Source organism: Mytilus edulis, chromosome 9, assembly GCF_963676685.1.
Source record: "Mytilus edulis chromosome 9, xbMytEdul2.2, whole genome shotgun sequence".
In the NCBI taxonomy this organism is placed as follows: Eukaryota; Metazoa; Mollusca; class Bivalvia; order Mytilida; family Mytilidae; genus Mytilus; species Mytilus edulis.
The window spans coordinates 15,480,064-15,617,660 of NC_092352.1; the positions used below are offsets into that span (position 1 = coordinate 15,480,064).

At 31.6% G+C, this 137,597-nt stretch overlaps 4 protein-coding genes and 2 long non-coding RNA genes across 36 annotated transcripts; 2 read left to right on the forward strand and 4 right to left on the reverse strand.

The window, feature by feature from the left end:
• Positions 1-936: 936 nt before the first annotated feature.
• Positions 937-22,360, reverse strand: LOC139489557 (transmembrane channel-like protein 7). 2 transcript variants are annotated; one of them, XM_071276113.1, is made up of 14 exons: positions 22,204-22,360; positions 19,700-20,069; positions 14,665-14,734; positions 13,587-13,668; positions 10,985-11,232; positions 9,199-9,344; positions 7,447-7,597; positions 6,478-6,639; positions 5,242-5,411; positions 4,459-4,609; positions 3,578-3,675; positions 2,863-2,976; positions 2,108-2,183; positions 937-1,080 (listed from the first exon to the last, which is right to left on the reverse strand). In XM_071276113.1, exons 1-14 carry the CDS (start codon positions 22,253-22,255, stop codon positions 952-954), a joined length of 2,019 nt encoding a protein of 672 aa, XP_071132214.1. In that variant the 5' UTR covers positions 22,256-22,360; the 3' UTR covers positions 937-951. The 2 variants fall into 2 exon arrangements, with proteins under 2 accessions (XP_071132214.1, XP_071132213.1); XM_071276112.1 differs by lacking the exons at positions 19,700-20,069; positions 22,204-22,360 and adding an exon at positions 15,217-16,304.
• Positions 22,361-27,421: 5,061 nt separating this feature from the next.
• On the forward strand, positions 27,422-37,729 carry LOC139487690 (uncharacterized). Its single transcript, XR_011655856.1, has 3 exons — positions 27,422-27,482; positions 36,189-36,269; positions 37,534-37,729. It is a non-coding gene; the product is annotated as an uncharacterized lncRNA (long non-coding RNA).
• A 4,895-nt stretch (positions 37,730-42,624) lies between these two features.
• LOC139487691 (uncharacterized) lies at positions 42,625-46,282 on the forward strand. The gene is made up of 3 exons (XR_011655857.1): positions 42,625-42,709; positions 43,949-44,021; positions 45,850-46,282. It is a non-coding gene; the product is annotated as an uncharacterized lncRNA (long non-coding RNA).
• Positions 46,283-51,305: 5,023 nt separating this feature from the next.
• On the reverse strand, positions 51,306-53,171 carry LOC139489839 (uncharacterized). The gene has a single exon (XM_071276685.1). The coding sequence runs from the start codon at positions 53,169-53,171 to the stop codon at positions 51,306-51,308; it is 1,866 nt and encodes a 621-aa protein (XP_071132786.1).
• Positions 53,172-53,741: 570 nt separating this feature from the next.
• LOC139487692 (transmembrane channel-like protein 7) lies at positions 53,742-119,480 on the reverse strand. Of its 29 annotated transcripts, XR_011655864.1 has the most exons (21): positions 119,200-119,440; positions 93,750-94,026; positions 82,110-82,179; positions 80,371-80,452; positions 77,782-78,050; positions 75,644-75,792; positions 74,310-74,460; positions 73,460-73,621; positions 72,948-73,114; positions 72,045-72,153; positions 71,336-71,433; positions 70,983-71,090; positions 70,448-70,523; positions 69,825-69,955; positions 62,893-63,048; positions 61,406-61,484; positions 60,797-60,922; positions 58,253-58,276; positions 57,496-57,521; positions 55,649-56,177; positions 53,742-55,469 (listed from the first exon to the last, which is right to left on the reverse strand). XR_011655864.1 is itself a non-coding variant. In XM_071272679.1 (20 exons), the coding sequence occupies exons 2-19, from the start codon at positions 93,977-93,979 to the stop codon at positions 57,501-57,503; spliced, it is 2,208 nt and encodes a 735-aa protein (XP_071128780.1). In that variant the 5' UTR covers positions 93,980-94,026; positions 115,816-115,899; the 3' UTR covers positions 53,742-56,177; positions 57,496-57,500. The 29 variants fall into 29 exon arrangements, 19 of the variants coding, with proteins under 19 accessions (XP_071128780.1, XP_071128778.1, XP_071128768.1 ...); XR_011655866.1 differs by lacking the exon at positions 58,253-58,276 and having other exon boundaries at positions 119,200-119,480; XR_011655859.1 differs by lacking the exon at positions 57,496-57,521.
• On the reverse strand, positions 65,004-68,187 carry LOC139487694 (uncharacterized). Of its 2 annotated transcripts, none has more exons than XM_071272681.1 (2): positions 66,821-68,187; positions 65,004-65,129 (listed from the first exon to the last, which is right to left on the reverse strand). In XM_071272681.1, the coding sequence occupies exon 1, from the start codon at positions 68,110-68,112 to the stop codon at positions 66,835-66,837; it is 1,278 nt and encodes a 425-aa protein (XP_071128782.1). In that variant the 5' UTR covers positions 68,113-68,187; the 3' UTR covers positions 65,004-65,129; positions 66,821-66,834. The 2 variants fall into 2 exon arrangements, with proteins under 2 accessions (XP_071128782.1, XP_071128783.1); XM_071272682.1 differs by having other exon boundaries at positions 65,007-65,126.
• Positions 119,481-137,597: the final 18,117 nt, after the last annotated feature.

Genomic DNA, 137,597 nt, shown 5'->3' on the forward strand with positions numbered 1-137,597 from the left:
TTGTAGCACAATTTTTTTTTCTCCAATCATAGTACAATTTTATCAAATGATATGATGTATCATAAGCTATGAAAAGTAATTTTTATTGCGAAAAAAATGTTCCGATGCATATATTTTGAATCTTATCTAGTCATTTATAAGGGTTATCTCATCATTACATTGTAATAACTATACACAGTATAGCATATGATATTTACCCACCTGCCTATGAGATATGCCAGTGGTATTGTTGCCAGTAGAAATGAAAGGAACAATACAGCAGCAAACAGAGAGTTAGATCTAGATGTTCTGTAGGGTCGTACTGGCTGTACACAGTTTGTCAATAGGGATATCTGAAAAAACAAAGAGTTTGATCTAGAGGTTCTGTAGGGTCGTACTGGCTGTACACAGTTTGTCAATAGGGATATCTGAAAAAACAAAGAGTTAGATCTAGAGTTTCTGTAGGGCCGGACTGGCTGTACACAGTTTGTCAATAGGGATATCTGAAAAAACAAAGAGTTAGATCTAGAGGTTCTGTAGGGTCGGACTGGCTGTACAGTTTGTCAATAGGGATATCTGAAAAAAACAAAGAGTTAGATCTAGAGGTTCTGTAGGGCCGTACTGGCTGTACACAGTTTGTCAATAGTGATATCTGAAAAAACAAAGAGTTAGATCTAGAGTTTCTGTAGGGCCGGACTGGCTGTACACAGTTTGTCAATAGGGATATCTGAAAAAACAAAGAGTTAGATCTAGAGGTTCTGTAGGGCCGTACTGGCTGTACACAGTTTGTCAATAGGGATATCTGAAAAAACAAAGAGTTAGATCTAGAGGTTCTGTAGGGTCGGACTGGCTGTACAGTTTGTCAATAGGGATATCTGAAAAAACAAAGAGTTAGATCTAGAGGTTCTGTAGGGCCGGACTGGCTGTACACAGTTTGTCAATAGGGATATCTGAAAAAACAAAGAGTTAGATCTAGAGGTTCTGTAGGGTCGGACTGGCTGTACACAGTTTGTCAATAGGGATATCTGAAAAAAACAAAGAGTTATATCTAGAGGTTCTGTAGGGCCGTACTGGCTGTACACAGTTTGTCAATAGGGATATCTGAAAAAACAAAGAGTTAGATCTAGAGGTTCTGTAGGGCCGGACTGGCTGTACACAGTTTGTCAAAAGGGATATCTGAAAAAAAGTATGAAAATGTTGTACATCACAAATCTCCTTTCTAGTTGCTATGTTGACTTGATAATTTAGAGGTAATGATTAATTAATTATGTTTTCCCCTTGTGTATGGATCAGATTAATCTAAATTTTAAGAATTTCTACCACCCCCCACTTAATATTGGACATCATAGTGGCTTTTGTTTTTAGTTCCTCTACTTTGCAAGTCAATTCCAATTTAGGGAATTAATCATGTTTGAAACTGCACCTTGTGTTCTGTCTTGATTATCATAAAATATAACAAAATTTGACAAATAGAAGTTCAGCAGGTGAAAAGTGTAATTGTTTTGTATATTATTGAAGAGATCACATATGACCATTGTCATGGATGAATTGTACATCATGCTGTTCGGTGTGAGTCAAGGCTCCATGTTGAAGGCCGTACCTTGACCTATAATGGTTTACGTTAATAAATTGTTACTTGGATAGAGATTTGTCTCATTGGCACTCATACCACATCTTCCTATATCTATCATTTCAACATTTGAAGGTCATCAACGACATAACAAACAGCCAATGAAAATGTTGTAATGTCTCATAAATCTATATAAGCAAATCAAACTACTAGTAACAAATTTTAGGTATCCCTTTTTAGTACATATATCACATTCTGAACAGTGTGATGCAAGAAATAGATAACAAGCCAACCATAAGAGCAAGTTTATTAGCTAAGCTTTGATGGTGGACTTTATCAAAGGATTTTGAAAGTCTAAAAGCAAAACATCCTTTTGAGTTTCAAAATCTGGACACTGGTAATAAGTTGGGTCTTTCCAGACCTTTTACACCTTAACCCATGTTGACTGTCATTTAGTTATTTTTGAATCAGTGTGGAATGTCTAGAACATACCATTATATTTGGTACAGTTGGAATAATAAAACAAACAATAAATTTTGGGTAAATCCATAAACATACCTTTCTGACATAAAAAAAGATAAAACATTTCAGGAATCCTAATATTGGGGTCAGTGGACAGAAAAACAGTCCCATCCTGCAATATACAATAGTTATAATAAATACATTATGTATCAGAATGCGAATTTTCATATATTACAATCTAGTCATCTAGGAACCTGTTGTTCAGTAGTTGTCGTTTGTTGATGTGGTTCACAAGTGTTTCCTTTTTCTCGTTCTTTTATATAGATTAGACTGTTGGTTTCTTGCTTGAATGGTTTTAAACTAGTCATTTTTGGGGCCCCTTTGTAGCTTGCTTTTCTGTGTGAGCCAAGGCTCTGTGTTGAAGACTGTACTTTGACTTATGATGGTTTTTCTTTACATATTTTGATCTACCGTATTGCAATAATAATAACCTTTGCAATAATTTCTGAATTTACAGTATATAATCATTACTTACCAATTGATTAGGAATTTTCTTTTAGTCCATACAAATATTTGTAATGTTTTAGTATATTTCATTGAATATTTTACAAAAAACAATTTTACACAATTCCTGATAATTGAAATATCTATTGAACGTTCAAACGGTAGGTATTTAAGTCCCAATTTAAATTTCGAATTTTAGAGACCCCTTTTTCTCAGGTATCAGTTTAACTTACAAGAAAGGATTGAATCTTAAATGCACGCTAGTTTCTTCAAATTACAATGCTCAATGAGGTAGATTCATTTTCATTTTTGTAATGTAACTTTTAACTTAAACATTGTGTACATACCAGCACAAAGTCTGTGAATAAACAATATCTAATACAACTTTAGGCAGATCAAATTCTTGTTGTCCTACCATATTCACTAGTTTGTTTGTATTGTGAAATTTCTTGTATATGATTCTAAAATGAAAAAAAAAATAAAGTGTCATATTCAATAGTGCAATAATGTTCTAATAAAGACTTATAAACTTTGCACATAATACTTAACCAACAAAATGTACACTCAAACTCCACTGTTTGTTAAACAATAAGAATTCTATCTTTTTTAGTCTAGTTGAAGCAGGGTGAACAAACATACAGCATCTTCTCATCATAGGCAGATTTAGGGGGAGGGGCAGGTGGCCTGCCAGGCCTCCCATTTTGAAGGGGGAAATTTGGATGATTATATAGGGAATCACTGAAGCATGTTGGAGTGGGCCCCCACTTTTTCTGGATCTGCCACTGCTTTTTTATATCTTAATATAACATTTACAGTTATCATCATGAATATGTAAGATATGCTAGCCATCAAGCAAACAATTAATCAATCAAACTGTGTTACAGTAAAAAAAACTATGAATATTATTTTTCAAGGACTTTATCAGTTCCCCGTCTTTTTTTCATGGAAAATCATCTCCTTACAAATCTCAAAGCATAAAAAATAGTGCACAGTTTTAAATTTGAAAGAAGAAAACTTGATCCTTTTAAACCGCTTTATATACAAAATCATAACTGTTTTTACCTTCTTGGAAACTCTACCACAAATGTAATGATTACACCAACTAGAAAGTCTAGAATGATCAATTTGTATATTTGCTGTCCTACATAAGTCTCCCAACACTGTAAAACACACCAAGAATGCAGTTTTTATATAAAATATATACCACAATATATATCTGAATGAAATGCTTTAAATTTACATCATTGATTTAAACAATATCCCTAATGTGCCTTAAAGAGAAGAACAGAATTATCATATGTAGAAAAAATCTTTGTGCAATGATATTATGGACATGCTTCTATTTTAAATACTTGTTACTGGGCTTCAATATTTGTGCTGTTTTGAAGAGCAAAGGATCATACAAAATATAAAAACTTCAGGGTTATCAAATCCTTTTATGGGAATTTCATTGTGTGAAAAAAAAGGGACTTTACATTTGGAACAGCTTTGACTTATGTTATTTTGGAGTTTGCTAAATTGGGTAAAATTGAATTTTGCATGGATCCCAAAATATTTAATCACATATGTGTAAATATATCATCTTCCAAACCCACCAGGGATTGAAAAAAATGTAATCATAGATTATTGTCTTTCATCTCCAGAAGATTGTTTTTCTCACTAGAGACAATACGGCAAAAGTGAGAAAAACAATGGAGTTGAGATGACCAATGATAATCGTTTTTAGCTATTTTATGAACAACTACGTTATAAGTTTCATTGACAACAGACATGTGCACCGTTAGTTTCCAGAGATATTTTTTTTATATCACTCTAAGGCAATTATCAGTCAGTAAGATCAAAAGAAAATTTTGTAAAATAGCGATAATAGCCTATAAATGTATGAAAATTGTTCGTGATATTTGATGCAACACACAAATTCATGAGAAGTACGTTATATAAACCTTTATACTGGTTGTGCCTTGTTGGTTTTGATCAGTGACTTCCCATCTTTGATTTCCACAATCTGACCTATAACTGTCAGCAGGGGAAGCAATAACACGGTACAATGATCCTATTAAAATCCCAAGTGAGGCTAATCGTAGTAATATAATCCTAAAAAAGGAGAAGAAAATATAGAATTTGTTTTTAGAAGTGCATGTACAAACAAAAAAATCTTGTTGTCGATTGTTTATGTGTTACATTATTTGTTTTTAGTTTTCTCTTTTGAATTGTTTTACATTGTCATTTCGGGGCCTTTTATAGCTAACTATGTGGCATGGGATTTGCTCATTGTTTAAGGCCATATGGTGATCTGTAATTGTTAATTTCTGTCTTTTGGTCTTTTAATAAGATTTTATAACACCGTCACAATATGAATTATTTTCCAGAATTCTAAAGCTAAAAATAAGACCATAATCATGAAAAGTGGTGATAACATATATAAGGTTTTGCAATATCAAAAACTATTGCTAGAAAAATAATAACCATGAATTTTCATTACAGATGAAATAAATACAGTGACCTAATTCTGTTATTTGCATTTATGATTTTTATATTAGAAAAGCTTAGTTCAAACTTTAAGATGAGAGATTGGCAACAAAATTAGTGATGTATTAGTTATGTTAATAATGAATTAGTATCCCTCCTACTGGAAGGGTGAGTGGTAAAACATATAGTTATTCATATAATAATGGAACAACATTTTTATCTGACATGACTAATTTCCAGGCCTTCTCTGTACGAACCTTAATAAAGTTATTCGAATCTCAAACACAGGTGTATAGTCTTCATATGTTACTAGCTTGTTGAATATCAAAGGTACTACCACATTCAAAAGTGTTATAGTAATGGATGGCATGTACTGAATTAAGGCTTCAACAATGACATTGACTTTAGAAGAATCATTTTTCTGTAGCTGTAAAACAAAATAAGATATTTAAGTGATTAAAAAATAGAGGCATTTTTTTCATGTAAAAACTGTACATAGATTGATACTTGAAAAAATGGAAAGCATCATTCCTATAAAAATATAAAATAGGGTGGCACATTGACATTTTGTAAGAGAGGTTTTGTAAAAATATAAAAATACAAACAGTGGTAGCTACAGATATTATAATAATTTGTATCCATTTTGTAGGCATAAGAAAGGCTCCTTTTTTCACAGGGAAATAATTTACTTGTATTATATGGAAGAATAGCTGCAAATGGTATTGAAATATTCTTTGAAATTTTAAAGTTTTGTCACTGGTTTCGAAGAAATTATTAATCCTCTTAAATCTAAAGGTATGGCAAACTCTAAAATCATTTGTGTTATAATGGACAAAAGTTACAATAAATTTCTACTACTAATTTGAAATTTTAAAATCACAGTATGTCAGAGAAATTTTCATTTTCTTTCATTTTCAAATTTCTGGTTGTTAGCTTTTGCTTTTTGCAAAAAAGTATTAATCATTAGAGATGTGCAAAACATTTTAAATTGATTGCCACTTGGTTGAGCATAACAATTGTTAAACTCACTGAAATAGATCTTTAATCCTTTTGGCAAGGGGGCAAGCAGTGTTTTTCTTAATTGAAATTATATCTCTTAGGTTTAATTTTTAAGTTTTTGAATTCATGGATTCTTTCTTGTCTATGTACATACTGGGTATTAAGATTGAATCTTTCATTGATTGATTGATAGTTAGTTGCTTAAAAGTGGCTGTACATTTCAATACTTATTGTCAATGAATACTGAATCAAAGCAGGGCTCTTATTATCTAGTGGATTGAAGGAAGTAAAAACACATATCCAAAAATAACTGTCACTCTATAATAACTCAATATAACCTAAAACAAAAAGTAGATGTTCAGCAGATTGGAAAAGCCCTATCACGTTATAAACGATCACTGTAAGATTAGAAAAAAGACTTTAATATTGATATGGCCTACAAAAGATGCATTACTCTGAAAAAGAAAAAAAAATGCCTTCCAAAGAATTATTACCTCTAACATCTTTTCATTTGTGTAGAAAATCAGGTACAAAGATCCACCCAAGGCAGCTATAACAAATATATTAACAGCTGTTCTAATGAGGTAAAGTTTGATCTTATCTTTCAAGGTAAGACTTTGTTTCCTCCAAACTAATCTCTGTGTGTCCAAGTCTCCCTTAAATGAAAAATATAACATGTAATTTCATCTTTCATTGCATTCTATATGCATATAAGGAATTAGTATTTTATCTTGATAGTTCAAACACCTTCCAAATATTGAGAATACTCTAGTCATCAGATAATGAGATATATAGTTAGTTACTGATGATAGATAGGAATATATGAACACCTAAAGCATTGTATGTGAAGGACATTAAGCTTCAATAAAGATAAGATTTTTCATGAAATTATTATATTCCAGATCACTACATGCAAGATACAACATCAGAAATTCATGCAACATATGAATAATGTTTTGTCTATTTACTCTATTACATCTTTGTTATCTTTTAAATTTATGTTATGCATGAGTTTTGACATTACTAACTTCAGAAATTTCCTGTTTGAATAAGAAGACTTTAAAATTTTCGACCGTTTCTTCTGTATTATTTTTAAATGGACCATTTCTAGCTTATCACTTCTTAACATTCATAATAGCATAACTTTAATAATTGACATCACAATAGAATGACCCATAAACTGTCAATATGTAACATAAAATGGTTCAATTAGCTGTTGTCTCATCCAATGAAACAACAAAACTTTTGTCCATGTTATAATAGTTACTTTTTTATTTTATTTTTCTTGTGTCAAAGTACATCTATTTTTTTGTTTTGAAAGCTTTTACTACTTGAAAATTGTATCTTTCCTCAAAATATGATTTTTTTTATGTAAGATAAATTTTACTCTTTTAGTACTGGTAAATTAAAGTTCCTGTACTATGTAATCCTACCTTCAATCTGTATAACTTTTTTTAAGATACCTTCAACTCTTGAAGAAAGTTTTGATGTCTCCTTTTAGCAGCTTTTTTGTCATTTATACAGAAATCCCAACCTCCACAGAAAACTTTGTTAGTGTACTGGTTTACTGTGCTGTCTTTGTTCATAACTCCTTGTTTGATACCTTTCCCTGTACTAACAAAAAAAATATCAGTTCACATTTCAGGTTTAACAAGATTTGTTTTTGCAATTGATATATTTCAAATTAAGGATTTTGTGATTTTTGTCAGATTTCCGGAATCCTCTGGTTTTATCCATTTGAATGCATAAACAATTGTTGCCCATTGACCCCCATTTTTCTTTTTATAAATCTATTACATGTATAATTATAAGCCATCTGTAAAAGTCTTATAAAATCATTGTTATTTTCTAATTGTTTTTGAGAACTTTAACTTGTCAATAATAAAGCTATGAAAAATCAAGAGGGAACATTTTCCAGCCAAAATTTCAATGGCTAATATCTCGAAAACAAGCACATTGACCTATTCTCAGATCCGGACATCCTGGCATTCACATTTGTCAGGAGGTGATGAAATCCGGAATCCTCTAGATTTTTCATCTATTTGAAGGGGATAACTGATTATTTATATTGCCGATTATTTTTTAACCAGAGGTTATAGTATGTTCAAAATCAAAATGGAGATAGTATATAGTGTCTTTAACAGTATTAAAAGAGTAAAATTACTATATTCAACTGGGTATGATATATATCAATTAAATTAATTTGCAATAAGTCTATGGAAAATCTAGAGGAATCTTATCCGCATCACCTATCAACATTGTTTACATAACAAAAATGCTAATCATTGATTGGTCAGTTACATGTTGTGATGTCACTGCAGATCTGAGAATATTTTATTTGGCTTTTTTTGTTTCTTTTATTAATCCCCTATCAATATTTACTAGTGTTATGAAAAGCTTTTTCATCTATTTCATATCACAAATTCATTCTTTCTCAAAGTTAAATTGTGTTTTTATATTAACTGCAACAAATAAAGAGATAAAAATACATAGAAACCACTGAAAATTCATTGAAAAGGGGAGATAACTCTTCATTTTGTACAAAATTTTGTTGCATTGTTAGTGCACTTTAAAATCATTTTCTGAGCCATCCACTGTTGATTCAACAATATCTTTGACATATATATCCTTTGTATGATATAAACATTGCATTGGAACCAAAAATTCAGTGGGAAAAAATTGTTGTGCCACCCATATCATTGGATTTGCCTGATATTTACTTGGACAGCCTCTTTAAAATAATTGCATGTTTTAGTTATAATATTAATCAGCTTTTTGATTTTTTCTTTGGAATTATGTTTCATTTTGTCATATATAGGCCTTTTATATCTTATGGAACAGTATAGGTTTTGCTTATAGTTGAAGGTAGTAAGTCGACCTGTAATTGTTCAGATATTGTCCTTTTATCGGTTGATAGTTGAATCATTTTGTAATCATACTACATCTCCTTATTTTTATTTCAAATAATCTTCTCTCATCATGACATCAACACTTTTTTTTTTTATTGAGGAGACAAGAATGTCAAAGCTAATTTTTTTTTATATATAAAACTTAAGCAAATAATGAAAGTCTTGACTTATATGTTTAAACCCCAATTTGCCTCAAGAACAAATAATTGCTGAAGAGATTGAACAATATGTGGTTCAAATTTCGACCAGCAAGAAATATTTAAGGGAGATAATTCAAAATATATCAAAGTAAAAAGCTGTGCTTACTTTCTAACAATTAGGAAGAAGCTAATTAAGAAAGATCCTCCTGTGGCCAACAAGTAGGCCAAACTCATATTATATGTCTTTTCATTCTCTAACAATGTCTTGTTTTGATAAGCACCATAAAACAGGACAGTCTGCTCCATCCAGCCCTGCAATACACATAAAAAAAATCATATAAGCAACACGCAATACAAGATTGACACTAAAAAAACATTAACAACTTTGTGGTTCTTGGTAAGGTTTGTTTTGCTTAATCATTATTTTCTCTGTAGTGGTCTGTGAACTTTTGTCTTTTTTTTCAGTTTTGTTTGTCATGGTGTTGTCTGTTATTTATTTTTTAATTAATGGTTTTGACTGCTCTTTATGTATTTTTTATTCATTTTTGTTGAAAAAGATTTCAACTGAAATATATTCTATTTATAATGCCAAGTATCAGACGTAAGATTTTGAAACTCAGTATTCCTACAAATATAATTTGGTTTATCATAAAATAAATCATGCAACTCTGACTGCCATATGTACTTGAATGGAATAGTCAATATTTTTTTAAGTACATGTACTGGTTAAAATAATGAAACTCACAAATATTTTTGTTTTTAATGTGAAAGAGCTTGTTACCATAGGTACAGCCCAGTGGGCCTAACACCTTTTGGCAGGAGCATATACAAATTTTATTACCACAGTAAATTTTAATGTTCAGGTTAACTTTATTTGTTTGGATAGATTGTTTCCACAGATATTGCTTTACTTTTGGACGGAGGATGTTCTTCCAAAGGAGAAATTTGTAAAAGAAAAGTTAAATTTAACCCAAAAAAAACTTTATATTTTTTCTCTCATCCAGACCTGCCAACTTTTGAAAATCTCCATGGGGGATTTAGCGCGCGACCAGATTTTTAAGGGTTACAATTTTAGCGACTTTTCTGTGTGCATTGTTTTTTACTCTTAAAATAGTCTAAGTTCTCTTCTTTTTTCTTTTGGTATACTCATGATGAGCTTGTAGGCCTTGATTTCTTTTATTTGCATGATTCTTGTACTATTAAATTATAAAATTGACAAAATAACTGAAGAATAGAGAAAAATGGCATTAAAAATAAAGGATTCAAAGTAGACCCCCCACCCCCTTTTTCCCCCTCCAAAGACCATCTTATCTATGAACCTTGACTCAAAAGACCTAAAACTACATGTCCTAAAGTTAGAAGGATGAAGACAGATTTTGATAAAATTTAGTCTTACTTATGGTCTTATCAGTATCAATGAGAAAATGGATAACATTTGAGTTATCTTTCTTTGTATTCAGAGGTGCTCTTACCGGCGGAGGCTTATACCTATACAGTAACACAGTAGAAGTGAATACAAAATGGCGTTTATTTAAAATCAACAGACACACGACGTCTGGTTTCAAAAATTAAACGGATTTCAAGATGAACGATGTTTTCTTGAGAGTTCATTACAGTTCTCATCTTTAAATTAATTGTGATTTTGTTGTGTCATCTATATCTTCACAATAGAGGGTGGTAGGAGGGGTCCTGATCCCAAAATCCCGGGCTTAAAAAACACGAAATCCAGAGGTCACGAATTTAAATAAATTTAAATCCTGACATCCCAAATTCGAAAAAAGAATTCCCTGATCCTGAAAGGGTCAATCCCGAAATACTGAGCTTAAAAACACCCAATCCCAGAGTCCTGATTAATATGTATTGACCTTCATTTCCCACATTTTTACTGCTTTTTGATGTCAGTGGTAACTTATATATGTAAATATACAAATACTGAAAATAGATATACTTACAGTTCCCTGAAGGACATCAAATATCTTATTTCCAATATTCTCAGTATCTGTGAAATTTTTTATTGATTTTCCATACTCTTTAGTACATGGTATTGTTTTATTACTAATGGTGACATTAAAAGGGGAATCAGTCAGGATCAAGTGGGGAACCAGTGTCACACACATCATAATAACCATCATGTAGAGATTCATAAACATCAACCATCTAATGAAACGGAAATAGTTCATTATAGCCGTCCCAAATCTACCTACAAAAAATACATATATATATGTCTCATTATAGCCGTCCCAAATCTACCTACAAAAAACACAATATATGTCTCATTATAGCCGTCACAAATCTACCTACAAAAAATACATATATGTCTCATTATAGCCGTCCAAAAAATACATATGTCTCATTATAGCCGTCCCAAATCTACCTACAAAAAATACATATGTCTCATTATAGCCGTCCCAAATCTACCTACAAAAAATACATATATATGTCTCATTATAGCCGTCCCAAATCTACCTACAAAAAATACATATATATGTCTCATTATAGCCGTCCCAAATCTACCTACAAAAAATACATATATATGTCTCATTATAGCCGTCCCAAATCTACCTACAAAAAATACATATATATGTCTCATTATAGCCGTCCCAAATCTACCTACAAAAAATACATATGTATGTCTCATTATAGCCGTCCCAAATCTACCTACAAAAAATACATATATATGTCTCATTATAGCCGTCCCAAATCTACCTACAAAAAATACATATATATGTCTCATTATAGCTGTCCAAAATCTACCTACAAAAAATACATATATATGTCTCATTATAGCCGTCCCAAATCTACCTACAAAAAATACATATATATATGTCTCATTATAGCCGTCCCAAATCTACCTACAAAAAATACATATATCTGTCTCATTATAGCCGTCCCAAATCTACCTACAAAAAATATATATATATGTCTCATTATAGCCGTCCCAAATCTACCTACAAAAAATACATATATCTGTCTCATTATAGCCGTCCCAAATCTACCTACAAAAAATACATATATATGTCTCATTATAGCCGTCCCAAATCTACCTACAAAAAATACATATATATGTCTCATTATAATCAGTCCCAAATCTACCTGCAAAATATACATATATGCCAGCATCAGAAAATAGTTCATTATAGCTGTCCCAAATCTACCTGCAAAATATACATATATGTCAGCATCAGAAAAAAACAATTATAGCAGTCCCAAATCTACCTGCAAAATATACATATATGTCTCATTATAATCAGTCCCAAATCTACCTACAAAATATACATATATGCCAGCATCAGAAAATAGTTCATTATAGCCGTCCTAAATCTACCTACAAAAAATACATATATATGTCTCATTATAATCAGTCACAAATCTACCTCCAAAATATACATATATGTCAGCATCAGAAAATAGTTCATTATAGCCGTCCCAAATCTAACTGCAAAATATAACATATATATGTCTCAATATAATCAGTCCCAAATCTACCTGCAAAATATACATATATGTCAGCATCAGAAAAAAATAATTATAGCAGTCCCAAATCTACCTGCAAAATATACATATATGTCTCATTATAATCAGTCCCAAATCTACCTCCAAAATATACATATATGCCAGCATCAGAAAATAGTTCATTATAGCTGTCCCAAATCTACCTGCAAAATATACATATATATGTCTCATTATAATCAGTCCCAAATCTACCTCCAAAATATACATATATGCCAGCATCAGAAAATAGTTCATTATAGCCGTCCCAAATCTACCTGCAAAATATACATATATATGTCTCATTATAATCAGTCCCAAATTTACCTCCAAAATATACATTTATGCCAGCATCAGAAAATAGTTCATTATAGCCGTCCCAAATCTGCCTACAAAAAATACATATATATGTCTCATTATAATCAGTCCCAAATCTACCTACAAAATATACATATATGTCAGCATCAGAAAATAATTTTTTATAGCCGTCCAAAATCTACCTGGGAAAATATACATATGTTCAGCGTAGGAATTGGTCTAAAAGGTTTAAAACTAAATTAAACGAATACAACTGATCAAATAAGAAGAGTAACTGGAAAAAATAAGAAAAACACACCATTTACATATGTTATTCATCATTTTACAATATGAGACATAAAACATTTAGTTAGAAACTCAACTGCTTTTATTCCTGAACGAAACACTTTTATTGCAACTTATTGAAGTAAGTAAATTCCATTATCTCCCCTTTAACAGTGAAGATAATATTACTTTATGGCTATCATTAGAAAGTGTTTTATAACACTAAGAAATCTCATTATTACCTGTCTAGTTGTTAAGAGGAGTATAACAATTTGCTAATTTCTCTAGGCAAGTCTTAAAAAACTATTAGATATGTTGGTACCACATGAACACAAACTGACTACCTGTAAGCCATCATTATGCTTTAACCAAAATTCAGATACATTTGGAAATGTGAGGTAATACCAATGGCAAAATATCTGATTTTTATGTAAAATTAAAGTTTTAAACATCAACTTTCATTCTATTAAAGCATTTATTTACCTTCTACAGTTTTGAAAGAACCTGCCCAAGGCTCCAATATTTTTGCAATATTTTGAACTTGTTGTGTAAAGGCATTCCATCTCTAAAAAAAAGAAGAGAAAATTTATTCTGAAGTAGTAACAAACAAAAACATAACAAAACTACTTTGTTTTTTTACAGGTAAACATGTTTTTTTACAGGTAAACATGTTTTTTTACAGGTAAACATGTTTTGTTCAGGTAAACATGTTTTGTTCAGGTAAACATGTTTTTTTACAGGTAAACATGTTTTGTTCTGGGATCTACAGTGAGCAAAATGTAAACCAATAGTCTTTCACCAATTATTGCGAACCCAATGAAAGTTTACCATAGATTCACCTGATAGTTACCTGTCCATTTAAACTTTTGGCAGTTCTATTGTCCCATTGAACAAATACAACTGTGTAGTTTATTCACTGGGAGCTTTAAATTTTCTTCTAAGAGAAATCTATCACTCATTGATAAATCTACCTGAGTAAAAAAAATTATCTGCTAAATAGATAGAAATAACATGGGTTCGCAATTATGTAAAGGGAGATAATTCAACTATGTAAGTCATAACGTCATAGATTTATCTCCTCGTGATATGTATAGTCTTTTGTTTTAGCCTTCCTATAACTGTTCAGAGGACATCAAAGATGGAAAAAAAAACACAATAAACCTAGTATTTCAGCTTATTCATTAAAAAATTTGAATGATGAAATTGTCATATGATATTGTTTATATGAGGCATATTGTATATAAAAATAAGTAGATATGTCATGATTGCCAACTCGCCACAAGAGACCAAGTTGTGTAGAAGGTTAGCATCTATAGGTCACTGTATGACCTTTATCAATGAGAAAAAACAATAACTCATAACAAACTATATAATGTATTACTTGCAAATATCATTTAATGGTTTTAAGTTTCTGAAAAAAAATTACTCATTAAGTTAACCTATGGTAATGAAATTCACAATTTTTAATATGTTAGGGTATGTCAACAGTTTTCTTAAAAAAAAAAAAAAAGCCTTGTTTATTGGTTGGAGGTTTGGGAGAAAAAATGTTCTAATTTCTGACCTGAGTCTGTCTGTGTCTCCATCCTGCAAATCCTTTCTCAGTAAATTCAGGCTCTTGAAGAATTTTCTCTCTACAATCACAAATACATATAAAATAAGAAATAAGAGCAACAGAAATTATAATGAGTGGTCAAAACATAAGTAAAAATTCCTGAAAAAAAACTAATGTAAATTCAGAAATTTATGTGTGCCTTATAATAGAATGATTGTGTACATGATTAATTTTTACATTTGCAGGAAATGGTACATACAAGTTATGCTATAAAAAAATAAAATGCACATTTATGTTTTAGAGAAAACCTCTCATTATTCACAGTAATAAAAGTATAGCAAAAATTTTCTGAATTTACAAAACCATCATCAACTTAACAAAAACAATATGCATACATGTCTACAAAAAATAAGAACAAAGCAATTAAAAATCAGGTCAACAAAAACTAACACATAAAACACTGTTGTTTGCTTCAAAATCTGTTAAATAAAAAGGATTTTATCAGGTTGACATTTTGTAATATTAGGCTTCTTATCTAAACAGCAATATAAACGAACAAACCTAAAGATATTAACAACTCCATGTATTGTGTCTTGTTCTTCTAACATTTGTTTTTTTTCTTTGAGTGTCACTACACTAACTCTATGGCTAGGAACATATCCTTCTGTTATGACAGATTTTCTTTTGACGGTCGATCTACGGTGTGAGGCTGCCCTTGAATGTCTGTCATTGATAGGAACAGCCTTTTTTCTAAAGACATAAGTCTTTTTTCCATCATCCAGGACAACATGAGAGTTTTCTCCCCTTTCTGGATGTCTCATCTGCACTAGATCTTCTGAGCAATCAAGACTGTCTGATTTATAATCACTTTGAACTTCATGGCTGTCAAAGGCATTATTTTCAATTCCATGTCTAAAAGACTTTTTTCTTTCATTAGAATTATCTGTCAGGTAATTTCTGGGTGAGATGTTTTGTACAAAATTTCCTTCATAGTCTGGTCCCTCTTCTACTGAATCATAGATCTCTTCATTTAGGCTTCTACTATTACTATCAATGTGACTGAGGTTTTCAGATGCTCTGCTCTGATCTGATTGATAATTGTTTGCTTGACCTGTGATGTAATCCCTATCCTGCAAGGACTCAGAATGTTTGGGATACTGAGCCGAATGTCTTTTCTCTCTGGTTTCAAAATGTTTGGGATACTGAGCCGAATGTCTGTTCTCTCTGGTTTCATTTCTTTGTTTACTTTGGAAGTCATTAGAATTATGATGTCTGTGACCATAATCAGAACTTGCATTAGTTGATCTAATGAAATTTTCTGGATAATTCTGTTCCATATCATATCTAGAGGACCTTTCATTTCTACTGTTATTTCCTTGATTAAAATTCCTGTATGAGTTTCTATGGTGTCCATCATCAAAATCAGGAGAATTGGTCTGATAAGGTGCATCATAAAACTCTTCAGGATAGTCATTTAAATTTCCATTATAATATGCATCTTCACTTCTTTCATATGATTGTCTTTCAAATCCAAAATCTCTATGTAAGTTCCCTTCAAAATTCATACTTGAATAACTGAACGTTTAATAGATTTCAAATTTCTGATATCCTTGTCCCTTATACTCAAACTGAACAAGAAAATAATCAAGTTTAAGCAAAGTACATATCAAGCTTCTTCAGACCCAATACAAAAAGTCCTCATAAATCAGTGTCAACAGTTTACAGATATTTGAAATCAAATTTTTACAATCGATAAAAAATAATTCATTATGTAAGAGACCAAACAACCAAGGTATGCTTTGAGATCGTAATTTTCACATGGCGATTGAGCATGATCAGCATTTATAAGTGTAATTTATAGTACATTTCTACTGATAAACTGCTATCTTTCCATACAAAACAATCAACCTTTAAGACTTAAGACAGTCTTTTATCTGAAATTCAATTATATACTTACCTTTGGTATTATGAGAAAATTGAAATTGAAATCAGGGAGAATTAATTATCCATAATTGAACCTTTTATTTGTAAATGCTACAGCAGCACAACCAATCCCTGACGTAAATCTACTTTATGATAATTTGTGGAAGAGACTAGTTTAAAAAAAAAGGGTCACTAGAGCTAAAAAATGCTTTGATGAAATTATTTTTTATTGCAATTGCAGTCAGGTATTTTTGTCTATTTGGAGATCTTGATATGCTAATCTTAATTTTTTGCTGTTGAAATGGCCACTTTATCTTTTATTCTTTTCAAGGCAATTTCCAATAATAAAGAATTTTGGGGATATAAGGGCATTCTTCCAACAAGGAGTCAATAGAACATTTCCTTTATTTGATAATATGTAGATCTTATTTGTTGTTTCCAGTTTTTTCTACCTATTTTATTTCTGAGATAAAAGCCAAAAAGTTTAAACATTGTTTAAGAGGAATAACTCCTTGAGGCGACAATTCATAGTTTGGATTATGTTCATCTATTTGAAGATTTATCTTGCAGATCATATTTGTTGTTTGTAAAAAGAAAATACTGAAGCCAAAAATGGTTAAAAATTGTGTTTCAAGAGAAATAACTTTTCTAAAAAATGATTGAATATTTGGTTATGCTTTTCTAGCGGATGTACTACTAAGGAAAGGCCACGAAATTTGAGCTCCCGAAAAATAGAATATTACGTTGGATTTTGGTAGTGATTCTGAATGAACTAGTTGAGAAGTATTTAATATAATGATTGTTTGTGTAAAGGCAAATCAAATTTATCCAAAAAATAAAGGTAAACGTGAAGAATTTGAAAATTCTTAATCGTGCGAGATCTTCAATTTGACAAGACTATGTTGCATCGTCCTAATAGTATCCTATTGTTCTAAAGATTGTTTTCAATATGGCGCCTTAGAAACGGTACCTCAATATAGATTTAAATATGTATATATACTTGCTGTTTAGCTGAATTTGAGACTTTTTGATAAAAAAATATGTCTGAATACTGTTTTGACACCAAAACTGCTACGATTCTTGACAGTTTATTACAAGTGGTGCAAGATCTTCAGCATCGATTTGTCAAATTTGAACAGCAAATGGAGAAGATAAATGTTATGCAATCCATGGTGAATTTACTCGCCTGAAAAAAGTTAACTATGTTGAAAAGCACCTGGAATGTGCAATGAATAGAAGCAATGAAATTGAGGGGAGCATTGCAAACATTGGTCATGTAATGCACAAAGTAGTAGATCGATGTAAAGAGAACATTTCAAACATAACAATCTTGGAAACTGCAGTCATCATAGCGAAAAAAATAGATTCTAAATTGCGTAATATGGAAGATGATGCGACAGAGCTTGAGTGGCGCTCAATGAAAACCAACCTCATCTTTACTGGCATCAACTTTCACCCAGAAGAAAACACAAAGGATTAACTTAATTCTTTTATCAAGCAAAAGTTGAATATTGACAAAAGAATCAACTTCGTATGCCTCCATCGATTTCAGAAAAAGAGGTCGCAGAGGTAATCGTCCTATATTAGCAAAATTTGTATCAATTAAGGACAAAGAAATTGTGTTAAAAATTGGATTCAAATTAAAAGAGACACATTTGGAAGTTAAAGAACAATTTCCAAAAGAAATCGAACTTTATACCCAATTGCAAAACAGGCAAGAAAAGAAAAAAGAAAAGTATATACGGTAAGAGACAAATTGTACATTGATGGTGATTTGTACAAACCAAACACTGAAGGAAACGAAAATGTACATGATGTTTGGAGTTTTATATAGCAGAGAAATATAACAAAACAATACGAAAGATGAACCTCAATTACCGCAGCTTGAAAGGTTTCCACGTATTCAATTAAGATTTGACTACCAAACAATAAAGAACGCAGACAAATTCTGGAAGAAAATCCTAACAATTAACAGTGTTTTAAACATGAAACCAAGATATTCTACTTTAAAGAGAAAAGGGAACATTATTTCGTTAAATTATTGCTTTGCTATTAATCATTTTTTTTAAAGACAATCCGGTACATGTTTAAATGTTTCTATGAAAACCTCTTGTTTCACCATTGCTGTGACACAGAGGGTTACTTTGTTATCATTGTTTTCTGTTATACCATTGTATCCACAAAGGTTTTCGGAATAAACTTAAAATCTATAAGATAAGGTTTTTGCTTGCTGTTTTGGTTGACTACAGGTTTTTTTTCAATTTTTATTATAGCTTTTATCTAATAATACTGGTCAAAATCAGAGACATAACAAACATACTATTTAGATTAGAAATATGTAGGAACATGAATGTTTTGCAATTTTGGTAGAAAGTTTGTGAAAATGGTAATTCTTTTAAAACTTTTATACAAAAAACACATATGATATAGGATACAGTATGCAGAAAAATAAAATTTATAATCCTCATAACCAATATAGTTTGAAAAGTAAACAGTATTTAGTAACTATTTTAACTACCAATAAGGCCATATATTAGTCTTGAATATTTACATTGGAAAACAGCTGCTAAGATTGTCCTTAGATTACCTATTGACAGGTGAGACAACTTCCTGGTTTTATCTCTAATGACCTCTATAAATGACCTTCAAAGCATATTAGTTTACATGCATTGTGTCAACACTGAAAATATTAAAATTGATGATAAATCAATATCCAAATAAGAGTTCACTTATGCTTATCCAGGGGAAATAACTCAAAACTTTTTTGTTGATTTAGAACTAGGTTTTCTTTCTGAAAATTATGAATGGTTTGGTCATTGTATTTTAAAATGTCTACAAATTTAAAACTAAATGTTTTTCCACTCTCAAACTCATAATTGTCTCCTAATATAAATATATTGTGTCTTTTTCTATCTACTAGATATTTGTCAAAAACCAAAAAATCTATAAAAATCACCGTTTGAGAGCAATGCATGTACCTCCTACTGACATGGTTTTGGTCATATAATTGGAAATTTCATAATTAAATGGCTGATAATTTTTGATGTGACATTGCTACTTTATGTTATTGGTTAACTCATTTATATATCAGCACTTTATTAGAGTATATACTAGTACCTACTTGAATTTTCTCTTGATATGGATAGGTGCAGTTATACATTTGATACTTTCTCTTCTTTCCAGCAAATCAGCTCTTTCAATGGGATTACCTCCAGTACTACCAAAAGAGGCCAATGATCTGCGTCTTCTCAAAATTTCCTGCTGAATTTCCTCTTCCTCATCATCTGAATCCTGCAACAATCCTGGAATAGTGCATACTGAGGAATGTCTAGCTATATGCTGAAAACTTTGTCTTCTTTTTTGTGCTGCTTTGCTGGAAGCTGCAAGATGTGTATCTGACAAAATGCCTCGTTGACTAGGTAAGCTTGACAGAATGGCAGCATGGCTTCCTCGCCTCCATCTTAGATCTTTTTCTGGAATTTCTATTATTTCTGAATAATAAAAAGTACAAGATACTTTTACTACAAAAAATAAATCTACATAGGTATAATGTGATCACATGATAAAAGTTCCTCTTTTACATTTTTTCTCTCTTTAAAACAGGTTTTCTATTGATATCTCTTATCATAATCTTATTAGAACAAATCTTCCAAAATTTGGACTCCAAAAGAAAAACAATTGTAAGATATATTTATTCTGGGTGAACAAATAGAATGGAAAAGTTGTTTCTCACTAGTCAAAGGAAAATACTGGTTCTGAAAAATACATGTGTACAAAATGTATATATGATGTTATCACAAAGGCTCTGACAGGTTACAGTCCTTATTTACATTATACATCTAAATATTGGGATCTATTAATGTACCAACTTTGAGTACCATACAACAAATTGTGACGTAATGATAAACAGGTACTAAAGAGGCATACATTTTCTCTTTGACCATATGGGCAAGCAAAACTAATACAACTAAACAAACTTATCTGTATATCAAAATCAAGTCTGAAACACAACAGTATTTCAAAAGCATGTAGGAGGATATATAACCAAAAACTATAACATTTTGATTTCAGTAAAGATGAAAAAGTTAAAAAGTATCAGAAAATGTCAACTGAGACACACAAAGTGTGTGTTGAAAACTCTTTGATTCTTACAGAATGTTAGGTTGTTGTCTGTGATTCCTCTCTATCTGTTATCTATTGTGACACTGACTATAAAGCTGGATTTAGTCCTGACATATCATAGAGAAGTCAATAATTGTTAATAAATGGTGATGGTAGACCTCACTTTTTGGTTTCATATTGCATTTAATTGTAAGTGTAGAAAAACACTTAGATTAACATCATCTTTTATTAATCAATCATTTGAATTTAGGAAAAATGTCCTTATAAATGAGTAATATGAACAATTTGAAGCTACATGTATAACATACAATGTACTTATGTCAGTAGCCTATTCTTAATTAACCTACATATATTGATATATTTATCACTGCACATTTCATTGTTCGAAATATGCCTATTGATATTCTATGTAGTATTGTTAAATTGCTGCATCATTACTATTAGTATACTAGTTGTATGGGCCGTTGCCAATTATTGTAATTGAGTTTGTGCCAATAAAATATTTGTATTTGTATTTGTATTGGACTATAAGGTAATTTACTCAATTAAATATACTTAATCAATTATGAGATGACAGGTTTTTATAATATAATTTTTAAAATAGACAATAGTTTTCATGGTACATGATTGAACATGTAAAAGAAAGGCAAAATTTATTATCTATAATAAACTAAACCACCTGATTTATGTCCCCTAAATAAAACTTTCATTTTTTTAATACTTCCAAACATATATAAAAAAAAGTTAGAATCAATACCAGGAAATTATTTAAATTAAATGCCTTCACTAAAATTCAATTTATAAAATTGCCTAAAAATGCTTTCATAATCCAATACATTAATTCATTACATTATCTGAGTTATCTCCCCCTCATAAACCTTTCTTGAAAATGTAAGACCTATAATCCAGGTATGACTATGACTCTTGCTGGGACAGTTTGGTAGCCCCTAATTAACATTTTATAAACTTTAAAATTCTTTCACTAAAGTCTTGTGTTGTTCATATCCAATGACCTAACTCAATTTGAGTGTTTGCTTCTTAAAAAGAAACGTAAAAAGAAACAGGTAAATATATAACTAATGAATAAAAGATGATAATGGACATGGAATGGTAAGAGTTTCTCTAAAATTTCCAGTCAATTTGAATGATGGATGTCCTATATGTAAAAAAAAACACATATACTTTTTGAGTATGTCTAATATTTGAAGCTAGTCTTGTATAAATTGAAGATTTTTTTTATAACTGATACCAACATTAACCCCTTTTTACTTTCAGCAATGTTCCGAGTATTCAGCCAAATTATTATGAGAGCAGCTTTGAAAAATTGTTTTAATCTTTGCCATTGGCACATTCCTAACAGTAAGAGATCTTTTAAAATTCTTTAATTTCTTGCCATAACCATTTATGTTAATGCAATAGTGCTAATAAAGTTATCTTATCTTATCTTTAAAAATCTCAGCAAAATTTGTACCTTAAATGTAAATGTAAAAATCAATGAAATACCTTCTCCTGCAAATATTACTGATTTCCGCCTTGATGTTGTTACATCTGTCATGTTTTCTGTTTATGACAAATATGTCAAAGCTAACAGTTTGGTATCCGAAATAGTAATAAATCATTCAACAAGCTCATGAAAAATTCACGTTGTACGTCACTTTGATTTTGGACAAAGAATATACTTTCCAAAACAAGACTGGAACGAATACGCAGTCTGCTGCGGTACAGGCTATGTTTTTTGCCTTTCATTTGACACAAATATCTGTATTCTTCAAAGTACATTTCATTTGTATAGACATGTGACAATTAAATTCACATGCCTATATATAAAAAAGAAGATGTGGTATGATTGCCAATGAGACAACTATCCACAAAAGACCAAAATGACACAGACATTAAATAGCATAAAATATTAATACATTTGTAAAATAGAGATAAAAGTGGTTACCCAGGAGATTCCATGGCTGCATTCAATAATTGCATGACACATACAAATTTATTTACAATAGGTTATCTGTTACAAAGATCGCGAAATTGAAGATACTTCAAGTTGCCCTGTCTACAAAATGATTCTTTAAAGGCGTTCAAATTTCGTGTGTTGCCAAACATTCCAAAAATATGAAACGCCTATAGATATTCAAGGGCGAATCCAGCCATTTTAAAAAGGGGGTCCCAACCCAGGACAAAAGGGGGGGGGGTCAAACTATATGTCCCCATTCAAATGCATTGATCGGCCAAAAAAAAGGGGGTCCCCCTGGATCTGCCCCTGTATATTTCACTGAGATAAGTACATCCTGCGTAAAGAACAAATACGGGAATCCCTCTAATTATTTTACCTCTAGCAAGTTCGATAGGAATTTTTGCATATACGTATATTTACTTCTTCAGAATAATAAATTTTATCAAATTATCATTCACTGAATATATTTACTTAACTTTAAAACACTTTCAAACTCTTAAATGGTGCATATGATGTTACTAATTCATTTATTAAGACTGTAATGTGTTGCATTCCGAAATTGACATATTTGACCTAGCTACGACAACCATTCATGCTGGCTGTCCAAATTCCCTCTCTGAAAAATCACAGTGCCAGCCGTTAACTTCTTAAACTTTACCGTGAAACAAAAAAAAACGGAGCCTGGTTCATGGAAGAGCCTACACAAACGCTTTTACACTTAATAATTATCGGACATAGAAATTACCTTAAAATTGTCCTATTCAGAATCTAAATAATTGACGCAAGCTATACTTTATTGTAGTTTTAACATGGGTAGATATTATATTCGTGTTATTTTAGCCCTCACTTTCGCAAGGACAAAAATAATCACAAATATAATGCCTACGCATGTTAAAATTACAAAAAAGTATAGCTTGCATTAATTATTTCCTAAATGATACCTCAGTAGTTTAGAGCTTCAGGAGACCTGTAAATTACCATCAAAGTGACCATGCATGGTTGTCTAAACTGGTCAATTAAATCTTAATTTAACAGAACAACCAGTTCCTAACAGTAAAATATTTACTGTTCCATATATTTGATAGTGCACAATTTTTAAGCACTGATTTCTTTATTCTTACACCAAGTTTGCATTGTAACTATCGGTAATAAGATTGTATAGAGTAACAGACTGTTTACAAGCTTTGCGTAAAATCTGGATTCAGAATATTTTTTTAAGGGAAAAAACCCCATACCCCCCTTTTTGAAATTAAATTGTCGATCCCTAATTTTAAAATAGTTCGTAATGTGATAACAATATCCAGTGTATGGTATCGACCGTGTTCTTAATACAACTATGGATTTACGTTCTATCACAAATGTGTTACCATTCCCCAGACTTCTCATCCGTCAAATAGTTCTAGTTGATATCCATTTTTCCAATGATGTAATCTTGTTTTTTAATCGTACATAGCCCTTGTTAATCGGATTTAATTTTTTTCTCTCACTTTTATTTAGCCCTTCCTGCTCCTTAAAACAATACACGAAGATATCATGGTAAATTCTTCAACAATATCTAACTCAATATCATCATATAAATCAAAATATCATTCTGTAGTGGTCTACCCTTAGAAAAAAACCCACTATAGTATTTAGATTTTGTGAGCATTGACTTTCAATTGCAAATAGTAGTCACCTAAATTCCCAAAAATCCACATTTAAAAAAAATCTAGTTCTATCTTTTTTTCTCTCAAACGAATGTACACATAATAGTTGACTTATTGCCTATATAATAAAAAAAAAAGCAGGATCTGCAAAAGATACGACTTGACCTAGAAAATATAACCTTCATCACTGATTCATGCCGAAATGAGGCTGAGGTCAGGTGAGCCCAGATGGCCTGACGGATATGAAGACCTTGAAAGGATGTCACATACAAAATAAAGTTATCCCATAACTCATAAGTGAGTAATTCAAATTACCGAAAAAAAATGCTTTTTTTCAAATACAATGTAGTTATATATTTATATGACAGAAAGAAATTTCCTAACAAAAGGTATCTGCATACAAAGTATAAAATATCCAAGTCTTCTGACTTCTGAAAGATGAAGCTTTACACGAAAATCATCAATTGCCTATGAATAGTTGACACAAATAACATACATCATATAACCTTTAGATTTTGATATCGATAGTAAGTATAGTAGGATGTTTTATAAGTAAAATCACAAAAATACCGAACTACACGAAAAATTCAAAACAAAAGTCCTTTCAAAAATGGCAAAATCAAAAGCACAAACACATCGAACGAATGGAAAACACTGTCATATTGCTGACTTGGAAATCATGTATTGAAATCATGCTGCGTTTACATTGTATATGCTTTTAACTTTAACCATTAGCATAATTTTTATCATGCATATTATTAGCTGATTACAACATTGCTTACATAACATTTTTTGTTTACGTATTATTTTAGTTGTATTTTTTTTTTTTTTTTTTTTTAAATTGAGGATGAAAAGTCATTTTGAGCTTATTTATAAGGATAAAAAATAAAATTACTGTGCTTATCCAGTGACCTTTGGGGTATCACAAGAGCAATGGCCAAAACAGTTTACCAAATTGCAGTTAGATTTCTTCTCCAACTAACTGATCAACTGGTAAAATATTTTAGCAGATTGCTCAAGTGAAATGTTGTTAGTATGAAGTGAGTGCTGTAAAATCAAAAGTAATACTTACCATCCAGATCCAGTTAGTTGATATCTTTGTCATTTGTTTCAAACACAAAAATGACTTACTATAGTATGAGTCACTGAATAAGAAGGTCTAATTTTGACATGGAAACTTCTATCATATTAATGCTACCATTAAAGGGAAATAATTTACATTACTGAAAATCAGCAAAATGTTGTCACAATTTTTGTCTGACAAATATCAACTTTCCTCATTTAATTTGTTTGTAACATTACTTTTATGATTATTAAACTTTTATCCTCTGTTTTGAAAATAAACAATGAAATTTTTTTTTAAGATGATTAAAATTTTGAAAAAAATTGTAGGCAAAATCAGAAGCCAGGTATCATTGATTAATTTTTTAGTGTACAATAACTCAATAAAAATTATTTCCCTTTAATGCCAGCAGATCAGTAATTTGTATAGAAAATATTATACGAATCATAATTACACAATAACTTTGTCTTAGAAGACAAAGCTATAAAATATACATCTACAAAACAACGGTTTGAACTATTTATTTATAAAATCTATTTATGATAGAAGTTTCCATGTCAAAATTAGACCTTCTTATTCAGTGACTCATACTATAGCAAGTCATTTTTGTGTTTGAAACAAATGACAAAGATATCAACTAACTGGATCTGGATGGTAAGTATAACTTTTGATTTCACAGCACTCCCTTCATACTAACAACATTTCAATTGAGCAATCTGCTAAAACATTTTACCAGTTGATCAGTTAGTTAGAGAAGAAATCTAACTGCAATTTGGTAAACTGTTTTGGCCATTGCTATTGTGATACCCCAAATGTCACTGGATAAGCACTGTAAGGTTCGCACTGAAATTGAAAAAAAAGATATCTTTAACATATTATCTGAATCAAGTGTTAACGGACTTATAACAAACAAACAGAGATAATCTATAATTATCGCTATTTTGTGCTTTTTTCTTTGATCTTTTTTTGTGATAAAAGTTTTTCATATCATGCTACTCGCTTTGAGATGGAAAATTATCGCTAGAAACTAAATAGGCACATTGCGTTGTTAATGAACTTGAATATTGACATGAAATTGACATCGTCATATGAAATATTTCCTACTGGACGTTCAGCAACCAACACTCAAACAGTCTACTTTCAACTCAGTCAACTTGTTTAGAAATAATTAAATTAAATTTTAAAATATAAGAAACAATTATTAATCTTGATAAAGGTCCATAGCCGCAGGCGGCGTTTTGCATTTGCGCCGATCTGCATTTCATTTGCGCCGATTTTTGTTTTCATTTGCGCCGATTTTTTACAGGTAAATTACAGGTTAATTACAGGTGAATAGATATAAGAAGATGTGGTATGAGTGCAAATGAGACAACTCTCCATCCAAGTCATGTTATTTTTCATTTATCATTATAGACCTCTTCCGTCTTCAAGTTGTACACTATATTCACATACTTTAAAATCAAAAAGTAAAAACCTTAGATAAAAGCACTCTGGTTTATACTAAAATGACGAATTGAAAATCTATTTACAGCATTTAAATCCATAAAAACGGAATACATTAAAATCATAAATCTGTTATTGCTTGACGTATTTATAGGCAACATATCTAATATATTCCTTTCTTGTGATTTCGTCTCTTCTATATTTGTTGTAATTGTCAATAACGAAATCCATCTTTTCTTTGTCTTGCTATTAACGTACTTATGTGTATGGCCGTCGATGGTTATAAAAATTGACTCCTAGGATAGTTGCAGTGTGCAATATGTCCATCAATTACAGCAAAGTTTAGAACAATATGAATCAAAATTAACTAAAACCTTTGTTTATAAACAGATTTTACCAATATACCTGCACGGTATAGTATATGTACAAGTATTTATAACTTACCTGTAAATCCAATTAGGAGCAAATATAAAATCGGCGCAAATGAAAAAATGAAATCGGCGCAAATGAAAGAATCAAATTTTTTTAAATCGGCGCAAATGTCATACGCCCGCCGCAGGCATATATAATTTCCCATCCAAGCGTGTCTGTTACGGTGAAATGAATTTCAACAAAACTCACGAGATGTAAACTGATTTTGTATTTTAAATTCATTCGAGACAATCTTCATAAGGTAAGCGTTTGGTTTTAAGAAGAAATACTTGTTGTTTTCCTAAACTTTATCCTTTATTAGTATGGACATTATATATAGAATATAAACCCTTCATTTTTCAATCTAAGTGATAATTTTTAATTGCTCCTTGGTATTGTCAATAGAATAGTATTATCGCGTAAGATTGTCGTCTTCTTTAAGTTTCTAGCAATCCTTCAATTATTGAAGATCATTCGCCGGGTGTCGACTATAACATTTATAATTTACACTGTAGCAAGAAATAATCAAAAATAACAAAATAAAAAAAAATAAAAATCGTATGTACATTTGAAAAATAAATTTTGATAAAACTATATACATTTGATTACAGAATAGTTAGGGGTAGAATATGGGGATGAGATCAGATTCAGTTATCATACTCTAAAATCCCTCTACTGTACTGCATGATATTTTTTGTTGTGGCAGATAGTTCCAATTTATAACTATTCGTGGATAAAATGAATATTTATAACTGTCTGTAGATGTTTGTATTTGCCTAAATGAGTGTGGATTGCTATGTCTGGTTCTATTGTTTAGTGGGATCAAAAGGTTATGTGTAGGGACTGCAACAATTTCATGAATAATTTTGTAAAAGAAAAGTCTGTATCGTTAACACTAATTTCGAGTGGATACCAATTTAGTATAAAAAAGAAGATGTGGTATGATTGCCAATGAGACAACTATTCACAAAAGACCAAAATGACACAGACATGAACAACTATAGGTCACCATACGGCCTTCAACAATTCAAGCAAAACCCATACCGCGTAGTCAGCTATAAAAGGCCACGATAAGACAATCACCTTACGGTGATTAATGATTATTTGGGATAAGTTGTTTTATTTTGCTTGTAATTTTTGTTTTGCATATCAATATGGATACTTCTTAATGATTGGTTGTACTGAATATTCATGAAATATTTCCCACTGAACGTAACGTAACCAACAAACAACTAAATATATCGTATTTGGGTAATGCATCAATCTATATGAAATGAGAAAATATATACGGTATGATGAGTGCCAATGAGACCACTCTCTACCAGAGACCAATTGACATAAAACTTAATAAAATGCAATGTTTCCCCATTTGGATCCGAAAGGGAGGAAGATATATATTTTGCTTTACTATAAAAAGTTTGTCGGGAATTACAAGTTAAATGGGTCTTGCTTATAAAATTCAATTTACTTATAGCGGTACAATTAGATTAAAAAATGAAACGATTGTCAGAAATAAAAAGTTATTTATAATTCATCTCATATACATTACTGATTTACAAGCTTTGTATGATGTGGAGAGGTGTATATAGCCAATGGCACGCTTTAGGCCCAATTTCATTTTTTACTTTCAAGTTCTATACATATAAATCTTATTGCAGAGAAATAAAAAAAAATCGAAGTTTTACGCTTCCCAAATTTGAAAATTTGAAAAAAGATGATTTTTTTTTATCCTCTCGTGATACTAACTTTTTCACAACTTAAGAACCTCATCTAAACGAACAACCCAAGTCATCGGATTTTTTAAATACTTCGTGGTCCTATTGATAGTATCTGATCATCAAGAAAATTCTGTCTGAGGAAATATACAGACGGCGATCCACCATAAAAAGCGTACCCCGAATAGACAATTAACGTTGAAAACGTATGAAAATCGTCCAGTGGACAAACTTGCAAGACATTTAATTTCTTTGAAAACGAAGTCGTTTTGACTACGCAAATTATTAAAAACTATGTAGCTGTTTTGCAAAGTTAAAGCACAATTACGTAAAAGCACTATGTAGCATGCAACTAATCTAGTTTTCCAATGAATAGCGTCGCAAATGCCAATTTATTTGTAAAAAGCGGCAAAATCCGACATTGGACATCTTGCAAGACATTTGCCAGAAGCGGTTGCATTTTTATATGAAGTGTGAGTGCTGCAAAAATTCGATTCTGATATGGTCTGTGTATGTACATTTGTTAGCATAATTTACACAAACGAAATATCATATAATCTTATATTTTAAAACCTATAAATTTTGATAACTTAACATTTTCCAAAATCTGACCATAATGACCACTATTTGTTTTTACCAAAAAATAGCGTTGATCGTTACAGGAACACATATTCAGTAATATTGTAATACTTTATATATAAAGCATATCATTCATTCGAGTTTTCGTGGATATAAGACTATTTTGAAGAACACAGTGGACAGTGGTATAACAGTATAACATAAGAACGAACTATAAAAATCAGTTGAAAAAGGCTTAACTCATCAGATGGACAAAAATACAAGTGGACGTGGCCTGGTACTTATACATCCCGACACCAAAAGACACAATGAACAGATCTGAGAGTACTCGCAGATATCTGACAGCTAGTTCAAAGCCACTAACAACTAATAAAAAAATCACGCAACTAAGACTAAAATCTGTCATCAATTCAGTAACTGAGCTGGTGTTATGAAAGCGGTGGCATGAGAAGCATGCTGCTCTTCTCTGAACTTTTTCTATTTATGAAATTTGCTGTTTTTGATGTGGATCCCAGATTTTTGAACAGTATTTTAATTTTGGTCGGACATGAGCTGTATATGCACGAGCTTTAACTTTTGATGAGGCTATTTTTAGGTTTCTACGAATAAATCCAAGGGACTGATTTGCTTTTGATGTCATGTTATGTGTACTATTGTTTGTCTGTTTGTCCTTTTCATTTTTAGCCATGACGTTGTCAGTTTATTGTCTATTTATGAGTTTGACTGTCCCTCTGGTATCTTTCGTCCCTCTTTTATCGATATGTTTGTCCCATTTTAAATTTGCTTGAAGAGTTAGGCCTAAATATTTTGTAGAGTCGACTTTTTCTAGAGTGATTGTATAATTTATAAGTGAAGTCTACAGGTTTGCGTTTTTGAGATACACTGAGAATGTTGCACTTATCAGGATGAAAATGCATGAGCCAGTCCTGCTCCTACCTGCCGGTCGCTTTTAGGTCAGACTGTAATTTATATGCGTCGTCTGTTTTTTTTAATTTCCCTATAAATAATGCTATCATCTGCAAACAATCTTAATGTGCCTGTCCCAAGTCGGGAGCCTGTAATTCAGTGATTGTCGTTTGTTTATGTGAACTACATATTTGTTTTTTGTTTCTTTTTTTATACAAATACATCTTCGCTAACCAAGGGTTACGATCCACTCCCGCTAGCGGATCGTAACTCTTGGCTAGCGAAGATGATACAGATAAGGCCGCTAGTTTTCTCGTTTGAATTGTTTTACATTGTCATATCGGGACCTTTTATAGCTGACTTTGCGGTATGGGCTTTGATCATTGTTGAAGGCCGTACGGTGACCTATAGCTGTTAATGTCTGTGCCATTTTTGGTCTTTTGTGGACAGTTGTCTCATTGGCAATCATACCACACCTTTTATATATGTTCAATATATTCTACCAAATCGTTGATAAAGATTAAAAATAAAATTGGACCAAGTACTGTGCCTTGGGGTACCCCAGATGTTACAGGAATTTTATTTGATATTTCACCTTCAAGGACTTGTATTCCGTTTGTTAAGAAATCTTGAATCCAATGATATGCATTGCAATGTATACCATAGAAACATGTTTTATACATGAGGTGGCAATGTGAAACTTTATGACCAAATGCTTTGCAAAAGCATTTTTTGAAAAAAGGGGGGTATACTGTTTTACATCTGTCCGTCCGTCAGCCAGTCCATCCGTCAGTTCGTCCCATGAATATTTTCGTCGCATTTTTCTCGGGAACTACATTGCCAGGATTTATTAAATTTGGTTTCAGAGTTTATATAAGTCAGCAGTATGATGCATTTTCAGATTCATCACTCGACAACTTCCTGTTTACCGAACACTTACATATTTTTACACAATTGACATTATCCACTTGCGGCGGGGGTATCATCAGTGAGCAGTAGCTCAAAGTTACACTTGTTTTTGCTGTTTTAACTTGTACTCAAGAGCCCCTCAGTTCGAGTTGGTGTTTCCCAATTGTTCGAACGATGTTCCTCAAATTTGAATTCATCATTCGCTGAGACATCGATAGATCATGTTCGATGAAAATGTTCATGAAGTTTCGTCTATCCTTTAGTTTTCGTTTTTCTTCCATTACTTTTCGTTTATCATCACTCGAATGGAATGCGATCAACACGATGTCTAGAACGTATTCCCGTCTGCTAATTTAACGTTCTGCTGATTTTATTTTAATGTCTCAAGTATAAGACCATCTTTATTAAGCCGTTGACTTTACTATTAAATGATATTTTCACACCTTGTTTCCGGTAAATTTCGAATAATCAATTTTAGCATTAAATCGCGTATCTTTTCAATTTTCATTTCTGTGGTTGTCTTTGGCAATTGTGTTAAAGAGTTCGTAGCATTCGTCACTTCTTTTCGCAAAATCTCTATTTCCCCTGAAGGTTGTCCTTTTAAAGTTATGATGTTATCGTCTACTTTTTCACTCAACTCAGGTATAATCAACTTTTTGGAATATGGTAAAATAGATACATTACAGTTTTTCGCAGAATTTTAATTATAAAAGACATATATTTTTTTTGCATATGACCATCTTAAGCTTTCAATTGTGAGTTCTCACTAGTAACATGTAATTGCTTCTGAATTCCTATACTGCGTTTTATGAAAATTTGGACCATCATCCTCAAATGAGGTAAAATCAACGAATTAATAGATATTGACGACCAATCTAATTAAACAACCGATCTCTCATCCCGTTTTCTGATATGCCGCCCACGAAACAGGAGCGATGAGAGATCGGTTTGTAATTAGATTGATTGACGACGAGTTTCCTTAAGTGAGCTGAATGTTAAGTCTGCATCATTTCCAACTAACATTTGTAAGTTGACATTAAGAGGATGAAAATACAAACCAAACAAAAAAGATTTAGTAAATGAAAACTACGAACATAAGTAGGAAAATGATGGTCCTATTAGTTTTGGAGTCTCTCCAACATAATTACAGCACAAAATCAGAATCAATTTCATGTCACCACAAAGTGGTAAATACAAAGTGGTACTCCAATATCTCTTAATACTTTTTGGGGTATACAGACTGCATTACACGCAATTGGTGCATCTTACTTTTATGTCAAATGGTGTATTATACGTGAATTGATGTTTAATCACCACCATTTAATGATATTCCTCACCTGTTATACTAGTGTTGGTCTTGCTGATAAAATTTTCTCAACAAAAACAATTTCAGCTTTTTAATTGTTTCTATATTTTCAGAGATTCGTTCTAAATTGTTGAAAATAGTGAAAATGTGGTCACAAATTTGACATTTACATTTGTTGACTGTAAGTGTCTGTTCAATTGTATAAGAGAGAGGCAATTATACAAATAGGACAGTCACATTCTAACTCATAAATAAAAATAACCCTTCAACTTCATTATTCGTCAAAATCCAAACTGGACATGTATTATGCCCGCGTCACACTGTCCCGATTTTTACGCCGATGGCAACACGATTATTGAAATTTTCAAAATTGGGACTGATCGTATCCAGATCGGGCTATTCGTAGTGCCATCTTTAACCATCGTAGAACCATAGGCCACTTTTTCTAGCCTTCGGGGATAACTTCGGGAAGGGTTCTAAATTTTTTAACATGTTAAAAAATCCCCGAAGGTGCGTCCGATGTTGAGGGTTCGTATTGAGTTCGTATCACCATCCTCACCATCGTAATGTCACCGGGAATGCATCTTTGAACATCGTATTGCATTCGTGTTTCCATCGTTTCCATCGGGCAGTTTTGACATTACGATGTCTACACGAATGAATCACGAAGCTACCCGAAGGTTTTACGATAGCAACACGTCTTCGTGAAGACCTCGTAATCCCGTCGTGTTGCCATCGAATAAAAGTACGAAGGCGACAAGATGGAACTACGACGGCAATAAATCCAGCTCAATGTAAGTTAATTTTCGCGCTAAAATACATTTAAAGTGTCATGCGCGATATTCACTGGTCAGTCTAATACGACAGTTAAGAAAGACATTCACAAAACATGGAGCTCATATATGATTCTATGAGAACAAGAAAGGCGACAGCGATGTTTCTATTAATTCAAATGAAACAAGAAGAGCAGCTATTACAGGCTCAGGATTTAGTTTTACAAGTAAAATATTATTTTTTGTCAATTTTTATATCAAGTAACATAATGAAAATCATAAACGCGCCTCGTACACCAACACTGCAGGTACACGTATATAGGGAAACCAACTTTTTCTTCATTATTCTGATTTTTTATGCATCGTCTGAGTTGTTGTCACACGAATGTTTACTCCACAACCATTTTTTTTTCTATATGTCATATTTTGCCGCATTTGTTGCTTTCCCCACATCCTTCCTTTTGTCTATATTATTATGATATTCTCCTGGAAAGAGCTCTTTTTGAATAAAAGGGATCAACGAACCCACTACCTTACCTTTAAGATAGACCAGTAAACATGGGCATAATTATGGGTGATTATTCAGACTAGTGCACACATTTTACAGTTCAAACAAGGCAATGCCGAGCGTGGCATCCCCTCGTATGTAACATATTGGGGACAAATATGGACACTATATTTGTATATGACACATGCAGAAAATGGTAAATTGAATATGCATATTTGATACATAAACTATCTTTTTAGAAATCAACCAAAACATTCAGTAACTGGAAATACCTTTAATATTGTCTTTAGAACCAGCAGGTAAAAAAATGAGCAACCAATTTCCTGTGTATTATGCTATTTCAAGGAGAAAACATAGGTCCGTCTGCATGGCCTTGAGCTTTGGTCTTGAACGTAAAAAATGTCAGATTATTACAAGGAGGAACAATATACCAAATGTGGTTAAAATCTTTTGAAGCATATTGATTTTAGAGTGTCCACAAGGGTGATATTGCCTTGTATTACAACTGCCACTGTGACCTTGACCTTTGAACTTTAAAGTCAATAGCGCTTAAGATATTCTTAACGAGTAACACCATACCAAGTTTTGAGTATTTTGGTTCTAGAGTGTCTAAATGTATAATATAATATATTTTCAATATTGATCAAACAATTTAAACGCATATAATTTAAATGCATCGTAAGCTGTACACAACGTCTTTTAGACATCATATGGCCATCACGCCATCATCGTTATCCATCGTGTAGCCTTCGTAATCCATCGTGTAGCCTTCGTGATCCGTCGTGTAGGCTTCAGCTGAGATATGAAGCTTAAATACCCTTCTTCGGTTAACCTTCGTATGTCCGTCTTTTGCTATCGTATACAATTTCGGCACCATCGTATAGACTTCGTTATTCATCGTACTTGCTTCGGTCACTTTTTGGTATTTTAACGAGATCGGGACCAACTTCGTACGAACTTACAATTTTCGCATTCGGGTGTCCATCGAATATAAAAATCGGGACAGTGTGACGCGGGCATTAACGAGGACCTGTCTGCATGCGAGGAGTGTGGTGTGCAAAAACAATCCAAAGAAATATGGTGATTAAAAAAACATGGCAATATGTACACTAAACAAAAGTAAAGCTAGGTGGTTGATCTTGGTTCTCCTTGATTGGTGATCATGGAGGGTTGGTTTGAAGGCCATCGGCGATGGTGCGAGCACAACCGTTTCTGACCGAGTGTTCCCGGTGGTATCTGATCTACAGACAAATGACTATTGGGATATGTTGGTTCTGCAGAGGTGTTGCAGAAATGTCAAGCTACGATTGTGTCTAGTTCTTTTTACAGTTGCTGGCGTTGGAATACTGGTATGTCTATTATTTGGTAGATTACTTAGATACATGAGGTTCTTCTTTATTCAAGTGTATTCCAGTTTAGTTTATGAACCATTAATGATACACTGATGGATGTCTCTGGGTTGTATGTTTTATAAATTGACCATATTAAACCCACTTATTCATGGTATGGTATCAATATTTCTGACCTGACACTACGTACTTTTTATTGCTTAAACATTCATGAAATATTTGCCACTGGATGTTAAGCAAAACATAACCAATAATTCATCGCTGTATCATGTCAACCCTTACAAGGTAACATAAATGTTTTGGACTATGATATAGTAATGACATAAGGTTGTTTGCTAGTATTATAGTATAACTTCCATAGTTCATTGACAATCATATTTGTTTTAGTCAGTTTCCATGCTACCTTGTAAGGTTTGACATGATACAGCGATGAATTATTTATTGTTGGTTGCTTTACATCCAGTGGCAAATAGTTCATGTATAAATGGGTTTATGGTCAATTTATAAAACTATGGTTTTTGCGAAATCTGGCAATATTCACTGTACCTGCTCTATTTGTTTTACTATTATTTTCCTGTTGTTGGTTACAAATAAGTGTTGCATACTCCACTTTCGGCCGGATTATACTTTTATAAAATCCTTCTTTTACCTGTGGTGAACAACTCGATACAAAAAAGAAGAAAAATCAAGACAAACACAGTATACAAAAGAGAACACAGAAACTAAAGACTAAAGCACCCGCATAAATAGTACACGTAGACATATATCCCAGTTGATATAATATTCTTATCCAGCACAGCGATGTTGGTGAAATTCTCAATTTTAACGCTCCTCGTTCCCTGTCATCCTCAATTATAATAAATTAAAGAATAAATCAAAATGGAGTTGAATACCGAATCAAATACAAATTTCTATTTTGACAGATACAATCATATTGACACGAACAACACAGAGGAAAATGAAGCTGTATACGTTATTTTTTCTGGTGGCACTTTCTTTTGTTAGTAAGTTGTTTAATTTTATCGAGCAATAATAAACAAAACTATTCGACGATGGTACACAAGACGGATAACATTCAATTATCAAAATAAAATCATAACAAAAGTATTTTATAGAATAAATTTATGTAATGAATTTGGTTGGTTTGAAAATTATGTTTTACCAGAACGGAGATATATATCTCTGGTCAGAAGAAATGACAGTCGTAGTAAGTTTAGAGGACATTATATATAGGGTTATACATTTTTGCTCACAAGAGATAACGTCGTGAGTCTATCGAACAGTTACTTTTTATACTTGTAAGTGAAGAAAGTTTAACACTTTCTAAATACCCGTCTTTTATTTTGAATTCATTCATTCGTCATCACCAATCAGTCTCATCCGTAAAGGTTCTCATGACCGGAAAGATGGCAACCAGTACTAGTGTAGAGTCAGTTCCTTTTTATTGAACACACCAATTATTTGTCGATATATTTAATACTTGAAATTTAAAATACAGAAACTGATTCAAATAAGTTCAGATAGAAAACTACAATCGAGAAATAAATAAATGAGCAGTTGTTGGATATATTCACTGTTCCTGTACACTATCGAAAAAACAGGTGTCCGCAACCACGATTTGATTTCATGCCATTTCTGCTTGTTCACTCCATATTAGACTGTTTATACCAAATAACGGTAGTTGTAAATGAGAGACTTATGCGCACTGTTTCAGGCAGCTGCGGCGTTAACAATGTATTAGTTTGTGAAACAAACAATTAGATAAATATGCCAAAATAAACAATGTACACAGTAAAAAGATACACAAATATTTGATAAAAAAAAATACCAATAAGAGTTTTTTTATTTATCTAATACACTCGATATCAAAGCAAAATACATTAAAGCAAAAAATTAATAAGCCTAAACGACGGAAATGTCACAAGAACATTAAGAAAAAATATATATAAAAAATCTAGCATTTTACACACATTCAGGATTAATTCAAGCCAGTACTATAATACCTAGTGGATGTTCCATCGATCCCAAACTCTATCAATGAAATAAACTCTTTATCAGCTTCTTTTTTAAGATTTCGAATAAGGAATTGTTTTGACAATTATAGGCAATTCCGCCTCGAACTGAGCAATTGAACAATGAAATACGAGAGCATGTGTGTCTGTTACACCTTGTAGATTTTGAGCATAAAGATTATACATATATATATGCTGGCTAAGGTATGGTATTTGAAATACTTATATAATTCATTCCGTCTTTATATTTTAAAAGGTATACCCGAATCAAAAGCCAGCGAAGAATCTACGTGCTTCCTGTCACTCGACTGTAGATATATTAGACCTCCGTGTGTTGCGGAATGTCGTCGAAGGGGCTGCAGTTCAGAAGGTGCAACTTGCAATGCTAACCGAAGTTGTTGTTGTCTGAATTGTGTCTAACCAATATCTGAATAAATAGTTTTTCTTTGCAATTGTTTTTCAATTTTTAATTGTTAATTGTTTTTTGATGGATGGATACTTTCACTTTTTATCCACCTAGGTATTGCTTTTCCGGTGGCGACAGCGGAGGATGCGTTAAGAATGGTTAAGTTTTAAAGTCAGTTTGCTAGGAACTACTTGCCATTGATCTCTGATATTTTGTATAAAGTTGTCAGGCTATCAGTGCATATCAGTTTGGTGGGTATGTCAAAGCCCTGCTCCCATGTCAAGAGCCAGCGACTTTCAATTAATAAGGATCTTTCAATGTTTAGTTTTCCGCTCAAGTTAGTCTGAGATCAATAATATTTTCTATAAAGTTGCTTTGCTATCAATAGATATCAGTATAACGGCTACTAGTATTTAAAAGCCCTGCTCCCAGGTCAAGGTCCAACTACTTTTCAACAAATAAGTTTTATTCTCAATGTTAAGTTTTCTACTTTTTGTGACATTGTAGTTGGATAGGAATCATATGTCATAGATCAATGATATTTTCCATATGGTGGCATTATTTTATCAGTACCTCGATTCTGAATTATTGCAATGTTGCTGTCCACCAGATTGTCTTTTATCGAATTATCTGCCGACAGGCGATACATGTCTCTGTCTCAAAAGTTAATCTTATCACCTTACGCTCTTTTACAAAAGTATTTGATACACCAAAGGATGAATGGTGAATTATACATATGGTTATTGTTGGTCTTTTTTCGTCGAACTGATCGTAAAATCCATGATAAATTGAGTGTCCGTTTGCTTGTGCAGCATGTATAGATTCGCAGTCACGTCTGGTCAGAATGTGGACGGTAAATCTGATGACTCGTGTAGAGAATGTGCCACGCTATCTGCACGACAAAAACCCTTGCAATAACTCTTTATGGGCCTTATAGGGGAACTGTTGCAAGGAAAATAATTCTATTCCTATCCAATATATCCATATTCCAGTGGAAATTCAAATTTCCCGACCTTCATCCCGGGCGGCCCCTATTCAGAGGATTTACATTTTGTATCTTTTGTTAATTAGTTCTCGTCCTGTACATACATAAAATATTTGTCATTGTATGTTAAGAGAGGACGTACAGTTTCTCCTTTAGACATCTTCAAACAATTAGTTAGTCGTATGGTGCTTCAAATTAGAAAAAAACAAATGTCGAATAATGTTTCAAATACCCGAATGGCTGTATATTACTACCAAAACAAGTCTTATTGTAAAATTAAATCATCGGACTAACTACGAGACATTTCGTTAGAACGTTGACAACCGTATAGTACGGGGCGCCGAATGGGACTCTTGTGGTTTTGTACAAAATTCAATTCTGTCATAACAAAATCATTTTTGTCTTACAAAACTATGTGCTACAGACTTGTTTTGTGAGAACTTCAATTTTGTGATGACAAAATTCATTTGTGTAGACAAAATTAATTTTTGTCATGACAAAATTCATTTTTGTAGACAAAATTCATATTTGTCATGACAAAAGTCAATTTTGTCTAAAAGGTATGCAAATATAAACATACAAAATTGACTTTTGTTACCTGATATGGAAATTAAATCACAAAAGTCAATTGTGTGAGGTAAGATTCAATTTTGTGAGACAAAATTGACTTTTGTGAGACAAAATTAACTTTTGTGAGACAAAATTGACTTTTGTGAGACAAAATTGATTTTTGTGAGACAAAATTCAATTTTGTCAATTTTGTTGAGACAAAAGTCAATTTTGTTAATTTTGTTGAGACAAAAGTCAATTCTGTCAATTTTGTTGAGACAAAAATCAATTTTGTTGAGACAAAAGTCAATTTTGTTAATTTTGTTGAGACAAAAGTCAATTTTGTTAATTTTGTTGAGACAAAAGTCAATTTTGTTAATTTTGTTGAGACAAAAGTCAATTTTGTCAATTTTGTTGAGACAAAAGTCAATTTTGTGACGACAAAATTCATTTTTGTGACGACAAAATTCAATTTTGTAACAACAAAATTGACTTTTATGAGACAAAATTGACTTTCGTGAGACAAAAATCAATTTTGTTGAGACAAAATTCAATTTTGTCAATTTGTTGAGACAAAAGTCAATTTTGTCAATTTTGTTGAGACAAAAGTCAATTTTGTCAATTTTGTTGAGACAAAAGTCAATTTTGTCAATTTTGTTGAGACAAAAGTTCAATTTTGTCAATTTTGTTGAGACAAAAGTCAATTTTGTCAATTTTGTTGAGACAAAATTCATTTTTGTCAATTTTGTGTAACAAAAGTCGATTTTGTATGCAAATTAGTTCACAGAAACCAAACTAAACTAATTTAAATACAAAATTGACTTTTGTCGCCCAATTTTCAAATTAGGTAACAAAATTCAAGTCTGTGTAACAAAAATGAATTTTGTCATGACAAAAGTGACTTTTGTCCGCTGATAGATAATTTTGTATGACAAAATTTTAAATTTGTAGTATGATACAAATTTTGTTAAACTGAACTTATTTTTGTTGAACAAAAGTCACTTTTGTCCGTACAAAATTGAATTTTGAGTACAAAACCACAAGAGTCCCATTCGGCGCCCCGTATATAGCGGTATAGCGCAAGTTAACAAATGTGCACATGGTGGTATATACTGTTAATCGATTTCGACAAAAATGTTTAATGCACCAAATCATTCAACAAATGTCATGACAACGTTTGATTAACAAATGAAAACGAATGGGAAAATATAGCTTTGTTATAATTACTACGTTATCATAACAGAGACTATTTGTCTGCCTTTTTATCTTTGTCTGTTTTCTTCATCAATTTGTGGTATGCTTACTGTTCATACAAAATACAAAACAAGAATAACAAACATTTTTATTTCCTGTGTGGTAAGAAAAAGTACTTATTTGTGGTCTATGTAAGTTTTCTGCCAACAGTCAAATAACTCAAAATGATTCGAGGCAATTGGAAACACATTGGAAAGGCCACCACTGATATTGTCGATATATATTCATTAATAATAAATATGCTGATAGAAATATAACATCTGTATGATTGTAAAATGAGCTATTTGTTTATGATTCATAGAAACACATTTAGGTACATAATGATCTAATACGTGAAAATATTCTAGTACAACGTAATTATAACATCGCTTTGAAGCTTTATCAACAACAACAACAAAATAACCAAATACAGAACAAAAAACAAGAACAAAGTAAAAATCTCGATTTTTTTTTAAAGCTATACAGGTTTATTTCCTCATATAATATAGCTTAGGATAACCTGCTTTAATTAATTTCTACATTTCACAAACATTTTCAATCGATCGTAATCATTCCTGCAGGAAAATCGAAACCAACTCAACGACACAGATAACCATCAGAGAAGTCCAAATCAACAGACAAAGATGATAATAAGCGGAGGAAACCCTAAACACAGCCACCAGACCAAAACATATGTGGGAACCTATGACCAGATCATGGCGTGTAAAAATTCTGCAACAGAACCTCTCAGAGTGTCAACATTTAAATTATAGAGACCAGACAGCAGGTAAAATAGCATTTCAGCATAACAAATTGAACCTTTCCAGGATGACAGAACCAAAGAGCACAGGAACAATGTCATATCAACGACAGCAGTTACCAACGCCGACTCTTGGTAGTATTTCTTTGGACAGTGTCAGTGATTAACCTGAAATGGCTAAAATTGACTAATGCCCTGTTCCACGACAAAATACGGCTACCACGGTTTTGTTTAACCCAACAGCCGATTGAAGAAATCAGGTTGTTCTATTGGACCCTTATGTTCCTATCGTAAGTAAGAGTGCACCACATGTCAACACAACAAATGTTCTTGACCCTGTAAGTGCAAATATTCCAGTTAAATTAAAGAAAAAAAAATGGACCGGAGAATATCGTGATTTACAGGTTTTACCAAAGTTTGATAAAGACTTGTCTACAGCAGTATTTGAATTGGGATTTTTCAGTAAAAGAGGATAACTTAACAAATACTCTACAAAAACAGTGCACAATTACAAGTTTTGAAATCTTCTTTTATTTTCTTAAAACTGTAGTATTGAAAAAATGGCCTATAAAGTAGTAACCTCCTCAAATAGATGTGTAATGTTCGATTTGTTTCCACTAGATAGTATGGCTTGATATGCCTGCTAATGGCCTCGTTTGGAAATATCCATTATACATAAGATATTAAACCTATTCGGCTAATAAATTTTTAGAAAACATTGATTCATTGTAATTACTGTATTTTAGAATAGCCTTTACGAAAAAAGTTAAAACAATCTTTTTGGGCATCATATGTGCCAGGTGTTATGAAATAATAATATGCATTGAAGCTTTCATTGCCTACTAGTGAAGCACATACTTGCCAAAAATAATGTATTGGTGTTGGTTTGTACGTTCATCCTGCAGAAGCTTGTCTATGCAACAAATGCATACTGTGGTCATATTGTTCCAAATTCATTCTGTATCTTATTTATCTTTCAGAGACAAAAGAATCTGAATTTATGTACAAACAAACTATTCTTTGTTCGCGTTTATATATAGGTATATAAGAGATATAAAATGAAAGCAGTTTCGTATATATGATTAATTATCAATGTTTTTTTCAAAACCGATCAAAAGACCTTTGTGTCACGTTCGATTGTTGTTTATCGATGTATTCCTCACGTTTTTCATATAGAGATTAGCTTATAAAATCAGGATGCAATTTCAGTTGCAATATGCCTGCTAACAAAACCTCGTTTAGAAAAATCCATAATGTATACATATAACCCTTATTCGGCGTACATAATTTTTAGAAAAAAAAATTGATTCATTGTCATTTGTTTTAAATAGCCTTTTACGAAAAATGTTCGACAAAATCCTTTTGGGCATCATTGTGTACCATGTTTTGTGATATAATAATATGCGGCTGTAATTTTAAGTTTTGATATACACTTCAAAATGGTATATAAGCTAGAAAATAATCAAAACGTGAACAGCTATAAAGACAGCTTTCAGAAGGTCTGTATGGTTTATTAAGCATAGTAATTTTCATTCGATATATATCCCTTTTTGTTAACATTTTGGATTTGAAAATATTTATTAGGCTCAGAAGCAGAATTGAATGGTATGATTTTTTGTAAAAAGTTATTTAATGTTTGAAATTTTCCAAAAAGGATACAGTGGTCCTATTAGAATTAATAGGTCTCTTTATCTGAACAGTGGTCCATAAGTTGATAAGGTGCAAATTTACAAGACTAAAAAAATTAAGTAGTTTTTTATGGAGGAAAAAAATCCTACTTAGAGTACAGAGTTTTTTATGTACAGTGATTTTGTCATTTTTAAGATAACTTTTCGTTTTGAAATTCACAGTAATTTTGTTATTAACATGTATTGTCGAAATGCGCATCTGGTGCAAGAAAATTGGTATCGTTAATGTTATTGTCTATTACTGATATCGCGGTTTGGTTGTGATCACTAAATCAACAAAACAACGGCGTATGAATTGCCAAAATGTTTAGCAACACAAAAATAACTATAATGAGAAGAGAACGGTCCTCAATAGCAGACAGGCAGTTAAGCTTTAAAAAGTTAAATAACAAAATTACTGAACTGCAAGTGAATTTCAAAACGAAAAGTTATCTTTAAAATGGCAAAATCAAAAGCTCAAACACAAGTTACGGAAAACAACTGTCATGATATAGTCAATTCCTTATGTAGAAAATGGTAGATTAAAGGCAAAAGTGTGTCATTTTTTTTTTTTTTTTTTGTAAAATAGTTTTGATTGTCTGTTATTTTAAAATGAGATCATTGCGAACAATGTCAAAGTAATAGCTTCAGGCACCATTTGATTAGAGACTTTACGTTATGAATTTTTCTCGGAATGTTTGTGATTTTACTTTTTTTTTGTACCAGGCTGCTGGTTCAGTCACATTCATTTGTTATTTGTTTGATTGAATTATTTGTTTTAATTTTGGAAAGAGTATTTAAGTGTGATAGCCATGAAAACGTGAAAAGTTACACAAAGCTTTGGCACGGTCCGTATCGATTAGTTGACTATTATTATATTTCATAGTTTGTGTTCAGCATACGCCGAATTACACATATGTGTGTTATAATAGCAATATCGAAGGTCTTAATCATTCGCTACGTTTATTTCCTGAACAAATTTTAAAACTTTACGTAATAATTCACATACTATACGTTTTGTTATATTGTATATTGTCCAGGTATATTGTCTTTTGTAATTTTTTTTTACAGATTACTTGATATCAACATTTGAGGAAAATGAGATCGTTCACATTTGTTTTTCTTCTTGCATTTTGTCTTGTTTGTAAGTATTTTGCATATCATAAATGTAGAACCTTTCAGTTTACAAGGGATCAAATAACATCCACAATATTTTATTGATATTTAAAAGAAAGAGTTTTAAAACTTTTTCAAAATAGCAACAGTATTTTCTACCCCAGGCATAGATTACCTTAGCTGTATTTGGCAAAACTTTTAGGAATTTTGGTTCTCAATGCTCTTCAACTTCGTACTTTATTTGGCCTTTTTAACTTTTTTGGATTCAAGCGTCACTGATGAGTCTTTTGTAGCCGAAACGCGCGTATGGCGTATAAACAAAATTTAGTCCTGGTATCTATGATGAGTTTTTTACAACCACTGGGTCGATTCCACTGCTGGTGGAGATTTTTTCCACCGAGGGTATCACAAGCCCAGTAGTCCGCACTTTTTTTGTGCTGACACGAATTGTCATTGATATAGTTATATTCATAAATTAACTGTTTACAAAATTTTGAAATTTTTGATATACTACGGCTTTTCTACCCCAGGCATAGATTACCTTAGCTGTATTTGGCAAAACTTTTAGGAATTTTGGTTCTCAATGCTCTTCAACTTTGTTCTTCATTTGGCCTTTTTAACTTTTTTGGATTCGAGCGTCACTGATAAGTCTTTTGTAGACGAAACGCGCGTATGGCGTATAAACAAAATTTAGTCCTGGTATCTATGATGAGTTTATTTACCTAGTATTTTCCAATCTCTTAAATCAGGTAAGATACAAGTTACACTCAAACAAAAATTAAAGGAATTGCATGAACTCAAAAAGGAGATTTTTTTCTTGTCTTTATGTTTCTGTGTCAGGATAACCTTAACTAAAACTAACATGTACTTGTTGGCTTTATATCTATTTTAATCTGAGCGTCACTAATGAGTCGACGAATCGCGCGTCTGGCGTATTAAATGATAATCCTGGTACCTTTGATAACTTTTCTTAACCAAAACTTCATCTTAAAAAAATAATATCTTTTCTGTTTTGGTTTTGGTTGTGTTAGTTATGCCCTTTCGGTTTGTATGCTCTTCATCATTCAACATTCAGTCGAGGTCTATAGATTACCTTATGATCGCTCTTCATGAAACTCGTGTTTTTGTACGTATATATATATATATACAACTCGTCTAAACATCAACCCAACAATGTTAGATCTGTAAATTTGCTTTCGCAAATTTTTGGTTCTTCCCTCGCCGGGATTCAAACTCATGCTACTGTGATATCGTGACACCAAATCGCCTGCACTGCAGCCGTCCCGCTAGACCACACGACCACCTGGGCTCTCAAAAAAAAGAGCTTTCGGTGGGCATGTGTTACCTTTCCACGTCAGTTTTAATCTAGCGGCGTACTACAGTACATGATATATAAGGCATGAAGATGTTATTGTTACAGATCAGCTAAATTATCTATAGTAAAGGATCCTACAAATTAATGTAAGATACAGTCACAGAAAATAATTATATTCATAAGTACGTCTGAGTCAGTGACAACCCTACAACAGATGTATCCATCGGATCGCCATCAATGATGGTGATACATGGCTGTGTACATAATGTATATACAACTCGTCTAAACATCAACCCAACAATGTTAGATCTGTAAATTTGCTTTCGCATATACTTACACACAAAGATGTATTACGATATTTTCCATGTCAAGTTTTAACTTTCAAACAATAATTGTTTGGAAACGTAAAAGGTTATAAGAGATATAAACGGAGTTCAGTATTTTTGTGATTTCAGTTTTTATTATTTTGTTTATAAGTTAAGATGATAGGTGTTATTATTGCATTATCATTTTACAGCATAATTTATGTATTTTTTTAAAGGTATGCCAAAGTCAGATGCTGATAAACGTACTGCTCCCCGTAAGTGTTTCCCACAAAACGATTGTGGATTTAGTCGTCCACCATGTGTTGGCTTATGTACCAGGAACGGATGCAGCGGAAGTGACGCAAAGTGCGTTGGAAACTCAAAATGTTGTTGTCTTGATTGTAAAGCCTGACAACCTCCTGTCGATAGGCCCAGGCTATTGATTTACTTTGAAGAATAAGTTTAAACTTTTCCTTCTAGCTCTTACGACTATTGTTCAAATTTATAACTTTTATTACAATTCAAAGTGTATACCTCAGCAATTTTTATTTAAAATTGGTAGCTTTCTGATGATAAGTTTTGTTCATGCTCTTTTTGTTTTTGGATGACTCTCTGTGTTAACTTACTTCCAATTTATTTGGAATAAAAAAAATGTACAATAGAAAATAATTTGCAAAATCATTCATTCATATAAAACTACAGTCAAACCTGCTTAAGAGACCACCTGTATTAAGCAAGACCTGTATTATAAGACCATTAATTTTAGATCCCTCTGTAGTACATTTCTTATAGTTTGAACTTGTATTTAAATACCACCTGTCTTAAGAGACCACTTGTTTGTTCTCCCATAAGTGGACTCTTAGAACAGGTTTCACTGTATATACAATAAAGTATATGATAAACGTGCGCCACGTACTATCTCCTCGATCTTCTGTCATTGGTAACGCTCAATCCTAATCATTTAAAAGTCAGGGTTTTATTAATACGAATAAAGAGAAGAAGCTAGTTGATGACTATAACGGACCTCAACTGCATTTATAAATTCCTTCAAGGTAGAGTTGTATCAGAAGGATGACCGTTGGCACATATACTATTACATAGTTTGTTGATACAGTTTTAGTCGGTTACAGTTTGTTTTTTCTCCTTTCTTTCTTAACACAGTAGTTTGGCTCTTCTGAAGTTCCATGCTTAAACCAAATCTTTGCACATGCTTTCTTTAGAAATTATGTGAGAGCTAGGTATGCGAGTATTGGTGTTAAAATCAACAAGCAGTCTCAAAACACCATCATCTGACTTAATGATATGATTATAAATGATCTGGTTGACAGCCATGATCTGTTTTATTTACTGTGGGGAATAGTTCTCATGTTACAATGTCTTTTGCAAGTAACAAGGGAACAGTTACGTCTGTCTCATATCTTCACTTACATATAGAAATTAACAATGATGTTCGGTTGAAAACAAAACTTTCGACAAAAGAGATTTCAGTTTCCCAATTGCAAGCATTCCATTTTTACACTCCAGCAGCGCATGCATTAGGAGTATATATATTCCAATTAAAATGATATTCCTGGGGTTGCACTTCCTATCATGATTTTCTTGATTGAGGGTTGCTTCTCATAATGAAGTTATTAAACCAAGAGTTCCAAATGGTAAAATTAAAATCATCCCTTCGTAAATTTAACGGATGCCATTACGAGCTGGTTGACCGTTATGAAATATCGGTTTCACAGATGATATCGGATTTGTTCCTTACGTCGTAAATACAATCCCGTTCCCTTTTCAAGAATGTGACCTACCAAATTAGACTATATACCGGATGTGTAATAGCATGAGCAATACGATAGGTGCCAAATGTAGAGCAGGATCTGCTTACTCTTCCGAAGCAACTGAAATCAACACCAATTTTTGGTGGTGTTTGTGTTGCTTAATCTTTAGACAGTAAAAGACGTGGTTGTTTAATTTTCTTATTGTGCTTCTATGTGATATATTTGTTTGTTTTGTTCTGATTGAGATTGTGACACGGTATTGATGGATGTATCCCTATTTTGACAATTTCACCTATTTTGTCTGTTTTGTTTACGCTTCCTTATAAATAAAATGGAACTGGATGTGACTGTCATACAAGTGAGAGGTTTAGCGCTATAAAACCAGGTTCAATTCACCATTTTAGAATGACTGTACCAAGTCAGCAATATGACAGTTGTTTACCATTTATTTGATGTGTTTTATCATTTGATTTTGTCATTTGATTAGGGACTTTCCGTTTTAAATTTTCCTCGGAGTTCAGTATTTTTGTTATTTTACTTTTTTCTATGTTGTGTCTTGGTGTGCTGATTAAGTTAAAACTTGTTGAATGAAAAACACTATCTACTCAATACATTAACATGCAACACGACGGATGCCACATAAGCAGCATGATCTGCTGTCCTGTTCGGAGCACCTGCGAATACCTAAAGACTTTTGTGGGGTTCGTTTTGTTCAGTCTTTAATTTTCTATGATGAGATTTGTTAACTGCTGTTTGTCTGTTTGGATTTTTCCTTTTCGGCAATTGCACTCTCAGTTTTTTATGACTTATTAGTTTTAATGTCCCTTTACCTCCCCTGTTAAAGAACGTGCACTGTGATATTCTTTTGTGGTATTTAATGCCAACCCCTTAATACGCTTTATCGTAGTCTAAGGAGGTTAAACACATTACTTATTCATTCCATTAGTTCTAAATAATGTATACGATTGTTTGTAGTTTTTGGAGACTTGTCTCGGATCTGACTTCGTATTAAAAACCAACTATTTTATTTAGGTTTGTGTTAAGATTTTAAAACACTTATGTAGTAAAAATCAATTTTTAAGAACAAGTACATTCCACACTATGCTAACTGTACTATCTTTTCCAATCTGCAAATATTTTATTATCCTTTATTTTTCAATATAATCTTCAAGTAAGTTATAATTTTTCAAATCCTTCGTTTTTTGTATTATATTAATGTCCATATTTCAAAATTATCTTCACTTTTTAACAAGAAATAGTAAGAATAAAAATTCAACTCCAACGAATGACAATTTGACGTGACCCGGTTAATTGTCATAACTAGAGGGTGTCTATACGATGTGTTTTCAGATAGTTTTAGTGATATAATCTTAGTCTATTCTGTGTTAAACTTTAATAGCATTATGTATTCGGGTTTAGTTTTCTGTAACTAGTTAATACTTCAGTTTCATTATGAATATCTCTTTCATATTCATTTGTTAAAATTTACTGTTTGCAATAGCATGAATTGTTCTATATAATAAGGATGTTCTTATCCCGGGCATAAAAACAATGCCGTATTTGGCAAAACCTTTTCAACTTTTGATCTTCAGTGCTGTACAACTTTGTACCTTTTTCACTTCCGATCTTTTATATCTGGGCGTTATGTATTCGGGTTTAGTTTTCTGTAATTAGTTAATACTTCAGTTTCTTTATGTATATCTCTTTCATATTCATTTGATAAAATTTACTGTTTGCAATAGCATGAATTGTTCTATATAATAAGAATGTTCTTATCCGGTCATAAAAACAATGCCGTATTTGGCGAAACCTTTTCAACTTTTTATCTCCAGTGCTGTACAACTTTGTACTTTTTTCACTTTCGATCTTTTATATCTGGACGTCACTTGTAAGTCCTGTGTGGACAAGGCGCGTTTTTGGCGTATTGAATTTTAAACCTGATGCTTTTTGTTATCTATTAATCATGTTTTTCTTTGTCTAATATCTTCTCCTATTTATTTGTATTGTAGTCCTGTAATATTATGTTGTCATTTCAATGTTATATTTAACTTTGCCATTAAAGTGCGAGGTTTGGCATGCCACAAAACCAGGTTCAACCCACCACTTTTATTCCCCTTTAAAAGTGTCCTGTACCAAGTCAGGAAGATGGCCATTGTTATATTATTGTTCGTTTCTGTGTGTGTTGCATTTTAACGTTGAGTCGTTTGTGTTTTCTCTTATTTTTGAGATATTGAGATCAGACGTGGCACGGTAATTGTCTATCCCAAATTCATGTATTTGGTTTTCATGTTATATTTGTTATTCTCGTGGTGTTTTGTCTAATGCTTGGTCCGTTTCTGTGTGTGTTACGTTTCGGTGTTATGTCGTTGTTCTCCTCTTATATTTAATGCGTTTCCCTCGGTTTTAGTCGTTACCCCGATTTTGTTTTTTGTCCCTGGATTTATGAGTTTTGAACAGCGGTATACTACTGTTGCCTTTATTTAGTAAAATGTAAAATTGAGAATGGAAATGGGGAATGTGTCAAAGAGACAACAACTCGTCCATAGAATAGCAGCAGAAGCCTACCAATGGGTCTTAACCGCAGCAAGAAACTTCAGTTTGCCCCATAACAAATATATATATATATACAACTCGTCTAAACATCAACCCAACAATGTTAGATCTGTAAATTTGCTTTTGCAAATTTTTGGTTCTTCCCTCGCCGGGATTCGAACCCATGCTACTGTGATATCGTGACACCAAATCGCCTGCACTGCAGCCGTCCCGCTAGACCACACGACCACCTGGGCTCTCAACAAAAGAGCTTTCGCTGGCCGTGTGTTACCTTTCCACGTCAGTTTTAATCTAGCGGCGTACTACAGTACATGATATATAAGGCATGAAGATGTTATTGTTACAGGTCAGCTAAATTATCTATAGTAAAGGATCCTACAAATTAATGTAATATACAGTCACAGAAAATAATTATATTTATAAGTACGTCTGAGTCAGTGACAACTCTACAACAGATGTATCCATCGGATCGCCATCAATGATGGTGATACATGGCTGTGTACATAATGTATATACAACTCGTCTAAACATCAACCCAACAATGTTAGATCTGTAAATTTGCTTTCGCAAATTTTTGGTTCTTCCCTCGCCGGGATTCGAACCCATGCTACTGTGATATCGTGACACCAAATCGCCTGCACTGCAGCCGTCCCGCTAGATCACACGACCACCTGGGCTCTCAAAAAAAGAGCTTTCGCTGGCCGTGTGTTACCATTCCACGTCAGTTTTAATCTAGCGGCGTACTGCAGTACATGACATATAAGGCATGAAGATGTTATTGTATATATATATATAAGTCTGAAAATTACTCCAAACAGTGTTAGAGTTAGATTTTCTACTGACAATTTTTTGTTCGTCCCTCAGCGGGATTCGAACTCACACCTTTGATCCACTACAGCACCAATCGCTTAGCCTCATGTCCAGCGCTCTAGACCACTCGACCACATCCGCTATATAAAAATATAACTTCAATAGTCGTAGTGTTACCTTGTCACGGAAGGCTAATCTAGAGATAGACATGAGACACGTGTTTTTTAAGCGTGTGTAGATGTTATATTATTATTTTTATACACAATGTATTTTTTCATTTGTCAGTAATCTAACTCAACAATTTATATATATATATATATATATATATATATATATATATATATATATATATAGATTACTAAAAAATCCAACATTTCCGGTATGAATAGTTTTAATTCACTAGTACTTTCATGTTTAAATAACAATCTTCAGGTGAAACTATACATGATTAACGTAACTATGTAACGGTAGGTATGTAACGTCATAGTTGTCGTTGAGTATATAAAGGGAGATAAATCGTATTACACTTAGTCTATATATAGAAGTATGGAGCGTCATTATTACACAATAGAAAATGCATAGTTTGCATTCAATCGTGATTTAAATTTTGAAATAAAATGTTTTTCCTTTACTTCTCGTGTAATGTCACAACCCATATTCATTTTATAAAATGGGAATATTTTAAAAAATCCCCCTCCACATTCGTCTAAATGTTTGCTTAGGGGGATTTTTCTGTATTGTGGCTGCCTTATATGTTGTCTATGAATGCGCACTCTTTCTGTTACACTGTTCCCTGTTTGGCCGATATAAATTTCCTGGCAACCATTACATTTAATGCAATAAATTAAGTTCTCGGATTTACAGGTAATGTCTTCGTTGGTAAAAAGTGATAGACCATTAGGTATGTCCATTCCCTTGCCGACATGGATATACGGACATGCTCCACAACGACTATCTCGACATTTTGACACACTGAATGTTCTTTGTTGGTCGAATCGTGCTCGGGTCAATAGTCGTTTAAGGTTTTGTGGTTGCCGTTTACTTTGTAGAAGTGTTTCTGTATTAATTAAACGGCGCATCTTTTCATCCTGATCAAGAATAGGTAAATGTGCCTTTGCAACGGGAATAATTTTAAAGTTCCGGGGATTATGTGTAATAACGAACGGTATTTTATCGTTGTTATTACTCTGCTCCTCGCAGGTGGAGCGTAGTTGGTTGGTTGGGATCTGGTTTGCCATTTTAATTCCCCTTTCTATTAAAGTCTCTGGATAGTTTTGCTTGATCAAAAATGATTGTAGTTCTTCTAGACGGTCTTCTCTCAAATGTTCATCCTCGACTACTGTACATATTTTTCTTGCTAAACAATAGGGGATATTCCTTTTGGTATGAGAAGGGTGGCACGAATTAAAATCTAAATACTGATGAGTATCAGTACCTTTGTAAAAAATATCGGTTTTAATTTCAGTGCCATCTTTAATAACAAGAATGTCTAGAAACGGTAATTGGTTAAAATTTTCATCCTTCGTAAATTTTATGGAGGTATGAAGGTTATTTAGTATGTCCGAAAATAGTTGGAGTTCTTCGTCGGATTTGTTCCAGATAATGAAGCAATCATCAAGGTATCTTTTCCATGATAATTCGAATTCTCTTGCAAATTCAACTCCAAAATTATTTTCAACTTCTTGATACAATCTTTGTTCAAGGAAGCCCATGACTAATGTTGCATAGGTTGGTGCAAATTTTGTTCCCATTGCTGTCCCCCGATGTTGCAAATAGTTCTTGCCATTGAAATAGAAAGAATTGTTTTCAAGAATTAGTTTAGTAGAATCGAGTATAAAGTCAACAGTGAATCGATTTGGTATTGCATCTCGATGTTTTGCAACCCAATATTGTATTGCCTCTATTCCTAAATCGTGTGGAATGTTCGTATATAGGCTTGTGACATCGAAGCTTACTAAACGAGCGTGAACCGGTGCTATTTTTGGCAGGTGTGAGAGAAAATCTATATCGTCTCTTATATAGCTCGGTACATATTTACATAATGGTTTCAAAATTATGTCTAAAAAGTTGCTTAGTCTGTGAGTGGGACTTGCTGGACCTGCAATGATGGGTCTAAGTTTAAGATCCGTCGGTTTTTGCACTTTTATGTATTCGTTTTGTTGAGAATTAATAGCCGATTGGATCTCCTTTGATTTATGGATTTTTGGAAGGCCATAAAAGTTACTCGTTTTCCTTTCGAAATTTTTCAAGTAATCATACTCTTTTTCCGTAGTGGCCGTTGTGTATTTGTTCAGTACGGTATTCATTCTTCTCTTGACTAGATGATCTATATTATCAGGAATTTCTGAGTAAAATGTCGAATCATTGAGTTGTTCTTCAACTTTAATTCTATATATATATACTAGTTCAGTGATAATGGACGTCATACTAAACTCCAAATTATATACAAGAAACTTAAATTAAAAATCTTACAAGACTAATAAAGGCCAGAGACTCCTGACTTGAGACAGGCGCAAATATGCGGCAGAATGTATGATTTTTTATGTTTACAGTTAATAATGTTCGACCTGAGAATGAGTTTTGAGAACCATTAATGAAAAAAAACATTGGATGCGTCAAAATTTACATGTAATTATGTATCACTAACCCTAATCAAAACTCATTTCATACAGGCATGATATACACTTAATCATTTTTTTTATTTTCAAAGCAGTTTATATGAAAGGATTACTTTTAAGTTGTGTATGTTTTCTTAAAATGGTATTGATGTGACTTGTTGCTACTGTATTGCTTTTCTGTTTTCGATACCTTTTGTATTGTCAAAATGCGCATCTGGTGCAGAAAAAATGGTACCGTTATTGTAATTGATTATAATGTTTAACGAAAATGAGTCATGATATGGTGCATATACTTTAATTTTGATATCCTATTATGCTTGTCTACGACGACAAAGGGTACTTTATTGAAACATTCGTTTCAGAAAAGACAACAACATCTAAATGAACAGATAAATTTATTGTCAACAATATTAAGATTGTAACCAAAAGTAATGTCATATATGACCATAAAATATATAAATATTTGCATCTCATGAGACCAGCTCATTAATTATTACTCTGTGAAGATACTAAGTGTCATACTACAACACACTCAAGAAAAGAATCAGCAGTATAAAGAGAAAAAGAGAGAGTCAAAACAGAAAATCTAACACCGTTCTACTTTTAAATATTTCTTTTAAGCAATGTCATTTATGACAAAGACAAATCATGTAAATCAGTTAACATCTCATCTTGCTAAAATTGAGTAGATTTCATTGATTATTAACCAGCATTCGTAAGCATTATGTGTTACTAGATTTTCTGTTCTGATTTGAATGTTATCTTATAATGATAACAATACACCTTCACCTGTGTCTCAAGACATTTGTATACCCACATAATATATAAAATTCAAAAGTTATAACATTCTTATAAAAATATTGCGAGTGAAGTAGTAAGAAATTCTCTTGTCGATGAACGAAATTAAACCGATGTCATGATAACCTAGAAATGTAAAGTTTCATATAATTACAAAAATGTTTTGAAGTAATTTAAAGACACGAATTGCACAAAAAATCATTAACTTTTGAAATACATATGCATATATCTAATTTCAAAATCATATTTTATGCATTTAGATCATAAACTAAAATTAACATAACATGATGTAAGCTTACTCTTAATTTACTTCATTTCACAGTCCCTTGTTTTAACTTACTGAAACTGCAATCAGTTAAATTTATACGAGTCCTAAAAAAGATGATTTTTTTTTTCACAACGATTGTCTTTTCTAAAGTGATGTTTAATGATCTTATTTAAAATGATACCATCAGACATGCTGCCGTATAGACTCTGTTGAGAAATATAGAAATATAAAGCTCTACTATTTTCTTGGACATTACTATCATTATGTAAAAGAATAAATATGATGATCTTAATAAATGTTTAATGCTGATCCAGTGAAAAAAAAACATCCACTGTGAACACCATAAACATGATAAAAAGTGACAAATAGTTTTTATATTGGAGGAGAATTATTCTCCAAACTTACAAAACTAAGTTTAAAACACTTAGTAGTTTAATCAAATAGATAAATCGAAAGGAAATAACAAGGTTTGCCTCGTTCACGTACTGAAAAAAAGGATAATTTCATCAAATGAATGTTATAGACGACATGGTATGTTCAAAAGGGCCGAATCTATTATAAGATAACTGGGATTGGGATATATATAAAAAAATCTTGAATAACTAGCCTTCGTTTTGGTTTATCTTATTGACTTGAAAACTGAATTTTTAAAAGAATGCCTCGTGGTAGCTGATCCAAAGCACTAAAATACTATCCACAGAACTTGTAGGATTGTAATATTAAATGAAAAATATCAATATTAGATTTTGCTAATGCTAAAAAGGAATATATCATGTCAACAACGCTTTCATATTACTTGATGTATGAATTAAGAGAACTGATGAAAAAAAAAGAATGAGGAATCATAAAAAAAAACATAAATCAAGAATAAACAAGAATGTGTCCAAAGTACACGGAAGCCCCACTCGCTTCCAAAAGACTACCATTTTCCATGTTCAATAGACTGTGAAATTGGGTAAAAAATCTAATTTGGCATTAAAATTAGAAAGATCATACCATAGGGAACATGTGTACTAAATTTCAAGTTGATTTGACTTCAACTTCATCAAAAACTACCTTGACCAAAAACTTTAACCTGATACGTGCACTTTCATTTTCTATGTTCAGTGGACCGTGAAATTGGGGTCAAAAGTCTAATTTGGCTTTAAACCAAAAACCAAAAACTTGAACTTGAAGCGGGACAGACGGAAGGACGCACAGACCAGAAAACATAATGCACCTCTACTATCGTAGGGGGGGGGCATAATTGCAATAGACTGCAGTAAAAATCACATTTACAGAATATTCAATAAAAATCATTTAACAATTGAAGAACATCACATGTCTTTCATAAATCTGTTTTATAAAATGCACATACAGAGAAATGAGGACGGAAATATATAAAATATCTTTATATACACATCAGGACGGGTCATCAAAATAAATGTATCACAGACATGCTTTTCATTGTCAAAAGTCAATTATTAAAAGTCAAAAGGCATATTTGTAGGTTGTTCATTCTTTTCAACTCTAGGAGTAACCTTTGATTTTTTAGATTTTCTTTTCTGCAGTTCAAAATGTTCTGGAGACGAAGATTTAGGACGATTAGGCGTTGATTGTGTTTGGGGTGAGGTGACTGCTAATATAATAGGGGCCTCATCCCAATCATCCTCTACCTCAGGAGGTGGAGGAGTTGGTTGTTTCTCTTCAGTAATTTTTTCTTCATATGCTGGCGGAGGGGGTACATCATCCTGTATAAAATGTTTTGTCTGAAAAAGAAAATAACATTATATAACAATATAATCATTAAATTGAAAATCAAATTCAGTTGTTTTTTTGAAAAATAAATCAATAAATAAAACAAGTTATATTAAAAGCTTGTATCAATCTCCGAAGGATCACTAATAATTTCCTCTGGTTACGGTTTGAACAACGCATTCAGAGTTTTAACCATAAATTATAACTGATTACAAGGTCGCCCAAAACATCTGTTAATAAGTTGTCAATGCTGTTTGAATAAGACATACATAAATATAAAAGTTATCCTGAAAAATATTTAATATAAATCATAGAAATAATTACAGTTCGAATATGAATTAAACGAAATAGCAAAAAATAATTAATCAATTATAAAACTAAAAAGCAAAACATAACCATTTTTATAATATAGAATGATTTTTTTTTAAATAGCAAGGATCTATTGCTATATATATATTTAGGTATAGCCAAACACTTGCCTTAGATACACATTTAATAGATATCTATCTAAAAAAATAATATAATTCTATTCTAAAAATATCTTTGGGTGGTGTATAGATAACTCTAGCCACTCATAAAAGTAAATGTGTAAAAACAAAGGCAGATGCGTAATTGTTTTTTAAATAGTGTAAAAGGAAGACAATTAATGTATAATAGTTATCAAAGGAACCAGGCTTATAATTTAATACGCCAGCCGCGCGTTTCGTCTACATAAGTTCCATCAGTGACGCTCATATCAAAATAGTTAAAAAGCCAAACAAGTACAAAATTGAAAAGCATTGAGGCTATGGTAATCTTTGTAACCGGCCACCATATCTATGCCTGGGATAAGAAAATCCTTAGTTTTCCGAAAAATTCATACTTTTGTGAACAGGAAATTTATAAAAATGACCATATAATTGATATTCATGTCAACACCAAAGATCACCAAAGTGCTGACTACTTGGCTGGTGATACCCTCGTGGACGAAATGTCCGTGCAGTATAACCGTAAAAATATCTGCAAGTGAGTTCATCGTTAACATTCTTGTTGAAATAATCGTAAAAGTAAATATAAAATGAATTTAAACAAATCTCAATTAATGAATTTATTCATGAACTTTAATGTCAAATATTAATGTGTTACCACATGTGCAAAATATTAGTAATTATTTCTTATTATGTCTTATCAAGATGCTAATTTACTGTGATCCAAGTGAAAATAAGAAAAGTCTATAGAGTGACAACCATGCCATGTGTGTGACTTAATATTTAGGTAACATTTACAGAACAAGAAAGCAAAGCCGTACATTTTTAAACAATGCACAACACAAAAAAGCGTTAAACAAACCTCAATCAACTCCAAAGCGTTTCAACCTACCAATATAATATAAAGTCAAGACTAGTCTATTTATAGTAATGAAGTCAGTTACGTTTAGATAAATTGGTATATATATACCAGAAAGAGTCGCTTACGTAGCATATGAATAATGACACAATATGTATTTTTTTCATTTTATACTTTTCTCTTAACCTCTCTGCTATGTATGAATATCATTGAATCATACATGAATGGATAATATTAAAGTTTCCTTTAAGATTTCAGAAACATAACAGAAAGATTTATGGTTTTATGTGACCAAAATAAAATTGAATTTCTCTGGTTGCATAGTTTTTGTTTTTTCATGTATAAACTTGCAAACGTTACTCCTTTGCATATGTAGTTTGAAAAAGTCTGTAAAATGTTATATTTTACAGGGACATTGGAATAGTAGGTCGAAGCTTTAACACTTTTCTAAAATTGAAAGGATTTTCAGCAATAGTTCAAAAGACGAAATATGACACCAAAGAAAAATCATAGGACAGATTTGTGAATAAGAATGCTATATGGGACTAATTAGCATATTCGATTTTGAGAAGACTTCAAAGCTTTCACTGGGACAACAAATGATAATGGCTCTAACTGATAGAATTAGACTTGACTCTTGTGACGTCATTTGTACGAGTTTATAATTCATTTTGGTATTAATGATATAAAAAAGGACATGCAAGGTTATAGAGTGAAGTGCAGGGTTGTTATCACTATGTCAAGTTTTGAGCTACCCTACCTTAGCTAAATATTCTTCATTATACTAAAAAAGGGAAAGGGTGAGGTAAAAATAGCAATAGGAAAATAAAAAATAAAATATAACGTGTACAATGTACTGTTTAACATTCAAATTGAGTTATAGCTGAGTACTGTATTGAAACAACTGAAAATTAATAATTTTTACAGACAGACTTTATGTTTTTCTCTGTTGCATATTATATTTTCTCAGTTTTCTTTCTTTTATCACAAACGTTGTGTTACAAAAAATAATATCAAGTAGTTTTTTTTAAATGGAACTACCGTTTTTTCTTGTTCTTATTGTTTGTATAAAATCTGAGTTACGTATGTTGTCTAAAGTTTTATAGTAGATATATCTTGATTTAAATGATCGTGATAAAAATGTGGAGGGGAGAGCTCAATAAAAAAGTGAATAACAATATTATGTAACATGTTACTTTTCTTTTCTGACTCTCTTCAGTAGTTGTCTTTAGCAATGTATTAATTTTGGCCACTTTCGTTTGTTTGGAGTTAATTTTGGTATTGAAGGCAGGTCTACATTTGTACGACAGTATCGTTCAAAATCTTTTCTTAACTATCTAGACATATGGATCACACATGTTAGATGACCTCTACAAGTATTTTTTTTATAAAATAATAATATGTGTCACTTTGACAACTATTCAGCAGATATCACTTGACGTAGATGTGAGCAGCTATAGTTCACGGAACGGTCTTTATCAACGTCAAAAATGCAAACTCAAAGGAAGCGTTAAAAAGGCCCAGACATGACAAAATGAAGAACGTTTAAGCGAGAAACCGGAGCCGTGTTTTGTTAGAAACAATAAACGACAAAATATGACAGACAGATACAAACTACAACCGCCAAATCAGATGTTTCTGTTTCCTGACATACAAACTGCAGCGATATGTTAAACATGTTTGCAAAGGACCAAAAACCTTCTCCCTGGATAACAAAAGAACAAACTTTAAAAATCCGTTGGAAAGGCCTCGACCAATCAGATCTGTTTGCTTGAAATTTTTGACGCAAATCAAGAGATCTAATTTTATACTACGCATTTTACTTTGATTCCTAGAGTATTAACAACACCTAAAAACTACAAATAGGAAACAGGAACACAAAATAAATTTGTGTTGGCCAAACAAAAGCATAGAAATACAAAAAATCTTATTTCCCGTTTTCAAAATCACTGATATAATGCATTACTTTAAGAGTAAAATTGAATGAAATTAAAAACTAAATCATTACCCATGAAGCGCTAGCTATATTTGAAAATAAACCCTTACCACAACAGCCAAAACATATCTCAAGCAGAATTTTTTAATATTACACAACATCGACGACAACAATAAAAACACTTGATACACTTATATTCAACATGCAAAAGAACTTGGAGAAACATGCAATACAAAAACAATACCATGACAACAACATGATTGCATACCATTCTAACTACCAATCTAAGTTATCGATTGTTGATTTGGGTAATTGTGATTCAGCAGATGAAGATGTTCCACTCTTAGATACTGGTTCCCCAATGTGCACATTAGAGGCCGATCTGAGATCATTTCTAGATCTATTTGGACTTATGTGTTGATTTGCATTATTTTCCACTTGTTCACACTCGTTTTCATCGTTCAAATTAACATGATGGCGATAAAGGTCATTAAGTGTAAGAGTATTCTTATTTTGCTCTTCATCGTCTTTCATGGCAACACTATTTGAATGTATCTGATAAAATTTCGATATTTTGTTTATGTCAAAGTGTCGGTTAGGATATTAAAGAATTAACAATATCAGTGCATGCAAGTCTAATAAAACACGATATATATGTTAAATGTTAAAAATAAATCATCGGGACATATTTTTTTATGTCTTACCATTGAACATATATGATATCTCAATATAAAGTGATGTTCTTAATTCGTACTTTTTTGCAATTAGACACTTTTGTGATCCAGAAAAGCTGTGCCATTTCATTCACAATAGACCCACGGATTTTTATGTGCCGATCGTGTTATTAAGACTTTAATATTTTAAGCTATCTTTTGTAGATGATCGTGAAGTTTGTTTCTCTTAGACTTATGACTTTTAATTGTTCACTTAGAAGTGTTCAGTAAAAGGCAGATCGAAGGAAAATTTATGTTCTAGTACTATTCTTAAAATGAAGATCGACGATTTGTGCATCATGCTTTAATTGGTTCACATACGTTAGATGCATGCTGGTATTAAGAGCAATAGATATTAAGCGAAATGAAGCATTATTTTTTGTTTTCAATTTGATCATTAGATAAGAAACGAGCAACCAGAAACCAGAACCGTTAGTCAGTTATTTAACATTATTACATAAACAATATGAAAGTTTGGTTCACATTATTGGCTTCCCTGACCTGAATTACTATTTTAAGGGAACATGACTTTTGTTTATTGATTTCATTTAAATAGAGTTTAAGTCACTGAGAACTGAAAACAATGACATAAAGTGAAGTTTATGACTTTTGAACAGCGGTATACTACTGTTGCCTTTATTTACATAATACTTACATCTTCTGCTTCATTGACTGTATTAACCGTTGGTGGAGGTGGAGGCTGATGTTTTTTTGGTTTCTGTTTTGGTTCACCAGTTATATCATGCATTTTAGCAAGCAAAAACTGTTTATCTTTACCTTCCTGTTTCATGTAAAACAAACGATTGTTAATTAGAATAAGGAGAAAGATGAATCACACAGCATGTTTCTTTATTGAAGAGTGATAGAATAATTCATACCAAAGCAATAATTCCGTTGTATTACTCTACATATTCGAAACGCCTTTCATAATACAATTTAAGTTTAAATCATGTCTTCAAACTGATTACTTAGTGACTTGTGAAAAGATTAGGCTCATTTTCTTTGAAAGTTTGTTAGAATAAAGTCAATGCAGTGTTAGAAAAATTATTACAATGCCAGTGATAGACTGTCTGTTTAGTTCAAAAGCAAGGTGTACCTGATTGAACACATAGTCAAAAGTCTGAATCACTAGACAAAAAAGCAATTTGATTTTTTTGTTTATTTTTAATGTCATTTGCAACTTGACCATTAAAACAATACTTATCTAGTTAGAAAATTTGATCGATATCTACTGTTCGATTTTAGTAAATAGGAAGATACTTGCCATTACAAGTTGTTCTTTCATCACTTCTGCTCTTTCATTATGGGCTTTACCTCTCACATATAGGTAATATATCGTCAAACTGCAGGAAGAAAAAAAACATCAAGATTATATATATTCACAGAAAATGTGGCTTGATCGGACGATAACACTCTCGAGACACTGATTTTTATCAGTGGTATTTATCTCTATTTGAAAGCTGTAAAAACATATTATGTATCATCATAGAGAATATGGTTTGATATCCTAATATGACTCAAATTGGGTTACTCAAATATAATTTGTAAACAAAAATGTATCTATCCAGTAACATTGAACATGTTTAAATTTTTAGGAATTGACTAATCTTACCCATTTGAGTTTATTTGAATTTAATTTATTGACTTTTTTCTGTATGCAAAGAAGAATATAGTGTGTGCAAAATGCGATACTTTACGTGAGGAATCAACATCACGATGAGCTATTTAACGATTGCGAAGTTTGAGAAAAAAAATGAATTGTATAATACAATACGCTGTATGTGAAATATTGCATATGATATAGATATTTAAAAAGATAAGAGTGAACGATATCAAAGAAACCATAGGGTCTTAATAGAAACATATCAATCGTTTATGAAAGATGCATTAATTGATTCCGTCAAATGTTATCAATTTGTATACAATAATTTTGGGGCCCTTTATAGCTTGTTATTCGGTGTGAGCCAAGGCTCTGTGTGTGTTGAAGGCCGTACATCGACCTATATTGGTTTAACTTTTTTTAAATTGTTATTTGGATGGAGAGTTGTCTCATAAGCACTCACACCACATCTTCCTATATCTAAATTACCGGTATAAACGTATAAGAAAACAACATATTTGTAAGAAATTACCCAAGATTCATGATAGTGACCCAATTTTGACATCGTGTGTGCACCTCATGCAAAAACTTATGTGACACAAAATAGCAAATTTGTATCTATTCGAATAAAAAAATAAATAATTGATAGAAATATGTATCAATTTTATTATTATCCAATGATATAAATATATAATGTTGTTTGATAAATATTTTACAATTTCTACTACTCCATGATGCAAATTTATACAACTTCAACAAAAAATAGTGTATTAGTATGAAAGCAATATCCCACTTGAAATAGATTGTGCGTCATAAAAGTGAAAATTTACATAATGGAGATAGTATGGCTTATAAAATATTGAACAAATTTCTATAACTATTATTAATAGTAACTTATTGTTTTAGATTTCCTTTAATTATTTATATTTTGCAATCTTATAAGTGAACTATTTTTGTTCTCCTATGAATAATATTGGCAATTATTTAAATAGTAAACGTTTACAGCAAATTATCAGCTACGGATAATTATTGACTTAACATACCAACAGTCATATTATTAGAGATACATAATTTATAGTGATAATTTTAAGTATCAGTGTAAATTACACGCAATTGATAATGAGATACATATTTTTTTTGGTTGAACTCACCATAGGATTGTCAATATGGACACGATCATTGAAGTAGAAGTAAGAATATCAATAGCAGTCTTCAATCCATCTGGGAAGTTACTAATAGTAGTGTCTACAGAAACACTCATATCACTGTAGATTCTGAAAGGCCCACATCCTTTTGATGGTGTGATCCTGTAATTCATCAAAATTATAATAATGTAAACAACAAGACCAACAATGAAAACAAAAACTTTATCAATGTCTTTAAAACTCAATGCAATAAAGTGCCTTACGCCTCTTCAGACCAAAATGAAAATTGGAGAAAAGACTCCATACATACAACTTCGGTTTATTAGCATTTTGAAATAACTTCATTATGTTATGCATGAATACAGTTGAAGCATGGGACATACATAAAGAAATTTTATTTCTGTTTGGTCTACTTTTATTAAGCCACCTTAGCTACCCTTCTCAAATGAGCATAAGCTGTCAAATTTCTGTTCACCGATATGACTCAAATTCCCATATTCGACTTATATCTTACTTAAACGTTTATCCAAAATCAATTTTAAAGTTTAAATATAAACATTTATGATATACTACGAACAGCTGTATAAATACTGTTGCCTTAATAATGCATGATATACTGCGATCAGCTTTATAATACTTCCAAAACTAAACGAGACTTACCTTGGTAAAAGTTGAAGTTCAGTTGGAATTTAACGTAGTCATCTTTAGTTGTAGGGATCAGATGAGATGTTCGTGCGCATGTGTAGCTTCAGTCTTCAAAGTCGAAGGGTTTGTGCATACAAAAGTACTAAGTACAACATCACAAAAAAGAGGGAGGGATATCGGGAGGGCATCTGATCCCTACAACTAAAGATGACTACGTTAAATTCCAACTGAACTTCAACTTTTACCAAGGTAAGTCTCGTTTAGTTTTGGAATTTAACTACGTCATCCCGTTTCCGGGACCAGATGAGACTTCAAAGAGCACAAGCCCTGAGATAAGTCAAAAAGTTATATTAAAAACCTCCAAAAAAAAAAAAAACAACAAATATATCCCTCCTATATACAAAGTTCATTTACAAATAAAGTTCTATGTACTCAGAACAGCTCTCTGAAAACGTTGTTCATCTGACTCGATCGGCTTCTTGTAGAATTTAGCAAAAGTCTTTTCACTGGTCCAACCAGCTCTTCGTAAAATACATTCCACAGGAATCAGATTATGGAAAGCCTTAGAAACAACTGCTGATCTAGCGCTATGCGAAGAATAAGATTTTAAATTAATTCCTGATTTAGACATCACAGTTTTGATCCACCTGCTAATTGTTTCTCTTGAAACGGCTTTAAACGGTTTCACATAACTTATAAAAAGTTTCTGACTATTACCACGAGCTTGAGCTGTTCTCATCAAATATTCTTTTAAAACAGTAAAAACACACAATCTCCTATCTGGAGGATAAGCAAAAAGTTCAACAAAATGTACATTAAACCCAGGTCTATTCTGTTTTAATAAACCTGAATAAAACAAAGTATAACTATCCTTTCCTTTAACTAAATTGTCTAAACATAGCAAAAACAACGACTGTGTCCTACAAGCCGTGGATAAAACAATTAACATTACTAACTTCAATGTTAAATCTTTCAACGAAATATACTTTACGGGAGATAACTTCCGTAAAAAATTAAAAACTTTAGATACGTCCCAAGTTTCACTATATCTAGGTTCTGAAGGTCGCAAATTATAAACACCTTTTAAAAAATCTGATGATTGTAGCGTTAGAGCCAACTGTCACTCCATTAAACATTATTCCTAAGGCTGACAATGCAGATCTTGCACAATTTATCGTACTATAACTTAATCCTTTATCAAAAAGCACTGTTAAAAAATCTAAGACTTCATTTAAAGCTGGTTGAAGTGGATCAATTTTCCTTTTACTACAGAAACGGAACCATTGCTTGACATAAGTTGAGTATTGCTTTTTCGTACTGTCTCGCCAAGACGCCAAAATGATTTTGGAAGCCTTGTCTGAAATGCCTTGGTTTTCCAAATTTTTCCTGATAACCGACAAGCAAGAAACTTTAACTGATTGTGAAGAGGATGAATCTTTTCCGTTCCTGGAATGGACAGAAGTCTTTTCTTTCGAGGCAACATTTTTGGAAAGTCTATCAACATTTCTAGTAAAACTGGATACCATGCCTGAGTCGGCCATAATGGTACAATCATCAGAACCTCTGCACTGTCTTTCTGAACTTTCTGTAAACATCTACTAATTAGAGAAAAAGGGGGAAAAAGATAATAAAATACCTCATCAGACCATAAAATACTAAAAGCATTTACAAATACTGCCTCAGGGTCAGGTTTCCACGACGAGAAACTCTTAACTTGACAATTTAATCTAGAGGCAAATAAATCATGGTCTGGAGTACCCCAAATCTCCACTAATTTATGGAAAACTTGCTTATCAAGCATCCACTCTAAATGATCGTCAATTTTTCTTGATTCAACATCTGCAGCGTTATATTTACCAGGAATATGTTCTACTGAAATCCATATATTTCTTTCAATACACCAAACCCACAAAAGTTTGGTTATTTCATTCATTTGCTTGGATTTTATACCACCCATATTGTTAACATAAGCAATTGCACTAGAATTGTCACAAAAAATCTTCACATGTATATCTGAATAATTTTTACAAAAAGCCTTCAGAGTATAAGAAATGGCTAACAATTCCAGAACATTTATGTGATAAGTTTGCTCAACATCATTCCATCTTCCTTGAATTTTTTGGTCTTTAAATAAAGCACCCCAGCCTTTTAATGAGGCGTCAGTTGTCATAGAAAAATCTGGATTTTTCCTATTAATGACTCTTTTCTGACAATGTAAGTTTTCAACCCACCATTTTAAATCTGCTTTCATGGCAAATGTTATAGTCATATTTTGATCAAAATTCCCAAATGAAAATTTTAAAGCCTGAATCTTTTCAATTTCTAAATTTCTGTAATATAAATGACCAAAATCCACAGCTGAAAGAGTGGATATTAGCAAGCCTATAACATGGGCAACTAACCGTATACTAGCTACGTTTTTCTTGATCAGATTCTGACATTCTAATACAATTTTTTCTACTTTTTCTTTTGGCAACACAACTGTCATAGATACAGAATCAATAATATTGCCTAAAAAGACAATTTGTTTAGCAGGCTTGAACACAGATTTTCTTTCATGAATTATAAAACCAAGCCACTCCATTAAATCATTAGTATTTTGTACATTTTCTATGCACTCATCTTCAGTATCTCCAAGCAAAAGAGAGTCATCAATATAAGCTACATTCATATAACCAAATTGCGGTAAAGTTGCAAAAACAGGCTTCATTAACTTTGTAAAGATTCTAGGTGCTGATAGCAAACCATTTGGTAAACAGGTATATTGAAAAATAGTGTTTTTCCATATAAAACGTAATAGTTTCTGATGTTCCTCTGCTATAGGAACAGAATAATATGCATGACGCAAATCAATTGAACTGAAAAAACAATTTGGTTTCACCAATTTTAAAGCCATTTCAAAAGTGTCCATCTTGAAATGATGGGGAATAATAAATTTATTCAATTCTTTTAAATTAAGAATCACTCTATGCTCATTTGTATTTTTCTTTGGAACTGTAAAAATTGGAGATATATATTGATCTGTATCAAATTTAACTTCCACTATTACACCTAATTTTTTCAAATTTTCTATTTCGTCATTTATAATCTTTTCCTGGCCTTTATCAAAAATTCTTTGATATGGTGTGAGACTTTGAGTGGGTATTGAATTATCAATAAATTCAAGGTGACAGTGTTCAACTGTATCCAAAATAAATTTATCAGAAGTAATTTTTTGCCAGTTTTCAACATAATTTTTCAATCTACCTGCTGTAAAAGGTTTAATATCAGAGACACCCGCTAAACTTACCTGTTTAGCATAATTTACTTCCTCAGGAAACTTGGAACACCTCTCAAGTTTTTTGAACCACCTTGATCATTTGAATACTGGCCTCTACCGCCGTAACCACGGCCTCGACCACCTCTGTATCCACCACGACGAGACCCTGCACGGCCTCTACCAAAACCTCGTCCTCTACCAAAACTACCTCCTCGAGAAAAACCATTTCCTCTACCTCTTGCATTATTATTATTATTTAAATTTCGACCAAGTCTGTTCATGTCTTGAATTTCTTTCGACTTTTGATGGACATTGTCACCATAAAGCATGTCAGTGAAAGGAATTGAGGGTGAACTTAAATGATGATATTCAGGACTTAAATCAAATCTTTGATATTCCTTTCTTTTTATATTAGTCATCTTGTTATATTGTGACAGTAAAGCTATGGAATCAATCCCCAAATCTATGCAAGACTGCATTTCTTGTTGACAGTCGTCACCCAATTCAGATTTTAGTTTGCACAACATATTTAATAATTTTGTAATGTTACATGATGCTTTAACAACAGTCTCTTGATGTTGTTGTATGACCGAATCAAAAGATCTAGTTTGAGGAGAGAGTAAATCCCAAATGAGCTGATTTACTCTAGTCCTTGTAAGAGAAACACAATTCTCTGGTCTAGCTACTGATTTCATCAGTTCATTGTATTTTTCATCAGATATTCCCTCACGGAAAAATTCATTAACCGTGTCAGCTAAAGTGTCATCTACACTTATATCAACATTATCTTTTGACCTATAAGCTTGAGCAGCAGCTTTAAAAACATTGTCACCCTCTTTGTCAACAGTTTTTTGTTTTTTAGCTGGAGGTTCTGCAACCTCAGTATCACCAACATGATCATTATTGTCATTATTATTTTCATCATAAACCTCAGGGTCTGCACCCTGGCTTTCATCGTAACCCTCAGGCTCAACGTAATACAATTCGTCGACCATCGACTTGAGAGACACAAAATCAGTTTTTTGGGAACTCTGTTCCTGTTGCATGTTCTTCAGAACTGAAAAAACCTCAGCTAAAGTGGGCTCTTTACTAGCTTCGCCAGTATTTTGACTCAGACCTTTAAGTCTTGAAGCAACAGTTCCGGCCTCGCCGGAGCTGACAATTTTTGCACCACTACTACAACTATTTGTATCGTCATTCTTTGAACGAGAATCATCACCGGATGATTTTCTTTTAGGATTTTTACCTTTTGCCTCATTTGAAGCACTTGAACCTTTCTTCAAGGATTTTGAATCAGTTTTCGAGAGCATGGCATCCGCCATTGTTTACACCAAAAAATATCAACTGCCGTAAAACGGTCTATTTATCGTAAATTTACAACAGAGAAAAATATAAAAAAAAATTAATATAAACAATAAACCCCTCGAGTTTATTTACATATTAAACAACAAAAAAATAACTACCTCGTAGTTATTGTGATAAAATATTTCATTATAGAAGCTACAATTACAGACCACGTCTGCCTTCTATGAAATAAAGCTACGAACTGAAGCTACACATGCGCACGAACATCTCATCTGGTCCCGGAAACGGGATGACGTAGTTAAATGTTGCCTTTATAATGCATGAACTCGATATTGTGTATCAGTATTTCGTGTATTTTTTTTTTAGCCTAGACACCATCTACTTAACCATTGAGGTTACCTGTCGAAGACTGCCGACGGTCACATTATCCGATATAAAAAGAGTCTGTCACAACCGGATTTATTAACATTTATTTGTGTCCTGGAAATATCACAAGAACCAGATTAACTGATGAACGGTGAAAGTGAAAATCGTCAATATCAAATTTGACCTCCATTTTGTCATCAGTATCAACATATTAAAATTTGAAAAGCTTAGGTTGAATGGTTAATGAGTAAATGCAACAACATGAATGGAAACGCCATTTTGTTTTATCTTTCAAGAACCATAACTCCTGAACGGTAAAAGTCAAAATCGACATTATTGAACTTGACCTCCATTTTGTCATTCAGTAACAACATATTAAAATTTGAAAAGCTTTGGTTGAACAGTTCATGAGTAAATGAACGGACACGACTGGAAACGCCATTTTTCAATCTTTCAAGAACCATAACTCCTGAACGGTTAAAGTCAAAATCGTCATTATTGAACTTGACCTCCATTTTGTCATCAGTAACAACATATTAAAATTTGAAAAGCTTTGGTTGACAGTTCATGAGTAAATGCACGGACACGACTGGAAACGCCATTTTTCAATCTTTCAAGAACCATAACTCCTTAACGGTAAAAGCCAAAATCGTCATTATTGAACTTGACCTCCATTTTATCATCAGTAACAACATATTAAAATTTGAAAAGCTTTGGTTAAACAGTTCATGAGTAAATGCACGGACAACATTTAGTTGCCGCCCGCGCGACCGACCGACCGACCGCCGTACATCCCCAAATCAATAACCAACATTTTTGTCACAAAAATCCGGTTAAAAATAGATTCCATTTTATTTTTCTATGTTTGTTTGATTTATTATATTAGTTAGAACAGTACGTTTATAATCGAGTTTACTTCTATAAAAATGAGTTTTTGTAGAACTTAGCAGTCAACCAAATGGCGTACCTTCGTTTCACTTTCGACGTTGACATTCTTTTCCTTTTAATAGCTGAACACACCTAGTTCATACGTAACCTGTTTCTAGCTAAGGGGTTTAATTGAATTTCAAATGAATACGCATTATTCACTTGTTCAACAGCGATGTTTCAAATATTCACTTACAAGTGAATAATTCAACAGCGATGTTTCTTTGCTTATTTTGACAAATATGAACCATACTGGCTGATAAGAACGAACTGTCATTTCACTATTTCACTTTCATTAACGATTGAACCAAGAAAATTCATAGCTTTGTATATCTCGTAGCTAATGCCACTTTAAGAAAATAAGAACTAATGTGACAGGAAATTTACGATTAACATTGATATTACATTGAAACATCAAATAAAGAAATGTACTCACTTGACCATAGAATAACCTACTGGGAAACAGCACAAGAAAAAGGTTATCATAAGCACTATCATGAAGAAATTGTTAGATTTTGACGCCTTATAAGGCTTTTCTGGTGGTACTGTGGTATATAAAGCAGAAAACTGAAAACAGAAAAAAAGTAATACATATAAGTTCAAAAGTTTAGGTGAGATTCCTGTCAGCAATTGTTTAACCTGAAATTCTGTCCTTTATTCAAGGATGTATTTGCTGTTAAATAAGAATTATCCTGAGTGCTTAAAGATGTTACAAGATTTGTAAAAATAACTTGACAGAAACGATTTGTAACAAACCTTTCTTAAATTATTTGGTGACACTATTGGTATAATTTGTTCCAACTCCCTCTGGCAAATTTGACGTAAGTTAATTTGGCCATACTTTTAATGTCCTATCTTACTTATACAAAAGAGCGCTTCTGCTGCCCGAAAAACGGAAACTATTATTTTCATTGACACAGTGTTATTCAGTATGGCAACTTTTTAATTTGTTTTTATGATAACTTGTCTCTTTTTAGCTATGCAGCTTTATTTTATCATACTAGTTCCATAAAATATTTCAAAACCTGTGATAAGTGTAATGTATATAAAAGTACATACCAATTTGAGATAAAATTGGGTAAAAGTTGAAATCATAGCTAATGCAGGCAGTAGTGGACAATATAAGAATCCGATCCTAAAAAAACAACAACAATGTCAAAATAAAACAAAATAAAAAATTGATTAGATAAGAATGCATATGACGAATTACTTCAAATAAAATTACAAAAAAAAGCCAACCAATATTTAAAATTAGCAAATAGTTTGAGTTTTGATGGTAGAAAATTATGATAAAATGGCAATTTATCTGTCACAAATGATGCCTGAAATCAATATTCAAGATAGAAATAATTCATTAGACTTATGAATATTGCAGTTATTATCAAATAGTCTGTTTGTATGTATGTTGGCGTTTGTTTTTCTTGCACTTCGGTGTTTTGTTGTTCCGTAGTCTTTCTCTTATAGATAATGTGTTTCCCGCGTATTTTGTTTGTAACCTTGATTTGTTTTCTCTTAATCGATTTATGACTTTTGAACAGAGGTATTCTACTGTTGTCTTTCTTTATATATCCATACTTATCTGAGAATAACCTACCAACAGAGTGCTTGTGTATATACTAAGTCAAGTACACTTTTGGCAATATCGAATTCAGCAGGTCCAATCTTAGCACAAACCCCGCATGAACATTTAGTAGTACACAGCCTGAAAATATATAAAAACAGCATAATTGAGATTTAGAAAACACGAGACTCGTGCGACCCGTGAAATCATATCCCGTCTAATTGAGATGATTGTTTGATCATTAAGAAATGAAAAAAGAAAAGAACGAACCATTTGAAGGTTTGACATTTGTTTTGCTCATGACATTTTAAAAACAAAATACAAATAAAAACGTTAATCAAACTGTTTTAAAAGTTTAGTTGATCTGCATGTTGTGCTAAACTTACTTGCGTGGTAATTCATAGCAGAATATTACAATGATGTGCACCAAGAAATCCAACACTACCAATTTATATAATGTTTGGCCAACATATGTTTCCCAACACTAAAAAAAAGACATATATATGATGATACAATATTTAGTTAATCATTGAAGATGGTCCAACGTTACAGTAGTTACTACTCATCCTCAACACCACCAATGTTGTCGTTAAACAATCTATATAGTTAATTGCAATTTACTATTGTTATGATTGAGTTAAAGGTTTTGTTTTAATTTTGTGCTTTTATGTAAATATGAAGGTCCTCAGTTCTAAAAGGCTAATGCTCGTGGACTGCCTTTCCACGAGGTTATCTTCAGCTCATTAGTTAATATGCGATACTGACATTATTTGAAAATATGCCTTTCAAAAATTAAAATTACATGTTGATAAATTAAGAAGGAATTAAGAAACCTAGGTTCAAACATCTCAGGCAAATGTGACTTAGATGTAATTTGCTATTCCTTTGGGCCCTTTTTGGTCATTTATATCTACTATTGTGACTACATATTTTTACATAACTGGCTTTCAAATATTAATGTTTGAGCGTTCCTGGTGGAGTTTAATATAGAAAAGCGCTTTAGAAGCATGCTTCTACATACACCATGTTTTAATTTTTAATTCACATTAATCTACAAATTAGACATGAAAGAATGAAAAGTAAATATATACTTACATAAATTGTTGAACAAACATTACAGTTAGCTGTTTTCGTTGAACAGCTTATTTGGATATATAATGAAATCATCAATACAGTAAGTGATGCCAACTTAAGGAACACAGTTCTGTCAACAAAAGGAATGAAAATAGAATTTAATGCATTAAAAAAATATAAAACTTATAATCAATAAACATCAAAAAGGGTGGATTTTTCCTTAGAAAAACTAATATTGTGAATGTGATGGTTTTAACAAATGATCCCCTGGTTGTGAAGGAAGATACAGAAATGCAATAGAACTTGCTGCTTCTGGCACATATGTAAACCAATTTCCTCGCAGATCGTTTGAGATATCATGGATTCATTCATATTAATTGTTAGAATATCAATTTTCATTAGTTTTGAAGGTAAATGAAAGCTCAATTAACAGTAATTTTGAAGGTAAATGAATGATCAATTAACCATACTCGACGAAAAAATATGTGTTTAGTAAATTTGAGACGTAAATGACGAAATCACAACTCTCAAAACGGTTTTTATTTTACATAACGAAAATTGATGCAAACGAAAGTTAACGAATCCACAGGATATGATATTTGATTGTGGCTTTTTCTTCGAATACAAAAAGTAAAATAACGAAATTACCGAAAATTTTATACGAAAGGTTCCAAAACAGTCAAACTTTTAGTGACTTTTCATATGTTTACCATATGTTATGTTTTACTATACTGTGAGCTATTAAAATGTTTTCGTTGGCGTCATTGTTAGATATAATTGTACGATTGCCTTGAATTTTTTAAGCCAAACTCACATCTCATAAATTATTTTGAACTGTACACTTTACAAAAGGTATCAAATGATTTTATAAATGATATCACATATCTTGTATTCAACAGGGTTTGTGACGGAAGTAGTATTTACCTGACTAATGTAATTTTGATGACAAATTCCGCTGTGTAATCCTCAGCTTTGACCAGTACTTCGAACAACAATGGTATTATTACATTCAGGAAAGTAATTGTCAGAGATGGCAAAAATTCTACAAGAAGAATCACCACACTCCCACTTGAGGCTTCTGTAGCAAGGTACTGTAAAATTTAAATGAATTAAAAATAGTTGTCTTAGTTCAATATTCTTTATCGTACAGTGCATGATTATCCATGTAAATTTGTCTCACTAAGTTACTTTTACTCTTTTGATAATGTAAATTGCATTAAAATATAAAATCACAAAAATACTGAACTCCGAGGAAAATTCAAAACGGAAAGTCCCTATTCAAACGGCAATACATAGTGCTATTTTTAAAACAGTCAGACAAGCTGACAGGTACAAATAGATTTCGTTCGTTCTTTTATTAAATCATTATTATAACAGTAGATAGGAAATTATAAAACAATTATTCATAACACTGTTTTTCGCATGATTTCACTTACATCAGTTGCCCATGTGTTGACATAATAGATCAAGTATCCTGCTCCACCAAGAATAGCCAGAATCAAGATGTTTATCACCACCCTGATTGTGTAGGTCTTACATTTTTGACCCGTCGTCCATTCTGATCTGGTTAACAAGTACTTCTGATGATCAAGGTTAGCCTAGTAATTATAAAATTAAAATGATTAAAATGTTCATATCCAATATCAGTAACATATCAATGACACGCCTTGGGTTTAGCCCTTAACCTTTAATAGTGTGCATTATTTAATAACATGCCTCTTTTTAAATTTTATTTGAGGTACTAGCGTAGTGTACTTTTTTGTATTCCGACCTTTACACTAAATATGTTTGAAAGATCGACAGTTTCGAAAAGAATTAGACTAAAAAAAATGAAATTTCAATTTTTATAATTATATTTTATAATATAACAAAGAAATAAAGAGTAAAACAATTTAAAGTTTTTCTTTTGTTTTTCCTGTTCATCATAGTGTTCATCACATTTGTAATCGAGAGCACGTTCTGTCATAATGTTGCGTTTATTGGAAAATAGTTTCAGGAAAGCCTTGTAATTGATGTCTGTCTATTAAAATCAAGGGATCTAATGAATCATTGATGTATTGAGACATAGTGGCAACATCGCCTGCACTGTGTCCAGCGACAAATTTGTCACATCATCATGGTCAGCAAAAATTTCATCCTTTTTATATATATTTACATACGGCTGCTTGGTTTTATATGAAATATATTTTCGTTTTCCAAAGCTCTTTTGAAAAGTATTTCTTTGAACCACTTTTCACATAATCATTACAAGTTACTCTCAGGAAATGCAACATTACAACTACTTACAATTATATCATTGTAAATACTGTTTTTCTTGCCATGACCGGTATTTTCGTCATCCAAAGCATAATCCCATCCTCCAAATACCTTGTTACAATAGTCTACTTTATCCTTTTGATTATCTTGCGCTAAGTTTTCCTTGAAACTTCTAATTGTGCTGAAAAAAAAAAAGATTTAGGTTTTTATTAATATTGACATTTCCTCGATCAGCAATCAATGCAAAATTGGTGAACATTCATTGGTAAACATTCATCGTGTTTGTTGTAAAATTCTATCAATTATTATAATGACAAATTTCCCTACAAAGTTTCCTATCTGGCTTGAGCTAAAATTATATTTGTGTACTATAGACAACGCTTGGTATAAAGATGTTGATAAATACAATACCTTCTCAAGTAAAAAAAGGATCATAGAGCAACGAATTAAACACTCATTTTCTATATTTTTTTGTATAAGAATTTACAAAGTGTCATTTATAAAAATAAGTAGATGTGATATGATTGCCAATGAAACAACTCTCCATTAGTGACCAAACGACATAGAGGTTTACAACAATAGATAGATCATCGTGCAGCATTCAACCATGAGCTCAAATTCATACCGCATAATCAGCAATAAAAGGCCCCGAAACAACTAATTAAGAACAATTAAGACGAGACAAGCGACGACCTGATTTATGAACAAAGTAAAATAAAAAAGTACCGATCTCCAAGAAAATTTCGAAACGAAAAGTTCCTTAACAAATGGCAAAATCAAAAGCTCAAACACATCAAAAGAACGGAAAACAACTGTTACATTCCTGACTTGCTACACGCATTTCTTTTATAGAAAATGGTGGGTAATGAAAGAAAAACAAAAATGATTTAAAGCAACAAATACGTAAAACGTGTAAGTTTGTACAATAATTTTAGAGAGTGCCTATAAAGTGTCCTGGTATGTTGTGTAGTTATTTAACAGCAATCTGTTAATAATCTGATACTATGGATGTTGACTATCAATATCAAAAAAGAGAGTTAGAACTTAAAGTTTAACTGCAAATTTTGAGACAAGAAATCTACGACTTTTAAATTTCCTTATAGATTTTTTCACCATGCGGTAATCTCCTACTTTTGAAAGTTTCAAAATTGACAGTTCTTATTTATTTACGTTCTTTCACTCAATTGGCAAGTTGGTCTGATGTGTAGTGATTCCTGTTCACATTTTTAGGTATTTTTTTTTAATCAGAGAAGTTATTTTTTACAAGTTAGTTACTCTACAGTACATGTAGAAGCTGCAACCACTTAGAGTGAGTTTTAAATTAACTAAAACATAGTTGCAAAAGTAGTACTTAAATAACTTACAATCTTGCCATTCGTACAAGACTAAAGAATAAAACACCAAGTACTGCCATAAAATAGGCAAAAGGCATTAAGTATTCATTAGAAGATGTAATATTGATCTCTTTTGCAGGGTACCATCCATAAAAGAGAGCTGTTTTCTCCATCCATCCCTGCAAAACAATAAAAGAAATAGTTGTTACTAGAGACAGTGACAGAGGAGCAGGTATCACCCTTTTATGCCATGGTGTAAATTGAACTGTTAATAAGTACCATGTAAATCGTATAGTAAAGAAGCAAAATGAGATTGTTAAAGGAGTAGGTTCAGTAAGACCCCTTTTTGGCCCCAAAATATAGCAGTTTTACAAAATTGTTAAAATGTAAACCTTTAGTTATTTATTGGACAGTAGAATGCTTCTGCTACATAAATGTGGGCTGTTTTTGACAATACAATGCACATATATCCAGTACTAGCACCATTAAGTCATGCTAAATTACTGAAATCCTCATAATTCTATCATTTTAGTTAAATTTTAGACGGTTTTCGTGTAAAACGAAAGTGGCCGCATTCGTGTTCATCCTTAATATTGAAATGTAATTTGTATTTTATGATAATACATAACATATATAAAGGTTGAGGATTAACACGGATGCGGCCACTTTCATTTTTACCAAAAACCATCTGAAAAGTGACATTTTTCGGCATATTAAGTAGATTTTTCATATTTGAGCTTGAATCGGATCGTTTTTAATGACTAAATCTGTTAAAATCTTTCACATAAACTAATTAATTCAAATAAAATAGACACTTAAGTGTTTAAAAAGTGGTAAAATTTTTTCATCAGATGAACCTGAAATTTGAGGCCAAAATCGGTCCTTACCGGACCTACTCCTTTGATGTATGCCTTTTTGTGCTTCTTTGTTACATTAATTTGTTTTTTAAGTGATTGAGATGATAACATTATGTTCACTGCTGTTAACCAATTTTTGACATTTTTATCAATTGTGTCTGTTTGTTTTGTTCACGCATCGTTGTCAATATTATGGAATTTGATGCGACTGTCGTACAAGTGAGAGTTTTTGCTAGCTATAAAACCAGGTTCAATCCACCATTTTCTACATAAGAAAATGCATATACTATGTCAGGAATATGACAGTTTTTATCCATTCGTTTGATGTGTTTGAGCTTTTGATTTTGTCAGTTGATTAGAGACTTTTGTTTTTTGAATTTCCATCGGAGTTCAGTATTTTTGTGATTGTACTTTTTTTTATTAATTATTTATTGATGTGAATTTGTTTTTATGTAGGATTGGGCATATATAATACAGATAGAAGGGACAACATGTTAAGTATAGTTATAGTATTATCTTATTCATGAAATCAAATTAACTATAATTTAAAACCGAGATGTAAAATGTTAAAAATTTATTGAATAAATATGAGCAAATTTCATTAAGTAACTGTAGGATGTATTTTACAGAAGTATTCACTAGATAGTTGCTATGTAACTGACAAAATGTGATTATTTATCACAACTTTTGTGTTAAGTAATTAATGTGATCTTGAAAAAACTTGGGTAAACTTAGAAAATAATTGAATATACTCCGTGAAGACCTCACATGTGTAGATTACATTAAAATATATAGATTAAAATGTTGCTGATCAAAACCAAATTGAATTTATTCATTTTTGTGTTGTTACGATTTGTTAAAAAAATGAAACGACGGCTAATGTATGTTTCGCGTTAACAAACCCAATTAATAACCTGAACAAATTCTTCCAGGGTTTATTCTGTTTTATTTCATGACCCATACTATTACATGCTCTATTGGCATTAAACAAGCGTTAAACAGCAATAACTTCATATCACACCAAAGGGGCATCTTTAACCGATTTATAGAATTGTAGATCGGTTGGATATCCTTAGAATTGAAATGTGTTTACCTTTACCGTCATCAAATAAAACATCTTTATCAAATTAATGATATGCCAGGAAGTTAAAACACTTGCAATGGCAGTGAAGGATGTTTTTTTTTTCAAAAGTTTTTAAGCAGAAAATTATTGTTAAAACTTAGAGGGTCCAGGAATTATAACGATGCCGACTGTTTCTCGATGAGCAACCGACAATAAATCATACGAAAACAGTATAAAACAAATCTTACAGTTCCTTGAATGAAATCCTGGACAACTCTAGCTCCACTTGTTGAATAAACTAAACTGGTATCATACTCTGAGGTACAAGTGGCAGTATTAGTAGTGGAAACCCCTGATACACTGGTACCTGTTACGTCAGTAGTGTACGTACTTTCTGCGTTGAATACAATTGGAGGAAACACCACAAACCAAAACATTATCAAAAACAAGTAAAGGTTCAAAAAGAACATCCATTTCAAAAACACAAAGTATGACAGCACTCCTGTTCCTTGATGACCTGGAAAATACAATGTATAATTAGTGTCAGGTGTTGTTTTCGAAGTAACCCATGTGCACGATGTATGTTTTATCTTAAGACAATAATGGCTCGGTTACAGTGCACAGTTATTGGTTTAGAACGTTGATGTTAAACTTTCAGGAAGGGGCAAAAAGAAACAAAAATATTTGTCCATAGAACTCGCACTATCATCTTCATATTCATTGAGCCAATTCTGCGAAAACAAACATGATACGTCATAATGAACAATGGGTTATGATTTTTAAGTTGGTGTGAACAATTCTTCCCAGCGGACGGATGAACGTAAACATTGGAAACAACCGTTCAACCGTTTATTTTAATATTGAAACAGTACGAAATTAAATACAATATAGTCAATAATTTAAATCATAAACAACCTCTGTGTCATCTAGTAGACCTTTAAATTTACACAATAAACATATACTTTATAAAGCAGTACGTTCGATGAAAATCTGTTCAATCATGAATGGTAATATTGTGGTGATACAATACCCCACAGATTGCATTTTGATATGGAGAAAAGTTTAAATCTACCATTTGAATGCGTAATACGTATGGTGTATAACAAATAATAGTTTTCTTTGTTTTCTTTAAAAATCTTTTCAAGTTTCACATTTTATTTTGATCGCACGAATGATTGAATTGACTGAGTTCCAGGTAACAGCAAATACAAATATCCTATATTGGATATAAGTGCCCGAATACCTTGTCACGATCGGAATAGATCACGTGTTTTTATCGGTCAAGAATAAGGACAGATAGATTTAAACAAATTTGCATTTTATTCAAGTATACTCTCCTATAACAATTTCTTCACGACTTGTCTTTTTTATTTGCTTAACCGCTATGAGTCAATGGTCATTATATTTTATTTTAAGAAAATTAAATAAATTCATCACGAAAAGACTATTTTAATATGAAGACTCTCAAATTTGACGTCTTTTTTAGAAAAAAAAAGTAGGGTAGTAATGGTGTCAATGTGATCTAATGTGTCGAAGTAGGCATAAACAAAATAACAGTAGCACATTCGTTATCCCCAAATCGAAATGAATAAAACCCCTTATGTATAGTTATAAGTTCAAGTGAATAACTTACACAACGGATACTATTTTTTTCAAACAGTACACGGTGTTACAATTATCCGTATTTCAAACCCTTCAGTTAGTGCTGACTTCTTTCTTTTGTTGATATCTATCCTGTACAATGTTAATTGTATGTCCAACAACACAGAGAGCACGTCATGGTATGACGATATTGAAAAGGACCCACTAGAGCACCGATCACATTTGCCACATTGTATAGCTCGTAAATATAGTGCCTTAGTTGGTATGATTATCAGATGCTTACAACGCGCGCCTGGGGAACCAAATCAACGGGGTCTATTTGCAACACGCCACCGGCATTCCAAATATAATTGAAAATGGAAATGGCGAATGTTCCAAAGATACAACAATCCGACAAAACAGAAGACAACAGCCGAAGGCCACCAATAGATCTCCAACACAGCGAGAAAATCCCGCACCTAGAGTATAATCCTGATATACCGATGAGGTTTAGAAAAGACACCTGACGTAGAAAATTATACACTTGGTATCTTTAATGCGTTTTGTCAAGCCTTTATGGTTTATTATGTTGGAGTCTCTTGGAAATTTGGGAAGTCAATTTTATAGCTTATTCATGACCAATAATAAAATGACCAAATGATGTCTTTTATACGAACAGTATAGGTTAAATTGACTGCTACAGCGAATCGTGATAAAAGGAGTCACTATAATTGCTTAAATTCACTTAATTTGAACTGTGTTGGATAGTTGTCTCATTACAGCAATCACATCACATCCTTTTTTGTAGATTATATCGTAATGAGACAAGGTTAAGTGTATCGTGATAGTCATAAGATCATAATGAGAAATAATTTATCCACTTGTTAAGTACAAACTCAGCATATCAAATTGTGCAGAATCTGAAGCAAAAACACAAATTTCTCAAGGTTCATAGAATTAAGATTTTGTTGCGTTTGAATTTCAAAAATACACATCAGTTTTTTGTGGGAAAAGGTGGGGTAACAAAAAAGGCACATACCAGAGGGATTCTAAAGAAATCCGCAGTCCAAGGACTGCCAACCACTTATACAATATACAGAGAACTAAAGACTGAGCAACACGAACACAAACATAAAATCATAATACAACTCAGGTGCTCCGAAAGGATAAGCAGTTCCTGTTCCACAATTAGCAACTGGCGTGTTACTCGTGTCGAGTTTATTGATAACGGACTAATTGTATTGTAGTTACATTACCTTCTATTCTCTTGAACCATGATCTCCATAGTTCTAGTTTATATCCAGTTTCCTTTAAACTAATTTTAAATTTTCTCCAGTTCTGAAAACAAATTAAATGACAAAATAAATAACAGAAAGTGTCTTTAAAAAAATAATAAACGAAAGTCAAGTCCTGGTATTTTGAAAAAAGTAAAAAAAATAAAGGGAAGCAAATATATCCCATGTCAAATATTTGCGGAAACAAAACTTAAAGACCCAAATCAAATCTCGAATACCCAAATTGATTACTTTGAATTGATAAGATGTAAAAAAAGAAAGGGTATTCAATGTGATCACAGTATTAATAATCCAACATGAATTAAAAGAAAATTGAGCTATCCTCTTATCAAATATTTTCCTTCCATATTATTTTTTCTTTAAGGAAATTATGATCTTACAATAAAAGTGTGTTTAAGTTCTTAAACGTCTTCCCATTTATTTTTAAATATTTACTCCCAGAAAGACAATGACTAAAGCTAAATACCATACTAACTGCAAGTGATCGTGTATTGTATAGTTAAATAGTGACACAGATGAACAGTATAGAAAAAGAACGTGTTGATAACCTAATACCATAATAAATAACACATAATTTACCGTATGTCTCACTTGCTGTGATAATTCAATTAAAACCATATTAGAATGTGTTCTTTTTTATCATTATTATTATAAACACTTGAATAAGATAGACAAAATTACATATACAGTTTTCATTTCGTGCAGGGAATATGTTTTTAATCAGATTAAATACAAATATGTAAATTGTAGATGCAAGTACTGCGCTTAAATTTTGAAAACAAAAATGGCAAACATACTGAATTGTTTAGAATTTTATGCGACTACAAGTGAGAGATTTAGCTAGCTATAAAATCCACCATTTTCTGCATACGAAAATGCCTGTAGCAAGTCATGAATATGACAGTTGTTATCCGCTCGATTGATATGTTTGAGCTTTTGAATTTGCCATTTGTTGATGGACTTTCCGTGTATATTTTTTCTCGGAGTTTGGCATTTTTGTTATTTTACTAAACGATAGTTATTATCATATGTGAATACTGATATGACTATTTTAAATTTTGTTTTATGTCAATGTTTATTGTTTGTATTTATTATACTTGGATGTATATTGTTTATTATACTTGGATGTATATTGTTTATTATACTTGGATGTATTTTGTTTATTATACTTGGATGTATATTATTTATTATACTTGGATGTATATTGTTTATTATACTTGGATGTATATTATTTATTATACTTGGATGTATATTGTTTATTATACTTGGATGTATATTGTTTATTACACTTGGATGTATATTGTTTATTATACTTGGATGTATATTGTTTATTATACTTGGATGTATTTTGTTTATTATACTTGGATGTATATTGTTTATTATACTTGGATGTATATTATTTATTATACTTGGATGTATATTGTTTATTATACTTGGATGTATATTATTTATTATACTTGGATGTATATTGTTTATTATACTTGGATGTATATTGTTTATTATACTTGGATGTATATTGTTTATTATACTTGGATGTATATTGTTTATTATACTTGGATGTATATTATTTATTATACTTGGATGTATATTGTTTATTATACTTGGATGTATATTGTTTATTATACTTGGATGTATATTGTTTGTATGTATTATACTTGGATGTATATTATTTCCTTATATCTTATGTCCAGTTTCCCTACCTGTTTCTGGTGATATTTCCATGCATCACATCCTTTAACTGGTTTTACAGGCTTTTCAAACAGTTTGTTTCTATAAAATAAATATTCAAATGTTAGTTTTCATTTAATAAAATACAGAACCGTAATTTAATATGAAAGGCAAAACAATATCAGAGAGGACGTAAGAAAACACAATTATTCTGGTATTAATGTTTTTGAAAGGCACAGACTTTTTGGTCAATAGAAATCATTTGAAATGCTTCCATATGAAAAGTATTAGACTTTCGTCAGGATGATGCAGTTTTTATCATTAAGATCGTGGATCTGCATTCACAAGATAGTTTAGTCAGACATTTAGCGAAGAAAAAAAACGAAAACCATGATCAGACAAATGGATGAATTGATATACCAGAACGTTTACACGCTGATGTAATGTGAATATAGATCTTGTTTTGTACTAGATAGATACAATGAACGTACTAGTTCAAAACTTAGATCTAACAGGGCACAGAAAGACATGTCTCATGACTAGAGGAGAACCAGCGAATGTCAAATTTCAAGTCTTTGGCTTGATCCGACAGGGGTTCAAACCAATTTTCTCTTGCACTCGAGGCAAGCACGCTACTGTGAATTCAATAGACAAGGTCGTTAAAAACTTCCATTTGTTGAATAGACGGTTAATAATGTTTATAGAAATCCATTGAACGTCTATTTAGATTTCTTGTATTACCGCCATAGAAACAGTAAAAGTTGCATGAAATCCAAAGCACTATCACAAACTACATCTATCGATAGACTTTCATAGAAAAATTGAAGATGTTGATGAGAAAAACGATTATGGCATATACTGTTTGTCTTAAACGGAAATTTAAAGAAACTTGGCGGTCCAAAATCGATGGAATCGTTTTAAAGGCATCTCATATTCCAAACAAACACTTTTGTTCAGGGAAACAAGGGCTAAATACAAAACGTTTTCGTAGCAATTGTATAGATTTCTATTAATTTTCTCCTCAAGCTCGATTCTTAAACACTTTTGAATCCATAATACATGCATCATTAAAAAATAATTAAAAGTCTCAATTTACCATAAAATATCTAAAATAAATAAACACTTCTTTGTGGAATAAAAGATCCTTATGTCGTCTTGTTTATGTGATTGTTTAATCTTTATTCTCAGCACAAGGATGAAAGAAGAGTATACTCAAGATAGCATATCAGATAAAGAGACAAAAAAAATGTGTTATGTAATGACGTATACACAACTACACAAATATTTAGAAGAAGGACTAACAAAGGAGAAATGGAGACAATGGTTGATTTGTTTCTGGCCTTACATCTATAAACAGGAGATGAGGTATAACTGTCAATGAGACAACTGTCCACCAAAATTCAAATTAAATGGATTTGCAAAAGTTAAAATTAAAATTTATGAGAATCTTCTTGTACCGTATATAGGTTTTAGATTCTTCTGCAATTTCTATATTTTCATTCTCTTCAAAGGCGAGTAAACCAATATGGAAGGCGAGTGAACCAATATGGACATCATTAAATCAAGCTTACAATTTACTAAGGTGATGGAAAACTGCTAATACTTTTTATTGATACCGACTAGATCCAATCAAAAGATGTTTATATGAATTGGTACATCATCATTTAGCTTTAATGACATTTTTGGATATGTGCTAGAATTTTTGGTCTCCTCTTTTCCGCAGGTTTAGTGTTATTGGGAATAAAACCTTTTGTGTGTAAGTTTGAAAATTTGGAACCCCATAGGGCATAAATAATATCAAAGATAATACTTGGTTTAATAGTTCTAAAAAGTATATAGGGAGTAACCTATGTATTGTTAAGTTTCAGTTTTTGCGCCACTTCTGCTAGAATCCTCTAAATAGTTTTGACTTGTGCCTTTTCTCAGACCAGTTCATATCCTTGGTCTTTACACTGAACCGATTTGATTAAAAGCTAATTAAGCTTTTGTTTTGCTACAGTTATCCCGCACCACACTATCGCATTGGCTTTTACTATGAACCTATTAGAACAGGAACTGCTTACCCTTCCGGACCACCTAAGTTCACCACGGGTTTTACCGGGGTTCGTGATGACCCCTCTTAAGTTGTATGTGTAGTGTTTTATGGACTGTTGTTTGTCTTTTCATCAAATTTCCCTTTCGGTCGTGGTGTTTGTCGATTTTTTATTGAATTACTGACTTTTGTACAGTCCTTTGTATCATCTCTCTGGGTTCGTTTATAATTGTATTTTCAAGACTTTTCGTCCAAAACGCTTCAATTGGTATGTTGAAACTCTTCAAGTTCCCTCTAGAGGAAGTTCTTATCCTCGGAAATGAGAATAGGAAGTTGAACAATTTCTAAAGTTTCAAATTTCGGCGGTTCAAGTTAATGACTTCAATTTTACTAATCGGCTTGTACAAAAGTTTTTCTTAAAAATTTTCATATTTTTAATTAACTGGTTACTAGCTATATAATTTCATCATGAACATAAAATTTTCTTTTCAGGAAAAGTCTTCAGATCCTTTTTTGAATCAACAGGAGATTATGTTGTAATGTACTTACTTATCATGCTTATTGTAAGGAGATTATGTTGTAATGTACTTACTTATCATGCTTATTGTAAGGAGATTATGTTGTAATGTACTTACTTATCATGCTTATTGTAAGGAGATTATGTTGTAATGTACTTACTTATCATGCTTATTGTAAGGAGATTATGTTGTAATGTACTTACTTATCATGCTTATTGTAAGGAGATTATGTTGTAATGTACTTACTTATCATGCTTATTGTAAGGAGATTATGTTAACTAGTATTTTCGTATAAAACTGCTTTATTTTATCTGTATTATAAACTATTGTCAATTATGTCATAGTTAAAATCGGTAATCGAGATTAAACATCTTAAAACGTGTTGGTGACTGATATAAACGGATGGAAATTATTGAAAAAAACGAAAATAAAATGAATAAGGCAACCATTACAAAATGTATCCGGTAGATCAATTCGCTTTGAATTGAACTAGTTTAACTTTTTAGATATTATATATGTAAGCCTCAAATCTATGTCCGGCCTCAAATCTATGTCCTTTCCGCAAATCTATGTCCTTTTTAATATTGCGTCGTAGACGTTACAAATCCATGTCCTTTATTGTCTCAAATCTATGTCCTGTATTGTCTCACATCTATGTCCTTTATTTACTCAAATCTATGGCAATTTTTGGCTCAAATCTATGTCCTTTCATCGACGTAAAACATAACAAAACGTCATCAAGTAAACAATGAAAAGTTAACAATTACAGGTGTAAGTACAGCCTTCAAGACGGAGAATTCACTCACAACGAACAAACATTGTACAAGTGGTTTTTATGACAAAAGCAAGGTTAACATACACATGGTTTAAAATTGCTATATGTTTTGTCTTTAAAACTGGAGGGAATCTGTTATGAATAGTGGACTGATGGAATATTTTCAAAAACGTCAACTAGAGATTTATCCTCTTGAAATGTTTTCTGACAATTATCAGGATATTTTTACTCCTACTATAGTGGAATATTTACAATTCAAAACAAGTCCAGCCATGAAAAAAGCGACTGCAGTATTGACATCTAGTTTCTGGAGAGAAGAGATATGCAAAAACATAAAGAATGATTCTTCTCGGGGAAATATTCGATATTAAAGACATTATTACAAGTTTTACATTTGAACTAAATAGATATCAGCTAAGACCAAACAATTGAAACATGTTCTTTTGTGATTCACAAATATTTCAATTAAAAATATAAAAAACGTTTTATTTTTAGCAATTTAGAATGATTTTTTTGATACTAGTATTCAAGAAAAACATAGATAAAGTGGTATAAATGTCAATGAAACAGCAATATGAACAAATTCAAAGACAAAACGAAGTAAGTTGAAGTTGCAAACAAATATTCATTCGTTACTGTCTTTTTTTTAGTAAAATAGATATGGTTTTGTGGTTTCATTCTTAAAGACGGCATACAATAATAACACACGCATGTAAAGATTTTAACCACACACATGAAAAAAGACTTAATAAAACAAAAAGCATATAAGACCGTACTTGAAACAATATCATAAATACCAGCTAAATAATTTAGCCGGATTTTCTTAAACGTATACTATACTTCGGCTCTTGCACATACATGGAGAACACATACCAACTTAATATTGAATTATGGGAAATTACTTAATAATATAAAAAACCTATAAGGCCGAACTTATTAGACGGGCATAAATTTGCACATGGCGAAACAAATTGGAAAAAAATTAAAACATAACACAGATTTGATACCCTATCTTTTTTTATAACGGACACATATTCGCGAATGACGTCGCGATTGAAAATCGGACACAGATTTGAGACCGAATCATTTTTTACAGACATAGATTAGCGATTGACGTCACGATGGGGCATAGATTTGAAAAACGGACACAGATTTGAGGTCGTACACAGATCTGAGGTTTACATATATGTAGAGCAACAATGTCGTTTCTGTAATCAAAGTAAATAAAGAACACATCTTGTTTTGTTTTTTTAGATTTGTGTTGCTCAATCTCGAGTTATGACACTTTATAATCCCAATCTCGAGTTATGATACTTTATAATCCCAATCTCGAGTCATGACACTCTATAATCTCAATCTCGAGTTATGACACTCTATAATCTCAATCTCGAGTTATGACACTCTATAATCTCAATCTCGAGTTATGACACTCTATAATCCCAATCTCGAGTTATGCCACTCTATAATCTCAATCTCGAGTTATGACACTTTATAATCTCAATCTCGAGTTATGACACTCTATAATCTCAATCTCGAGTTATGCCACTTTATAATCTCAATCTCGAGTTATGACACTCTATAATCTCAATCTCGAGTTATGACACTCTATAATCTCAATCTCGAGTTATGACACTTTATAATCTCAATCTCGAGTTATGACAATCTCGAGTTATGACACTCTATAATCTCAATCTCGAGTTATGACACTTTATAATCTCAATCTCGAGTTATGACACTCTATAATCTCAATCTCGAGTTATGCCACTCTATAATCTCAATCTCGAGTTATGCCACTCTATAATCTCAATCTCGAGTTATGACACTCTATAATCTCAATCTCGAGTTATGACACTCTATAATCTCAATCTCGAGTTATGACACTCTATAATTCCAATCTCGAGTTATGCCACTCTATAATCTCAATCTCGAGTTATGACACTCTATAATCTCAATCTCGAGTTATGCCACTCTATAATCTCAATCTCGAGTTATGCCACTCTATAATCTCAATCTCGAGTTATGCCACTCTATAATCTCAATCTCGAGTTATGACACTCTATAATCTCAATCTCGAGTTATGACACTCTATAATCTCAATCTCGAGTTATGACACTCTATAATCTCAATCTCGAGTTATGACACTTTATAATCTCAATCTCGAGTTATGACAATCTCGAGTTATGACACTCTATAATCTCAATCTCGAGTTATGACACTTTATAATCTCAATCTCGAGTTATGACACTCTATAATCTCAATCTCGAGTTATGACACTCTATAATCTCAATCTCGAGTTATGACACTCTATAATCTCAATCTCGAGTTATGCCACTCTATAATCTCAATCTCGAGTTATTACACTTTAAGATATGCGGCCAACAGTTAACAGAAATTGCCTCTTTCTTTATGAAACTCTGGAGAAACAATATACAAATGGTAGATAATGACGTTAATTTTTTTTAAAAGATATATAAATATGATTATATCGAATGAGACTCAGTTTTAAAGCAGAGAAAGTTCTTGATGTTGTAAATGTGTCAAAACATATAGAAATTAAAAACTTATATCTACGCAAAGCATTTTTAAAAGGTTTGGGTATCCCAATACTAGATTGAAAGAAAAACAAAACAGACAGTAAAATTGTCTATTTACATCTTTATGATGTTTATAACAGATAAAAATTAATATTGCTTATAAAACTGAACAGTTTGTGAACAATCATCCGAATGGGATATACATTTACAATGCAACAAAAAAAGTTTTGGGGGTTTTCAAGGGAAACATATATTTTTTTCTGAATACCTTGTTGATTTCGAGTTTGATCCCTTGAAAAGTGCTGTTTTCAGAGGGATTATAATATTTTTTTAAATTAATATTATTATTAGCTTGCAGTTGTTATTAAAAGAGGGGCGAAAGATACATGAGTAACAGTCAAACTCATAAAACGACAATAAACTGACAAGACCATGGCTAAAAATGAAAAAGACAAACAGACAAATAATAGTACACAAGAAACAGCATAGAAAACTAGACCGAGCAACACGAACCCCACCAAAAACTGGGGGATTTTAAAAAATGCAACTAAAAAACTCTCTGTTTGAGTGTTGACTTTTACAATATTTTAAATAAATCCCAGATGCCAACTTACTGTCTTCGTCTTTCCGAAATATGAGGTGTCCTCTTTCCCTGCCCTTCTGAAGTATCCAACATTAAATGTCCAGCATTATCAACGTGTAACTTATCATATTTTCTTCGTCGTATAAGATTTGTTAATTTATTTGACGAAGAAGACGGAATGTGGCCATTTTTTTCAATGTCTATTTGTATACCACTTGCAGATTTTGCCGATTTAACATCACTATCATAACGGGTATGTCCATTTAGAATTGGTGAAACACGATTCCTTGTAACTCCGTTTGGTGACCACATTTTTAAAGACAAAATATAAAAACTCCTGCCACAAACTGCTTAATCCGACATTTGATTGTTCTACCTGTCACCCTGAATTTTTTCACCGTTTAATAATCAAATGAATGCGTAATAAATAAAGACAATTAGTCCATACGAATGAATGGTCCGTTGATTGACAACAATGAAGTTTAATTTAATTTGGGGATTTAAAACCACTATTTGCTATAAAAACATACAGTAACATTTCATTTGATCACATTATATGCCAAAATCACAAATTTATAAACAAACAGTACGTTTCTTTATATTGCACTATTATGTGCTAAATCACGTTTCCCCCTTGGAGAATAGAATAAATATAAAATGCACAATATTTCGTGTACACTGATTTAAATCTTTTCGGTAGTTAATACTTAAGAGTATGCGCATAAAAACTAAAACCATAGTATCCTCTTCTTAATGTATAAAGAATACTTCCGACACACAAACGAATTATTGATAATTTACAATTAAAGCTGGTATATTAAAACTCATGAAAGATTTACCAACCAAACTGGAGTAGATATTACTAAGTAGTAAAACTTAATGTCTCAACTGTTTGTTTTATTTATGAACAATAAAATATATTTAAACCAATTAAATTGTTTGTTTGATAACAAAGAAAAGAAAGAATGTATAACAATATGATGTTTCCTATTTTACAAAAGGATAGATGAATGGTTGTTCACAGACAACTTCAAAAGATAAAATTTAAAATAAAAAAGTAGTGAGAAGATACCCTTACGAACGAGCTAGGCAAAACACATTAAATGTCCGACTCTCTGTGTCAGCCTTATACAAAGCAAGATCATGAACATGTAAATTCCTGAATATGTATGTATGTCGCTGGACGTTAAGCTCACTATCTAGCAATGAATCAAAACGAGTCTTTTAATTTCTGTTCATTATGATTCTATTACAACGGCATCATAATATTAATTGATAACCTGATGCTTGCTTACCATCCAGCAACACATATACTCTGATTTCCAAGGCGGAGAAATATTAAAGTACACTGTAAAAATGGTGTTTAGATTCTAAACACAATTCTAAACACATCTTTTGTGCACTTTTTTTTACATGTTTAGGTCTATGTACAATGTGTTTATGATTGTGTTTAGAATCGTGTTTAGCTTAGAAAAATGTGTTTAATTTCTATACACTTTCATTTCTAAACGTGTTTAAATTCACGTCATGTTTAAATATTATGTGCTTACTGAAAAATGTGTTTAGAAATTAAACACAGTTCTAAACACGTTTAGATCTAAACATGTATCACAAGTGTATGAATTCTAAGCACGATTTTTACAGTGTAAAACTACGTATAAATCAAATTCGTCCTGGTTTTTCAACCACGGATCTAAACTATATAGAGAAGTCTAAACATAGTTGCAATTAAGAAATTCGTCACACCTCTACCAGCCCTGTAAACGTATATTTGTTCTGGACAGAAGTTCCGCTTGACTCTTTGTTATAAACAATCCATCCATTCTGGTCCTATTGGAACAAGTATTATAAAAACTTTATTCCGTAAGGAACAATTAATGAAATTTGTGTTCCAGAGGAAACAATATTACAGAATATTCTTCAATTTGGAATTTATATTATACAGGAACTTCTATTTCTTGACGCCCCATAACATGCTCGTAATTAAAAGAAATCGTTTGAATGATGCTTCTATTACTGAAAGACTCCACTGTTTGAAATGTTTTTATTAGACAAAAAAAAATGACATGTAAGAAACGCTTGAATCGGGTTTTTATTACAATGTACCTTTTTCATTTAAATGCGATCATTGATTATAATTTCGCCTTGTGGATATATGTTTTTTTTAACAAATACAAAAAATCTTTTGATCTGATTCAAAGTTTAAATACTAATACTGATTTGATTTATAGGGATATGTATCAGGTTGAACTGTAAATTACATTCTTTGTTATTAGCAAGAAAAAGGTACAATGTTTCTTTTTGACTTCCAGCGTTGATTTATTTATTGAATCTTAATGAGAAGCCAGTGTGCATGACACGTGTCTCAGGAACCGGCTGAACTTTGGTGACGATATTTCAAGCTCGTTTCCATATATGCATAGACACATATAAAATTCGGAGTACAGTGTTAGCTCACATGCATTTGACAATTGATTGTTAAAACAGATATATTGAACTAACGAACAAGTAAACGGGTATGCAATAGAATCGCCGATAAAGGAAAAATAGAGGATCTAAAGGGGAGTCTAAAAATACAAAAGGGTTATTCAAACTCATTAGTCTAAAATAAACTCTGACAACGTCTAAATTGCAAATGCATGGGAGATTTTTAGCAGATAGAAAAGATAGTTCCATGTGTTTATAATCTGGAACTGATGCATTATATATCTTACATTTGTGTTACATTTAGAGGAAGTGTTTTTCCACAGATCATCGGCATTTTCATGGGAACCAACTGTGTCCCTCTTCTTGCTAACTTGTTTCTTTATTTTTATGAGTCTAAAGAATTCATGTAATTGACCTTCCGCTATATATATGATGTTCCCTCACTCAATAATTCAAATTGCTGTGCCTATGTTGAACGCATCTATCCAATCGAACTTCAAATAAAGGAGACAGTAGACGCATTTAAGTCTGCCTCATATCTTGACTTGCATCTAGGAATTGACAATGATGGTCGGTTGAAAACAAAATTTAACGACAAACGACAAAAGAGATGATTACATTCCAGCAACGCCTGCAAACGGATCACATATCACCCAAATGAAACGATATACCTGGCTTGTATTTCCTATCATGATTTCCTTGATAAAGGGTTGCTGCTCACAAGCTAGGAAGCTATCAAACCAAGAGTCTTAATAGTGAAGTTGAAATCATCCCTTCGTAAATTTTACGGACGTCATCACGAGTTGGATGACTGTTATGGAATATCTGTTTCACAGATGATAGCGGATATGTTCCTTATGTCGAAACAACATATACATCCCGTCCTTTTTTCACGAATGTGACATACCGAATAAGAATTGCTACCGGGTTTATAATCATATGAGCATCACGACGGGTGTCACAGGTGGAGCAGGAACACCTAAAATCTGGATTTTGGTGGGATTCGTGTTGCATTGTCCTTAGTTTTCTATTTCTTTTTCTTTTTCAGCCATGGCGCGCGTTGTCGGTTTATTTTTGATTGATTAGTTTGAATGTCCCTCTGGTATCTTTTGACCCTCTTCTACAGTCTCCGATTTTATTGACTTCAGTAATTCAAGATGCCCAAGGTATTATTTTGTTTGCTTTATTTTTTTTAACTGGTGTTGTAAGGCAACTAACTGTCTCTATACCCCCATTCCCTTTAAATCATAATGTACATGTACTACAAATCGCCAAAAGTCTTTTGATTATTTGTGTCATTATGTTCTTATGCTTCACTCTCCCTTCCTATCCATTCGTTTACATGAGATAGGGATGGCATTTTCAAAGTCAGTCTATTACGTTACAGAGAGCTTGTTATGCCGTCAATATAATAGTCTGTATTCAAAACATACAATGTGACATGCAAAATAGATTAACTCTTTGACACATTCCCATTTCTATTTCCAAATATGAAGAAAACAATAAACAAATTGATTGACATTTCACTGATACAGCAGTATATATTGTTGACTACAAGAGTAAATTTTATGGATAATAATGATTGAATTGTTCTGGTAAGTTGAGGAAAGAATGCAATGAAAGAACAGGAGGTCAAAAAGCGGACACTCATAGTATCTATTGTCAATTGAAAACACAAAGGTCACTAGGAGATATTGCCGTGAAGAAGTCAACATAAGACCTACGTGACAAGTTTTAACCTATACGGAAAGCTAGACTCTACAAGTACATGCCTTGGATGTCAGGTCTTAAGTCATACCAAACACAATGGTGAGTGTAACACCACGCATAGCCAAACCGAATAAAAACCTCAACGCAGGTCTTGCTGTTGTACCCAAAGATATTAAGGAAACCATCATTACACTGTTCGAATGATCAATTATCCTACTATTGTGTATCTATTCAACTATATTATCTAGGTCTATTATGTAAAAGACAATGCCGACGTTTTCAATTAATTATTAAGAACAAAGGCATAAGGCAATTGATTGTAATCTATCCGGTTACGTTGACCGATCAATAAATATACATCAATAAATAATATTAAATATACTAAATGATAAAGCAGATTTTCTATGGATTGATGTTGATCGGAAAACGAAAGAACATATATAAACAATTTTCTTTCTAATGTTCGTTGCTAATTCTTTTCCCCAAGACTTGCTTCCAGCTTATTGCGATTCAAATTGTTTTTTCTCTCCTATAAACCGGCTATGCACTAATTCAAAGGATTTTATAATACAAAATGCATATTTTCTCGGTCGACCCCATTTCTATTCGTTGTTTTTTTGTTTAGTTGTTGTACAGTCCAGTATATGATATTTGATATTGATATCACGGTAAAGCAAGTAAGAAACAATTCGTTAATCAATGTATAAAGAAGGCACTGAAAGTGATCTACGATTCTTTGTACTGAATAACATTTGAAAGCCGTTATGCATTTATAAAAATCGTAGTTCATATGAATAGATATTAGAAGTTGTTGTATGAGTGTCAACGAGTCATCTCTCAATCCATGTCACAATTTGTAAAAGAAAAACCATGATAGGTCAAAGTACATGTATGATCTTCAACACGGAGCCTTGGTTCACATAGAACAGCAAGCTATAAAAGCCCCTTTGACAAACTTAAAGGTAAAATAATTCACAATAAGTCTGCTTATTTAAGATACATCATACAGGTACACCAAAACAAACATCTTCACATAACTTACTTTACTGTGCTCCTTTTTGCCATAGAACATGGTAAACTTCACATAACTTACTTTATTGTTCTCTTGGTTGCCATTGAACATGGTAAAGATTTTATTGTAACTAATGCTTTCCATTGTTCCTCTTCGTTTTGAATGTATTTCTGATTTATTCCGAATTCACCAAGTTCTTCGTCAAGATTTTCCTCTGGATGAACCCTGTTTTTTTGTCGTCGCTTTGCTATTGTTTTTCTAGATTTAGACAAACCAAGATTTGAATGTAAATGTTGTTTGCTCGGTAACATACTGACTATTGCCGAAACTTGGTCCTTGTTTCTGTTTCTGGACTCCACTGAAAACATAAAGTTATACAAATTAATATAACATGAATCTGATTAATATATAATCATTATAGCATAGACCTAATTGTTTTGTTACAAACATTTGTTTATATTAATTATGAAGAACATAAGATGGGGTGTTATTTTTCATATGAAAGCATCAAATAAATATAACTAAGAAGCCCCAATAGTTTTTTTTCAAGTATATAGATGTATCTTTCTTTGTATGAATGTTATTGTTTCAATTCCTTGATTTAATTTGCTCTTTTATTTCTCTTTTTGCTTTGATACATTTCCAAGTAAACTCGTAAACAACAAATGAACGAAGAAGGATTTGTTTTATTGAAGACATCCAGGCGCGAATCCAACCATTTTGTTAAGAAATATATATTTTGAATGTATGAGTCAGAATAGCTAAGATGCACACTTTTGTTTATATTTTTAACTAGACTAGGCCAACTAGTAAATTTAGGCAAAATTGTAATCAGGGCAGATCGCCGATAGTCTCTATAACTTATTCATAACTTTTCTGAGCTCGGGATCGTTCGGAATATGCATGCAATATTGTTTAGAGTAGACATGAATCTGCGTTTGTCCATTACCTCTTCTTATATCTACATTCGCATTTAACAAGAAAAAGTATTCGTAGACAATGCCGATCCGTAATTTCAACTTTCTAGTTACGATACATCCTTTTTCGTTGATACTGCGTGCAGCAACATCAATTAACCAATGAATCAAAACCACGATTGTAAAGGTTTACGTCTCTTATACATATTAATTTCATTCTACATGATTTCTCCATATGTAATAATGACTTTGAATAATTCAAAGTGTAAAAATGTATATCATGTATCATCAATTTATCATAAAGCCAATTTTAACTGCAGGATCATTCACGTGCAACATTCATCAATGCATATCTATAATTCATATATGTAAAACATGATCAATTTCGCAAAACAGTTACTTTCATAAATAATTATAAAACCAATTTTAACTGCAGGATCATTCACGTGCAACATTCATCAATGCATATCTATAATTGATATATGTAAAACCTGATCAATTTCGCAAAACAGTTACTTTCATAAATTATTATAAAACCCAGGAAAGAAAGAATGCTTATTTTTATCAGGATTATAAACACGGCCGACACTCGGCTAACCGAGAGATAGTCGGTTAATCTATATTGAGTATGCGGCTATATCGGCGGTTGGTCTGTTAATCGGGTTGGTTATACATACGTCTGTTAAGAGTAAAACGCACAATTTTAATATTAAAATCTATTAAATATACAGCTTTTAGGTACATTATAAGAATCAAATCAAAAAAAGAAAAGTGTCTGACAAAATGATGTATATCATAGAACATTTTCCAACTGTAAAAACATTTCATAGTCTGCGCAGTTTTCGGTAAAACTAAAAGGCGTCGCGCAAGTATGTAGTATTTATGCTTATACGCATAGCAATTTTGTAATGAAAGGCGAAAAAAAAACAATTTTAGATATCATTTAAAGGACACAAAATCGTACTTTGGTTTAAAATATAAATTGAAATTAGTAAATATTTCATAATTGTAATATAACGTCAGTAATACCACGTTTTAGTGAACATTATGGGAATAAAGTCTGTTAATGGGTTGGACAATTGAAATTGTGTCAGTTAAGAGTTATTTAGCCACGACAATAGTTGTGCTACCTTTATATTTTCCCTTTGAAAAAGTTAAGAATGAGATGCTCTTGAGTAAAAAAAAAAATGACAATACGCTGCAACAGTATCCTTCTAGTAAGAACATTTTTATTTTGACTTCCGTTGCATTTTATTAAGGAGTGTGTCACTTCAATATATGGATATGGATTGCCTGCTGGAATATGCATGAATCTATTATTAACGTTTTCTTCAGCCTTAATTTTTGTGTCTGTTCAAAGTAGCACGGTCTCAAATCCGTCCGAAAGTGTCTTTCTAATACAACACAGGGTACATATAACGTGTTGTCGTTCTAATATGCACATGATATTTGTCACTGGACGTTAAACTCTAAATCGTCAACATCATCCGATTGGTTCTTTTCTTCTATTACTGAATCATCTGTTGTTTACGAAGTAAATGGAAAGGAGCGAATGCAGCTACATTTGGTTATCTTAAGTTTTAATTCATTTTATTCCGTTTAGTTCCTTTCTACATAAGTGCAGAGGAGAACTGCAGTTGTCCGCATGTAAACTTTTAGCATTTATTACCAATATGAGTACATAGCAATCCGTTACTGTTTCAACACCCAGGGGAGTTTCATGTCTTTATTCTCAAACAGTTTTTTTCTATCTTTTTTTATTAATGCATCACTTCCTACTGTCCTTATCTATTATTCTATATATTCTGTGTTTCCATCCAGATTCTCGTGTATACAATGAGGGTCCGGATTGGGGGTGTTGTTTATTTCTATATTCTTTAAATTGTCTGTTACTTTTCTGTACATTTTATTTTATCTTACTCATTATTATTTCTTTATTCTTTATATATTCGAGCATCCCAATATATTTTACTTACTGATGTTTAGTTACATTACGACGTTTATCTCTGATTTATATACTGGTTAATACCAATTTAGATACAAATTAGTGTCATTCATGACAACCTAAACAGAATCCACATGATATATGCGACCATTCTTGGATGAAATCAATATGTATAGATTATAACATGCCCTTTTCTATATTAGCCCTGGTATCATCCCGAGACTCGATGGGTCGAGGATACCAGGGCAAATATGGAAAAACATGTTATAATCTTTAAGCTATTTATCACATATTTAAGTGTTGCAGAAAAGAGGGGGAAAAAGTTCAATTATAACAATTTAATGAAACATAACAGGTAAATCTTAAAAATGTATCCGTATCCGTAACAAATATGTGATAAGATATAAATAACACATAGCTGAGAGGGTGATAGAGCAGATTGGGTCCCGAGAAAACATTGTCAACCGCGGCGAAGCCAAGGTTGACAATGATTTTTCGAGGGATACCGATCTGCTCTATCACCCTCTCAGCTATGTGATATTTGATTTATTATAATGAATGTCCTATCATCATTTTCTTTAACAGATGAGTTTTATTATAAAGTATTTTCTATGTAGTCACGTACTTGACAGCGTAACGGGTATTTGAAAAATCATCAGAAGTGAAGTAAATAGACAATAGTAGTGCATTGACTTGACATATAAACGATTCAAGGATTAGGCCCGAAACGGAAAAAAAGCTCTGCTATCAAGAAAAAAAATATTTTCCATTGTTGTTATTTTGTTATTGTTATTTATGTTATTTAAATTTTGGGTAAATACCCCTTTCAAAAGGCCTCATATCTGGCTGAGAAATATACATCACAATGAACATGATGAAATGTACATCACCAGTTGAAACCCATCGATGGTGAACGAATGCGTTTAATATCAACAATAAGCATAACACACAATGATTTATAGGTTTTAAAGTAAAAATATTAAGAAGTGAAATAGTTTTTCCAACAATTGTAAATGAAATAAGTTTGAGTCGTTCCACGCTTCGTTGTATAGTAAATTAGAACTTTAAGCATTGTCTATAAAATAACTTGATGTAGATTCAATTCATTGTCGTTTAAACTGCCGATTTTTGATTGGTCTAGCCGAGAGGGTGACATTCCAAAAAATTGTCACCCACTCAGCTAGTGATAGAGTAAATTAACACCTTCGTATTAGGCAATCAAAATATGGTATTTTAACATGATGTATAATAATACTTTAATATTACACTTTTTTTATGTCAGTTTTCAATATTCATGGCCTAAATTCATTGTTCATGTTAGTGTTTCCGTATATATTATGTTTCATTGCTCATGTGTTGTTTCCGTATATTTTAGCCACTCGTCTTGAGCCTACCCATTTGATCCGATAACACCCCATACAGCAATAAAATTATACTTTTCTTGCCATTCATAACTCTTAACAGACCAATTAACAGACCGGGTTTTATACATCCGACCCATTAACAGACCAGGTTTTAAATAAAGATTGATTTATGTCACCAAAATACAGATTTTTGTGTAGATTTTTCACACAATGATATCAACTTGGTTGACAAACATAATGCCTGTCTTTGTTCGATGTTCAAAATATCGCATGCAAGTAAATTCAACCAACGTGTCTTTTTGTGTACATTTTGTGTGTGTAAAATGTGTATAAATTTATTGATGAGTAACACGCCTTTTCATTTTATAGATCGTACATCGAAGCTAGAAAAATAATAATTACACCACTGGATTCGGTACATTGAATTGTTTTGTTAGACATGAATAATTTTTATGATAAACATATATTTAAAAAGTTATACAATGAAACATGCAGAATTTCCAATGATTTCCTCGATAACACCTGATTAACAGACTTTAGCCAACCCGATTAACAGACCCACCGCCGATATAGCCACATACTCAATATAGATTAACCGACCAATCTCTCGGTTAGCCGATTGTCGGCCGTGATAAAACTTTATTGAATTTTCACAACAGGCTCTCAAAATGTAAATATTAAAACTCGTGATCTACTAGTATATCAAAAGTTGAACTTTGGCCTCGAGTCTACTTTAAGAAAGGTTCGTCAAGAGACACGTGTTCGCAGAAATAATACAATAACAAGTTCTAGATGTTATAACAAGAGTAATTTTCTTCATTTAGTAGTAAAAGTTTACTGTTTGTATTTAGGTTGGGAGTGAGGTAAAAAAAACTACCTACGAAAGCATAATATGAATGCTTTAACTGTTAAGAGTACGTGTCTTTTCTTTTATCTTTAATTATTGTTTATTACTTACTTAACATTATGCTTATTAGTCGATTTTCGACCTTGTTTTTTTATTTAACAATTAACAATAATTTGTTAAAGTGTGTTATCACTTTCATTAATTCACTGATGACCATGTTATAAGCATCAGTTGTTTGTTTATTTTTTCCCGGTATATTTGGAATAACTGTTCAGAACACGTGTTATCAAGGGTGTGAGTAACGTGACAACTTCTTGGTGTCAATTGTTAGGAGCATGTGTCATCTTAGGTATGAGTGACATGGCCTGTTCAGAACAGGTGTTATCTCAAATATAATTTCGATTACCGCAGAGATCAAGAAAATGTAGTACCGAGAGTAGCGAGTCGACATTTTTGGACGTTTTCATACTAAAAATTATTTACATTTTTTTTGGGGCGATAAAAAAGAGGCGATGGAGGGGGGTGCACGCCATTTCATCCCTCACCCCCAGGATCCACCCTGAACCGAGCGAGTTGATGTGAAACCTATTAGGAACATCTGTTATCTCAAAAAAGGTATTACGAGTGTAGTATATCGAGATTGTTAAATGCCATACAAATAATCATCCGAGTCGTTCCCATATGGTTAGCTATTCAGTAAATGTGTTTTACGTCGGATAAAAATATGCTCATAAACATTTACGGCCTTTAAAGTAACAAAATATGTGGATTATCATTCTAAGATTCTTATATATATGTTACTTTGTAAATTTAAACAAGGGATTTCCTTGTCAAAGCAAACAGTTTGTCCATAAAATCCAGTTTAGTGATTGTCATTAAAAGAATAGTTTAAACATACAAACATCTCCAGACTGACAGAGGGTATAACCCTACTTGTTAAGTACACAATAGTTTTAAATAAAAAAGAAAATTTGATCAAAGACACATTCAGATGAAATATCCTACCCTGAACTTGATCTAGAAGCCATGATGTGAATTTAAATCCTGCCATTTTTTTTCACTTTTATTGTCTTGATAGATATGTAGATCCTGTACAGGACAGGTGACTCATTAACTACTATATTGATTTACAGATAAAAGTATTTCGTATGACCATCGATTTCCACCCGCAAAGGAAGGAAGTGTAAATAAAAGTATATTGTAAGTGTAAATAGATAAAAGGATCTAATATGGAAATTCTTTTGTCTAAGGGTAGAAATAGAACTCCTAAAGGAATGACGATATCGTGTTTGTTAACAGCTATATACAGATCCGGATCCGAATTCATTGAAAAAAGATGTTTTCAAAAAACATTGCTCAACTTTGGTATTCAATTTAAAATCTGAACCGGCATATAACTTTGAAATAAATGATTAATGATTAAACTTTTCATTTGTCTTTTAACATGTACTTATTAATTTTCATATACTTATAAAAAAGGGCGAAAGATACCAGAAGAACATTCAAACTCATAGATTGAAAATAAACTGAGTTTCTGAGATACGGCGCAACATATGAAAACACCCCCCCCCCCCCTTTTTTTTATACAAAAAACCCAATAACTCTAAAATAACATTTTGAATCATCACCAAAAGTATACAGTTCTTTAGATTAATTCAACTAAGAAGTGTGGAAACTTTAAAGCAATAATCATAAATCGTTTTTGAGATACGGCGGGACATGTGACCCCCCTTTTTTTTTTTTTACAAAAAGCTCAAGAACTCTGAAATAAATTAAAATTTGGAATCATCACCAAAAGTATACAAATCTTTTGATTAATATAACTAAAAAGTGTGTAAAGTTTTAAGCAACAATCATAAATCGTTTATAAATGAGATACGGCGCGACATGTGAAAAAAAACCACACCCCTGTTTTAGTTACAAAGTCCCGTAATTCAAAAAGTTTTAATCTAATTTTCAACAAAAAGTATGCAGATCGTTTGACTATCATATGAAACAACTATATAAAGTTTCATGAAATAAGGATAAGTCGTTCTTAAGTTACGGTCCGACATGTTTACGCCGGACAGACAGACGGACGGACAGACAGGCGGACGCCGGACATTTGTATACCATACTACGTGCCGTCTGATTTTGACGGGCGTATAAAAAAGAAAAAAAGGTGTGTATTGAAAGTGATGTCACTTTTAATTGTATTTGGTTGTTGTTGTAAACTAAAATATATTTTATAAATACACTTTGAATTGAAAATATTTTTAGATAGATTTTGAATATTATATTGGTGCATGTCAACATTGATCATTTAATCAAGATGGATGTATAAATATTGACAAAGCCATTAACAAATTATTGATTAAGTTATAAAACCAATTATATAATACGTATACAGTAAATTGTTGTTTCTCGGTTAAAATTTTTATTTATAGAACATTTTATTTAATGAAATATTGTTTATTTACAATACCAATAAATTATTTATTTATTAGCCGTGAAATATCAAGACCTCAAATAAGATATGACTAAACAAACGGACTAAGATTTTATCTTCATATGAGGAAATAAGTACATGATAGGTTTTCAAATTGATGACAATTCTTTCCTATCTATTCGTAAACTGTCATCTTGTGCTAAAATAGAACGATTATAACAAGTTATTGATATACACATCTAAAGTTTAAAGATCTTTAAGCTATCTACATGACATATGTAATCCTATGTCTTGACAACTTAAGTCAATATCATTCAAGATATAAAGAGGAGATCTTTTAAAGAAAGTTTTGTTTTTAGCGTTGGGTACATACATTGTAGATGTATTTTAAACTGGACTTGCGTATGTACATGTATACCCACTTCCCGTATAAAGGAACCAAAGTCACCAGGCGAATACTAAATCAAAAGTGAGAAACACGTGTTTTATGTTGTGAAGATTTTATGCTTCCCCCAAATAATTCCGCTTGAATATTTTTTTCCAAGGTGTGGGGGATACAATACACGTATCTAGATTACTATGTTGGACACCCCTAAAGTTGACTGAAATATGAAAATATGGTCATTTTGAATTAATTGTGCTATCTATCCAATGCGAAAGGGAGTTTTCGTTTTACTCTTTTCAATTTGGATGCATAAACTATTTGCCACTGAACGCTTAGCAAACACTTTTCATTACATTATTGAATATCACTTTCTATAGTGTTTTTTTTTTATCTCTGTTTTTTACCTCCAATAATATTTGTAGATTTACAGAAAGAAATTGACAATAAAGATTCCCCCCTCCGCATATTAAAGAAATACATGTTATCCTGCAATAATACGCCATTGCGTTCAGAAAATTCTTTGAGTTCGGTTTATAGCCTAACAACTGACCTACTGTTCTCCTTCTGGATATAAATACAAGATTAGAAGATACATTTAATGATGATTAAATGGATTTTGATTGCTTATTAACAATTGTAAATATTCTACATCATAAATATGGTATAAACCATTTTAGGTTTATTCTCTATAAATAACGTGCCCCGTGTTTTAAGGTGAAAGATTGTTTTTATTCTCTATAAATAACGTGCCCCATGTTTTAAGGTGAAAGATTGATTATCAGATGGTAAATTAAAAGGATTATTGAACTAGGCCTATAGATAAAATGTTTTTTTTTAATTAATTAAGGACTCTTTTAAAAAGTGGCCATATTTAAAAATTATACATGTACCTATATGTTGTAAAACATTTGGTTAATAAAGAATTGAATTGAAAACTGACGTAAGTTAATATTGAATCTTGAGCCGTTTAGACTATAAATATATACGATTTCTGGTTTATCAGTGTTATACCAATAAATACGCAATTTTAGACTCTCCATTAAGAATTTAATGCTCTTTTTTGTAAATTTATTGGGGTGTAAAAGCGTTGCCCGAAGTACATTTTGTATGAAGCGCAGAAGCGCTTCATACTAAAAATGTGCGCACGGTCAACGCTTTTACAACCCTATAAAGTTACGGAAAAAAGCATTCAATACTTATAATTACATTTTTACCTATAGGATCATGAAAACACGCCTTTTATCAAGTTTTTATTTCATTTCCCTGTGCACTTATTGTTGGGCCTTGTGTAATCATGCATGAAAAGTTGCATTGTATAATGCAATTAATTAAGGAATATCACGAGAGTTCTAGTTAGCCAATCAGAATAACGTATTATAATGAAACACACATCTAATGTAATTATTCTAAAATATAAAAGACTTAAATAATTTTGGGGTGATACGACCAAACTAATGCAATTCAAAATGAGAGATTACGATAGAGTCATCACATTTATGCTAAACTAGTTTTGAATTTCTTTGGTTTGTAAGTAGAATATATAAGCACGTTAGCTTAAAAAACCCTGACATCACCTTTTTTTTTGTTTGATAAAAGACTTATTGAATAAGCGTCAATCAATGCGTCTGGTATATATTTGGAACAAAATCAATTCACTTATATAATACTTCATAACAATACTACAATGCGTTTAAAATAGTTTTTTTCGACATTGAAATTTTTTTTCAATAAAAAAGTCTTTGGGAAATCATGACCCATGCACGTTTCAATACGAAGCCGCATGAAATTAGCTCACATATTGACTTGTATCTGCATGGGTAATACCTTTTGGTTGTGAACTTAACTTGACGACAAACTGAGAGATTATTTCAGTTTTCAAGTTGCGACCTTTCAGCAGTGCAGCAATTATGACTACTTATATATTAATGATATTTGTGACTGGACATTTTGCTGATGACACATTGTTTGGTATTGCACTTCTTGACGTTCTTGTCAATACCATGTTTAAGCCTTAAATGTCCGAAATATAGTTTTGACGGAAACGGCTTGCCATAGCTGATCTATTTCACACCCAGAAGAGAAGACTTAAAGTTGGCGATTAAACTTAGTGTTTGGTCTAAAACCATTGGATGTGTTTTATATCTGATTAAACGGAAATAATGATTTGCTGACACACTGAGAACACAAATAATTATTTCCGTTCAGTAGAAGATCAATATCTAACAGGTCAAGTCTTAAGGTGTAGTTTCAGGACACGAAGTAAAATACACAATATTGCTAAAATATACCTTATTATTGTATAGCAATATAATATTTCCCACAGAAAGTAACCAAAAGTTAGCGTGCAATAAATTCTAATATTGCACTAGTGCACTAAATCGTCAAAATTCATGAAGTCATCAACGACAAAATCTGAGTTTAAACCATTTTTTACTTTCAAATATTATATTGCTATACAATAAAAGGGTTATTGCATGAATATTGGGGAATATTGTCCCTCGTAGAACATATATTGCACTCGCAAGCTCGTGCAATATAAAATTCTACTCGGGACAATATTCCCCAATATTCATGCAATAACCCTATATTATAATGGAGTTTTAAGATAATTATAACTTAAAATGATCAGACAGAACTAGGAAAAATTAATGTACCTGGTCAAAATTCGCACTATACTTGAGTATTCTCGTGAAGTGTGGGACAATTGGGATATTCGGTTTCCAAACTTAAAAAAACTTCAACTAAAAGTGGTAAACATTATATGATTGATTCCCTGTCATTACTTAATACTGACTACCCATATTTAGAGACTGACTGGGAAACTTTACAAAATAGAAAATACAGAGTAAAACATTTTCAAAGTAAAAGATCTAAAGAACAAACTTTTCAAAGTAGTAGCAGATATGCAGAGAACACCGTAACAAAGACACACAATTATACCGTGTCCAAGTAGAAGATACAGAAGAAAACCGTAACAAAGTAAAAGATACTGAATAAAACCGTTACAAAGTAAAAGATACAGAAGAAAACCGTAACAAAGTAAAAGATACAGAATAAAACCGTTACAAAGTAAAAGATACTGAATAAAACCGTAACAAAGTAAAAGATACTTAATAAAACCGTTACAAAGTAAAAGATACAGAATAAAACCGTAACAAAGTAAAAGAAACTGAACAAAACCGTTACAAAGTAAAAGATACTGAATAAAACCGTTACAAAGTAAAAGATACTGAATAAAACCGTTACAAAGTAAAAGATACAGAATAAAACCGTAACAAAGTAAAAGATACTGAACAAAACCGTTACAAAGTAAAAGATACAGAATAAAACCGTTACAAAGTAAAAGATACTGAATAAAACCGTAACAAAGTAAAAGATACTGAATAAAACCGTTACACAGTCAAAGATACAGAATAAAACCGTAACAAAGTAAAAGATACTGAACAAAACCGTTACAAAGTAAAAGATACTGAATAAAACCGTTACAAAGTAAAAGATACCGAATAAAACCGTTACAAAGTAAAAGATACTGAATAAAACCGTTTCAAAGTAAAAGATACTGAATAAAACCGTAACAAAGTAAAAGATACTGAATAAAACCGTTTCAAAGTAAAAGATACTGAATAAAACCGTAACAAATTAAAAGATACTGAATAAAACCGTAACAAAGTAAAAGATACTGAATAAAACCGTTACAAAGTAAAAGATACAGAATAAAACCGTTACAAAGTAAAAGATACTGAATAAAACCTTTACAAAGTAAAAAATACAGAATAAAACCGTAACAAAGTAAAAGATACTGAACAAAACCGTTACAAAGTAAAAGATACAGAATAAAACCGTTACAAAGTAAAAGATACTGAATAAAACCGTTACAAAGTAAAAGATATATAATTATACCGTGTCCAAGTAGAAGATACAGAAGAAAACCGTAACAAATTTAAAGATACTGAATAAAACCGTTACACAGTAAAAGATACTGAATAAAACCGTTACACAGTAAAAGATACTGAATAAAACCGTTACAAAGTAAAAGATACTGAATAAAACCGTTACAAAGTAATAGATATATAATTATACCGTGTCCAAGTAGAAGATACAGAAGAAAACCGTAACAAATTTAAAGATACTGAATAAAACCGTTACACAGTAAAAGATACTGAATAAAACCGTTACACAGTAAAAGATACTGAATAAAACCGTAACAAAGTAAAAGATACTGAATAAAACCGTAACAAAGTAAAAGATACTGAATAAAACCGTTTCAAAGTAAAAGATACTGAATAAAACCGTAACAAAGTAAACGATACTGAATAAAACCGTTTCAAAGTAAAAGATACTGAATAAAACCGTAACAAAATAAAAGATACAGAAGAAAACCGTTACAACACCGTAACAAAGACACACAATTATACCGTGTCCAAGTAGAAGATACAGAAGAAAACCGTAACAAAGTAAAAGATACTGAATAAAACCGTTACAAAGTAAAAGATACTGAATAAAACCGTAACAAAATAAAAGATACAGAAGAAAACCGTTACAACACCGTAACAAAGACACACAATTATACCGTGTCCAAGTAGAAGATACAGAAGAAAACCGTAACAAAGTAAAAGATACTGAATAAAACCGTTACAAAGTAAAAGATACTGAATAAAACCGTTTCAAAGTAAAAGATACTGAATAAAACCGTAACAAAGTAAAAGATACTGAATAAAACCGTTTCAAAGTAAAAGATACTGAATAAAACCGTAACAAAATAAAAGATACAGAAGAAAACCGTTACAACACCGTAACAAAGACACACAATTATACCGTGTCCAAGTAGAAGATACAGAAGAAAACCGTAACAAAGTAAAAGATACTGAATAAAACCGTTACAAAGTAAAAGATACTGAATAAAACCGTAACAAAATAAAAGATACAGAAGAAAACCGTAACAAAGTAAAAGATACAGAATAAAACCGTTACAAAGTAAAAGATACTGAATAAAACCGTAACAAAGTAAAAGATACTGAATAAAACCGCAACAAATTAAAAGATACTGAATAAAACCGTAACAAAGTAAAAGATACTGAATAAAACCGTTACAAAGTAAAAGATACTGAATAAAACCGTTACAAAGTAAAAGATACAGAATAAAACCGTAACAAAGTAAAAGATACTGAATAAAACCGTTACAAAGTAAAAGATACTGAATAAAACCGTAACAAAGTAAAAGATACTGAATAAAACCGTTTCAAAGTAAAAGATACTGAATAAAACCGTAACAAAGTAAAAGATACTGAATAAAACCGTAACAAAGTAAAAGATACTGAATAAAACCGTAACAAAGTAAAAGATACTGAATAAAACCGTTTCAAAGTAAAAGATACTGAATAAAACCGTAACAAAGTAAAAGATACTGAATAAAACCGTTACAAAGTAAAAGATACTGAATAAAACCGTTACAAAGTAAAAGATACAGAATAAAACCGTAACAAAGTAAAAGATACTGAATAAAACCGTTACAAAGTAAAAGATACTGAATAAAACCGTAACAAAGTAAAAGATACTGAATAAAACCGTTTCAAAGTAAAAGATACTGAATAAAACCGTAACAAAGTTAAAGATACTGAATAAAACCGTAACAAAGTAAAAGATACTGAATAAAACCGTAACAAAGTAAAAGATACTGAATAATACCGTAACAAAGTAAAAGATACTGAATAAAACCGTTTCAAAGTAAAAGATACTGAATAAAACCGTAACAAAGTAAGATACTGAATAAAACCGTTACAAAGTAAAAGATACTGAATAAAACCGTTTCAAAGTAAAAGATACTGAATAAAACCGTAACAAAGTAAAAGATACTGAATAAAACCGTTTCAAGGTAAAAGATACTGAATAAAACCGTAACAAATTAAAAGATACTGAATAAAACCGAAACAAAGTAAAAGATACTGAATAAAACCGTTACAAAGTAAAAGATACTGAATAAAACCGTTACAAAGTAAAAGATACAGAATAAAACCGTAACAAAGTAAAAGATACTGAATAAAACCGTTACAAAGTAAAAGATACAGAATAAAACCGTAACAAAGTAAAAGATACTGAATAAAACCGTTTCAAAGTAAAAGATACTGAATAAAACCGTAACAAAGTAAAAGATACTGAATAAAACCGTTTCAAAGTAAAAGATACTGAATAAAACCGTAACAAATTAAAAGATACTGAATAAAACCGTAACAAAGTAAAAGATACTGAATAAAACCGTTACAAAGTAAAAGATACTGAATAAAACCGTTACAAAGTAAAAGATACAGAATAAAACCGTAACAAAGTAAAAGATACTGAATAAAACCGTTACACAGTAAAAGATACTGAATAAAACCGTTACAAAGTAAAAGATACTGAATAAAACCGTTACAAAGTAAAAGATATATAATTATACCGTGTCCAAGTAGAAGATACAGAAGAAAACCGTAACAAATTTAAAGATACTGAATAAAACCGTTACACAGTAAAAGATACTGAATAAAACCGTAACAAAGTAAAAGATACTGAATAAAACCGTAACAAAGTAAAAGATACTGAATAAAACCGTAACAAAGTAAAAGATACTGAATAAACCCGTTACAAAGTAAAAGATACTGAATAAAACCGTTACAAAGTAAAAGATACTGAATAAAACCGTAACAAAGTAAAAGATACTGAACAAAACCGTTTCAAAGTAAAAGATACTGAATAAAACCGTAACAAAGTAAAAGATACTGAATAAAACCGTAACAAAGTAAAAGATACTGAATAAAACCGTAACAAAGTAAAAGATACTGAATAAAACCGTTTCAAAGTAAAAGATACTGAATAAAACCGTAACAAAGTAAGATACTGAATAAAACCGTTACAAAGTAAAAGATACTGAATAAAACCGTTTCAAAGTAAAAGATACTGAATAAAACCGTAACAAAGTAAAAGATACTGAATAAAACCGTTTCAAGGTAAAAGATACTGAATAAAACCGTAACAAATTAAAAGATACTGAATAAAACCGTAACAAAGTAAAAGATACTGAATAAAACCGTTACAAAGTAAAAGATACTGAATAAAACCGTTACAAAGTAAAAGATACAGAATAAAACCGTAACAAAGTAAAAGATACTGAATAAAACCGTAACAAAGTAAGATACTGAATAAAACCGTTACAAAGTAAAAGATACTGAATAAAACCGTTTCAAAGTAAAAGATACTGAATAAAACCGTAACAAAGTAAAAGATACTGAATAAAACCGTTTCAAGGTAAAAGATACTGAATAAAACCGTAACAAATTAAAAGATACTGAATAAAACCGTAACAAAGTATAAGATACTGAATAAAACCGTTACAAAGTAAAAGATACTGAATAAAACCGTTACAAAGTAAAAGATACAGAATAAAACCGTAACAAAGTAAAAGATACTGAATAAAACCGTTACAAAGTAAAAGATACAGAATAAAATCGTAACAAAGTAAAAGATACTGAATAAAACCGTTACAAAGTAAAAGATACTGAATAAAACCGTAACAAAGTAAAAGATACTGAATAAAACCGTTTCAAAGTAAAAGATACTGAATAAAACCGTAACAAATTAAAAGATACTGAATAAAACCGTAACAAAGTAAAAGATACTGAATAAAACCGTTACATGGTAAAAGATATATAATTATACCGTGTCCAAGTAGAAGATACAGAAGAAAACCGTAACAAATTTAAAGATACTGAATAAAACCGTTACACAGTCAAAGATACTGAATAAAACCGTTACAAAGTAAAAGATACTGAATAAAACCGTAACAAAGTAAGATACTGAATAAAACCGTTACAAAGTAAAAGATACTGAATAAAACCGTTTCAAAGTAAAAGATACTGAATAAAACCGTAACAAAGTAAAAGATACTGAATAAAACCGTTTCAAGGTAAAAGATACTGAATAAAACCGTAACAAATTAAAAGATACTGAATAAAACCGTAACAAAGTATAAGATACTGAATAAAACCGTTACAAAGTAAAAGATACTGAATAAACCCGTTACAAAGTAAAAGATACTGAATAAAACCGTTACAAAGTAAAAGATACTGAATAAAACCGTAACAAAGTAAAAGATACTGAACAAAACCGTTTCAAAGTAAAAGATACTGAATAAAACCGTAACAAAGTAAAAGATACTGAATAAAACCGTAACAAAGTAAAAGATACTGAATAAAACCGTAACAAAGTAAAAGATACTTAATAAAACCGTAACAAAGTAAAAGATACTGAATAAACCCGTTACAAAGTAAAAGATACTGAATAAAACCGTAACAAAGTAAAAGATACTGAATAAAACCGTAACAAAGTAAAAGATACTGAATAAAACCGTTACAAAGTAAAAGATACTGAATAAAACCGTTACACAGTAAAAGATAAACAGAATAAAACCGTTACAAAGAAAACATCTACAAGTACAAGATATAAACACAAAACTCTCGCTGCAATGAAGACTCATTAGTGGCCTTGTGGTGTTTATGCTCCTTAGTCGGGTTGTTAACTCTTTTACAGATTCCCGGTGTCCATTTGCTATTCTATTCAATTACTTTTATAAATTTATGCAAGCTCGTGTTGCTTCCTGTGAGGAAAAATTGCATTTCTTAATTATCTTCGATAATAACATCGATTTCAGGATCGAGCATAACTTACATTTTTCAATTGACAATGAATCGCTCGTTCCTTACTGAGGATAGACAAAATCTTACATACCTACGAAATCTTTGAGAAGTCTTCAAAATAAAAATAAAATAATCTTCGTACACTACGATGTGTGAACAAAGCAAACAGACATAATAGGAAAAAATGTCAAAAAGGAGGAGAAAACTCATATATTTTAAAGGAAAGTGCAGTACCTATTTACCTTATTAACCTATTTTGCTTTGTTCTAAACGTAGCAAGAGTAAGGTGACCAGCAGTTTTCTTTTTATTTCTTATTTCAAAAGTAATTTTTTATACAGCAATTTTCTGGTACCCTATATTTATTTTCACTGTTCTTTCTATTCAAAAGTAGTCGTTTTTCCATTTATAATTTGTACAAAATTTTTTTTTTGCAACACCACAAGCTTGAAAAGAATCTCCATAATTCTTAGTATTTTATGGGTTTTTTTTAATGGCACGATTTATTCTACATTTTCGAACAGTAGTAACAACACCTCTCGTTTTAAGTATAGACCCCCATTTACATCAATTATGTTCATAGCGGCGAAGTATGACCAAGTATTGTCATGAGATCAATACAAGGAAAGTTTAAATTTTGAAAATCGATTGATTAGAACAAATTGTGAATTGCTCCCACTTGTAAATGTAACTTAATTATTAGAAACATATATATATTTAGAAATCAAAGGACAATCAAGATAACAAAATGTCCGAAAAGACATTTCACTAATAATAATATCAATTTGACTTAAAAATACCAAAACATACTTTCATTCTCGTATGAATTCGACTGCGTTCGATTCATTAGAACTATTTTCTTTGTTGTAGACATTCGTAAAATCATCAGTTATTATTATGCTTTGTGATATATCTGGTAATTTTTCTCGATTAAGGATTTGACATTTGTTTCAGGGATAAAACACAGCTGACAAACTAAACTAATGGTACTAATTTTACTGACCTGATGCGCATTTCTCGTCAGTGATGCTCGAGTATGTATCGTAAAAGCCTTGGGAGGGAATCAGACCTAAGAATGATAGTGGTATATTTCTTTATTTACAATAACTGTGTATATCAATGCTTCCTTCTTGTGAAAAAGCTTTATTCTAGGTTCATTCATATGAATTTTCTTCCACGATAAATACGATTTAAAATGTGGTGTTATTTCCTCGTTTATGCCACATTTTTATTTTTCAATAATGGTAAAACTGAGAAAGGAAATGGAAAATGTGTCAAAGCGACAGCAATCCGACCATAGAGCAGACAACAGCCAAAGGCCACCAATGGGTCTTCAATGTAGCAAGAAACTCCCGCCCCAGAGGCATCCTTCAGCTGGCCCCTTAAAAAATGTATACTGTCTAGTTCAGTGATAATGGACGTCATACTAAATTCCGAATTATACACAAGAAACTAAAATTAAAAATCATATAAGACTAACAAAGGCCAGAGGCTCCTGACTTAGGACAGGCGCAAAATTGCGGCGGGGTTAAACATGTTTATGAGATCTCAACCCTCCCCTATACCTCTAGCCAATGTAGAAAAGTAAACGCATAACAATACGTACATTAAAATTCAGTTCAAGAGAAGTCCGAGTCCGATGTCAGAAGATGTAACAAAAGAAAATAAACAAAATGACAATAATACATAAATAACAACAGACTACTAGCAGTTAACTGACATGCCAGCTCCAGACCTCAATTAAACTGATTGAAAGATTATGTCTTCATCATATGAATATCAGGTACATTCCCTTCCGTTAGGGGTTAAGTATCATACTATGATCATACAATATATGAGAAGAACATAACCCGTGTCATGCCAACAACTGGTTTTTTTTTTTAAATAAATGTGTTTAGTTCCGATGCAAGGACCCTATTAGTGAATCAATATTAAAGCCAAAATATGCAATCTTTAATGACCTGACAAGCTTTTGAGGTGAATACTGACATTTGTGTGCTTTGTAAAGAATATTGCCATACAAGATTGGATGTGAAATACCTGAACGTATAAGATGTCTGCATGTTGAGTTATATTTACGAATTATTTCCTTATACCGATGATAAAATTTAGTAAATGTTTTGACTAGTTTGTGATATCGAAAACCCTGGTGTAATAACTTTTCAGTAATACATAAATTTCTCTCGCTAAAATCTAAAACGTTGTTACATACACGAGCGAATCGTACAAGTTGAGATATATAAATTGCCTACTCTTTTTTTCTTGTGCTTGCAACAATTCTCTTTTTGTAGTTTCAAATGTTTACACAAATCTATTGTTTATCAATAAATTATTTAATATGATTTCAGGTTAAGGTTTAAGCAAAAATCATAATTTATGTGACTGAGAGATCATTTTTTGCAAGACCAATGTAATACTAATATCTACTTTTAAAATGTCTACTTTGATGGTCACTGATCTTTTATCCAAAGGATAGCAAATTCAATGAGATTACATATAACATTAATATGATTAAAATCATAATTCGTAGAACTCTTACTCATTGTAGCAAATCATAACTGTAATTTTAAATTACTTCAATCAAATAACACGACCTAGCATTAAAAAAAAACTACTTGAGAGCTCTATGGTACCCATGTGAATTTCAACTGTTCTCCTAAATAACAGATCATGAACATACTTCAAAAATACCGCAAATGATAAAAACAAGTGGAGATTGAAATATCAAATTCTACAGCATACAAATGATAGCACAAAAAGGTCACTGAAATCAGATTTTAGAAATTATTCTGATGATTCGACAATTTGACAAACTATAATGTAATTTACAGAGTGTCAAACTGTTATAACAGCAATTTGCGATCTATGCGGCTATACTGATACAATTGAGTACAAATGTATCAGCAATAAGAAACACAAGGCTTAACATTATACGTTTTTTTTTTTAGATAAAATTGAGAATGAAAATGAGGAATACCGGTATGTCAAAGATCCAACAACTCGACCAAAGAGCAGATACCAGATAAAAGGCCAACAATGGGTCCTCAATGCAGCGATAAAATCCTGCACCCTGAGATGGGCCTCAGCTGGTTAATCTGTCTTTGAAAAACAATGAACTACAGCTAAACTTACCATTGAGAAGTGCTATCCATGGTAAAATTGATGTAGTTGTTTTATAAAAGCGCCTAGACATTGTCAAACATTCAGTTGCCCAAACTGAACGTACGAGTGGTTCCTTATTCGTTGAGAATTATACGTTTCTAAGCTTCCGTGGCAATGAATTATTAATGAAATTTTAGTAAGCAATTCATCGATTATCAACGCATTTATAAAGATAAACAACACATTGATACTTTTGTCTTTCTAAATATCATTTTCCAGAAAAGGTATCATTTATTCTTCTATAGTATTGATGTATATAAGTCTTATATAAACAAAGCTTATTGATTTTGTCAATTTTACACTAAAATCTTTACCGTTTAATGTATTTTCAATCCGAAAGAACTGTTACGTGACAATTATGAAAAGAAACTCAAAAATATATTTATATTTTACATTCTACAATTCTGTTTAACTGGTTTGGAACAGAAATAGAAAAATGATCTTTGCCAATCACTATAGTAAACTTCTCTTGATACAATTAGAACAATGTATACATGTTTTTAAATCTGAAGCTTCTTTTTTACTCTATTTAGGAGATGACTGTATTGTATTTTAAACCCTGACGGCATCAAATCACTAAGTTATATATATAGACTTTGTCTTACATTAATTTGTAGGATCCTTTACTATAGATAATTTAGCTGATCTGTAAAAAATAACATCTTCATGCCTTATATATCATGTACTGTAGTACGACGCTAGATTAAAACTGAAGTGGAAAGGTAACATCCGGCCACCGAAAGCTTCATTTTTATGAAGCCCAGGTGGTCGTGTGGTCTAGCGCGCCGGTTACAGTGCATGCGATTTGGTGTCACGATATCTCAGTAGCATGGGTTCGAATCCCGGCGAGGGAAGAAAAAAAATTGCTTTCACAGATTTTACATTGTTGGGTTAATGTTTAGATGAGTTATATATATATTCATTAAATAAAATAATAAGATAAGTAAAAAATTAACAGTTACATTCTATCGATTTCATCCTTCCATTGGGACTCTTCAGGATAACTGATGTAGTGTCGTTATAGGCTACGTCGTTAAGGAGGTTTATGACTATGAATATATATATCTGCACATGTGAAAATTATTTTTTACGCCTATATATATATTTTACGCCTATATATATTTATATAAAACGTCTGAATAGTAGTCAACGATTTTCCCCACGAGGGCGCTGGATCGTTACGAGTAATATATATATATATATATGTGTATTGAATGCATATGTTAACTTTCTTATTCATATAGTTAAGATGTATGTAAAAGCTCTTTTTGGCCTAAAATTTTAATCAAGATTTCAAGATTTTTTCTTCTAAACAAACAACACTAAGATAAGACATAAACTACTAACGGTGTTTCTGAGCTCAAAACGCCGAATACATTATTTTGATTGGTTGATATCTGAATCTGAGTACCATTATCGAAATTTGTAAATGATTGTAAAGAGAGCCGAAAGATACTAGAGGGACATACACTCATTAATCATAAAATAAACTGACAACTCCATGGATAAAAAAGAAAAAGACAAACAGACAAACATTTATTTTAGTACACAAAAACACAACACAATTCCCACCAAAAACTGGGGGTGATATCAGGTGCTCCGGAAGCCGGGGGTAGCAGATCAGGTTGCACATGTATCACCGTCGCGTTGCTCATGTTAGTACAAACTCGATAACAAGTCTAATTCGGTAAGGTATTACTGTCCTCAGAAGGCATAGTATAAGTTACCGTATATATCATTTTAATCTTACCGACTTTCTTAACATGTGGCATTTAGACTAGTGGTCTATCAAAATGATCGAGTCTTTCATACCGTTTATTTAAAGAACCTACTTCCATTGTTCATTTAAGAATCAAATGCCAACAATAAAAATCTTGTTAGCTTTAAATGTGTTCTAATATGGGATATACACGGTCTCCACGCGGTTGCTTTTGACCAATCATATTCCTAAAAATGTATATGAGTTAAGATAAACAGCTGGAATCCCAGACAGCAAAAACTAATTTTTTAGTACCAGACAATATCGTATCAAAAATCTCTAGTAGTTTCTGGAGGCAAGCGTTTATCATCTTATCTGTTTCGGATAATAAAATCGTGCCTACTGGCATTTTGATATCGACTACTGCAATTGTAAATAATGGAAAACACGAAGCAATGAAGCTGGCTTTTTTTTTTAGCTTATAGATAGTTGTACCCCTAAATATTTATTTTAAATAGTAACAAAAAAAGCATGTTACACCATTCTGAATCCGGTTCTTTTGAATGAAATGTAAATAACTTGACCTAAGTTTCGTGGAAAATGTCTTTTTCGATGTAATAACATCCCGCTCCCTTAAAGGTAGTATCACATCTCAACATTAGTTTTATGCTATATGCGATTTTAGGATAATAATGAAAAAGAAATAAATTTACACTGTAAGAAAAACGTAACTTACATTGACATATATTTCCGTTCAACTTCCACTACGACTACTTTTAGATGAGTAGAATTTCCATAACTAAGACTAACAAAAGAATCTGAATAATGTCAACCTTCAGTGATTCTAATAGTAAAATCGTCAAATTATTTGAATGAATATCAATATACAGCCATCAATGATTTTAGTACTCTTTTTATGATAATCTACTCCAGTAAATAAACCGTTAATTATTAATAGGATTCAATAATAGTGTAAAAAGTCGTCTGGTGTAACATTGTCAATGATATATTGTAGCGAAGTTTAATAAATTATAGTATCTTTTATTATATGAAAATAAAAAGAAATAGAGAAAACACGAAGCTTTAAAAAAAAGATTGGACCAATCTTATATTTTTTTCTGCCAACTTGGAAATTGCATACAACTGCAATGAAATGGGAAAAAACACATTTTTGTCGACAAACTCATGAACTAGCTTTTTTACGTTTATAAGAATATTATTGAAGGCTAGTGCTTTTTGATATTTAATGTGAAACTCGAATTCGAACCATGAAAAATAACCTTGATATCACTTAATTGCCACAGGACGTTAAGTAAATATTTAGTCACAAATAATTTCCCTCTCCTTGATTCATATTTGACATAGACTAATTCGAGGTTCAAGCTTTCTACTTAATTATAAAAACAGTACATATCAGCTTTCATCAAGTATGAATACACAGTTTTAAATAGGCCATTAGACGGCTCATATGAAAATCAATGCACATGATTGAAGCATCGGAAAGTTTAAGAAAAACTTTAAAGTTTCAGAATTTCATATTGAATATATGCATGAATTTCGATCTATGTGAGTGAAACCCCATGATAATATTTTAAATCTTATTTCTATCAAAACACTTAAATATATATCAATAAAATGGGGCATAATAAATCTAATTCCATACACTAACGTGATTTTATTGTGTAATATTTGCAAGGACGGTTTTATTTGTACAATATGTTATTGTAATGTTTGTATATTACTTGAACCGTTTAAATATTTTAAACATTTTTTTTAGAGGAACTTTACTTTTGTTATCATGAAGAAAAATTTATTTCACAATAAAAGTGAGACCAAACGTGTTGTCTTCAACACGCATGTAGGGCATAAAATTCATCTAGAAGGTATATGAGGTTAGAGAAATACGTCGTATTTGTCAGTGTACGGCAACCCAACGGCGACACTCATCTACTCCAACAACTACTAGAGGTCAAAAGAAGACCTGCAGCAATTGGTTTGTCTATACAAAAATTTCAATATATAAATCGCCCAGAATAAAAGAAATAAATTCCGCCCGAGAGATGTTATTTTTGTGTGCCTTGGATATAGCGTTATCAAATTTAATCTGGTTATCTTATGATATATTACACAGAGGTAAACGTGCAGTACATATTTCCTAACAATCTTCCTCATCTATGGTGAGATACAGTTTTTAAAAGTATTAAATTAAATGCAAAATCGACAATTTATTTTTAACTGAGAATGTACATATATACCTATGTCAAGGTCACAAAAAGGAAAATGTATGTAAATAATGTTAGACGTTTAATTCAAAGTAAAAAAAAAACTAATTGCAAGTCAAGACATGAAGAGTAAAAAAAATAACAAACAAACGAAAAACCATAAAGAAGCATGAAGCCATTATGTGTATGACAATAAAAAGACGGTTTAAATGAAAAAGTTAAAAGTAATATTGGTTGGTTTTAAGAACGTGAAATGATTGTTGCGTATAAATCCAATTTTGATTAAAGTTTATAGAAGAATAGATAAGAATTTATTTAGTATTTAAATAATTGTATTTTGTGAACTGGAAAGTTTAGAAAAAAAGTTTCCACGAACAGTTAAAATTTGTATCGTTTTCTTACTAGACAAAGCAGTAGGTATAGTTAGTGGTCTTTTTGGCACGAAATAGTAATTAAGTCAATTATTTCAAGATTAAAAGTGTTGATGCATGTATACGTATACGAAAATTAAATATAAAATATTTTGTCGATCTCTACATGTTAAGCTTTGACATTTATTATTGAATACATAAAATATTAGATAAACTCTTCTGGATTCAAAACACAATTAGGCATATAAGGGACAAGCAGAAGCAGGCCTCCGGTGCGGGATTTTCTTACTGTGTTGTAGACCCATTAGTGTTCTTCGACTGTTTTCTGCCTTTTTGTTGGTTCGTTGCCTCTTTGACACATTCCCTATTTCCCTTCTCAATTCTATATGAACAATAGTATAGTCCGACAAACTAAATATGGTTTGTAGAAGGCTCTTATTATGCTAGTATAGGTAAATGCTTTTTATTTTTCCTATACCCCTCTCAAAAGCAACAAAACAAAGCAAAACAACTTTTGGTCAAATTGGCAGATTTACATTGAATTTGGTAGAAAACCAAAATTTATGTTATTTATGACGTCTTAAAACTGCGATTTTTCATTTAAAAAGAATGCAAAAATTAGTGAATGTTTTGTTATCTGTCGAAAAAACTGAATAGATTTAACAATATTCCATAAGACTAAATACAAACGAAACTTTTAAAATCTGTCTTAAAAATGTCTACACATACCACACGACAGAATCCACTAATAGTGACAACAACAATTAATGCATATTTTGAATTTAGTTAAAAATATCTAGATTTGTAGGTCTATGCGAGATTTTTCCTACTGATTATACAATTTTATTTTATATTTATGTAAATTTCGTTCGAGTTTTACCACTTATACATAATCAAAGCATATCAGTTTCATGTTCAAAACATGCATTTCCTGTGTAATAATGCATGCAGCAAAATTAATCGACATCTTAAATTACAACAACCACATTACATAGAAAGTAAAATACAATATATATATATGTCATAGTTTATCGAAAATACAGGCAGAAAAATGTTATTAAAATAGAAAAATAATACTCACTTTTTGATTATTTCTTAATATTTCGAGAGAAAAATATAAGTGCAGCCAGTAACACAGAGTTAAATTCTTTTATGCCAAGAACACGTTATGTTTGGGTATTGTGGAACTCGATATGTCAAAATATTCCATAGGACATAATCCAAAATTTTGAATTTGTTTAAAAAAATAAACACATGTATTTAGATTTGAACTGAAATGTATGCGATATCCTGCCTACTGATTATAGTAATTTTTATTTTAATATTCTTAAACCTGTGGTAATCTAAGCGTATCAGTATCATGTTCAACATATGCATATTGTGCGCAATAATGCATGCATTAAAATTAGTCGACATCCAAAATCACAAAAATCACATTATATAGAAAGTAAAATAGATATAAGATAGGTCATAGTTTATCGAAATTGCATGCAAAAAATGTGGTTAAAATACAAAATTCATACTCACTTTTAGATTATTTATACACTTTTTGTCTTCTTATTTCGAAAAAAAATATAAGTATATCCAATAACACAGAATTAAAAACCTTTTATGCCAAGAAAACGTTTAGTTTGGGTATTACTTAAGTCTTATTAGGTCATTGGCTATTGGACCGTGTATAATTTCAGAAGCTTTCTGTTGTTGCCATAAGAGAAAGCCATACAGACATTTAACAAACATCAGGCTATTTAAAATTACGAATACATACAGAACTACTTCTCATTATAAATTGTTCAAATTGTTTATGTATCAGATTACAAGTGAGGTTTAAAATTATAAGGTAAAGAATTGTGTTGGACATTCAAGTGATGACGTACTATACCGTTTTACGTCTGTCACGATTTTAATAAACTTTGCATGCATTCATTTTTTTAAACAGAAATTGAATTTGATTATCATTTCATAGCAAAACATATTATTGGGTTTTTTCTATACCTTACATAATTGCAATAATCTATTCTCACTGTAGTTTCATCCGTCTGTTTGGTTTTAATTTCAACCGTTCGATCTTACTTATATATATCTAACCTCTCCCAAAAAACTGCAAATACGGTTTTGTCAGATAATTCTGACTAAACAAACTTTAAATCTTACTGGCACCCAGTACTAAATTGTGAACGGTTGGTTTCATACAAATCCTGCTTTTTAACGCGTCCCAGACAATACATATAGGTTTCAGAGATGCATTTTCATTTATTTTCTTTGAAATACAATGAATTGTAGCAGAGATGTTGAATACATTTATCATTTAGTCATTCATATTTAGAAAAAAATGCTGACACGTCATCAATTTTGTCTTGGTAGTAAAAGTTAATGACTTGAATGATAATTAAATATCTACCTCATCTTTCTACTATACAACAAAAAATATTACTTGAAATCAAATAATTTGTGGGATAGAGTTCCCGATGTCATCCCTATGGAAAAAAACTCATGTTATTATGTTTATTTAATATGGTGGGGTGATATAAGTGGCTCATGCCATCAAATATTCCGGGGAAAAGCTCACAGTCTTATTTAATAAAACACGAATAAGAATTCAAAATACACGTACTGTATTTATGTCAACGAGTATCGTCGAACGGATGATATCAATCGAACATTAAGCCGATACGCGGTTAAGTTCAGTATAAACATAAATCTGATGTTCTTTCCTTAGCTCACCGGATCTTTACATAATTAAAATAATTATTTGAATTCCCTAATACGTGTAATAATACATGTATACAACTAATTTTAAACGAACAAATTACTTAATATCTTATAAGGATTAAAATAAGAAATTGCTGACAGTTAAAGAATTTAGACAATAGACAATAACAAACGGATTATAAACTACAAATGTATACGTCATGTCATTAAAAGTTAAACGTTTGAGCAGAACATACATGTATACGTGTATGCATTTAAAGAATTTAAAGAAACAGGGAACTGACTGATTACTTAAATGAAATAAATTAATAGAAAATTTACTATAATTTGACACCAGATTAATGTCATAGATGCATACATTTTTGCTTTACAGAAAAGATAAATTACAGCTACTTCTCAATGTTACAATGATTTGGATGTCCCATATTAGTAATTAAACCCCTCTCGACACTTGAATACCTGACTTTACGACAAGGCTACTTGTTAAGGACCGCCCGTTGATCTGCAATTGATTACACCATTATCCTTTGATCTTTTGTTGATAGTTGTCTCGATCATAGGACATCTCCTTATTTTTATCGGGTTTCTATCAAATTGGTTAAAGTTACAACACTGTGCCCACTTACGAAAGTCGCATATATGAGTATAATAACAGACAACACCGACGATTAAGTTGGTAACTTTCTCAGGCAAAAATGACCGTAAAACGTATTTGTTGTGAGTTTGACTATCCCTCTGGCATCTTTCGCCCCTCTAGTACTGTCTTGATCTGTTTGGTTTTTGATGCGCCATACATTTATTTTGTAAGCTTTGCTTCTTGAACTTTAATCTTAAAAGTGAACATAATGAAGCATATTCAAGAATAAAAAGTGTCGTGCAAACTTAAACTGAAATAAGTCTTATCTCACGTTGATGAGTTTGACAATAGGCTGACTGGTGAAGCCGACTATCAATAAAGTTAACGACTTATTCTCGACTAGGAGTCGAGATTAAGAATTAAACGATGGACAGTTAGTGCGTGAATTTTTCTTGCTACCTGATTGGAAGATATTACGAGACGTGAATAATCAAAGTTTATTGATTGGTTAGGACAATCCAAACCAAGTAAATGTCCTTCAATCCCGTAGAGTATCGGATTTGTCCTCTCTATTTTAGCAATTAGATTTTACACAGGTACATGTAACCTTTATCTATAAATAGTCGAATCTTCTGGAGTAAACAAAAACGTTAAACGATACTACTTTATAGCGTGTCACCTCACGTGTGTGGTTAATTTGTTGATTGATGCACGTGGCTATTCTAGTAAATGAATTAATCTACAAAGCGAGAGCACTTTCCATTTTCATCAGCTAAGAGTCGAATAGCCTTTTTGAAAGGCTAACGCTTGGTATTATTATACTTTTAATGTTGAACAAATGGCGGCGAATGGCCGATAACTCTAAACTTTATCATTTTAACTGTAATTTTGCCATACTAGTATTTTATATGGAGGGAATTTGTCCACATCTTGATTATGTCTTTGATAAATAAAGATAAATTCACAGCAATTAAATTAAATGTTTTTTTGTAAAATAGTAGATACCGACATTGAATTATAAAAGGTGTGTGTGCATTAAACAATACCATACAAACATAATTATGGAGTTATACAAACAACCAATTGTACGCTAAATATAATTTCCAATAGGCCATTTGGTCATGGAGTCCGTGGGAGGTCAGACAATTAAAAAAAAAAAAATAATAAAAAAATAAAACAAATATAAATAAACAAGGGGGACTTATTCATGATAATAGAAACATATATAAGTGATCCTTGAATGACTGCCGACTTAAAGATGCACTTTAATATCAAGTTTATTTTTAAATAGCGAAAGTTAAACAATCAATGAAGACTATTGGTAAAACCCAACACAGATTAGTTTCTTACTCATGTAGACCAAGTCTCTATTAAGCCTGCAAGTACCAAATTATACTATCCAAGTTCAAAAAAAATAATCACAGCCTGCATAAGAAGCAATTAAAGACGATGTTCGCTACTCTGTTAAAAAATAACAAGCTTTTTAAAAGACTATTATGAATTGATAGTATATTGATAAAGAAACTCAAAAAGTAGAAAAAAATGGAGGGTCCGTGTGCTCATTTTCGAGATATAAGCCATTAAAAATTTGGCGGGAAATAATTCTCTCTAGATTTTTCATATATTTAACATTGGCACCTTATTTGTTTCAAAAACTATGAAAAAATAACAAGAATTTTATAAAATTTTGAAATATGGCTTTTTAAACTTTATGTAATTAAATTATGAAAAGAAAAGTAGGGGTTAGTGGGCAAAATTTTATAATGACAATACATGGATAAAACCAGAGGATTCTGAAAATCTGGCAAAAAATCAAAAAATGGAGGAGCCAACATCCTTCGCACTTTTTCCCTGGTGATTGATTTCGCGCCATTTCAGCATTGCACGTGTAATTGATGTTTTACCTCCTGTACCAGTACTTTTAAAACGATAGTAAAAATTTCTTTTTCACTAACGTTCAGAAACACTCTATTGGTAAGAAAAACACATACAATTTTGAAAAAATTGCATGTGGCGTCAACCAGGCCTCCCCGAAAATGACCGTCAGACAGCTCTTGGAATGGTTGATGCCGGAATGAGTGTTGCTGACATCGTGGCTCGATTTATTGTGCATAAGGCAACAGTTTAGAGACTAACAAACAGATATCGACAATTTTCAACTGCACAGAATAGGTCGATATCTCGTAGACCAAAAAAAAACTATCGTCAGGGGAGGAGCGCTACCTTCGCTTTAAGTCAACACGTGAAAAGTTTTTGCCGGCCACAAAAGTAAAGCATGACTATTGGCAGCTGCTGGTGTGCCTGCCAATCCTTCATTTGTGCACTTAGGACATGGCTGAGAAATTTAATTTTGAATAACACTATACTTTTTTCCGCAGATTGACCCTCCCGCGCTTCATACAAAAAAAAATCATTATGAATGTGAGTGATAAACATCAATGTTGCTTCTGAAATGTCATAATTCCATTTTGTTATTATTAAAATTATATGTTGTTATGATTTTGTGATAAAATAAAATTTCACATTTTTGTTGCTAAACTTTTTTGGCTCAGTATATATATGAACGAAAGTCCGCTAAAATATTACTTTAATTTATAAGTAATGTAACTCCGTTTTCTCAAGTTGTGTATAATATTTTTTTTTACGGCATGGTACATATCGCGCTTATTGTTCAAGACTCAATTCGATAGCATAGAAATCTTGGTCTGGATGTAGTTAAAAGGCTCATTTTTTGGTCAGGTTGTTGTCTCTTTGACACATTTCCATTTTCATTCTCAATTTTAACAGTACACCAGAGAAGAACATTATAAAATGTACAAATTGTTTATGTATCGGATTACAAGTGAGGTTAAAAATTATAAGGTAAAGAATTGTGCCGGACATTCAATTGATGACGTACTATACCGTTATACATCTGTCACGATTTTAATAGACTTTGCATGTATTCATATTATTTCAACAGAAATGAAATGTGAATACTATTTAATTCAGGCAAAACATATTCGTTTTTTTCTATAGAACCCACATACCCTTTCATTATTGCACACATGTATTCTGACTGCAATTTCATCCGTCTATTTGATTTTTATTTCTTTCTTTCCATCAGTTTTTTAATTAACTGCTCTGAAAAAGTTGCAAAATATAGTTTTGTCGGATAATCCCAGCTAGATTAAACTTTAAATCATACTGAAATCAAGAAACACATTGTGAACGGAACATCGGTGGATTTCATACACCTTTAACACGTTCTTACTAGACAATATATGTTTTAAGAGAAGCCTTTTCATGTGTTTCCTTGAAATAACAATGAATTGTAGCTGAGATGTTAAATATATATAGCATTAATCAAAAATAGAAAAATGCTGACATAGCATTAATTTTGTCTTCGGAGGTAACAGATAGTGACTGGAATTATGAGTAAAATATATATCTTATCATTCTACTACAGCAATAAAAATTACTTATAGTATATATCTTATCATTCTACTACAGCAATAAAAATTACTTATAGTACTTGAAATGAAATAATTTGGAGGTTAGAGTTCCTGGTGTTACCCCCATTGAAAAAATAATATGTTATTGTTTGTATTTAATATGATGAAGTGCTATTAGGAACTCGTGTCGACAAATGTTCTGGGGGAAAAGGTCACAGTCTTATATAATAAAACATGAATTAGAATTCTAAATACTTATTTATGTCACCAATTATTGTCAATAAGATGATATCAGTCGTGCCTTGAAATACACTGTACACACATAAATCCGATGTCCTAACCTCAGGTCGCAGGATTTTTAAATATTTTTTGAATAAGATCTTATTTGTATTCCATAATGCGTGTACTATTACATGTACATAGCTAACTTTAAACGAACAAATTACTTTAAATAAGGATTAAAATAAGAAATAGCTGAATGTTAAAGAATTTAGACAATGGATAATAACAAACGGATTATAAAGTATAGATATATGGTATGAAAAAAAACATTACAAGTAGAACATACATGTACATGTAACGTAAACCAGTTCAGATTAAACTGACGGAAATTTAAGTATAAGAGTGAAGTGCCTGACTGATCATTTAAATGTAATATATCAATAGAAAATTTAATATAATTTGTCACCTGAAATAAATAGAAAATTTGTCAAAGATGGGTTAATTTTAGCCTCCCAAAATATAGATAAACAGCAACTTCTAGATGTCACAATTTTACGCAATTGAAGGAGAAACGGACATCTGCTGCTTCGCCAGGTGGAAATGCATAACTGCCATAATACTACATTTAACCAACTAGGGGGTAGTGTATGCAATATATTTGAGGCGTATACTTAATAACGCCGTCGAAATATAAGAACAAAAGCAAAGAACAAGAAAGTATGAATTTAGTAGACAGTCAATACATACTAAACAGTAAATTTATAGAAATACATAACAAAGATGGTACATTATTGTACAACAAAGTACTCCAAAGCCTTTGAATTCGATGATCCGAGATTCACGCGTCGATTTCGTCCTGATAAAGGCCACATACTGATTGGGATTCGTTCGCCAACTTTCTTAGGCAAAATTTACTGTGAAAGGTATAAATGGTACTGTCCAGCTCTTTTTGACTTTTGATACGCCAAACATTTCTTCTCTGTGTTTTGCTACTAAAACTTTAATATTGAGCGTACCGAATGAAACATATTCAGTGATAAAAAGTGTCGTACCCCCAACTTAAACTGTTCAGATCTGTATCAGTCGTTAGTGTTTGTCACAATAAGTTAACTTGTGATTCATGTCATTATCATATATGCTCATAATACTGTTGAACAAATGTTGGTGAAAGGCCGATAACTCTGAAGTTTATCATTCCGATTGCAATTTTAGCATGGTACGGTTCAATATAATGGAAAATCCTACAAATGTTAATCATGACTTTGATAACTTAATTATCAATATGCAACAATTAAAATATGTTTTTTTTTGTGAAATGGTAGATACCAACATGGACTTTTAAAAGTTATGTGCTCTTTACACGATACAAACCAAGTACAACAAATAATCAAACTCAATATTGTTTTCACTAGACCATTAGATCACGAAGATCTTCTACGATCCAACAATTTTCAATGCAACGAAAAACAAAAAATACACAAGATATATAAAATATGTATCCTTTTTTTAAGAATCAATGTCTGAGATTATGCACATACACTGTTCCATGTTAGGGGAGGGTTTTGTGCCAGCTTACACGTTTAACCCAACACATTCTGTATGTACCTGTTCAAGAGTACACAAGAAGGACTTTATATGTGAAGCAAGGCGTATATGATAACAAAATTACATCGGTGATCGTCTAATGTCTGCCGACTTGTTAATTCAATCGAATGTCAAGTTTTATTTTTATTACAAAGTTAAAGGTAAAAAAATCAATGAAAAAATGGTAAAATCCAATACAGAATAGTTTCATACTCATGTAGACCAAGTCTCTAGTAAACCTACAAGTACCAAATTGTACTATGCAAGTTGAAAAAAACAGCCTGAAAACTCGTCTTAAACTACACATTTAAAAATCTGATTATTTCAAATTCATTGTATTTAGTTTGAATGGCATTGACATATGCACTGTAAATCAATAAATTGTTTCCTTGTTATTATTCTGATGACACATATATGAACAGAAGTCCACTAAAATATTACTTTAATTTATAAGTAATGTAACTCCGTTTTCTCAAGTTGTGTTCAATAGTTTTTGTTTTATTTATGGCATAGTTATGAATCGTGCTTATTGTTCAAGACTCAATTCGGTCAAATAAGACTGAGTGTAAAAACATAGAGCAACTACATTTAGCGTTGTAAAACACAGGTAGCATAGAAATCTTGGTCACAGTTAAAAGGCTGTTTTCCGCTCTTTGGTCAGGTTGTTGTCTCTTTGACACATTTCCCATTTCCATTCTCAATTTTAACATTAAATCAGAGACGAACATTAGCCGAACTTATGATCCAAGGATCAGATTAAGTATGACGAGCTATCTGTAAGTTTACACAGTTTTGACTGACGAGCTATCTGTAAGTTTACACAGTTTTGGCTGCTGGATCCCAATTATTTTCACTTTAACCTGTTTGTGTTGCTTATTAAATTTTGTCAATATAACGGAATCATAAAAATCGTTCACACAGATTTAGTTAGCTATACAACCAGGTTTAACCCACCATTTACTGCCTGAACCTAGTCAGACATATATGGTAGTTGTGTTTCATATGTTCTTTTGAATTATATCGTTTGGTTTTGTCTGTTTTTAAAGACTTCCTTTCTTTGAATATGCCTTGGAGTTTAGTATTTTTGTTATACTTTTCATTACTAGTTTAACCATATTTATTTATAGTGAATAGGGAAACAAGTTATTGCAACTTATCTCTTTCCAATTTTTCATTAACTACGACAATTCTTAGATGTATTGTTTCCTTTCAACCTGTGCTTTTGTCGCTGATGAAATTTTAAAAAGAGGGATGAGTTGAATCCCATATATCTAGTTTCAACCCAGTCATCTTCTTCTTCAAAAGCACAGGTACAAAATAAGTAGGGGATCACTATCAGTTACATTTATTCATTTGTTATTGTCTTATGTCCTTTCGGGAATTAGTTGATTGTAGATCATTGATCACCTCAGTTGAATTTATTCCCAAATTGTCTAGACTCGAACGATATTTAACAGTAACAACTGGGATAAATACTTGTGTATGTAAAGGAGAATCTTTATTTTACCATAGATTCTTCTACTTAATCAATTCAGTGTCAAAACACTTTATTTTAAGCTTGTATCAATTGTAAATTGAATTTTGTTTGTCGTGCATTAAATTTTGTCGATTTATTTATGACTGTCCGAAAATAATTCTACCATAACGGTTCATATCTATTATGGGAAGAAAAAAAGTAAAATCACAAAAATCCGAAGAAAATTCAAAACGGAAGGCCCCTAATCTAATGGCAAAATCAAAATTTAAACACATCAAACGAATGAAGAACTGACTTGGTACAGGTATTTTCTTATGTAGAAAATAATGTCGTTTCGTGCCATAGACTTGAAATTTAATTATATATTTAGTAAAATATGTTGGACACATTTCTTTACTAAGAATAAAAGCAAATATTATCTATCATTACACTTATCATTGTTTTGGAACATAATTCAATAGATGGACATGCACCTTAGCAGCTGAATATAAAATTGAGAAAAGAAATGGGGAATGTGCAAAAGAGACAACAACCCGACCATAGAAAAAACAACAGCAGAAGGTCACCAACAGGTCTTCAATGTAGCGAGAAATTCCCGCACCCGGAGGCGTCCTTCAACTGGCCCCTAAACAAATATATACTAGTTCAGTGATAATGAACGCCATACTAATTTCCAAATTGTACACAAGAAACTAAAATTAAAATAATACAAGACTAACAAAGGCCAGAGGCTCCTGACTTGGGACAGGCGCAAAAATGCGGCGGGGTTAAACATGTTTATGTTTAGACCACATACTGTTAGTTTAAAAAGAGAATAAAACGATTTTTTTCTCTTTGCGATTTTTGCACGAAATCACATTGGGCCTTACACAAGATCACGCTTCTCTGTACTGTTCGTGACGTAGAAATATGCTGAGCTTGAAGTGATCGTTGACATGTTTCCACGTAGGCATCCAAGAAAAATGAAATTAGAATCAATTTTATAAATCGTGTGTAACAAGTGTAACAAGTGTAACAAGTGTAACAAGTGTATTCTATAGTTGTAACTATTTTCATAATATCAATAAAAAAAATGAATCTTAATTTAAGATGTCAAAGGGTGACCACCCCTGACAAATTCCTAGATCCACCCCTGTGCTCTGACTGAGTTCACCCACCAATATTAGTTGGCAGAGGACTACGTGATTTCAATACCAATAGACTAAGTACTACGATAATTGTTTTCAGTAACTACGATCTTTCGTTCTTTGAAGGATGGGCTGTGTTCGAATTTCTCTATATTTTGTACGATCGGCATAATTTATAGTACAAATATTGACTTAACATTAATAAACGATTCATTGAACAATGTAACAGAGCAATAAAACTCGGTTACTTTCTTAAAATTGATGCTACTTCAAAATATCAGAAGGAAAAGTATGATTATTACAAAACATATATCATCATAGAAATAACATTCAAATCCTTAGGGAAAAGGCTAAAATAACGACGTTTCTTATGAACTCGTTGATATTTCCTTAGAATGTATCAATATCCTATTGACAATTTAACAATATTTTGTATGCCAGTATTCTTGTGGGAACATAGAAAGTATATTTGGATAATGATCGTCAAGCAGAAAAGCCATCAAGTTTGGAATTTTGTATTGTAAGGTTAATCAATTCCGTATATAATAACTGTTTTCTTTCTGGGTCAATGCTATAAATGTAATAATGAAAATACTTGCACGAAGAATACATTAATTGTTTTTTACGAGACTACACACATATGAGGTATTACCTGTGCTATTTTTAAATGCTATAATTGATTAATTACAAAAAAAGAACGGTATTATGATTTTTACATTTTTACAACGTCGGATTTACTATATAATGGTCACGTTTGTAAAACGGGGACATAAACTTCAACGACTGTGTAACATCTAATGCACAAACAGCATGTATCACGAACATATGAATTTCGGAAAGGAAAAACAGTTCCTTGTAAATACTGGATTCCAATATGTTCAATGTGTATAGATTGTTTTCCCATATAGCTTCCCGATTTTATTATCGATATAGAAAGTCCTGAGGGGGATGGGGTAGATAGCTATACAACCAGGTTTAACGCACCAAATTCTTCGTAAAATGCTGATAATAATCCAGGAATATGACAATTGTTTTTGTTTGATAGTCTAGCGTTTGAGTTTATCTGATCTTATCGATTCCCTCCTTTTTGAAATAAACTTGGTGTTCATTCTTTTTAAATTGTTTTTTTTTTTTTAACTCTGATGACTATGACTAGGAACATAAATTTCAGCCCAAATAAGCTTGACTCCATCGTTATAAGTAAAAAAGATATTTGATCTTTAACAGTACAATACATGTTGTTATTGTTTTTTTTCTTTGAGAAAGTATAGAGATAGAAGACATGTCTAATGGCTTTTTTTTTTAAAGAATATATACCATCTATTTCAGAATCCTTGTAAACACTTAAGAAAATAAAGTTCCTGCAAAGTGTTCCATACGCATATAGAGCACTGTTTATCTTCTTACAAAAAAAGGTTACTGGTTTTCACATCTTCTATTCAGCTTTTGATATATTTTCATTTGTCTGGTTTTATAATGTGGCAAACAAAATTTAAAAATGAAGAATGACAAATAACATCATGACAAAAAGAAAACAGGCGGACTGACAAAAACCTGTCCAAAAACACACCACAGAAATGACTGAGCAACACAAATCTCTACGCTCTTTCGTCGCGTACGGATAAACTGTTCCTATAACTTTGGTATCAACCGCCCTGTTGCTCTTGTAAAGTGCTTATTTAACCAATAAATCGCGATCAGTGAGTTAATAGAAGAGGTTAAGATAACGGCACTGTGACTACGACAGACATAACATATCCAAGCTACATATGAGGCACATAAAACATAATGACAACCCAAATCATGATGGCAGTTGTATATTCTTTTAAGTTTAGAACCCTTGAGGTTTTTTCTGGGCATATCAACAGTCTTATTCTTGCAATCATTCGTTCATTTACGAAATGTAAAATAAATGTAAATAGCAGATGATTCAAATGGTTGTATTTACATTGAACAGAACTTCGATTGTATGTTATGTCGAAGATTTATTGCAATTTTAGTAACCCTTTTGATTAAAAGCACCCATAGGAAAGATTGTACATAGTAACTTTGAAACCCGATTTTGTTCGAGGTTTGTAATTTTGAAAGAGTTTCATTGACTATGCAGCAGACCCAGCATTGTAACGTCGATTCTTACGAACATTTATAATCAATTTTGCAATCTGAGTATCTAGTACAGCGATGAAAGACCCCGATCAACAAAACACACGACCAAACATATGATTGTTCAGGATCAACTCTAAAGTAAGTTTCAGTTGAGTTCATGTTGGGTTTCCAAGATAATTGTCAATACCTTATTCACTTTAGAGAGGGACATTACATCGTGACATTTTAAAAATGTTTTGAACAGTTCCAATAGCAGTATTCGAGATAAAAGCTGAAAATGTAGGGATTTGAAAGGGCGTTTGTAGCGTCGGGTAACCAAATATAATTTGTACTCTTCAAGGGTACATTTTATTGAACCATCCTAACTATTTATCTGAAATGATAAAGGTAACAATTCACCATCAAAATAATGACGGTTTCATTAAGTCAGACGGCAAACCCATAACATTGATAAATAATTTCAAATATAGTTTCTTTTTCCAAAGAATAATTGATATTTAGAGGATATCGGTTTTACGTTAAGAGACAGTGCAGAAACGCTATGTGTATAATACCTTGAAGATGTTTGATTGTTCAACGTGCCAAGCCTTAATTACAAAACTGTCTGCAAGACAAATAGTTCGATGCATTATGTGTTCGTGCTGTGACAACTAAGGAGCAATTTTGTAAATTTTAGAAACACATTCCTCGATTTACTCTATTTGAATTAATGAATTCTGCAAGTTCGTACTTTATTTTTTATCAATCGACAAGTCTATGTGTTTAAGCTTTTGATTTAACACGTTATTGACCAAATAATAAGAGGGAACGAATGCAACATTAATTAATAATATTTTTTTAAGATTTTTAGATTACATAATACGTACAAACAGTTTTAGGAACTACCAACAATATTGAACAGCGCATCAATTGCCAGCACCTGACCAAGCAAGTTCACCCATTTTATATTTTGAATATGTGTAGCTGTCATTATCTAATTTTTTCGTTTTCTTTGATTCACAGTTACATTAATTAATGAATATCAGTTTGTTGATATTTGATTTTGCAGACGTGTTGATCGAAAGATACCCGTGTAATTGAACACAAAGATTCAAACAAAAATACAGACGAAATTAAATATCCCAGATAATAATTAAATTCAAAATTGTTATTGATTGATTTTAAATAAAGGCAACAGTAGTATACCGGTGTTCGAAATTCATAAATCGATTGAGAAGAAAAAACAAATCCGGGTTACAAACTAAAACTGAGGGAAATGCATCAAATATAAGAGAACTACGACAAAACAGAAACACAACATTAAAAAGGTAGCACACATAGAAACGAACTATGATATAACAATTGCCATTTTCCTGACTTGGTACAAGACATTTCAGTAAAAATGGTGGGTTGAACCTGTTTTTTTTGGCATGCCAAACCTCCCGTTTTAATGACAATGTTAAATATAGCATTAAAATGACAACATTACATGACAGGACTACAATACAAATAAATGAGAGAAAATATAGGACAGAGAAACACACGAATAATAGCTAACAAAAGGTACAAGTTTAAAATTTCAAACCAGACGTGCGTTTCGTCCACACAAGACAAACTAGTGACGCCCAGATGTTTTTTATTCTATATTTTCATAAAAACGTACCACATTTTTATCATAAAACAAATATACAGTTTCCACTGATGAATAAACGTGAAACTGCGTTAGATTGTTAGTACAGAAGGACAAACAGAATCGTAAAACATTCTTTGTATTTCTTTGTCAATATAGCATAATCATAAAACAACATAAATAATTATAGAACTGAAGCATTACGCAAGGCTGTGGTTACGTGTACATCTATAAAAGCTGTAAGTCGACATTGATGTAACTGGTAATGTACCTGATCTGACAGACTGACACAGATATATGTACTTATAATTACATTACAAAACTGCTATGTGCTTAAGATTTTAAAGATAAAAGAAGAATCATACTCACGTAATCAGAACAAATGTTAACTATATGAAATAATGTGTGTGCCTGAAAAGAAGTTTACGCGTGTTTTTTCATGCATTTTGTTGATCATGTCTTTTTGTAAATTATTCATGTCTTCCATACGACTTTTCAATTTTTGTAAATAATTTTGATTTTCAGATCAACAGCATAAGATTTTAATTACTGCCGTAATTACTGTTTATCATATTTGCATTGCTTTTTGCAGTGTTTTTCAGAAATATGCGACCGTCAAGCGTTTAACTGTTTATCTTGTTGCTACACTTATTTTACTTTTGTTTTAACTTTTTTTATATAAATTATCTACATACAACAATGTCTTAGTATGTATGTTTTTTTTTAACAATGACATATGTATACCTTTTTACTACACTAAGTCGTTGTGACTATCTTGGACTTCTTGTAAATGTAGGATAATTCTTGGAACATCTGAACAACCTAAAAACGTTGAGACTATTTTTTAATCATAATTGTTTTTTTAAATGACTTATTTATAAGTTCATCTAAGTTCGCTGACAAGGGTCTAATAACTCATTTTTGGCAGGAAACCATCATTGTACCAAATTCGACCACAATTAATTCTGGTAGAATTTGGCATTCTTGCCAAAAAGATAAACAGTATTGAGATTTGACCGCATTTTTTTAGATGACGCTTCAATTTCACATACTTATCCGAGATAACAATAACGTCACAAATACACCCTTTTATTGTTTATCACTACAGTGCTACTCCAAAAAGGGAGATCAGGTCATGTGTAAATGAATTTTAAGTCTTAAATGGTCGTTTTGATTTAATCTTCTTCGGAAAAATCTGGAACTTATAACGTGGAATGATTGACTGAACAAGATGTGTTTCTTAGTGTTCAAAGTCTTAAAAGAGCTATTCAGATCAAAACTACCATTTCAGTTAACAACTTTTTTTACTAGTGTGTGCGTCAACAGGTACAGCGTAATGTATTATATATAAACGAAACAAAGGAGCAGAGGGTATGCTACAACTGGTAAATAGAATGTTGAGAATTGGAATCTTGAAATCATCGTTATATTCTAGTTAGAAGTCGTATATCAAGCAGACCTTCTATTTTTGTTAGTATCTTTAATATCAAATTCAGTAGGATATCTGAGATGGTTGTGAGGCAGGACATAATCAATTTATTTGAAAGTGATTTTAAAGTTCAAAGAACCGACAGTTTGTGGTGGATTTCGTGGTACTCAGTCGTTTACTTTTACATGTTGTGTCCGATGCAATGTTTTTGTCTTTTTGTCGATTTTGGTTTTTCAATTTTATTTCTAAATAAAATGATTTTACACCTTGTCGACGAAAAAGAAAGAAAAAGTAAACTTTAATTTTCACAGATATGCTCAAATCTGATCCATTTGCTGCTGAACCTTTTTGAGCACATGAGATCACTCTGGGATCGTGTTGCTCATTCTTTAGTTTTCTATGTTATTTTTTTGTGTATTATTGTTGGTCGTTTGGTCCGTTTTTTATTTGCCATGCCATTGATAGTTTGTTTTCGACTTATGAGTTAGAATATTTTTTTGTCATCTTTTGTTTATCCCAAGTTAAGCTTGAAAAAAAACGATGACATAATCGATTGTGTATATGAGATAATTCTGACAGAAAATACTTGAATATACTAAATTGCAATCTTATTATATCGTAACAAGCTGCTTCAGTTTCGATCATTGGCACCTGTTTGTCTCTTCACAAGACATTAAAGGTGTAGAGTAAAGCGAATTATGTTTATGAAGTATCATATATTGTTTGTATAATATGATACTAAGACATCAAGATTGTTCACTAATCCGGTGATAACTTATAAGTGGTACGATCCACTCATTAAAGAGTTAACATACCATCTTTCATCTGAGCGTTTATAACGAGTGTTTTCTGTATAAAACAGTCGCTGGTATAATTACACATGATGGTTTTGTAACATTTCTTATCTTTTGATGTAGCACTTAATGATAACAACAAGCAGTATGTGTTGTATCATCATAACAACGCTCTTATATATGTGATAGATGGATTGATAGAGTAATGGGCGATACGAAAATTCTTCATTATGAAATCACCTGGTCCTAAAGTAAATACTCCCAAATTATTAACTGATAATTGAGCTGTTTTTCTTTGATGACAGATACAATACCAATGCCTGAAGAAAAAGATATGTACACTACAAATATGAACTCGGGATCCAAACAAAATCGGATATTTGAAAAATGATGTATTTGTTAAATTATTGACAACATGGACAAATTAAATCATTCAACTAGGTTCAGAATTTGGTGTTGATATAAATTAGAAGTTATGGTATGAGTTTTTCATGCTAACTTGAGGCAACAGTGATTTACAGATATCCGAATCTCATAAATTGCTGATTTGTTGATGGCCATGTTGTGAACTCTATATGACTGTTTATTTGTAATTGTTGTCCTTTGTTGTTGTATTTTTACCTATATAAACTTATTATAGATACAAGATAACTTGAAAATTGTACATATATAAGTTATAATTAAAACTAATAATTTATATGAGTTAAATTACGTCCATTTTCACTTCGAAACATGTGATAACTGTCTGTTACATATGAACTGGAGCAATTAAACATAATTCCAGTTATAATTTTAAGGTGCTCGGTTCATTAATTTGTATATGTGATATTGCTGTTTAATCAAAATAAAAAAGTAGAATTATAGAAAGAACAAACAATGAACTGAATTTAACTTTAATCTTGTAAAGTTTTAAAACAATTGCTGCATTCGCTTTCATTTTGTTGATTGTGAAATGTTCCACATTAAAAAGAAAAATAGTCACATATAAAACTACGTTGGCATATGCATATCTTGTTTTTGTTATTTTCCTTACATAAATAAAAAAAAACATATCACATATTTTAAAGATATTCTATTATTCAGTTTTAATTGATTTTAATCTATTTTGTCCATTTCTTATGTCTTATCAATGATTTTATTTGTTCTCAGAACGTTGAAAAAAATACGTAAGAAACAATTTCACGAGCAACAGGTTTGGAAACAAAACAATGCTCTTCAACTTTATACTTTTTTTGCCCTTTGAAGTTTTATGTTAATCAAACATCACAATGTAAATGGCAATAGACCAAAAAGGGCGAAGAGACGAACAGTTCTCTGGAATATGCTTCACAAGGTATGATAAATGTTACATCGTTATTGCTTTATCCATATCTACATGAATAAGTAAGCTGTTTCTCGTTATTGAATTAAGCGATTAAATTTTGGCCATGCCACTGTTCGCCTGTGTTTGATTAAGAACTATCTATCACGCAAGAGCTTTTGACACAAAACACATTCTCGTTCACAGGAGATTAGACTAAACTCAAGATTACTTAATTCTTCAAAATAGCATTAAAGGGAAATTCCGCGATTTTTTACTTATCATCTAATTATGTTCATCTTAACATAAAAAACACATTTGCAAAGTTTTAAATTTATAGTCCTTCTAATAACGGAGAAAATCAAGTATTTGTAACTTTTTTGGTTGAATTCTCGAGTGGGTCGTGACGTATTAGCCCGATTTATTGAATTCTGGGAAAAAATAAAATCTGTTTAACTCTTATAGCTTATCGACAATATACGTAATTAAAAGCGCACAGCTGACGAATGGTCGAAGTTATTAACCACAATTTAAGAATGAACGAAAGTGAATATGCATATATATACCGTTTTGTATTGATTGAATTAAACTCCTATAAAATTATCTCTAGTAAATGTTTTTGAATAAATTTAATTAATTATTGTTGAGATTTTTTTCATAAAATATTTATTGAACATTTTTACTGATATTGAACTGAAAATATTTCAATTCTTTTTACCGTTATTGTTTTGATAATCATTTCAATGCAACTAATGTGTGAGCAGAGTGTGTATATTATTTTGTAAAGGTCACTGTATATTTCTCGGCTTGAGGTCAATTTGTTTACCTTGTAGCTATTTAGCCGCAGGTGTGAGTTCAAGCGTACACAGGTATAAATGTTGTTATTTGGAAAGGATAAACAGAAAGAATTAGAAAGAGTATATGCTGCCATGATGTTAATACACTAAGATTTAATACACGATGAGAATAAAGATACAATAATTAAATTGTGTAAATTAATTGAAAATAAAATTCTGATTCGTAATTCCGAAAGTGTATAAAAATAAAAGGAAACAATTTTTGATTACTTTCTTAGCGGCAATTGGCGTGAAGATTCAAATATGAAGCAAAAAATAGTAGTTTTAATCTTTAATAAAAACTAAATGCAATATTACCCAATTTGATATACCATTGTACATCTGTTTGATATCTTGTACAGATAAACGACAGAATTACCATACAAGCATTTATAGTCAACACAATCAGAAAGAGTTCCCATCGTTAGACGGGGAATATGAAGGCTTCCAAGAATGAACAAGTGACATGTCTAACTCTGAACAGTTAGAAAACAGACTATCGACATCGACCGCTTGTTCTTGATATTTGAAACTGTATGCATATATATACGTATACGTTTATGATATAGTGATGAGTTCTTGCGTCTGACAAAAACTAAATTCCTTCATGGTTATATCTTGCCATACGTTTATATTGGTTTGTAAGGTGATTACTCAAAATCGTTATTTGAAAATCCTGTTTGTGAGATGTAGATTCATTTCAATACAGAAATTTCGT

Excerpts from the sequence above, each read along its gene's own strand:
- LOC139489557 (XM_071276112.1), bottom strand. The coding sequence starts at position 16,220 with ATGAATTTTGAAGGGAACTTACATAGAGATTTTGGATTTGAAAGACAA. Across the intron at positions 11,233-13,586 it reads TTCTTTCAAAACTGTAGAAG|GTAGATTTGGGACGGCTATA; the intron begins GTAAATAAATGC and ends TATTTTTTGTAG. Across the intron at positions 2,977-3,577 it reads GTGGTAGAGTTTCCAAGAAG|AATCATATACAAGAAATTTC; the intron begins GTAAAAACAGTT and ends TTTTCATTTTAG.
- LOC139487694 (XM_071272681.1), bottom strand. The coding sequence starts at position 68,112 with ATGGCGGATGCCATGCTCTCGAAAACTGATTCAAAATCCTTGAAGAAA.
- LOC139489839 (XM_071276685.1), bottom strand. The coding sequence starts at position 53,171 with ATGACGTCCATTATCACTGAACTAGTATATATATATAGAATTAAAGTT.
- LOC139487692 (XM_071272660.1), bottom strand. The coding sequence starts at position 113,411 with ATGTCTAGGCGCTTTTATAAAACAACTACATCAATTTTACCATGGATA. Across the intron at positions 94,027-113,350 it reads ATGGATAGCACTTCTCAATG|TGGAGTCCAGAAACAGAAAC; the intron begins GTAAGTTTAGCT and ends TTATGTTTTCAG. Across the intron at positions 73,622-74,309 it reads GTATTTACAATGATATAATT|GCTAACCTTGATCATCAGAA; the intron begins GTAAGTAGTTGT and ends TATAATTACTAG.